The sequence below is a fragment of the Camelina sativa genome, chromosome 8 (genome assembly GCF_030686135.1).
Source record: "Camelina sativa cultivar CO46 ecotype springtype chromosome 8, ASM3068613v1".
NCBI lineage: Eukaryota > Viridiplantae > Streptophyta > Magnoliopsida > Brassicales > Brassicaceae > Camelina > Camelina sativa.
In genome coordinates, this window is record NC_141887.1 from 7,536,388 (window position 1) to 7,656,893 (window position 120,506).

Consider the following 120,506-nt stretch of genomic DNA (forward strand, 5'->3'; position numbering starts at 1 on the left):
CTGGTGTTTGAGAAGGAAGAGTTGCTTTGTAGAGTCTTCACACTTGAGAAATTGTTGTCTGAGGAGAAAGTCATTTCATCTTTGTTGAGACAACGTCTTGAGGATCAACTAAAGAATAACAAGAGGCTGAGTTAAGAAGCAAAAGATCTGTACAGGGGGCTGATCATTCACAAGGGTACTGTGATTGCAAACTGTGATATGAGGAACCATGAAGGAAACTCAAGCCGTGACACGAGTGTAGTTAATGGGTCTTTATATGGTCAGAAGATTTCATACATAGGTCATGGAACAAAAGTGTTGCAAAATGGAGGTGATGCTGTCAAACGGGTGTCTGAGCTCAACATGCAGAAGACTAAACAGATGATTGTTATAAACAACCTGAGAGGGAAACTGTGTTGTTGTCCAGTAGAAGTTCCACAAGGTTGGAAGAAGAGGACAATATCAGAAGTTAGGGCAAGACTGTGATGTGTCGAAGATCTGAACAGAAGAACATGTCGCTGTTACTATGCAAGTCAGAGCCTCCACAAAGCTGTCTGTTTCAAGTGTCTGGATTGTACTATACCACTCACGCATCTGAAGGAGTGTCAAAAAGATGTTCAAAGATACAGGCGAGTAAACATCAAGAAGTGTGACATGAACTGTTATGTTGCGCACATTGTTGATGATCAACAGACCGTTGTGTTGAAGCACTGGTTCTTTGATAGTGGTTCTTCAAGGCACATGTGTAACGCCCGCGAACCAAAACTATGCGTTTTGGGGGTGGGTGTCGATCGACACCAAGGTTTCCTGGTTCGAACAGAATGTTGTAATCGTCGTTTTGGTTTGGTTTGGTTTTGGGAAACCATTGAACCGGGTTACTTAAGTGGGTTTCGACGCAAGAAGGGTTTTAGAAGTTTATTTTGTCGCTGCTTTGTTGTTTTTGAGAGAAAAGGGAGAAAAGCTTTGTTCTTGAGCTTTTGAGAGAGATTTGTGAGATTCCTTGCTGTTTCTTGAGAGATCCAAGGCTAGGAAGGAGTTAGAAGCTTGCTAGGAGGGTTGGATTCGTTGATGTTGGTCTGAATCTTCCTGCAAAGAGGTGAGTGCATGACCATGGCTAATCTAAGCCTTTGATTTCATTGTTCTTGCTTGTTTGTTGTTGTTTTGTGTGTTTTTCTTGCTAGGATTGGTTGCTACAGGTTCCTATAGACGTTTTTGGCTTGGGTTATGAGAATTGGGCGATTTGGAAGAGGTTGGGAGCGAGATTCGACTCTCGGCTTCGAGCGGATCGCGATTGCAGAGGGAGTGTCGATCGACACCACTTGGTGTCGGTCGACACCAGCAAATTGGGGCATCGATCAACACTGTGGGGTAGTGTCGGTCGACACCTCCCTTCCAGCGAGACAATGTTTGATTTCCTGGTTTGTATGTCTTTTTTGTTGATTGTTCGGAACATTGATATCATTGTTGCTTGTGTGTATAGCCCAGTAGATGGGAGGATTGCCTCACTGAGTGTTTATCAAATACTCATGTATCTCAATATGTGTTTGTGGTGCAGGTAAAGGCAAAGTGTGATCATGGAATCTAGGAGATGAAGAGGAGGATGTTCTAGGGACTCGATTGTATGTTGTCTGGCGTTGCTAGGTTGCTAGAGTTGGGTCTTTATAAACATTGTTTAGGTTGCCGGTTTCATGATTCATGATGTTTGATTATTGGATTGATGTTATGGATTATTATTGGTTATTTTATTATTGGTATTGCTATTTCCGCTGTTGGTTGTGGTTGTGGATAGGTGGCTAGTGGGTATGGGACCACTAGTTGTAGTTTATATTATATTTATATTTATTATTTATTAACTAAAAAAAAAACGGGTCAGGTTGTTTCAGTTTGGTATCAGAGCTTTTATGGTTCTAGGTTTGGGTTCACTAAGTTTCTGCTGTAGATGTTTGGGAATTTCATGCTTTGATTGATTATGTGAGTTAGTCAATTGTGTGTGGCATGGAGTCCTATAACATCCTCTTCGAGCCTACTGTGTGACTCCACGGTGAGTTTATGTTTCTGTGTTATAGAATAAATTGTTTGCTTAGTCTTCTGTTCATGGTAGTGCAGATGGCTAGAGGTGGTGCTGTTGCTGGTCGTGGTCGTGGACGCGGACGTGGTCGTGGTGGGGGCAGAGCCCCAGTGGTTAGTGAGACCGAGGACCAGAGTGTGACAGTAGAGGGTGTTGGCGAGTCGCAGGGTGTCCAGGGGGATTCCGTGAGTGTGGCCGGAGGGGGCGGTGTTGATGCTCCAGTAGCCGGTGATGTTAGGGCCCCAGGTGCGGGTGTCCCAGTGGTAGGAGTCCCGGGTGTCGACCTAGCGGGTTTGCTAGCACAGTTGTTAGAGCGGTTTCCGCCAGTGGCACCAGCTCAGGCTCAGGTAGTGCCACTAGTGGTGGCGGAGGAGCGGCAGCCAGTGGCTGCGGTTGTGGGGGTCCATTCTCGTTATATCAGTATGCTGACAGAGATGGGTCGTATTCGTACCGAGCGGTTTTCGGGAGGTACTGATCCTACCGCTGCGGAGGCGTGGAGGACGAGTGTGGAACGTAACTTCCATACTCTGAGATGTCCTAAGGAGTTTTGGGTGGACATTGGGTTCCACCATTTGACTGGTGATGCTCAGTTGTGGTAGAGTTCTGTGGCAGCCAGGAGGGTGTAGAGGGAGACTTTTTGGGCTGACTTCGTCTTGGAGTTCAACCGTAAGTATTTCCCTAGAGAGGCACTGGATAGGTTGGAGGTGCAGTTCCTTCAGCTAGCTCAGGGAACTCGGTCAGTGCGGGAGCTTGACTTGGAGTTCAGTCGACTTCTGAGGTATGGGGGTCGGGATATGGAGTCTGCGGAGGCTCAGATCAGGAGGTTTTTGAGGGCCCTACGTGACGATTTGAGGGTTCACTGTAGAGGGCGGAGTTATGCTACACGTGCAGAGCTGGTTGAGCCTGCAGCAGGGATTGAGGAGGATATTCGGGCACAGTCAGTGGCGGCTAGCCCAGCAGTCCAGCCTAGCAAGGCTCATCATCAGGGAGGTTCTAGCAGAGGCGGCAAGCCTGTGCAGGGAACCAAGAGGAGATGGGAGGCTACGCAGAGGCTGGGTGGTCCGAGTTGCTTCGGGTGTGGAGGCAAGGATCACAAGGTTGCTAGATGTCCCAAGAGGAGTGCTCCGACGGCAGCAGATCGTGTGTGCTATCATTGTAGGGAGCCATGGCACATCAGGCCCTATTGTCCCAAGTTGCAGCCGATAGCAGTAGCAGCGTTGCAGCAGGTGCAGCCGGGAGGGCAGCAGGTAGCACGGATTGAGCAGGCGCCACGAGTTTACACAACTGTAGAGACTGGTGGAACCAGTGCCGGGGCGATCACAGGTATAATTTCTAGTACTTAATCTTCATGAATTCTTAGTAAGTTCAGATTTTATGTTGTCCTGTGATAAAGTGTTAGGTTCTCAACACATGAGGTTTGTGTAGGGACCTTGTTGGTGGGAGGGTTTAAGTCTCAAGTTATGTTTGATTATGGAGCTTCGCATAGCTTCATTACCCCGAAGTGTGCAGAGAGTGCGGGAATCGTGGGAGATCCCAGAGAGCGTACATGAGTTGTCAGAGTTACTGGAGGCAGGTTTCTGAGGGTCACTGGTAGAGCGAGGGGTATCGATATTCAGATCGCGGGAGAGTCTTGGCCTGCGGATTTGCTTATCAGCCCAGTGGAGCGGTATGACGTTATCTTGGGAATGGACTGGTTGCATCAACATATGGTTCATCTGGATTGTCATCGGGGTAGAGTGGAGTTTGAGCGCTCAGGAGGGAAGTTGGTTTATCAGAGGATTAGACCGACTTCGGGGAGTCTCGTGATCTCGGCCATTCAGGCTGGAAAGATGATCGAGAAGGGTCGTGAGGCTTATTTGGTTACTATATCCATGCCAGAGTCAGTGGGAAGTCTACGGTTAGCGGTATTCAGGTTGTAGAGGAGTTTGAGGACGTGTTTTAGTCATTGTAGGGGTTACCACCTTCTCGGTCTGATCCTTTTACGATTGAACTGGAACCAGGGAAGACACCGTTATCCAAGGCTCCTTACAGGACGGCTCCAACAGAGATGGCAGAGCTGAAGAAACAGCTAGAGGATTTGTTGAGCAAAAGGGATTCATCCCTCCTAATGTATCACCGTGGGGAGCGCCAGTGTTATTCGTTAAGAAGAAGGATGGGAGCTTTCGCTTGTGTATTGATTACAGGGGTCTCAACCGGGTCACTGTGAAGAACAAGTACCCTCTGCCGAGGATCGATGAGTTGTTGGATCAGTTGAGGGGTGCTACTTGGTTCTCTAAGATAGATCTGGCGTCGGGTTATCATCAGATCCCGATAGATTAGGCGGATGTGAGGAAGACTGCTTTCAGGACGAGGTATGGGCATTATGAGTTTGTGGTGATGCCGTTTGGGTTGACTAACGCACCATCTGTGTTTATGAGATTGATGAACAGCGTGTTTCAGGAGTTTCTGGACGTGTCTGTCATCATTTTCATCGACGACATCTTGGTTTATTCTAAGAGTCCTGAGAAGCATGCAGTGCATTTGAGGGCAGTTCTGGAGAAGCTGCTAAGCTGAGCAAGTGTAGTTTCTGGCAGCGTGAGATGAGTTTTCTGGGTCACATAGTGTCTGCAGATGGGGTTTCTGTAGATCCGGAGAAGATTCAGGCTATCAAGGATTGGTCTAGACCGCAGAATGCCACGGAGATCAGGAGTTTTCTCCGGTTGGCAGGGTATTACAGGAGATTTGTACAGGGGTTTGCGAGCAGAGCACGTCCTATGACTAAGTTGACAGGGAAGGATGTTCCTTTTGTCTGGTCACAGGAGTGCGAGGAGGGCTTTGCAAGCCTGAAGGAGATGTTGACTACTGCTCCAGTGTTGGCTTTGCCTGAGCAGGGGGAACCCTATGTGGTGTATACAGCTGCATCCAGAGTTGGTTTCAGGTGTGTGTTGATGCAGGATGGGAAGGTGATTGCCTATGCTTTGCGGCAGTTGCGGAAGAATGAGGACAACTATCCTACTCATGACTTGGAGATGGGTGCTGTAGTTTTTGCCCTGAAGATTTGGAGATCTTATCTTTATGGTGCAAAGGTACATGTATTTACAGATCATAAGAGCCTGAAGTATATATTCACTCAGCCTGAGCTGAACTTGAGGCAGAGGCGATGGATGGCGCTGGTGGCGGATTATGATCTGGAGATAGCCTATCATCCTGGTAAGGCTAACTTGGTTGCAGATGCTTTGAGTCGGAAGCGGGCGGCTTCGGCTCCGGAGCAGGATATGGAGTCTCTGGTAGGGGAGATCAGTGCGTTGAGCTTGTGTGCGGTTTCTCAGGAGCCGTTGGGTTTGGTTGCAGCTGATAGAGCAGATCTGTTGAGTAGAGTGCGGTTGGTACAAGAGAAAGATTGGGGCTGGTGAATGCCTCAAAGGATGTTGATTCAGAGTATCAGGTTTCGGCTAATGGTACTATTCTGGTGCATGGGCGGATTTGTGTGCCTAAGGATGATGAGTTGAGGCAGGAGATTCTGAGTGAGGCTCATGCGAGCATGTTCTCTATTCATCCAGGAGCAACTAAGATGTACCGTGATCTCAAGCGGTATTATCACTGGGTCGGGATGAAGAAGGACGTGGCTAGTTGGGTTGCGAGGTGCGATGTGTGTCAGCTAGTGAAGGCTGAGCATCAGGTACCAGGTGGTATGCTGAAGAGTCTTCCCATTCCGGAGTGGAAGTGGGATATGATTACTATGGACTTCGTGGTAGGTTTGCCAGTGTCCAGGACGTTTGATGCTATTTGGGTCATTGTGGACTGGTTGACTAAGTCGACACATTTTCTGGCCATTAAGAAGCCTGATGGAGCAGCGGTCTTGGCTAAGAAGTATGTGAAGGAGATATTCAGGTTGCATGGGGTACCAGCGAGCATTGTGTCTGATAGAGATTCTAAGTTCACTTCGGTGTTCTGGAGAGCGTTTCAGGCAGAGATGGGCTCTAACATCCCCAGACAGATGGACAGTCAGAGAGGACGATCCAGACGCTAGAGGATTTGCTGAGGATGTGTGTGTTAGATTGGGGAGGCCATTGGGCAGATCACTTGAGCTTGGGAGAGTTTGCTTACAACAACAGTTATTAGGCGAGTATTAAGATGGCTCCTTATGAGGCTTTGTATGGGAGGCAGTGTCGTACACCGTTATGCTGGACTCAGGTGGGGGAGAGGAGCATGTACGGGGCAGATTTTGTTCAAGAGACCTCAGAGAATATTCGGGTTCTCAAGCTGAACATGAAGGAAGCTCAAGATCGGCAGAGGAGTTATGCCGATAGGAGAAGGAGAGATCTTGAGTTTCAGGTTTGAGATAGAGTGTACCTCAAGATGGCCATGTTGCGGAGTCCGAACAGGTCATTGACTGAGACTAAGTTGAGTTAGAGGTATATGGGTCCGTTCAGAGTGATTGAGCGAGTTGGACCAGTGGCATATACACTGGAGTTACCTGAGGTTATGCGTGCATTCCATAAGCTTTTCCATGTGTCTATGTTGCGGAAGTGTCTCCGCGAGGATGATCAGTTGTTGGCTAAGATTCCTGAGGATCTTCAGCCTAACATGACTTTGGAGGCGAGACCAGTGAGGGTTCTCGAGAGGAGGATCAAGGAACTTCGGAAGAAGAAGTTTCCTTTGATGAGAGTCCTTTGGGACTGTGATGGTGTTGAGGAGAAGACTTGGGAGCCTGAGGCGAGGATAAAGGCAAGGTTTAAGAAGTGGTATGAGAAGCAAGCCGCGACTTGAGCTTGCCTAGCCTGGTCCCATTTTTAATCCGTGGCTGGAGCGGGAATGGAGTATTCCAGCCCATCTCTCTTGTTTACTTGGTCGCTTGGGGTGGTTGGTTGTGCGACTAAGTAACAAGATGAGGTGGTGCTCGGGGTACAAAGTTTCCGTGAGGCGGTGTTTTTGGAGGAAAGTTTCCTAAAGTGGAAAGTTTCCAAAAGTCGAAAGTGGTAAAAGTGGAAAGTTTTATGTGAGTTAAAAATTTGTCCTTTTAGTGGGGGAAGCCGTGGAGGGGCTTGTGTGGCCTTAGTGGCAGACTTTTTAGTCATTGTGTGGCCTTAGTGGCGGTCTTTCGAAACATTGTGTGGCCTTTGTGGCGGGCTGTTTAGTCATTGTGTGGCCTTTGTGGCGGGCTGTTTAGCTATTGTGTGGCCTTTGTGGCGGGCTGTTTAGCCAGAGTGTGGCCTTTGTGGCAGGCTGTTTAGCCAGAGTGTGGCCTTTGTGGTGGGCTGTTTAGCCAGAGTGCCTGTTGAGGCGGTCCTTCGGGACAGATGGTCTTTGTGACGGTCCTTCGAGACGGGTGGCCTTGGTGGCGGTCCTTTTTAGGACATATGTTTGGCCTTGGTGGAGGTCCTGTTTAGAACATTTTGTTTGGCCTTGGTGGCGGCCCTGTTTAGGACATTTGTTTGGCCTTGGTGGCAATCCTGTTTAGGACATTTGTTTGGCCTTTGTGGCGGCCCGTTGGGCAGTGAGATGATCCTTGGGTGGTCTTGAGGTATCCCAGAGAGGGGATATGTGGTTGGTGGGGCATCGTGTTGTCTTACACGAGCCACGTGAAGGAAACATGGATAGGGATAGGACTCAGACGTTTTCAGAATTGTTTGCTCGCGACTCTTGGGGGACTTAGGTTCTACTAGTACTGCCATATTCAGAGACTTTGTGGCTTGGGAGTATCGAGTTCGGATGACGATCAGGGGGCACGCTGTAGGGTGGCAACCCGAGAGACGAGTATTGGATTTTTCCTTATATATATTATGGCATGCGGGCCTTGGCCCGATGAGGAGCCAACAAAAACTCAAGGTTTAGGCCTATGAGTAAAGGAAAGTCCAAAAGTCGAGAACAAATAATGCCTGGAGCGTGAGTTTATCGCCTAGAGGTGACCTTTCGTAGATCGGTTGGAGGAGTGCAGGCCATGGAGACGGTGGCACGGGAGTCCTTGACTGATGTTTGGTTGAGATTCGAGGATGAATCTATATTGGTGGGGGAGAATTGTAACGCCCGCGAACCAAAACTCTGCGTTTTGGGGGTGGGTGTCGATCGACACCCATGGTGGTGTCGGTCGACACCAAGGTTTCCTAGTTCGACCAGAATGTTGTAATCATCGTTTTGGTTCGGTTTGGTTTTAGGAAACCATTGAACCGGGTTACTTAAGTGGGTTTTGACGCAAGAAGGGTTTTGGAAGTTTATTTTGTCGTTGCTTTGTTGTTTTTGAGAGAAAAGGGAGAAAAGCTTTGTTCTTGAGCTTTTAAGAGAGATTTGTGAGATTCCTTGCTGTTTCTTGAGAGATCCAAGGCTAGGAAGGAGTTAGAAGCTTGCTAGGAGGGTTGGATTCGTTGCTATTGGTCTGAATCTTCCTACAAAGAGGTGAGTGCATGACCATGGCTAATCTAAGCCTTTGATTTCATTGTTCTTGCTTGTTTGTTGTTGTTTTGTGTGTTTTTCTTGCTGGGATTGGTTGCTACAGGTTCCTATAGACGTTTTTGGCTTGGGTTATTAGTATTGGCGATTTGGAGGAGGTTGGGAGCAAGATTCGACTCTCGGCTTCGAGCGGATCGCGATTGCAGAGGGAGTGTCGATCGACACCACTTGGTGTCGGTCGACACCAGCAAATTGGGCATCGATCGACACTGTGGGGTAGTGTCGGTCGACACCAAGGCCAGTGTCGGTCAACACTTGGCTGGTGTCGGTTAACACCTCCGTTCCAGCGAGACGATGTTTGATTTCCTGGTTTGTATGTCTTGTTTGTTGATTATTTGGAACATTGATATCATTGTTGCTTGTGTGTATAGTCCAGTAGATGGGAGGATTGCCTTATTGAGTGTTTATCAAATACTCATGCATCTCAATATGTGTTTGTAGTGCAGGTAAAGGCAAAGTGTGATCGTGGAATCAAGGCGGTGATGAGGAGGATGTTCTAGGGACTCGATTGTATGTTGTTTGGCGTTGCTAGGTTGCTAGAGTGGGGTCTTTAGAAACATTGTTTAGGTTGCCGGTTTCATGATTCATGATGTTTGATTATTGGATTGATGTTATGGATTATTATTGGTTATTTATTGGTATTGCTATTTCCGCTGTTGGTTGTGGTTGTGGATAGGTGGCTAGTGGGTATGGAACCACTATTTGTAGTTTATATTATATTTATATTTATTATTTATTAATTTAAAAAAAAAAAACGGGTCAGGTCGTTTCAACATGACTATGAATCAAGGAAGGCTACAAAACGTTGAAGAAGGCTTAGCTGACATGGTCACTTTTGGAGATGAAGCTGAAGGTAAAATCAGAGGCAAAGGTGTATCTCGTTGTAAAGATCAGCCCACTCTGGAATTTGTCTACCTTGTTGATGGTCTAAAAACCAATCTGATTAGCAGTAGTCAGTTGTGTGATGAGGGTTTAGATGTTACCTTCACCGAGAAAGGATGTCAGGCGGTTGATGAGTGCCACAATATTCGAGTCGAAGGTCAGCGCTCTGATAATAGCTATTATATATGAAGTTCGTCTAATTCACAAGCAAAAGAGCTCAATCAGCAGTGTTCTATGATGCCTAGAGACATGATCTTCGAAGGAGTGTATTAACTAGTTGTTGTTAAGTGTAAGCTGCAGCAGTCAGGAAACTGTGAGAATCACATCCATCAAGAAGCTGCTGGAAGGATTCAGGAGGGCAGACTTGTTGTGTCTGCTGCTACTACCCAGAGTTGTTCGGCTGTAGTGAATGGCGTGGCAAGGCAGAGCTTTGCAAATGGATTCAGACTGCGACAATATGATATATCTCAGATAGGCGACATGCGAAGCTACAGAGGTGGTTACTATGTCTATAGACGTTGTTGCAGAACAGAAAAGACAAACGTGGACAAGTTGTGGAGAACAAGGCATGAGTAATCGTACAAAGCTCTAAGGAGATTCTTCACTTCAACACGAGGTAATCAGAAACCTGATAGAGATTGTCTTTGTGCATAACTTCATGCTGTATCAGTTGGTTGTTAGCGGAAGTGCTAGGAATGGCTTCTTCAGAAGACTGTTTACTAGCAACTGTAAGGTTTTGAGATATTCATATACCAATGCAAGTATGCCAAAGGTTTGATTAGTGCATGTGACTAACAAAGGAGTGAAGATGAAGCCACACCTATGAGAGTTGGAAATGTTCTATCTTAGAAGATGATTCAAGAGATTGTGTAAATGGTAACTGGTACGGTGGACTGATCAGTTGTCTGAAGATGTGTTGTACCAGCAAATCAGACATCTGTTATGTACTTGCAAGTTATGAGTGTTTTAGTATCACACATGCAAGCTGCTAAAAGGATTGTCAAGTATTTCAAAGGCACATGCAACATAAGGTTGATATTGTTGAAAGGAGCTGGCAGAACCTTGAAGAGATACCGCTTTCTGAATCACCGTGAAGGATCTGGTGGCTATTGCTTTCTGGGAACAAAGCTGATCTTCTGCTACGCTCAGAAGCTTGTTAAGGTACCTTGTTCAATTGTTGAATTTGAGGTTAATGCCTTGGGAACCTGTTTCAATCACCTGATGAGGATCAAACAATTGAGAACAGCGTACGGTACATTCTTAGACCATGCTTCAATTTTGTATGATAATAGTTTGTTTGCTAATAATGTTGTAGATCATGTATCATATACTAAACTGAAATTACAAGACCCTGAATATCACTTTATTCATAGAGTAGTTGTAGAGAAACTGATAGTGATAGAACATTAGAGCAATGATTTGCAAATTGCTGTTTTATTTACAAAACCATTGGACTTGGATCAACCCATGATTCTGAGAAAAGTCATTGGTGTTTGTGAGATCTAATATGTTATGTGAGTTGTGTTGATTAGATACAGAGACATGCACTAGAACAGGCCATGAAATTCCTAGAATGTATAAAGATCAACACTCTGTCTAAACAAAGAGTCAGTGGAAAACAGCTGCATGTCATGTCAATTCACATTGGGGATCTCATAAAACGTTTTCGTGAAGGAGGAGGTCAAAGAGCTGAGGGGAGACATTATTATGCATTCCATTCTGAAAGAAGTACCAGTGGCTTGTAAGTTGAAAAAAAAAAGGGAAGTAATGTGGCTGGTACGTTTGCAACAGAGCCCTGAAGAATAATAACAAGGGAATGCACAAATATCTACGGTTGAGAAGTCAAGTGATATCGCTGATAGAAATCAGGAGATTCAGCAGAAGATTGTTCATATCATCAATTGTGAAGATCATTCATGTCTGTTGGATCTAAGCTCTAAGGTAGTGTATCATGCAAAGTCAAAAAAAAAAAAAAAAAAAAAAAAGACTTGATACACTCCTGTCAATGCGCTCTCCAAAGGAAATTCCAGCTGCCAACTTCACGTTGATGGTGAACCATGAGAATCAAAGGCATGCCAGAGCGAAAGACTAGCCACTGATCACAGAGTTGTTTCTTGAAGATTCGCAAAAGGTTGTGGTAGTTTCTGGTGAAGTTCCTAACAAGTAGTTGGCACACATCATAGAACAGATCTCAAGGTATGAAAACCTCTTGCTTTAAGAAGTAAAAAATTAATAGAAGAGTGCTCTTAATGGTCTATTACTTTTCTGGTTCCCTCACTTCTTGTGTTTAACTATGTTTGGAAGTCTGAGATTGTGTGTAAATGGTTGAAATGAACAATGTGTTGTAAAATCAATGTTGTGTAGTTAAAATCAGATGATTGATTGATGTAACACGAGGCTGAATATATAAATTGTTGATGAAGAATGTGTGTTAAGTGTTTTTAGGTTTAAGCTCATTTGTTTCAGCTCACAAGAATGATCATGATTCTCTAAGTGGTAAAATCCATAGAGCAGCAATTTATCAAGGGTCTGACTTTTTGAACGACGGATTGATCATGTAAGTAGGATCAAAGAGCTGCGTGTTCATATGAATATTTGGGTGTACTTGGAGTTTTGAAGGATTGGAAGTAGCTGTTACTGAAACTCACAACTTGGCTCTAGTGGTGAAAGGGCTTTAGAGGATTGGTTGAGTCATCATGCGTCTAAGGACGATTCGAAAGACTGATACTCATTTTGTATTGATAAATGAGTATAGTGTCAGTTCCATGATATGAAGGAATGGAGCATATACCGGAGGTTGATGAGTGATCATAGACAGAAGATTGTGCTTGTAAGTTGTTATTTCATGTTTGTATAACAGGTTGTTATTCATTAGAGCTCCATCTTTGATCAATATATTCAATGCAAGGGACTGTTACCAGAAGATGGATTGTGCTACGAAGCAAGTGTTTATGTTCCACCAGCTGTTTGATGTGTGCATTATCATCTATATCACCGAGGAGACATCTTTTTGAGTTAAGAGAGCATCTACAGAAGTGTGTTGAAACTTCAGTGTCGTGGAGTCAAGAAAAGAGGGACATGTGATCGTCTCACCCTTGATGATCCACAAGTGCATATGATTGTGATGAGACATGTTATCTGCAGTGAAAACAGAGGTGTGTGATACTCTTTTTTATGTCGTTTACATCCATTGAAGAACGAACGCTTGTGTTTGGTTCCAATAATGATGGATGAGGATGTTTGAAGCTGATGGGCTTCTGAAAACTGTGTTTGAGATTAAGCCTTACATAACCAAAGGTATATGAGTTTTCTGGGCTAATATGTCAACTATCAGGGGTTTGGAGTCAAGACAGTGAATGTTCTTGTGAAGAACTGTGCATTTGGAGTCTCACATGTACGATCAACACTTTGTCTGAGTGTGATGGAGTAAATAGCTAGGCTGGTATTAGACATGTGAGACTGATGATAGTTGAGTTAATAGATGATCATATGTTTGAGTTCCCTACAGATGACGAATTGGAGAAGGGGTATGTGCTTAGCTCATCTGATTAGATAATGGCAACAAGACTCTGTGTAGATGCAAGAATGAAGGACATTCACAGTGAAACAAAGCTTTGGAAGTATAGAACATGCTACACAAAGTGTTGTTCCTTCTTTGATTTCCATGATATCAGAGAAGTACCAAGGTAAACACAAAATTCTGTAATAGAGCGTCGCGTGTCCTTACAGTTAGCCCAATCTACATCAGAGAATGCATTCAAACATATCTCAGAATCCGATGAATACATCAAACCTTGTCCTGGATTACCCTTGATATACCGTAACACTTTATGTGCAGCCTGCAGATGGATATCAGTTAGAGCAGAGATGAAATGACTTAGTTGATGCACCGCAAAAATAATATCATGTCTGGTGATAGTCTAATATAGTAATCGGCCAACGAGTTCTCTATAAGATCGAGGATTTGGCAACAACTCTCCCATGTCTTTAGTAAGATGCAGGTTCGGATCCATTGGAATAGAGCTTGGTTTGCATCCAAGAAAGCCTACATCCTCCAACAGGTTCTAAGCATACTTGTGTTGACACACTGAAATCCCCTTTGATGATCTCGAAATTTCCAAGCCAAGGAAAAATCTTGCAGGTCCTAGATCCTTGATCTTAAATTCTGACCGCAATAAAGCTTTAAGGGACTCAACTGCCCTGTCATTGTTGCTAGCAATCATGATATCGTCCACATAAACCAGAACTGCAACAAAGACATCTCCCTCTATCTTAACAAAAAGTGTATTGTCTGCAGGAGACTGGATATAATTTGCACCCAAGAAGACAGAGGAAAGCCGCTTATACCATTGTCGTGAAGCCTGTTTGAGGCCATATAGAGATTTAAGCAAACGACATACCGGATTCGGTGGCAGAACAACTCCAGGGGGAGTCGTATATCCTTGTGGTAGACTCATATATATCTCTTCGTCCATGTCACCATGAAGGAAAGCATTAGAGACGTCCATCTGTGTGAGACTCCACCCTTTCGAAGAAGCTAAGCCAAGCATCAGTTCAACAGAACCATCAGAGTTATATGTAATAGTGAACACCCATTTGCAGCCAATTGCTACTTTACTAGGAGGAAAAGATTACACAAGAAAAGTCTTGTTAAGTTCAAGAGCATGAAGCTCCTCATCTGCCGCATTGGTCCATTTTACAGATTTCATGGCCTGTTGGAAGGTTTTGGGTTCTGTTTCGAGGTTATAAGAAAAGATATAGGATTGAAAAAGGGGTGTATATTTGTCATAGGATATAACAGATGAGATAGGATAAGGTGTGGTCCTTTTTGTAGTAATAGGAGGAGCAGTGGAAACTATGGGAGGGTGATCATCAGTAGAAGATAAAACAGATAATGATGAAACAGGGAATGGGGAAGAAGAAATAGTAGTAGGAGGTAAAGTTGAGATGGAAGGAACAAGGGAACAATGATACTCCGACAAATAGCTAGGTGCCTTAGAGGTTCGCTTAGGTCGAGCTATAGGCAAGGAATCGACCGCTGTATCTAGTGTCCCTGTGTTGCCGGTACTAGGTTGTAAGGATGATGATGATGCAGATGTTGATGCAGGCGTAGAATTAGATGTAGGTGTAGAACTAGATGTTGGTGCAGTGATAAAGTCAGGTAGAGGTGTATTATTATAAACAAGCATCTCCTCATCTATCAATGGCATAGTTTCAACAAAATGAAAAGGTGTAGGCATTGGTAAAATATTGTTTGGAAACATGTCTACAGTATTATGCAACATATCAGAAGTTTTAAAAGGAAAAATGTTCTCATGAAAAACAACATTCCTAGATATAGAAATGGTATGTGACTCCAAATCTAGAACATTATATCCTTTATAACCTGTAGGGTATCCTAAGAAAACACATGATCTTGCTTTAGGATCAAACTTAGTTCTAGATTGGATATTAGTTGAAACATAACACAAACAACCAAAGTTCTTCAATAACAAGTAATCAGGTTCTTTATGTAAAAGAAGTTCATAAGGAGATTTATCTTGTAACAATGGTGAGGGTAGTCGATTAATCAAAAAAACTGCAGTAAGGATACAATCACTCCAGTAAGGCAAAGGAACTCTAGATTGAAACAGCAATGACCGAGCAACATTTAAAAGATGTTGATGCTTCCTTTCCACTATTGAGTTCTGTTGGGGTGTATAAGCACATGAAAAATAATGCAATATACCATGTTCTTTAAGCAATTCTGTAAATGCCAATTCAGGAGCATTGTCTGATCTAATGGCTTTAATTTTGCTTTTAAACTGAGTGGAAACTAATTGAATAAAAGCTGGAAAAGCAACAGAAACATCTTTCTTATTTTTATGCATGTAAACCCAAGTAGTTCGTGTACAATCATCAGCAATAGTAAAAAAGTATTTAAAACCCTCTATAGATTCAACATGAAAGGGACCCCAAATATCCAAATGTATTAGATTAAACGGCTCATCACAAAGATTATTATGACACACATATGCTAATCGTCTTTGCTTAGCTAAAGGATATACAGGACAATGACTCAAAACAGACTCAAAAGACCTTAAAGATGGTATTTTACTAACAAGTTTTGTAATACTATAGCAGAAGGATGACCTAGACGTTGGTGCCACACTTGTCTATCATCAAGAACAGAACAGGAAAGAGCCTTAATAGAAGAACCAGCTGCAGGTGTTGATGTAGAGAGGGAAGTATTCTCTGTCTCTAGAATGTAAAGATTGTGAAACAATCTACCCCTCCCAATCATCAAGCCCTGAGAAAGTTCCTGTAGCAAACAGCAATGTTCAAAGAAATGAGCAGAACACTTTAAAATTTTAACTAAACAGCTTACTCTAATCAAATTGAATTTGAAATCAGGAACATGCAAAACATTGTGCAATATCAGTTTATGTGTGATATGAATTGTGCCTATATGAGAAATGGAAACCCTAGTACCATTTGGCAATGTGACAGTAACACCAGAAACAGGTTTCAATTCTCTAAACATAGCTAGATCCGAACAAACATGACTTGAGGCACCAGAATCTATAATCCAAGCATTAGAAGGAAGAATTTGATGAAGAGAAGAAAGAATATGGTCTTGAAAGAAAAGATTATCATTGCGAAATTTAAGGCTAGTAGAAGGAAAAGGAAATACAATACCAGATGTAGAATTAGAAGCCATCAGACCATGATCAGTTATAGTAGCCATTGTACCAATGTTAGTTGATGAAGTAGCCGCAGGCTCTGAAACTGAACTCTAAGCTTTATATTGAGAAATCAATTGTTCTACCTGTTGAGTAGTAAGATCTTGCATATTGATGACACCATTCAGACCATAATAAGTGTATTGAGGAACTGTTAAAACATAAGAACCACCATCAATTGCACAAGAACTCCCATAAGACATTCCATTATCAGTAGGAAAAGTTCTTGTATCAGAATACACTTGAGCCACTGCATTTGCTTTCTGCATAGCATTAGTATAAGGATTCATCTGTTGGGGCATCTGCATTCGTGGTTGCATCTGTTGGGGCATCTGGACTGGCATCTGTGGTTGAAATTGAGAATTTGGTCTGATATTGTAACCTAGGGCAGCTCCTTTGTAACCATGTGGAAAACCATGTAATTTGAAACACTTCTGGATTGTATGTCCTATTTTCCCACAATGAGTGCACACTGGTTTTTGCAAAGGTCGTCCCGTATTATATGCTGCAATGTATGCAGTATCAGAAGCAGTAACATTATCCATAGGAGTCACAGCTTGGAAGGCTACATTATCCACTCGTGTAACAGGCTTGACTATCAACTGCCTTTCATCTTGAGTTACCATGTTGAAAACTTCTTCAATAGAAGGAATCGGTTTAAGCATAAGTATGTGCCTCCTAGTCTGATCATAACTCTCATTGAGACCCATAAGAAACTTGGTCACCCTACTACGCTGCTGTAACTTCTCCCATTTGATAGCTGCTTCACACTCACAACGACCACAAGTACAAACATGGAGATCTACATAATTCTTATACTCCTCCCATAATGTCATCAAAGTCGTGTAATACGTTGATATATCCATAGAACCTTGCTCTATCTTGCTTAATCTTTGTTCTATAGCAAATACACGGGGGCATCATCTTGTTTAAAACGAGATACTAAACTCTTCCAAATACCTTCTGCTGTAGGTATAAACAACAAACTCTGCCCTATCTTCTTATCAACCGAATTCATCAACCAAGTAGAAACCATGTCGTTACATCTAGACCAAGCACCATAATCTCTATGATCATCAGGTGGTTTAGGTATCTTACCAGTGATAAATCCCAGCTTATTACGAACATTCAAAGCCATCCACATCGATCGTCTCCAAGAATGAAAGTATGATGGATTGACCAATCGATCTGAGACTGAAACAAGTCCAGCGTGATCTGCACTATGAAGATTATATGGATTGCCATATTGATCAGCCGGATAACGCTGTTCACCACCATTAGATGATCCCGGAGCTTGAGATTGTGTTAACGGAGCTGTAGGATTTGTATTAGATCCCATTTTTTTATGAAAACAAGAAGAAGAAGCGATTAAAGAAAACAAGATTCGTCGTCTACCCAAGGTCAATGAAAAGAAATTAGAAGAATAAGAAGTGCAAAAAGGATTCCGGTGAACAATTCGCAAATCGCGATAGTGAAAGTTTGTAGAAACTCTATCCAAGAGCAAATCGGAAAACTCATCTCCGATCAACGAAGAAGATAACGCGGAAGCTTAACGAGACTCAATTAAAGAGCTCTGATACCATATTAAACTCCGATTAACCGGAGGAGATTCAAAGAAGAAGCTAAGATCGGAGAAGAAACAAACTCTTTCTTAACAAACTCTCAAACGAGATAATACAAAGCTTAATCTGTTTACGATACTAAAAAGCTGTTTATATAGTTAAGCTAATCAACTAATAGTAAACCGAACTTGGTTCGCCATGTAGATTGAATCATCAATAACCAAACTGCATAACCGGTCCATCATATCTAATAGAGAAATCTGGAAAATAATTTTTTCCGTTTGTTTGTATTTTTCCGAAATTTTTTTAATGAGTTTTTTTTCGATACTTCGTGTTTTTTCTTGGTTTCATTTAAGCATGAGTTTTTTTTTTTTATAAATTAAGAACTAGATTTTTGAGGAATTTGTTATTTGGATCTCTAGATTTCTCATATCCAGTGATATTTTTAGGATGACTAGTATTTTTAAGATGACTAGTGATAATGATAGTGACCCGGATGAAGGAGATATACTGGATCAAATTAAACAAGTTGAGGCAAATGAAGAAGGCTCGATAATGTCACTAAGCCGTTATCAACTCAATTCGAAGGCGTGGTAACATCACTCATCATGAGTATATCTAAGTAGGAAAAAGAAGACTTGTTGGTTTGAACTAGATATTTTTCTTTGAAGCCAAAGTTGCTTGTAGTAATAGGGAGAAAATATTGTGGACGGGATATCTATAGATTTGGGCAAGGCTTTGATTATTTTCTGCATGATGTCTTATTACATAACAACAATAAGTTTTTACATCAGCTTGATGGTAAGTTATGATCTTCTAATGTCAAACTGAGTTAACCATCTACTAACAATTTTCTCAACATAACATTTATTCTCTGTATTGTATATTGTTGTTCTCACATTTTAACATTTGTGTATATAATATCTTATCTTTAATTGAGTAGAATGGATGATGCACTAGTAAATCTTGCAATAGTAAATCACTGATGCAACAATAGCTCCAATATCCGTGGTGCAACTCGGTTTTTGATGACACTACCTGAAACGACTTGATCCGTTTTTTTTAATAATAAATAAATAAACTACAACAAGTGGTCTCATACCCACTAGCCACCTAACCACAATCACAATCAAACAGCGGAAATAACAATTACCAATAACCAATAAATATCCAGTAAATAACCAATATTAAACCATAACAATATCCAATAACCAAACAACAGTAAACATAAAACCAGCAACCTAGCCATGTTCTAATGACCCAACTCTAGCAACCTAGCAATGCCATACAACATCCAATCGAGTCCCTAGAACATCCTCCTTTTTATTGCCTTGATTCCACGATCACACTTTGTCTTTGCCTGCACCATAAACACATATTGAGATGCATGAGCATTTGATAAACACTCAGTGAGGCAATCCTCCCATCTACTGGGCTATACACTCAAGCAACTGTGATACCAATGTCCATAAACAATCAACAAACAAACATACAAACCAGGAAAACGAACATCATCTGATGGAAGGGAGGTGTCGACAGACACCAGCCAAGTGTCGACCGACACTGGCTCTTGGTGTCGACCGACACTACCCCACAGTGTCGATCGATGCCGCTTCACTGGTGTCGATCGACACTACCACTGCAACCGCAATCCGCACGAAGCCGAGAGTCGAATCTCGCTCCCAAACTCCACCAAATCGCCCAATACTCAAAACTCAAGCCATATACGTACATAGGAACCTATAGCAATCCAATCCCAGCAAGAAAACACACAAAAACAGCAACAAACAAGCAAGAACAAGGAATCACAGGCTTAGATCAGCCATGGTCATGCACTCACCTCTTTGCAGGAAGATTCTGACCAACAGCAACGAATCCAACCCTCCTAACAAGCTTCTATCTCCTCCTTAGCCTCAAATCTCTCAAGAACAGCCAAGAATCTCACCAATTTCACCAAAAATCTCAAGAACTCTCATTTTCCTCTTTTTCTCTCAAAAGCGTTAAACGGCGACAAGAGAACTTCCCAAAACCCTTCTGGTCGACAAAACACTTAAATATCTCGGTTTAGTGGTTTTTCCTAAACCAGACCGGTCCAAATCGATGATTGAATCGAACTGGTCGAACCAGACAACATTGGTGTCGACCGACACCACCTTGGTGTCGATCGACACCCATCCCAAAAACCCATATTTTGGTTCGCGGATGTTACAATTCTCCCCCACCAACATAGATTCGTCCTCGAATCTCGAACAACCATCAGCCAAGGACTCACGTGCAACCGTCTCCATGGCCCGCACTCCTCCGACCGATCTACGGAAGGTCACCCCTAGGCGATAGACTCACGCTCCAAGCATTATTTGCTCTCGACTTTTGGACTTTCCTTTACTCATAGGCCTAAACTTTGAGTTTTTATTGGCTCCTCATCATACCTAAGTTTGCATGCCATAATGTTGGCTCCTCATTGGGCCTAAACCCGCATGCCAATAATATATAAGGAAAATCCAATACTCGTCTCTCGGGGTGCCACCCTACAGTGCGCCCCCAGATCGTTATCCGAAGTCGATATACCAACAATACTCCCAAGCCACAAAGTCTCAGAATATGGCAGTACTGGGAGGACCTAAGCCCCCCAAGAGTCGCGAGCAAACAATGTCCTATCAACCGCATATCTCATCACTGGAATACCTCATGACCACACAAGGATCATAAACATGCCGCAAGGGCCGCCACAAATGTCCTAAACAGGACCGCCACCAAGGCCAAACACATCTCCTAAGCAGGACCGCCACCAAGGCCAAACAAATGTCCTAAACAGAACCGTCACCATCACTCGTCCCGAAGGACCGTCACCAAGACCATCTGTCCCGAAAGACCGTCACAAAGACCATCTGTCCCGAAGGACCGTCACAAAGACCATCTGCCCCGAAGGACCGTCACGAAGACCACTTGTCCTGAAGGACCGCCTAAACAGGCACTCTGGCTAAACAGCCCGCCACAAATGCCACACAATTGGCTAAACAGCCTGCCACAAAAGCCACACATGGCAAAACAGCCTGCCACAAAGGCCACTCAATGACTTAAAAGACAGCCGCACACGGGCACAATTACTCAAAAGTCCACCACTAAGGCCACGGAAGCCCCTCCAAGTCTCTCCGTCACTAAAAATGGACAAATTCTAACTCACATAAAACTTTCCATTTTTAGCACTTTCCACTTTTGGAAACTTCTATTTCAGGAAACTTTCCTCCACAACCCCGCCTCACGGAAACTTTGTACCCTGAGCACCACCTCATCTTGTTACTTAGTCGCACAACCTACCACCCCTAAGCGACCAAGTAAACAAGAGAGATGGGCTGGAATACTCCATTCCCGCTCCAGCCACGAATTACAGATGGGACCAGGCTAGACAAGCTCAAGTCGCGGCTTGCTTCTCATACCAATTCTTAAACCTTGCCTTCATCCTCGCCTCAGGCTCCCAAGTCTGCTCCTCAACACCATCACAGTCCCAAAGGACTCTCATCAAAGAAATCTTCTTCTTCCGAAGTTCCTTAATCCTCCTCTCGAGAACCCTCACTGGTCTCGCCTCCAAAGTCATGTTAGGCTGAAGATCCTCAGGAATCTTAGCTAACAACTGATCATCCTCACGGAGACACTTCCTCAACATAGAAACATGGAAAACCTTGTGGAACGCACGCATAATCTCATGTAACTCCAGTCTATATGCCACTGGTCCAACACGCTCAATCACTCTGAACGGACCCATATACCTTGGACTCAACTTAGTCTTAGTCAATGACCTGTTCGGACCCCGCAACATGGCCATCTTGAGGTACACTCTATCTCTTACCTGAAACTCAAGATCTCTCCTCCTCCTATCGGTATAACTCCTCTGTCGATCCTAAGCTTCCTTTATGTTCAGCTTGAGAACCCGAATCTTCTCTAAGGTCTCCTGAACAAAATCTGCCCCGTAAATGCTCCTTTCCCCCACCTGAGTCCAGCATAACGGTGTACGACATGGCCTCCCATACAAAGCCTCATAAGGAGCCATCTTAATACTCGCTTGATAATTGTTGTTGTAAGCAAACTCTACCAAGCTCAAATGATCGGCCCAATGGCCTCCCCAGTACAACACATACATCCTCAGCAAATCCTCCAGCGTCTGGATCGTCCTCTCCGACTGTCCATCTGTCTGGGGATGATAAGATGTACTCATATGAACCTTAGTGTCCATCTCTGCATGAAATGCCCTCCAAAAAACCGAAGTGAACTTGGAATCCCTATCAGACACAATGCTCGCTGGCACCCCATGCAACCTGACTATCTCTCTCACATACTTCTTAGCCAAGACCGCTGCTCCATCAGTCTTCTTAATGGCCAGAAAATGTGCAGACTTAGCCAACCGGTCCACAATGACCCAAATAGCATCAAAGGTTCGAGACACTAGCAATCCTACCACAAAGTCCATAGTAATCATATCCCACTTCCACTCGGGAATGGGTAGTCTCTTCAGTATTCCGCCTGGAACTTGATGCTCAGCCTTCACTAGCTGGCAAACATCGCACCTCGCGACCCAACTAGCTACATCCTTCTTCATCCCGACCCAGTGAGTACCGCTTGAGATCACGATACATCTTAGTCGCTTGTGGATGAATAGAGAACCTGCTCGCATGAGCCTCACTCAGAATCTCCTGCCTCAACTCCTCATCCTTGGGCACACAAACCCGACCGTGCACCAAGATAGTACCATTATCTGAGACCTGATACTCTGAATCCACATCCTTTGAGGCATTCACCAGCCCCAAGTCCTTCTCCTGAGCCAACCGCACCCTGCTCAGAAGATCTGCTCTATCAACCGCCTCCAAACCTAACGGTTCCTGAGACACAGCACACAAACTCAACACACCGATCTCTCCTACCAGAGACTCCATCTCATGCTCCTGAGCCAAAACTACCGTCTTCCGACTCAGAGCATCTACAACCAAGTTAGCCTTACCAGGATGATAGGCTATCTCCAAATCATAGTTTGCCACAAGCTCCATCCACTGCCTCTGCCTCAAATTCAGCTCAGGCTGAGTGAATATATACTTCAGACTCTTATGATCTGTAAACACCTGCACCTTTGCACCATAAAGATAAGATCTCAAAATCTTCATTACAAAAACTACAGCACCCATCTCCAAGTCATGAGTAGGATAGTTGTCCTCATGCTTCCGCAACTGCCGCGAAGCATAGGCAATCACCTTCCCATGCTGCATCAACACACACCCCAAACCAACTCTGGATGCATCTGTATAAACCACATAGGGTTCTCCCTGCTATGGCAAAGCCAACACTGGAGTAGTAGTCAACATCTCCTTAAGGATTGCAAAGCCCTCCTCACACTCTTGTGACCATACAAAATGAACGTCCTTCCCTGTCAACTTAGTCAACGGACGTGCTCTGCTCGCAAATCCCTGCACAAACCTCCTGTAGTAACCTGCCAGACCAAGGAAACTCCTGATCTCTGTGGCATTATGTGGTCTAGGCCAATCTCTGATAGCCTGAATCTTCTCCGGATCTACAGAAACTCCATCTACAGACATAATATGACCCAGAAAACTCATCTCACGCTGCCAAAAACTGCACTTGCTCAACTTAGCAAACAATTTCTGCTCCCGCAACTTCTCCAGAACTGCCCTCAAATGCACTGCATGCTCCTTAGTACTCTTAGAGAATACCAGAATATCGTCGATGAAAATGATGACAGACACGTCCAGAAACTCCTGAAACACGCTGTTCATCAACCTCATAAATGCTGTGGCGCGTTAGTCAATCCGAACGGCATCACAAATTCATAAACCCCCTACCTCGTCCTTCAACATGACGAACAACACCGACGCTCCCCACGGTGAAATGCTAAGACGAAAGAATCCCCTACTCAACAAATCCTTTGGTTACTTCCACAGCTCTACTAGACTAATAATCAAGTATGCCGACATCAACTCACCACCACCCGAATATCAACCCCTCTTGCCTGTCCAAGAGTCTTTAATAACTTGTCTCTTAGGGAAACTTCACAAGATAGCTTATTCCAAAAAAAATAGCTTTCTGCTTGGCAATTATCCACAAAAAATCATCAATACGAGCGTAATAAAACAAACAAGTACCATAGGTTCGCATATTCTGATTCACCGTATCAAATTCTTTGCAGGCCGTTAACTCAAACCACTTGACTTATTCCCTCCAACAAGCTTACCAAAACCTTGAATCTAGCAACACTGTCCATCTCCAATGAACTTCATCCAACATCGTCGCAACGATTAGTTTATCCTACAATGAAGGCTTCTCGTGAATCTTATGTACCTGGCAACCATGCCCTTGCCGGCTCATACCTGCTGCAGCTCTCCTTCCCGGGACTCCAGCACCACGAGCCACCCAATCCTGGCACATCAGCCACACATTCATGACCGCACCGGTCATAAAACCCTGGCCCACCGGCCAACACAGCCAAAACCCAAGATAATCAATCTCTCGAGGTCTACATTCAGTCGTTATGTTTATACTCACGTCCTAGGCATTGCTTGCTCCCAACTCTTCCACCCTTAGGTCGCAACCTTCGAGCCATACCGATCTCACTCTCAGACCTCCGTCTTCGAGTTATATTGTCTCACTCTTGGACCATAATCCTCAAGATCTCGATCTCAGAGGAATTAATCATCTCCTCAGGAGAACATCATCCCCTCTGCTACTCTCGGAGCCCACAGCCCCTCGAGCTATCGGTATTTTGGGAAAACCACCATCCCTTCAGGAGCAACAGTCCTTAAAGACTATAAACATCTTTCGACCGGAGGTACTTCCGGTGGTACGAGTATAACATTACAATGTTACACCTACCCACACAACTTCTAATATCCAATTGGATTACCCACCAAACAGAGAAATATCTGCTCCAACTACATATGTCCATCTATCCGCCTCTCTAGGCTCAATACCTCTCGTGAAGAATCTTGCACCGGTCATCTACCACTGCTCCATCCTCCTAACATAAGATGGAAAGTCGTCAACATCTGCAGCCCTAGGCTGCACCCTGCCACATGCGGCACAACTGGAGCCTGCACTGGTAACCCTCCCGATAACCGCTCCAACAGTATGCCAACAGATCCGCCAAGCGATCATCTCGACCATGGACTCCACCTACTGCAACCCCACACCTGGGTTCCCAGCACCCCCGACACGCTCACTGGCTAACCCCCTCTGGTCCCTCCTGATACGCTTGCGACCCTCTGACGTACCTCCTCGTGGGACTTTGGACCACACACTGGCTTGCCTCGGGACCCGCCCGACCATGACCACAAACACGTCCCCGTCCACGACCAACAACTCAAACACCTTTAGCCACTGCACTTCCAAGAACAGAGGCTAACAAGCAATATTAACATAATACAAAAACACAAAAACCAAAACTCACCGTGGAATCACATTGTAGGCTCGAAGAGGATTTTCTAGGACTCCATGCCACACACAATTGACTAACTCACATAATCAATCAAGACATGCAATCCCAAACATCTACATCACAAAGCCTAGTGAACCCAAACCTAGAACAGTAAGGGCTCTGATACCAAAACTAAACGACCTGACCCGTGTTTTTTTTTAAATAATAATAATAATAATAATAATAAATAAATAAACTACAACTAGTGGTCCCATATCCACTAGCCACCTAACCAAAATCACAATTAAACAGCGGAAATAACAGTTACCAATAACCAATAAATATCTAATAAATATCCAATAGTAAATAACCAATATTAAACCATAACAATATCCAATAACCAAACAACAGTAAACATAGAACCAGCAACCTAGCAATGTTCTAATGACTCAACTCTAGCAAACTAGCAATGTCAGACAACATCCAATCGAGTCCCTGGAACATCCTCCTCTTCATTGCCTTGATTCCATGATCACACTTTGCCTTTACCTGCACCACAAACACATATTGAGATGCATGAGTATTTGATAAACACTCAGTGAGGCAATCCTCCCATCTACTGGGCTATACACTCAAGCAATTGTGATACCAATGTCCATAAACAATCAACAAACAAACATACAAACCAGGAAAACGAACATCATCTGCTCGAAGGGAGGTGTCGACCGAAACCAGCCAAGTGTCGACCGACACTGGCTCTTGGTGTCGAGCGACACTACCCCACAGTGTCGATCGATGTCGCTTCACTGGTGTTGACCGACACCAGTTGGTGTCGATCGACACTACCTCTGCAACCGTGATCTGCATGAAGCCGAGAGTCGAATCTTGCTCCCAAACTCCACCAAATCGCCCAATGCTCAAAACCCAAGCCATATACGTCCATAGGAACCTGTAGCAATCCAATCCCAGCATGAAAACACACAAAAACAGCAACAAACAAGCAAGAACAAGGAATCACAGGCTTAGATCAGCCATGGTTATGCACTCACCTCTTTGCAGGAAGATTCTGACCAACATCAACGAATCCAACCCTCCTAACAAGCTTCTATCTCCTCCTTAGCCTCAAATCTCTCAAGAACAGCCAAGAATCTCACCAATCTCACCAAAAATCTCAAGAACTCTCTTTTTCCTCTTTTTCTCTCAAAAGCGTTAAACGGCGACAAGAGAACTTCCCAAAACCCTTCTGGTCGACAAAACACTTAAATATCTTGGTTTAGTGGTTTTTCCTAAACCAAACCGGTCCAAATCGATAATTGAATCAAACTGGTCGAACTAGACAACATTGGTGTCGACCAACACCACCTTGGTGTCGATCGACACCCATCCCAAAAACCCATATTTTGGTTCGCGGATGTTACACTACCAATCCTCATATAGATTGGATTAGAGCATCTCCAATGCATCTCTATTTTTTTCTTCTATAAATAGAGAAAAATATAGCAATCTATTTTAGAGGCAAATTTGCTCTAACCCACCTCTATTCTCATCTCTAGAATAGAGATTGCTATATTTTCTTCTATTTATAGAGGAAAAAAAATAGAGTTCCTCTATATATAGACGAAAAAATAGCAATCTCTATTTTAGAGATGAGAATAGAGGTGGATTGGAGCAAAAATGCCTCTATTATAGAGTTTCTCTATTATAGAGAAAAAAATAGAGAAAACCATTGGAGATGGTTTTAGAGAGATGATTTATTACACGTTGTATTAAGTTTGTAGAAATTAAGCAGATTAAAGATATTGGTGATAACACATTTGTTGCAATCTCATTTTTTTCCTTCCTACCATTGGAGAAAAATCAGCCAAGAATGCAATTAAAGTTCAATTTTGAACTTTGGTACTTGATTACCGTTGATTTCTTTAATTTTCGTGTGATTATTTTTTCTCTTGTTTTTGAGACCTACCAAAATATGTGTGTAACCTAAAAACATACAAAATTATCATGTAAAATCTTATAAATTTTACAGACAGATTATCTTGTCATATTCCTACTAATTATTTATATTTTTTTTTGTTTTCAAATTATTTTTCAATATTTTAATTTTATAATATTTTAATTTGATTTTTCAGTGATATTCTATTTTTATGTTCAGTTTAGTATCATCTCAATATTTGTTATAATTTACAACTATACCAAACTGGATTCATGTAAATCTTCTTTTCATGCATAATACTTCACAAAATTCCTAATAGTTAAAAATATATGCCATAAGCTTTATGTTTTCCCCTAAACATAAAAATGTGTATGTTATTTACCAATTATTTTTACTTCATTTACTACTTAATATACTCACTGATGTTTAGCAAGTTTACATTTTCATATAACTATGTAAAATAGTTTCTAAAATTTTAGTGATTAAAATGATCTACTATTTTAATTTTATGATCTACTACTTTGTCTTTTTATAATTATCTTCATATGAAAAAATAATAAAACTTAAAATTTATAAACCAAATTCTTCTTAGTCTAGAAAATCCATGGAGTTTAAATTGTCTGCACAAAATATCTAAAATAGTAAATGTTAATTGCGTCATCACCAACAACTTTTAAACGATCTCCTACATCCTTATATACTGAAACAATCCGACCCATTTTTATTGTTTTTATTAAACTAATAATCTCATATTCACTAAAAACCTATCTCAATCAATACAACAGCGGAAATAAATAACATTAAACCAAAAATACCCCCATTAAACTAATAAAAACTAATCCAATAACCATTCCAACATAAGCGAGTAATAAACCAACCATCAAATCATTAAAACATTAGACCAGCAACCTATCAATATTCTAACTACTCAACACTAGCAACCTAACAGTAGCCAGACAACAACCAATCGAGCCACTAGAACATCCTTCTCATCATTGCCTTGATTCCACGATCACACTTTGCCTTTACCTATACCACAAACAATATTTGAGATGCAAGAGTATTGCCATAAACATTCAGTGAGGTAATCCTCCCATCTATTGGGCTATACACACAAGGAACTGATAATCCAATGTTCAACAATCGACAAACAACACAAACAAACCAGGAGAAATAAATATCAGCTACCTTCAGAAAGGGGTGGTGTCGACCGACACCCCTCCTCTACCCAAAAAATTTAGCATTGTCGACCGACACCCCTCCTCGACCCAAAAAACCTACCAGTGTCGATCGAAACTTGTCCAAGTCTACGCTCCATCAATTCCTTGGTGTCAACCGACACTCACCTGGTGTCAATCGATATCGACCTTGCCGACGTGTTTTGATCGAAGCTGAGAGTCTGTTCTCCGCCTTCCACTACCTTCAATCCAAAGTGACCGAGGCTCACCAAAATGCCACATAAGGTCGTAGGCAACATGAAACATCCCAAACAAGCAAGAAACAACAAAAAACAGACATAGAACATGAAAAACAAAGGAATCTCAGGATTAGATCAGCCATGGTCATTCACTCACCTCTTTAGCAGGAAATTTCTGACCAAAAACCGACGAATCCAACACCAAATCAACGTTCTAACAAGCCTCTAGCCCCGTATCTTCACTCCCACAGAAGGATCTCATATGGAAAGGCACAAAATCTCCAAATATCACAAGAACTCTCTGGAAACTATTTTTCTCTCTTTTCAACTCTCTAGAACTACAAATGAGCGGCCACTGAAACCCTCAAGGTCGACTTCTCGCTTAAATAACTTGATTTATGGTTTTCCAAACCCAACTTATTCTAATTTCGATGATTTAAAACAAATCGGTCGAACCAGAAATTGTTGGTGTCAACCGACAACCTCCTTAGTGTCGATCGACACCCATCCAAACCTCAAAAACTGTAATGACCCGACCCATTTTTTTTTAAGACAGTATTAAACTATTGATCCCAGAATCACTAACATGCTAACCTCAATCAATTCAATAGCAGAAATAACCAACAACATTAACCAGCAATAATCCAATAGATTAAATAACCAACAACAATAATACATCAATTCCAAAAGAATAACATAAATCTAAGGAACCAACAATCCTAGGCAACATTCTAAAGAATCAACTCTAGCAACCTAACAGAAGCCAGACATCAACCAATCTACCACTATAACATCCTCCTCTTTATTGCCTTGATTCCACGATCACACTTTGCCTTTACCTACACCACAAACAATAATTGAGATGCATGAGTATTGTTATAAACACTCAATGAAGTAATCCTCCCATCTACTGGGCTATACACACAAGCAACTGAGAATCCAATGTGCAACAATCGACAAACAACACAAACAAGCCAGGAGAAACAAGTATCAACCGTCTGCAGAAAGGGGTGGTGTCGACCGACACTGCCTCTTGGTGTCAACCAACACTCCCTCCCAGTGTCGTCCGGCACTGCCTCCTTGTGCCTATCGACATTGACTCCTAGTGTCGATTGACACTGGCTCCTGGTGTCGACAAACACCCCTCCTCGACCCAAAAATCCTAGCAGTTTCGACCAACACCTCCACCTGATTTCGATCGACACCTCAACCTGGTGTCGATCGACACTTGCCTAAGTTTCCGCACCGTCAATTCCTTGGTGTCGACCGACACCCACTTGGTGTCGATCAACACCGACTCCACATACGCATTCTGCTTGAATCCGAGAGTCTATTCTCCGCCTTCCACCACCTCCAAAGCGACTGAGGCTCACCTAAAAGCCACATAAGGCCGTAGGAAACATGAAACATCCACAAACAAGCAAGAAAAAACAAAAAACAGACATAGAACAAGCAAAACGAAGGAATCCCATGTTTAGATCAGCCATGGTCATGTACTCATCTTTTTAGCAGGAAGCAGGAAGTTTCTAACCAAAAACTGACAAATCCAACACCCAATCAACCTTCTAACAAGCCTTCACTCCCACAGAAGGATCTCACAAGGAAAGACACCAAATCTCACAAAAACTCTCTGAAAACAATTTTTCTCTCTTCTTAACTCTCTGGAACGATAAATGAGCGGCAACTGAAACCTTTAAGGTCGACTTCTCGCTTAAATATCTCGGTTTAGAGTTTTCCAAATCTAACCGATTTTAATTTCGATGATTTAAAACAAACTAATCAAATCGGAAATTGTTAGTGTCAACTGACACCTTCCTTGGCGTCGATCGACACTCATCATAACCTCCCAAAGTTCTTTCACAGATGTTACACATACTACCTCACAACCATCTTTCTCATGATGTAACCCAATAGACTTTTTTTTTTTTGGTGAACAACCCAACTGACTTTAAACACAAGGGAACGGTGAAATTTTTGGTAGTATATTATGGACCGAATAATTACACCAAATACTTTCAAGAGTAGTTTAAAGCTAAAGTTAATTAAAGCTTGATCTTTGGACTGTAGCGAAATTAGCAAAGATAAGTACACAGCGCTAAAATATATTAATCTCACTCATTATTAATTAATTTATGATTAAAATAAATAAATTCGTTATCATAATTCTAAACCTCTAAAATCAATCCAGAATATTACTTTATTTATTTTGATCATAAATTTTGGGACATTTTTAAAAATATACTAAATTTTATAAGAAATTCGAAAATTACATTTAGTATTACAGTTATTTGAAACGTACACATTATGAATTGAAAATAGACAAAATACCCTTATCCTTTCTAAAACTAAATTAAATTTAGAAACAATTTAAAAATTAACTTAAATTCGTGATTACGAAAATGTATTTATTGTATTTTAAGTAACGATTATTTAAAATTTTGAGTAAAGAAAAAAACTTAACATGTTTCTGTTTATATTATTTAGATTTAAATTTATTTAAAATAAATAATTCCAGGTTATACATTTATAATATATATGTATATATCGAATTTCTGACTTATTTTAATCAATATTGATTTATTATAAGGTCGACTTTGTGAACCATCAATTTGTTTTTTACTTCTATTGACCTAATTATCTTCACTATTGACTTAATTTAAAACAGTTGACTTATCATATGGCTAGTGGATTTACAACCTAGTTGATTTTTTTTTAATTGTTGACATATTTTTTCGTCATCGATTTATATTTGTTTTCTGTTGAATTGTTTGTTTATGGTTGACTTATTACATTCTGTGTTGATTTATTAATAAGGTCGATGAATGGTTGATTTAAGTTTAATTTTTGTCAGACTTATTTATTTTTCTATCAAATTAAAAGAAAATAAAAAACTAAAGAATACTTTGCAAATATTATTTTTTAAAACTCTATTATAGAGAAAGAAATAGAATCCCCTATATATTAATAGAGAAGCACTCTCACAAAAAAGCTGAGGTGTTACACTCACATAGCTCTTACATTTTTTTTAATAAATGCCCTTACTTCTCATTATTATTTACATAAATATGCGATTGTAATATTACGAGCCAATGTTTTATTCTATTAGTTTTTAAAAATGAAATATTTAATCAACTATTAAATCCAAAAATATATTTAATTATCATTTTCATAACTTATTTACATATTAAAAGTAAATTATATTTCACAAACAAGAAAAAAAATTATTCATTTATTTACCACTTTTATTATTTTTCTCATTGCATTTTTATCAATTAGTCTAAAAAATATTGCTTTATATATTTAATGGTTGATACTAATAATAATGTGAAACATAAAATATGTGAATTTGATTTTTAGAAACACAAAAAGACATCCAAACTTTCTACACCTCCTAAAAATTCTTTTCCAAGTTTAAATATTTTAAGGGTGAAATGTATTTTACAAAAAATAAACGCAAATTTGAATAAACGAAAAAAAACTTTCTTACATATTTTGTTTTATACAAACAAATCTTAAATGTCAAATAATAATTTTACTCATAATATTTTATTTAAATCGATTTATCCCGCACATAGTGCGGGTTGGTACCTAGTTCTTCTATATAAGGTTAAGTCACCCAAAGGCTTATTAACAATTCTATAATATTGGTCAACTGGAATTTTAGAAACAAAAAATTTAGATTTCATCTATGTATTTTTTTATATGAATTTGAAAGAAGAAAATAAAGTATTATAACAAACAAAAGCTAACAACAAGAAAAACAAAAGTGATAATGGGCTGAATAAGATAAAGATGCCATATATATTAACATTCCATTATTGCATTATGTTACAAGAATAATTTAGCAAGCCATCTAAACATCAAAGGTCCATTACAGATACAACAAACAAACATAGTTTGAACATGGAATCGATCACCAGTTGAAACTAATTGCCTCAAAGTGAAGGTTCTTAGCCAAACCAGATGAACATATCTTTGCAACTTCATGCCTCATCTTTCTTGGTCCACAAACCATCACCCCAACGTCTTCCGAACCTTCAGCCTCGAACAGAATCTCTGCAAAAAGATAAGATTGAAAAGTATCAGGTTCATGCATATACGTTCACTTACACATTATGTTATGTAAGTGAAGTCATGCTCATGTATGTAACAGATTACTTACTTTTCAGATTAGGTTTGGAGCCGAAGTGGACTGAAGTGGCTTGTACTATAGATTGATAGGGAACGCTCTCCAGCTCTCTCGCGTGGCCGTGGAACCATGAACCTGGAGAAGACGTGGGCGTCTGAAAATCTACACTCTGTACCTGCTTCTTAGACTCCTTATCGCCTTCTTTGTTCTGTTTCTTGCGCCATAAGAAAACTATGCTTGAAGAGATGAAAATGCACACACATCCTAGGAACATGTCCCAAAGCGCTCTGTACGAGAAATTATATATCTTTCCTGTGTTACGATCAATAGGGTATACATAATAACGTGTTACAATCGCTATGAGCAAGAGAAACATGACGAATGATGATAAGATCACCACTCCGAGCCAGAGGAAGTTGTTGGGTCCAAGAACAGGTGAGATAGGAGAGTCTAGAGGCTGCGGTTTGAACCATTTTGTCTGTAGAAGTCTGTGATCATCAGTTGTCTCGGGCTTCTTGTCTTCTCTTGTAACATAGGCCTCAATTCGGAGGTTCAGCCTGGAAATGTCTGAGACTGATATATCCGATGGGAAGATTAGGTCTAAAAGCGCAAGATCATGATAATGTTTGAAGGCACAAACAAGAAGAACATCTGGTAGCTTTGTGCTTTGGTTTTGGCTCTCAGACATGAGTTCTCTGATAACCGAAATGAAGGGTGTAACTCCACTGCCACCGCCCACTAGTATTAGAGAGTCATGCCTTTATATGATGATCGAAATGACAATTGGTTAAACTTAAGACAAAGTATTTAAGTAAGAAACTGAAATAGGACCTTTGAGTTTTTGTACCTCGAGACATCAAAAGAGTTAGGGCCATAAGGACCTTCAGTAGAAACTTCGAGAGAATCAATGGAAGAAGAGATATGGGTGTAAAGCTTTTGAGTCCAACTTCCCTGTTTTCTGATTACAACACTTAGCGTATCTTTCTCCAAGTTGGTGCTCGAAGTTATTGTGAATGGATGCCATTGAAGCTTGGATATGCTCGGCACATGTAGAAACAATATACTTGTTGGTGTATATTGTAGCCCTATAGTTAGATCATGAAACAAATGGTTACAATCATTATACACTGTATTTTAAAATAGAAATCTAGCAAAACTATTTTTCATCTCGTTTGCATTTTGGCGTTTGTATCTATTTATTTATAATTAAAAAGATATTTGTTAAAAGGAAACCCTACTATTGTTGTTGTTTCATTTGAATGTAAAAGTAAACGGAGGAACTAGTTGTAAGTACCTGGGGTTTTGGAGAAAGTGAGTTCGAGGTTGTCTGAAGGTAAGATCCTAGCGGAAACAAGTCTGGTTCTCTTGGTGGACTGTAAGAATCTTAAGTAACGGTCGATGAAAAACAGGAAGATGTTGGGCAGGATCATGCAGAACCACGAGTCTCCCACATGGATTACGTAGAAGATTATGTAGAGACCGTAGAGTTGGTGAGTGTAGAAGAAAAGCTCGAACTTCTTTCGTCTATAGGATGGTAAACTTGTCACCCACATCGCTATTCCAATCACCATCGCTATTGTTCCGGCTAGATTAGACACATATGTCGGATTCCATGCAAACGTCTTTTTACATATATAAGAAACTATAAATTCATCAGTTTAGTTTAGTTATAGTATAAACCAAAAACAGAAAAAGAAAAATGAAGTTAGATGTATCGCACCTCCATCAACTGATTGGTCATGGCCCAGTATATAAGGAAAACGACCGTGTGGACTAGGAAGAGAAAGTTTGAGACATGCCCGAGCCAAATGTGATATTTGATGCTTGACTCTGAAGTCAACCCGACAAGTGGTAGTATCGTAGAGGTTCTTGTCACCGGGAAGAACAGAAAGGCCCAACAGTAATGGCCAACATATCCGATTCTCAGTCCAAAAGACCTAAACTTTGCCTGCCATCTGTACCATTTCAGTCAAAGTTTAATAAACTCTCCTACGGATTTGGAGATCGGACCATACGTATCAAAAATGGTATGTACCATCCGTTCTGTTTCACTGTGAAACTTTCACATGGTTTTGAACAATCATGAGTTTCCAATTCAAACTAATTTATGAACGCGCAATTCAAATTCTAACAAACCATTTCGAGCATATATAGTTTAGAATTGAAAACAAAGAAGCTTACATTTTGGAGTTGTCGTGGTTATGAAGGCTGACGTGATAGCTAATGTATAGATAATTGGAGAGAGCCCAAACCAGAAGAGCCACAAACAATAGAGAAAAAGTCAACTCCGTTGCTGTCACTATCCCCAATGGCTTCATCACCATCATCACCCTCCCCATTTTCCTTTTTACCTTCCATTCCCTGCATTCATGATTCATATAAATAAAATTTTGATAATTTATTACAAATATTTACATGAAAATACGTAGCCAATATTGATGAAATTATAACAAGTCGAACGAACCTTTGAGGTTGGCTTGGTTTCTTCTGGGTATGCAAATAAACACAACTCAGAACCGCAATGAACATCATTGGAACCGTGAGAAGCACTAGATTCGTGCCTATAATAATAGTCCTTGAATACTCAAGCCTCAAAACAATTAAAAATTTTCAAAGTAAATGCGAGAATACATACCTTGAGGACCAAAATAAGTAGTATTGAGATACTTGGCGAGTTTGGGGATCCATTTGCTTTTGAAAAGATTAGTTGAAATCATAATCCAAATAAACATCCATCCAAGAAACAGAACCACCATCAACATCTTCACCAGACTTCTCATGTTCCCCATTTTTGTATTTATATATCTAGTACACAATATTTTGATGTATGTGTGTTGTTTGTGTGGAAACCTTATTTCTGATTTGTTATTTATAGTACATTATAAGGGCAATGTTGTAATATTTATATAAATATGTAAGCGTCATATATTGTCTAAGATGTGAGAATCCTTCCCTGCTTTTATATATTTTATCTTTATCTCCCAACATATTTATTTGCCGGCAGATATACACAAATTACAATAAAATATGTAGGCAACTAGATAACTCAGATGTATATCATAAATGTAATGCCGGGAATTGTATCAAAATTTATATAGACACATGTTAGCCACACCCACATGGATCAGTTTATGACCCCCTTTACGCAATTGAATGCCTTCTTCTGATCATATAGTATATTCGGTTTTGACATAAAACCAAAAAAAAAAATTGTATATATTCGGTTACTTATAGATTTACTTATTTTTATGAACTCCGCAATATAGTATTTGGAAAAATCATATTTGGAATTTTGATAGAAGGGACGTACATACTCTCGTTCGTTTATGTTCTTTTTTGTAACTTGTATGTTTAGTTGTTACATGATTATGGAATGGTGCCAAATTACGGAATTATATATATATATATATATATATATATATATATATATATATTACGGAATTATATTTTACCATCAAATTATCTTCTTTCGACGTCAAAATTACAAAATCCTATCTTGACGCCAACGTAGCAAAATCAACAAAAGAATAGTTTTAGAAATAAATAACATTTAGATGCTACCTAAAATATTTGTTCCGGGGGGAACTATATATATTTGAAATGAACTTGTGTGAATGAAACTCTTAAAATCTTTAAGTACATGTATATATGAATTAAAGTATAAACGCATTTATTCACCCAAAAAAAAAAGTATAAACGCATTATAGGTAACATATGATAGTTTCTTAGATTTTGTCTTTTGTCGGATCCCAAAAAAGAAAAAAAAAATTATAGTTTCTTAGAGTTTTCCCTAGGTCAAAACGGGTTAGATATATTTGCGAATAGAAAACTTGTGAGTTGAGAGCAATGGTTTGATTATTTTATTTTTAGAAAAACTGTTTCAAGTCTACTACAATAAATCTTGGCAAATTAAAAAAACAAGAAATATTACCAAATGTACATTTATATAGGAGGGAATTCTCGTTGAAATATCTATATAGTTAATAAACAGAGAGAAATGAGAAGTACAAGATGGTTCCAATCAAATCAAAGTATAGTACTAATGGTTCCAATCATAACTAATAAACTATTAGTTAGGGTTTCGTGCTTAGAGAATTTAGATTTGGGAACATTCTACTATCTTGACGCAAAAAAGGCATGATTCATGCGTGGACAAATTGGTACTTGATGTACTACACCTTTACTTTTTCTTAGCTTAGCTAACTAATAATATATCTATGCTCTCGAAAATATTATGTTTGTACTAAACTACTAACAAAAGTGTGTTCCCGTCCCGATCCCGACCCTTATAGGCATCATATAAATTTTATGGAACGAGCAGGTGCGTGAACAGAAAGTAAAGGCTCAGTTAGGAACCTAAATCCAAGCCATGTCGTGGTAATATTCATATTGCATATATATAATTTGGAATCAAAAGTTACAATTTAAGGCACAAATTTATAGGATAAATCTAGCACTGCTTTGGCATTTGGGTTACAAAATACAAATATATGGAATCAGAAGAATCTTATTAATATGGTGGAATTGACTTTTTCAGATTGGAAAGGGCAAGTACAGTTGAGTTTTTCAATTTCGAACTGAAGTACAGTTGACTTATGTTGAAAGAGCGGTACAGTAGTACAATCTACAGTACCACACGATTTTATTAGTTTTTTTCCCGACATATTTTTTATTTTTGATCACGTAGAGCTCAACCAATCGAAATGGTTATTGTTTATTTATGAGATAAATTCATATATTAATACTAATAATCAAACAAACAAAAAAACTGTATCGTGCGAGTACACTTGACTTTTGGAAAGTAAAAGAGTATCTCTAACTAAACTAATGAGACAACATCAATTACATATTGTAGGAGTGTGGCTTCAGAATCCTCCCATCCAATCATTTAGAAATCTATAATCGTTTGAGGACCAAAACTCCAAATCCAATGCCGAGAAAAGTTGCAATGGAGACCCCGAAAACGCCGGATAGAATTCCGGGAACGACAAGAGAAGTCCATCCTTTTGCGGTTGCCATGGCACAAACAGTGGTTGGACCCCCAATGTTAGCGTTTGATGCAAGAAGGAGTAGCTTCATGTCTATACATAATACCTTTCCCACAACCAAAGTCACTGCAAGATGAACCATTACTTGAATAACAGCAAACAGAAAGATACTTGGGGCAGTGTTGATTACATTCCATACACTCCCTGTAGCTCCTAGAATTGTGAAAAATACCTGACCAAAAAAGATTTTAAGAAATAAATAGTTAGTTAGATGAACTACTAATCTGCCCCCATTACAGGTTTACTCCACTTTAAGGCTAAACTCATCACAGACCAGGTGTAGCCAGACAAACCCATCACTATTTCTTATTCGTCAATGACACATCCCGAATTGGTTCTAATAGATAAAGTGTAAAGAAAAAGATACCTGCATGAGAATAAGAGAGATGGTTTCAGCAGAAGGTGCGAGAGAATCAAAGAAGTCAGGGAAGGAAGTTGCCAAGAAAATAGTGATCGCTGTTACTGCAGGAAGCTTGCCTCCTTGGATGTTAAATAGCGTTGTCATGGAAATTGCAGCTTTGCATATCAGGAAGGAAATTGTTAGTGCAATTGAAGTTGAAACCACTCTGTTCTTGTCCTCAAGCTTGTCATCCTTAGCCATGTCGGCATCTGCCATACGTCACACACATAGAACTTTAAACAGAAGTGTTAGAATTTCGATGCAACTGCGAGTAGAATCATTTTTCTTCAATACATAATTTGACATGCGCATTAATGTTGATGCAAAATGCAGTTAGAAGATGAGAATGGTTATGTAATAATATAAAAGTATTGAGTATTTATTATCAGAACATACGTTGCCAGACACATTATAATGTATAGTCATCATAACTAGTTTACCAATAGTCACTCAAATTAATTTGACAACTTCTAACCAATTAGTCCTAGAGTCATTGGTTCTCTAATTGGTCCAACTGTTAGCCATAGCTACTGATAAGATAATACCTGTCCAAGTGTTCTGTAACATACCTTATAAAAACAAGAAAATATAACAGGTGATTAAGATGAACTTTACCAGGGGGAGATGTTGAGGAAGTCTCAGGGGGAATCTTTGAGGCCAACGCAAACAAAACCATGAAGTGGAGAGCGCATATGACATTATCCACAGCCACACCTGCTGCTATAACAGATGGTGTAATCTGTAGAGCCTCCGATATCGCAACAAAATTAAGTGCTGCATTGAATAAACAAGAAAAAGAACCAATAAAGAGTTATTATCTTTGAGAAACATAATACAAGCAAATTTTAACAAGATTTCCCTCATTTATCAACAGCCAAAAATGTCAGATTTTCAGAATCTAAAGTAAAAGCTTGAAACTTTTTAAGTGATGTCGATCAACATTGAGTACCTTTGACTGGTTAACAAGCCAAAGAAGCAATGAAGAAGCTCCAGACAAACTTACATCCACCAATGTAACTCCCCATGAGAGCAGCTGCAATTTTCCAGTTATCCGGACCAAGCGATCTCATTGGCACCAATATAAAAGCCACCACAGTCCCAACAATCGTAGCAACTGCCACCAAACCAACATAAGGCAATCCTCAATTCTTAAAAGACCTAACCTTGAATCTAAAACTAAGCAAAGACAAAACCTTTACCAGATCCAATTAAGAATGCAATGAGCAACGACCCAGTAGATCGGATAATACGACGGAGATCAGCTCTAAACAACAGCAACGGAATCGTATGCGGCAAGAGGAACTCCATGAAGAAATCATACGACGGCGTTTCGAACGGAATCAGCCCTAAATTGCTCGCGGCGAGACCAATCAACGTGCTGGTCAACGCACCACTCACCATACTTCCAAGTCTCGTCTTCTCCGACCTTGGTAATTTCAGAGATTTCAGTATAGAAACTCTTAAGAACTCGAAGTTAGGATTTGATGATGTGACTTACCAGACCCCGAAAGCTCCGGCGGCGAAGAGAGTGGCCCATTGGGACCAGTGATCGTCTGGGGAGATTAGAGGGAATTGGAGTTGTGAGAAGGCTTTCACGCGCCGAGATGAAACATGACGCGGTGGTGTTAGTAAAGGGAGCCTTACCGGTGATTTGTTCCGGCGGATGGTTAGTGATGATGATAAGCCGTGACGAAAGCCATGGCGGGAAGGGGACACGTGGTGCGATGATAGTGAGGGTGATAGTGGATTTGGTGACACCACTGTGAGTACAAGAGCCATAGATGGATATACACATTAATGTTTCAAGTCCGATAATATAGTTTTTTTGGATATTTCTCTATTTATATAGTTTTTAATTATCTAGATTAATTGAATAACATAATCTTATTTACCCATTAAATTACCTAATTTACCTGTCTACGCTACAATATACTTATCTATTTCTTTAATGTGTTAGTCCAAACTCATAACCTTGTGAAATTATAGTATTACTTTAACTCAAAAACTCTTTCTCTCAGATTATGATGTTTCTCAACAAGTTCCTCCCAAACTGCTAGTTGATGCTTTAAAAGAAACTTCTTTACAGAATCAGTTAGTCTTTTTGAAGAAAAGGAATGATGATGTTTTCTCAGGATTTTCAGATGTTTCCTTCTCCTCGGGATGTAATTCTGGTATATTCGTCGCTAGTTTGTAAGAGAAAAGCTCCGATGTCAAGAAATATGTCATATAAATGTCTTAAGATGGACAAAAACACGGTGGTTCTAGAGGAACCACCGATGTATGAGAAAGGCATATTAAGTTGGAATTGTTAAGGTTTGAGGAATCCTTGGACAATTCGACATCTTAAGGAAATGAGAAAAGATCACTTTCCAGATATAATATTCCTCATGGAAACTCAAAATTTTGACGATTTTGTTTTAAGGATCTTTAGGGAGCTTAGTTATGATAGAGCTCATACAGTGCAACCGGACGGTAACAGTGGAGGCTTACCTATTTTTTGGAAAGATCAACTGGATATTGAAGTTCTTTTTTGCAGACAAGAACCTGATCGATTTACCGATGTCTTCAGGTAAAAAAAGATGGTTTGCTTCTTGTGTTTATGGAAATCCAGTTTCACATCTTAGACCTCTGTTATGGGCAAGAATAAGTGACCTTGGTGTTGATAGGAAAGAGGCTTGGTGTATGATAGGTGATTTCAATGATATCCTTTCTAATACGGATAAGTTAGGTGGTCCACTTAGACCCTTATCATCTTTTAGAGCTTTTAAAGAGATGCTAAGCTTATGTGATATGCAAGAAGTTGGCAAATCGGGCAATAGTTTTACCTGGGCAGGAACAAGAAATCATCAGTGGATTCAATGCAAGCTTGATAGATGTTTTGGAAATTCAGCTTGGTTTTCAATGTTCCCTAATTCTCATCAATGGTTTCTTGATAAGTTAAGTTCAGATCATCGACCAGTTTTGATGAAATTCACCAATGATCAAGAACTGATTCGGAAACAGTTTAGCTTTGATAAAAGAATGGCAAATGATCCTTCTCTGATGAAGGTTATTCAACATTCCTGGAATACTGAAAGGTCAGACGGCAAGCATTCATCTATGTTTAGTATTGCAGAGTGTAGGAAAGCTATCAATAAGCGGAAAAGATCAGCTGATTGTAATACTAAAGAAACGATTCAGAGATTAAGAAAAGAGTTAGATGATCAGGTTAGTCGTATGTACCCATGTTGGAAAAGAGTTGGTGTTATAAAAGAATTGTTGAGTATTGCTTTTAATGAAGAAGAAATTTATTGGAGGCAAAACAGCTCTGAGAAATGGTTATTGGATGGTGATAAAAATACTCAATTTTTTCATGCATCGGTTAAATCTAAACAAATTCAAAACTCGTTGAAATTTTTACTGGATGAGACTGGAGTTGAGCGATATTTGAACAAAGAAAAAGGACGGATTGCTTCATCTTTCTAAAAAAGCTATTTAGAACTTCGTCTCCAAGCAATATGGGTTCTTATTTGGTGGGATTTAAGCCTAGAATCATAGCAGCAATGAATCAAGATCTACTCAAGGATGTAATTGAACAGGAGATTTACAATGCAGTCTTCTCTATTATTAGTGAAAAGACTCCGGGTCCTGATGGTTTTACAGGGCTTTTCTTTCAGAAATAATGGTCAGTGGTGAAAGTTCAGGTTATAAAGGAGATTCTGGGATTCTTTAACATAGGAATACTTCCTAAAGACTGGAATCATACCCACTTTGCTTAATACCAAAGATTCCAAATCCCCAGAAAATGACAGAAGTAAGACCAATAAGTCTGTGCTCGGTTTTGTATAAAATAATCTCCAAAATTATTTCAAGCAGATTGAAATTGCATCTTCCAAACATTGTCTCTCCTACACAATCTGCATATGTGGCTGAAAGTTTAGTCTCTGATAACATATTAGTTGCTCATGAAATAATGCACAGCTTAAGAACTAATGATCAGATTTCAAGGGAATTCATGGCTTTCAAAACTGATATGTCCAAAGCCTATGATAGAGTAGAATAGACTTTTTGGAGGAAATACTCATAGCTTTAGGTTTTGATAAGAAGTAGATAGCTTGGATCATGGGCTGTGTTACAACTGTAACTTATTTAGTGTTGATTAATGGACAATCACATGGATTCATAAAACCAGAAAGAGGCATTAGACAAGGAGATCCTCTATCTCCTCTTCTTTTTGTTCTATGTACGGAGGCTCTGATTCATCTTCTAGATCAAGCACAACAAATCGGAAAAGTTACAGGCATTCAGTTCAACAAAACAGGTCCTTCAGTGAATCACCTTCTATTTGCCGATGATACTCTATTAATGTGCAAAGCTAATAAAGAGGAATGTGAGGAGATTATGTTGTGTTTATCTAAGTATGAGAGAATATCAGGTCAGATGATAAACTTAGATAAATCAGCAATTACCTTTGGAGTGAATGTGAAAACAAAGATTAAGAAATGGGTTAAGATGAAGTCAGGTATATTGATGGAGGGTGGATCAGGGAAATATCTAGGATTGCCAGAATGTCTTAGTGGTTCGAAGCAGCAGTTGTTTGGGTTTATTAAAGATAAACTTTTAGCAAAAATGAATGGATGGTATGCAAAAATACTTTCTCAAGGCGGCAAAGAGATTATGTTAAATTCCATAGCAATGGCTCTCCCAGTTTATGCTATGACTTGTTTTAAGCTGCCTGCTAGTCTTTGTAAAGATCTGACAAGTGATGATGGACTTCTGGTGGAATAATTTTCAGAATACAAAGAAAATTCATTGGTTAAGCTTGCAGAAATTATCATTACCTAAGAAGATAGGAGGAATTAGTTTCAGAGATTTTCAATGTTTTAATCAGGCTCTGTTAGCGAAGCAAGCATGGAGATTACTTAATGACAAGCACAGTCTCTTCTCGCAAATCTTTAAAAGCAGGTATTTTTCAAACACAAATTTTCTTAATGCCACTTATGGAACTCGATCTTCTTATGCTTGGAGAAGCATTCTTTATGGTAGAGAACTGCTAAATGAAGGTTTAAAGAGTGTCATTGGCAATGGTAAGAAAACTAGTGTTTGGATAGATAAATGGATCTTCGATGGGAAATCTAGAAGAGCTTTGAGTCTTCACTCCTTAATGAATATTGACATGAAAGTTTCTCATCTTATAGATCCTTTAACTAGAAATTGAAAATTGACTAGACTGAAAGAGTTGTTTCCAGAAGAAGAGATAAAAGTCATTTCTAGACAAAGACCATTGGTATCTCAAGAAGATTCTGTTTGTTGGGCAAAAACAAATAGTGGTAGGTACTTTGTGAAGTCTGGTTATGACTAAGCAGTAGAAAATCTCATCATAACCTCTACAAAGATGCCGAAACAAAGCCTTCGTTAAGTCCACTGTTCGAATCTCTTTGGAAGATTAAGACTGTTCCAAAAATTAAAGTTTTTATGTGGAAAGCTTTGAGAGGAGCTCTTGCAGTTGAAGACAGACTCAAGACCAGAAATATCCATGAAAAGAATGGCTGCCAATTGTGTGAAGAAGAAGTTGAAATTGTCAATCATATTCTATTTCAGTGTCCATTAGCAAGACAAGTATGGGCATTATCCAATGTACCATATCCAGTGCACGGTTTTGGTGACTCAATCTATGCCAACATGAATCATTTGATTCAAGTATCGCAAGTGAAAACTATTTTGCAGGATATAAGATATGTCAACCCTTGGATTCTGTGGATTCTATGGAAAAATAGAAACAAAATGTTGTTTGAAGGAAAGCGAGCTTGGGCAAATAAAATAGTGGAAAAGGCATTTGAAGATGCTCACGCACGGTGGATTGCTCAATATAATGAACCTCACAAGGAGCAAAATCAATCTCAACAAAATGTTTGGACCCCTCCTTTGATAGGAGATCTTAAATGCAACATTGGATTTGATTGGTCTAGGAAAAAGGTTTTATCAGGTGCATCATGGGTGGTCAAAGATTCAAATGGAAAGGTCTTAATTCATAGCCGAAGAGCGTATACCCAGCTACATTCTATTACTGAAGCTAAATTAAAAAGTTGGACATGGGCTTTGGATAGCATGAGTAAGCATCATCTACAGAGAGTTACTTTTGGAGCATCCTCTTTTGAGATCATTCAAGCTCTCCATAAACCGAAAGATTGGCCAGCTATAATAGGTCACATTGCAGAGTTGTTAAGTTTTACAAAAGATAAATCTAATTGGTTTATGGTAATGGAACCTCCAAGCTGTAACAGAGGAGCGTTTGAAATAGCAAATAGTGTAATAAAAGGATTACGTTTACAATCCTATGTTGCTAGTGGTCATCCTAAGTGGCTATCAGAGGTATTTGTTAAAGAGTATGTTAAAAGAACGGAGACTAGGTATAGACAAGAGTGTTTCTCAAACAGGGTTTGACCTGCAGATGAAGTGGAAGGGTACATATTTTCCTCTTTGACTGTCTAAGACCATCAGAGTCGGTTTTGTCAGAAAGTAACTTCAATAAGAGGAATGGTATCTCCACTTAAAATTACCTAAGGTGAAAGGTTTGTCTTTTGTCCTCTTGTCTGGCCATTTGCATGAAGAGGTTGTTTTTCTTATATTATCCTTAGTTTTCTCCTTGATAAGATTTAGTCTTTGTTGACTGGTCTTTTATCAATGTGAAAATTTCTTCGTTATCTTCTTTGGTTTTTAACCTTTTCTTCCTTTAACTTCTTATAATATTATTCTACTATTTTTATAAATCTTTCTTTATATATTAGATATTAGCAAACCTTCCTCTTAAGTATCTTCTTATTTCTTTTTCATATATCTCTTTTACTTATATACCCTCGTAGTTAACCTTTTTACCTAATACTTCGCTTCTCTCTGTTTTCTACCTCATCTTCTCTTTCTTTTTTTTTTCTTTCTTTTTAAATACCTTTTCATGGTTGTCGAGATGTGGAATGAAATTCAAAACTTGGTTTTGGGACGTGATGATCCAGAAATACTCATCCCTCATTCTGCATACGCAGCAGCGGTAGGTTAAGTCTGATCGCTATACCACTGAATTCAACTGTTCAGAATCTTCAGACTGTGATATCTTCTCTACCAAGGTCATGCGGTCTTGCTTCACAGATTCATGGAAGAGTTCTGGATGGTACTTTTATTCAGTTTCTTTTTCAATCAGAAATAGATCTTATCTCAGTGCAAAGAAGGGAACCATGGGTTTTCAATAATTGGTTTGTTGCTTTCCAAAGATGGGAGGACTTTCCAAGCTTAGATTTTCTAACTACTATCGATCTCTGGGTTCAAATTTGTGACATCCCTCTGCCATATGTTTCTGATGAGACAGTGGAGCTTATAGCGAAAAGACTTGGAGAAATAGTGACAGTGGATTTTCATGAAGCAACAACTAACTCAGATAGCGTGTATCAGAGTAAGAATAAGGTTTGGAATTACTGATTGTCTACGCTTCTTTCGAAGAATCAGGTTTAGATCTGGAGAAACAACAATGATAAGCTTTCAGTATGAGCGTCTTAGGAGAATCTGTAGTAACTGTTACAGAATGACTCACCATAGGATTCAGTGTCCATTCCTTCAACGTATCTCGACTAATAGAGTTAACCCTGCAATCTCCGAAAGACTTGATCAGAATAGAGTTGTTGAGAATGATGTGTTAAACAGGGACAATATCAATTCACAATCTCAGATATCAGATAGATCATTTCTAGCACCAATTTCTCAACCTCCAAGAGTGGATACCCCTCCTCTTAATCCAGAGGAAATAGCGACTGCTTCTCCTTACTTTCCAGATTTCAAAGCTGAAAATGTTCAACACTTTGCGGTACCAATACCAAAACCAAAAAGGGCGTCAAGTCTCAGAATACAATCCTCAAACTGCTCTAATGTGACTCCATCCGATGATCATGAAAGCACTTCAAAAGCTTTAAAAAATGTAGAAATTGGAGAAGCATCCAAATTTGAAGTAGGAGAGTCATCCAAACATCCAAGAGCTGAGATAGCTAAAGATAGAGAAAGAAAACTAAAGCAAAAGGTTTAAGAGTACAAAGGTGGAGGAATTCAGATACCTCCAAAAAAGAGATAATGTCATTCTGCAATCACTGTCAAGGTTTTTTTGAGAAACTGCATTATCTTCAAAGCAGGAATAGTAGAAAGTTTGTTTACTTTTCATGTATGGTTAGAATTTTTTGGATCATGATTATCTACTTGCAGGTAAAAGATGAAAAATGGTTGCAGATCAGTGTGTACTGATCTTTGTTTCATCTTTTTAGTTTAATCGGTTAGTTTACTGATCTAGAATTAACTTTAGAAGGAAAAGGCGTTGGCCACTTAGAGTTATGCAACAATGAGATTATCTTTCATCATGTGATAATCCAACCTTTGTAATAGGTGAAAAGTGGAAGCTTCCACGGTTGTAATTTTGAATTATGTTATATAAAATCAGATTTGAAGGAAAAAAAAAAACTCAGAACCTTGTTGGTTGAGGCGTTGAGCAATCAAAACCACAATAATCAATTAATCACCAAGGTTAATCAACGAGATTCTCTGTTCTCTTTATAGTCTAAAACACATCTCATGACTAAAAATGAACTAAACATGCTTACTAATAGCTTTAAGAAAATGATTTAACCTAAAGTTTCCTTTTATTTACTTTACCAAATCAGTAAAAAAAATCAAAACTATATAAAAAAGCAAAATTTTTTTTGAAAATGATTGCCACCGAATCACAAACAAAAAACAAAAAGCAGGTTTAAGCTTTCCTTTCCTTTGGTTTCCCATTGTTGTTTGACAGAATTCGATAATGATTTCACAAACACTTTCCTCTTTCACTCACACTTTAGTGGGGGAAAAAAAGAAAAATGAATACAGAGAAGCGACAGCAAACACGCACTCTCTTCTCTCCTTTAACATCAATCATCGAAACAAAAACCTTCTCAAACCTCTCCCCAAAAGCTTCACTCTAATGGCGTTTCCAATAAATCTAATCCAAACCCTTCTCTTCTTCTTCTTCTTCTTCTTCTTCTTCTTCTTCTCTCATCTTCATCTCTGTCTCGCTTCTTCATTCACTCCAACTGATAACTACCTTCTTAACTCTGGAGCTAATACGAGCACATCTTTCTTCTCAATCCGTTCTTTTCTCAGCGACTCCTTCAACCCCGGCTCGAGTTTTCTCTCAACCGATCGATCCGTTTCGGTTTCTGACCCGAACCCATCTCCGGATTCACCCGTTTTATACCACACGGCTCGTGTTTTCCCCACCGGAGGAGGGTCATACAAATTCAAAGTCACCAGCAAAGGCACTCACTTTATCCGTCTCCATTTCGCGCCTTTTAAAGCTTCGAGCTTTGACCTAAGGTCTGCGAAATTTCGAGTTTTGTTTAATGGGTTCTCCGTGATGAACAGTTTCGGTGCTAGCTCCGTCGTCGTTAAAGAATTCGTACTCAAAATCGATGATCCTGTTTTAGAGGTTTCGTTTATCCCTTCTAAAGCTTCTGGATTTGGGTTTGTTAATGCGGTTGAAGTGTTTTCAGCACCTACTGATTTTATAATTGATCATGGAACTAAGCTTGTTATCCCTAACTCTGCTCAAATCTTCAGTAACTTGTCATCTCAAGTTCTTGAGACTGTTCATAGAATCAACGTTGGTGGTTCGAAATTGACTCCGTTTAATGATACATTGTGGAGGACTTGGGTTGTTGATGACGATTATGTTCTGTTGAGAGCTGCTGCGAAACGTGCTTGGACTACTCATTCTCCTAATTATCAGAAAGGTGGTGCCACGAGAGAGATTGCTCCTGATAATGTTTACATGACTGCTCAGGAGATGAACCGAGATAATCAGGAGTTGCAGGCAAGGTTTAACATTAGTTGGGGGTTCCCTGTTGATTCAAAACAGGTTCTACATTTGGTTCGTTTGCATTTCTGTGATGTCGTGAGTACTTCGCTTAACCAGCTTTATTTCAATGTCTTTATCAATGATCATCTTGCGTATAAAGATGTTGATCTCTCCACGCTTAACTTCCATGTGCTTGCTTCTCCTTTGTACGTTGATTTTGTTGCTGAGTCTGATCGTTCTGGAATGTTGAGGATTAGTGTTGGACCGTCTGATCTTAGTAATCCGTCGAGAGTTAATGCTTTATTGAATGGAGTTGAGATCATGAGGATTGTGAGTCCTGTGACTGTGAGTGTTAAAGAGGGGTCTGGAAAGAGAAGTGTTGTTTGGATCGTGGTTGGCTTGGTTTTGGGAGGATTTGTGTTCTTGTCTCTACTCTTCTTGTGTGTTTTGTGCATGTGCAGGCGCAAGAACACCAAGACGAGGAATTCAGAGAGCACTGGATGGACACCGTTGAGGAGGTTTAGAGGCAGTTCTAACAGTAGAACAACTGAGAGAACTATTAGTTCTAGTGGCTATCAAACTCTGAGAATCTCTTTCGCGGAGTTACAATCCGGAACCAATAACTTTGACAAAAGTTTAGTAATCGGAGTTGGCGGATTTGGGATGGTCTTTAAAGGCTCTCTTAAAGACAACACCAAAGTAGCTGTGAAGAGAGGCTCCCCTGGTTCAAGACAGGGCTTACCAGAGTTTCTCTCTGAGATAACCATTCTCTCTAAGATCCGTCATCGCCATCTGGTTTCGCTTGTTGGATACTGCGAAGAACAGTCTGAGATGATTCTGGTTTACGAGTACATGGATAAAGGACCGCTCAAAAGTCACTTATACGGATCCACCAACCCGCCTTTGTCTTGGAAACAACGTCTTGAGGTCTGCATTGGTGCAGCCAGAGGTCTTCATTACCTTCACACCGGTTCTTCGCAAGGAATCATCCACCGGGATATAAAATCCACCAATATCTTACTAGATAACAACTATGTAGCCAAAGTTGCAGACTTTGGACTCTCAAGATCAGGTCCTTGTATTGATGAAACACATGTGAGCACTGGCGTTAAAGGAAGCTTCGGGTATCTTGATCCTGAATACTTCAGAAGACAACAGCTCACGGATAAATCCGATGTTTATTCATTTGGTGTTGTTCTATTCGAAGTTCTTTGCGCTAGACCAGCTGTTGATCCGTTGCTTGTCAGGGAGCAAGTGAATTTAGCAGAATGGGCAATAGAGTGGCAAAAGAAAGGAATGCTCGATCAAATCGTTGATCCGAATATCGCTGATCAGATCAAACCGTGCTCATTAAAGAAGTTCGCTGAAACTGCAGAGAAATGCTGTGCGGATTATGGCGTGGATAGACCGACGATAGGTGATGTTTTGTGGAATTTGGAACATGTGCTTCAGCTTCAAGAATCCGGACCATTAGACAAGCCTGAAGAAGTTAATGGAGACGATACCGGTTCAGGAACGGCTCGACGAGGTCCTTATAGTGGCTCAAACACAGAGAGGGACAGTGCAGATGATGGAACTTCAGGCATAATCAGTAGCAGCCAAGTGTTCTCTCAGCTAATGACCAACGCTGGCAGATAAAAATAGAGGGGACACAATACATTAACCGGTAAATCAAAGCGGTGTACCGGTATCTCAAATTCGGTTTGTATTTGGTATAATTTTGTTTGGTTTTGTAACTTGTAGAGTATTTGATTGTTCATTTCGCCATTTGTTTGTAAAACGGATGAATCATAATAAACCGGTAGAACTAACACATAATTTGTGTGTTTGGTTAAATCTTTAACCGGTTTAGAGTGGAGAAATTAAAAACCGGAATCTCAAAAAGTTCTTGATAAACCGTAAACCCTCTCAACTCTCAAGCCACAACGCTCAGCGAAACATAGCTGAAGCAGCACTATCATCAATGGCGTCTCTGAGATTGTTCTCCACGAATCATCAATCTCTTCTGCTTCCGTCGTCGCTCTCACACAATCCTCTAACATCATCTTCACCAAGATTCGTCAAAAACCCCAGCAGACGGAGTCCAATACGATCCGTTCTTCAATTTAATCGCAAACCTGAGCTCGCCGGAGAAACGCCGCGAATCGTTGTAATCACCTCCGGAAAAGGCGGAGTTGGTAAGACGACAACCACCGCAAATGTCGGTCTCTCTCTCGCTCGTTACGGTTTCTCAGTTGTAGCCATTGACGCGGACCTTGGGCTACGTAACCTCGATCTCCTCCTAGGGTTAGAGAATCGAGTCAATTACACCTGCGTCGAGGTTATAAACGGAGATTGCCGTCTAGATCAAGCTCTGGTACGCGATAAGCGCTGGTCAAATTTCGAATTGCTTTGTATCTCGAAACCTAGATCGAAACTTCCGATGGGATTTGGTGGCAAAGCATTGGAATGGCTTGTCGATGCGTTGAAAACTAGACCGGAAGGTTCGCCTGATTTTATCATCATCGATTGCCCTGCAGGAATCGATGCCGGATTCATAACGGCCATTACTCCGGCTAATGAAGCGATTCTTGTAACAACTCCGGATATAACAGCGTTACGGGACGCAGATAGGGTTACGGGTTTACTCGAATGCGATGGAATACGAGATATAAAGATGATAGTGAACAGAGTGAGGACTGATATGATCAAAGGAGAGGATATGATGTCAGTGTTAGATGTGCAGGAGATGTTAGGGTTGTCGTTGCTAGGTGCGATTCCTGAAGATTCTGAGGTTATCCGAAGCACGAACCGAGGGTTTCCGCTTGTTCTGAATAAGCCACCAACGCTTGCGGGATTGGCATTTGAGCAGGCAGCTTGGAGACTCGTGGAGCAAGATAGTATGAAGGCTGTTATGGTGGAGGAAGAGCCTAAGAAACGTGGATTCTTTTCTTTCTTTGGCGGCTGAATGGGATATGAATCGGAACGAATCGAAACTGAATTGGACTTCCTCGGGTATGTATGCATCGAAATCTTTTGTACAGGAACTAGGTTTTTTTTTTTGAAGATTTTGTCACTTTGGCTTTGAGAATATAGATTTGTTCCTAGGACAATGTGGAATTCTACTGCTAGTTTGTTGCTGAGTTCAAGCTTTTGATTCTTATGCCTTTTGTTTCTTGAAGGTTCTTGATTTCTGTTTCTGTAATCTGTTTATGTAAAATTGAGATTTTCCAATATATCTCAAGTTCTTATGTCATATGGTTCTGAGAATTTTAATAGCTTAGCTGATCTGATCAGAACTTTCCCCTAGTTAGCCAATTGGTAAGATGATTATTTTGTTGTCCCTTTTGTACTACAGGCTTGAGTATAGTGCTTTGGTATCCGTTAAGTTCTGAAAGTAGATTATTTGAAACTGAAACTCTTAGCTTAGCTGATCTGACTCGAACCAAAATATTGTCCATCATCATATATCTCATGCTGTTAATACAATGATAACCCCTCAAAACTTTTTATTTATTGAAACGAAACAAGTTTACATATCTTATGAGATTTCTGGTTCAGCACATTGTAAATAGTTCCGGTTTAAGAGATACTTGTTCGTTTTCACCACTGTAGACAACCCCTTCCGTTTGTTTACTACTACTTTACACACATGCTCATTAGAACCACAGCAACATATAGGTTACTTAGTTCCTCACTTGTGTCAGAGACACAACAAATCAAAACCAAAACTTGGGATACGAATCTATATCAGGGGTTGAAAAATGTTTGTGATCTTCCGAATTACGCCGAGTCACTCTCTTGAATTTTGACATTGCAAGCTTCTAGATCATTACTGTGACTGCTGTCCGAGTCTGTGAATTTCAAGTAATTCTCGATGTTCTCTGAGCTTACGTTTCTCAGTTGGTCGAGCCACCGGTGGTGGCTATTCTGTTTGGGTCTTGGGCGATTGCTGATGGCTATGGCAAGGTCATTGGGGAAAAGTTCTCGAAGAACAAAGGCATGGATGATGGTGGTCACAAGCAGTGCAAACACGACTAACGTTGCAATGGCACAGAGGACCACGCACATGATTTGAGTCATGGTGCTCCTAACTATTGTTGCATACCTGATGGTTGCAATTGCAGCACCGGTCATCGGAAATGTGTACGCCCACCAAGACAACGAAAATCTACAAGGAAATAAATAAAGAGTGTATAAGAAGTTAAGCCAGCGGATAACTGAAAACCGAACCGTATGGTCCGTAACAGAAGTAATTTGCTTAAGTCTTACTTGATTCCGCGGAAGAAATTAATCCGAACAGCCTATAAATCAAAGAAAGGGAAGATTTGTATTAGTGAATACTTTTCTGAACAAGGAAATACATATGAGCTAAAATTATATGTAAAACTTACCAATGAGAAGTAGAGGAAAATGGCTATAAAGTAACAAACTTTGGAGCCATAATCGAAGGAGCCAGTAATCTTAGCCCAAGCCATGGAGGCAACACTTGGAGCCGCGACGAAGAGGAAGAAGACAGGGTGAAGATCTTTAGGCAAAGTCTCGTTGGTTGGTAGCCTTTGGTAGAGAGTCACGAACAGAACCAAGTAATGAGCCATCCCCACGGCGTAGAAGAATATAGGGCCTTCTCTAAGTCCCATGGACGCACCAAGCAAGGCCCCGACAAAGTTTCCCACGACCGAGAGATGGTTCGTTGGGTTGGCAACTCGGGAGAGCCGGCGTTGACCACCGGACATCCATTGACCGTAGATTTTGAGCTCAAGACAGATGAAAGGAAACATAAGGAGGTACCAAAGATAATGCGGCAAATCTGTGATTATGGAAGGTGGGACACCGAGGGCCAAGAAGAGTAAAGAGATGAAAGGAGCAAAGAAGAAGTTGATTCTGATTGGATGGTAGTATTCGCGGCGTACGGCTTCGAAGTAAAGGATGATCTTCAGGAGGTAGATGGTGGCGATGGTGAGGATCAAAGCGACTGAGATGAACCAGAGACCCTGGTTGATCCAAAGAGGTATGTGAAGGAACTTGGTTGGCTCTGCGGTCGCTAGGGTCTTCCACATTATGGCTTGGCTGCTCACTCCTAGGCACATACCAAATGTTGAGATCGGGTAACGGAGAAGAAACGGCCACTTTTTATCATTTGGTAGAACGATCTCTTCTTGTGGCTGCGACGTAGGAAAAAAATAAGAGTGTTATAAAACATTAAAGCAAAAGCTTATCACAAATATTAACGCAATTCTTGTATGTTGTATCCGTATTCGTTATTTCAGAGAGTTATATGAGCGGTAGTGCTTTAATATATGATCGAAACTAAATCATATTAATTGAAATGTAATATATATATCAAAAAATAAGCGTTGGTACGTACCCGTAGAGTCTCCAATTCAGGACCTTCCAAGGCATCATAGTAGCGGTCCACAGGCATGGCTTCATTGGTATTTATATTCTGGTTATTCCGTTTTGGTGTCTCCGGTTCAACAGAAGCTGGTTTTCTTGTGAACTGTCTCTCGAGTTTCCCCGACCAAGTCTTGAACGAGTTGTACCTATTGTCTTTAAGCTTGTGCGTCGCCGGAATATGATCTTGATGTTGACGACCACTCTGATGTTGTTGATGTTGATGATGATGATGATTATCATTGCTACGACGACGATCATCGTCACCCTTACCAGTTTCTATGTAGAGAGATGAGACTTTGGTGATCGGCTGAGAGAGAAACTTGACAGATTTGCCAGTGGATCCACCTTTTGTGTTGTTCTCGGAAGATGAAGATGTCGTTGGATCAGAGATCATGAGAATATTTGGTGACGTTGGCATTGAGATTGATGGTTTTCTTTGATGAGTCCATGGTGGAGTCTCATTGTAGTTATGATGACCTTCCATTGAGTCTATTGATGTTGATGATGCTTCTTGACCATTCTGTCCATATAAATATTATGTAACATAATTTGCTCGGAGTCAGTTATATAATAAGTTTATAATCCAATTTTCGCGAATGTGGAAAGTGATATATAAAAATAAATAATATACCAAAGTAGGCGTGGAGTTATGAGAAGGATGAAAGCGACTGATTATGTGAGGACTAGGCTGAGCACTATCTTTGTAATTGTCAAAGCCAACCATTTCTTCTGTTGTGGCTTTTCTCAGTAGACTTGGAAGCTCTTCTTCTACTTGAATCGCATAGTTTGTTTTCTGATCCATTTTTTCTTCTATTCTCCCACCCTATAACAAATTCAAATATTTACATACTAATTAATTAGTTGACACCTATGAGTTTTTCGTTATTTTAAAAGTCTATACTAGTAAATTAATCTTCTGACTTCACTTGTAGTATTTTGATTCATTCATTAACAAAAATGATTGATGATAAGTATAGACCCCTTAAAGTCAATTCAATTGGCATTTATATATATTTTTTGATGGTTGAAAAAAGCATATGCGAGGGGAAACAGAATATATATATTAGAGAATATTCACAATAAAATATTGGCCAGTGAAAAGGACTTCTAAGCTCTAACGAGTAGGCCTGGAGCAGATATCCGGTTTTTTTGGAATATCCGTATCCATATCTATATCCGTTTTATCTGTAATTTGTTATCCGTATCCGTATCCGAAAATTTTGGATATCCGTTAAAAATTCGATTATCCGCGAATATTCGCGGATATCCGTAAATTTTTTTTAAAAAAAAATATATACGTATTTTAGACTAAAATACCGCGTGTTTGTATAAAATACTATGTATTTTGGACAAAAATACCGGATTTCCGTATATTAATACCGGATATCCGTGAAAAACCGAATATCTGTTTTAAATTTTAGGATTATCCGTATCCGTATCCGAATATAATACAGGGTATCAGAGAAAAAACGGATATCCGTTATCCATTTTGAAATTTAGCACTATCCGTATTCGTATTCGTATCCGTATCCGTTTTATCTGATATTTCACTATCCGTATTCGTATCCATTTATCCGAATATCCGTTTTTTTCGGAGCGGATTCGGATACAAATACGGATATCCTCGGATAGCGGATAATAATCTCAGCCCTACTAGCGAGTTCTTAATTCATTAGAATTTTCGCCTTTTTCCCTTTACAATTCTCTATAACATGATCTGGAAAAATGAATTTGGGTTTTACATTTACTAAAATCACAAACTGATATGAAAAGTCTAGTGGTTTAGCCCACTAAAAATCAATTTGACCTAAATTCTCCACATATAACATCTACCTAATATGTATATCAATAATATGCAAAGTCTAGGTGGTTTGTCACTCAGCTGTGGTTTCTAAGCTGAATGGAATTTGACTGTATATACGTAGTCACTTACTTCACTTGCCCTATATGTATTGGAAAATGATGTTATCGGCTAGAAAGAGAAAAGAAGAACACTATTGTTTGTTTATCGAAAACAATTGCATGCACTTGAAACCTATAAATGTTACTTGCATGCATCTGGGATCCCAAGAATTCTCTCCTCAAATCAAGAAACAATCATAAAGTAAAAAAAAAAACCCAACAAGAAAGGACAAAGAAGAGAACAAAATACAGTTTCATAATTTTTTTGGTTTTCGAATTATAAAAGCTTTCCTTGTGGTTTCTGAATTTGAGTTGTAATTTAGAAAACATAAACTGTAATTTTAGAAGTGCATTGATAAATCCTTATATACACCGTTTTTTACGTGGTTATTCATTCTTCCTATTCATTTGGAATGTTCCACGTCAATGATCTAAAGCTAAACCAATTCAAAAAATCTGTATTTTCAAGTTTCAAATAATTCTTAGATAATATTAACACTTAATTTTTCTATATTTAGGAAATATTCAAAAGAGCTAACTAATTTTTTCTTTTATGAAACAAAAACTCCTGTAAACAATATAAATATATATATATATATATATATATTTCTTTCTTTTTGTTGTCATTAAAAAAAAAATTATTTTTGGAAAGAAAAAAACAAAATAACAAAAGATCTCAAAAATGTATGGTGTGGTTGCTATGTACCCATCAACTCATCGGGTCCACTTCAAAGTTATGGCTCAACCGGCCAAACAATGCTATGCTTATTCACGCGTACGACTTGGTAACCAATATAAATTGTTTCATCGATTGAGAAAACCGATTTGATCCTATATAAAATCACTACATGTACTAGCAAAAATATGAATCTCCGATAAATTTAACAACATCCTTGCACGTACGTTGGTTTTACACAGTAAACGCATTAAAACTTGCGTCAATTGTACATTTTGGGGTTTAAGCCTAATTTTCTGTGTTTGAAGCATTCTTGGGTTTAAGAAAAGCAAGAATCATCAGAAAAGACCTCCTAAATCAGAGCTCAAGTAAATGATCAATATTAATGCAAATGAAGAATCGCATTTTCGTAACAAAGTGATGTAATGGACTCTGTCAACAATGAACCCAGAAAAATAAAGAAGGAGAAATGAAATAAACACTAACCTGGAGAATTTGAAGATTTGCAGCCGTAGAAATGGTGTTTTCAAAAATAACAATTATAGATCTTTCTCTTTTTTCTGTATCTTGTAGAGATAAGGAAAATGGGGATTTTGGTTTGAAGACGAAGGAGGAAATAGAAAAAATAAAAAGTGAGTTGGTTTGGGCGAGAAACAAAACACGTCTTCGTACTATAAATAAGTGTTCACGTAAGTACAGTTAAGGAAACATATATAGTGAATGTATTTTGTTATAATGTATAGCTGTAATTCAAAGCTTTCAACGTGGCCGTCTTCTTGTTGATCAACTAGTCACAAATCACGTCATTGACAATCTCAAGTTATTTTATTTCCTATTATATTTTTTAGTCGTTGTGATATGTTTTATAAGCATTGGTCATTAGGTGGTGGACCACATTATACGAAAACGGACAAAAACTGAAACAAATGTTATTTGGAAGATATTCAAATTAATTCATGAAATTGAAATTGATATGTTATTTGAAACATACATAATATTTATATATACATTTTTGGAGATATTTATAAAATAAATCTCGAAGTTGACACTTAATTACATACCATTGACATTAAAGAATTAATTTAATAAACAAACTAATTCTATTTATATTCGATTTTTTTTATAGAAACTAAGTGTTTTAAAAGGTAACAAACATAATTGTAAATATATACAGATTTTATTTCCTTATTTTATAAGGAGGTGAGTGAAGAGGTATTGTTCTTTAAAAATTTGAAAAACTGATTTGATAAAAAGTGACTTTTAGTATTACATACTATATTTTATTTTTACGGGTTTCGTATGATAAGTTTTTGCGGATTAAAAATCTTTGAACATGTTGTGTGATCCGCCTAGCATGGTGGGTTTAGACTATAGAGCCAACACTAAAACTATTAGTTTATTTTATATACTATAGATTCGTAGTCATAGTTTAAAAAAATTAACTTATAAATTATTTAGTATATGAACTACAAAATATTACACATACTACAACACATTCTTAATATTCAAAAAAAAAAAATTTGTATACACATCAAATTATACACTAACATACCATATAGGCATATACCTCTGTTTAATTATAGAAAACAAAACTAAGTGTTTTAAAATTTTATATTCTATCTAATAACAAATTTAACGTAATTAAGTTATAAACTGTAAAAACGTAAGAAGAAAAAAAAACATTCTAATTAGGTTATAAATTGTATAAATTATTTAGATAAAAGTTAATTAATTGAGAATTTGAAAACTAAATAAATTTAAAATTTTATTTAAAATACAATAATTTATAATTTAGTCACACGGTGTACCGCGGGTGAAAACTTAGTGTTATCATATGAATGAGATTTTAAATTTTTTTTTATAAGAAATATCAAAATTTATTTTCTTATTATAGCTCATCGTCAACTTTTCAATGGAACTAAAGAAGCATATAATGTTATTTGGAAGTATATTTGATTATTTAAGTATTCGCTAATTACAATGTGACACTTCGGTTTTTAGATGATATGAAAGTTTTAGAAAAGGACAATTCTTGGGTTCACCCCTAGGGGTGAACCACTCTTATTCACCTCCTTTAAATTAAGGAAACAAATCTTAATTAAGGAAATAAATTCGGTAGATTAATCAATTTTAAAATTATTAATTTAAATATTATATTATAGTTTTTAATTATTACATCTAAATCCTAACCATTTTTTATAAACCCAAACCGACATATAATTTTGTTTAATTGTAAAATCTAAACCCTAAACATTCTTTTATAAACCCAAACCGACATATAATTTTGTGTAATTGTAAAATCTAAACCCTAACCACTCTTTTGTAAACCCAAACCGACATATAATTTTGTTTAATTGTAAAATCTAAACCCTAAACATTCTTTTATAAACCCAAACCGACATATAATTTTGTTTAATTGTAAAATCTAAACCCTAACCACTCTTTTGTAAACCTAAACCGACATATAGTTTCATTTAATTGTAAATATATAAACCCTAACCACTCTTTTGTAAACCGAAACTGACAGATAATTTTGTTTAATTATAAAATCTAAATCCTAACCTTTCTTTATAAACTCAAACCGATATAAAAAATTTAAAATTACAAATTTAAACTCTAATCCTCTTTTATAACCCAAACCGACATAATTGCATTAATAAAAGATCTACATAATTTGTTTCCTTAATTTGTTTTGTCTTTTTATTTTAATTTTGATTTTTTTTAATATAATATAACATGACATATTGTTGTATTTTGATTGGTTAATTAAGAGGGGGTGAATGAGAGTTGTTCACCCCTAGGGGTGAACCCAAGAAATTTTCTTTAGAAAAACTGTTATCAAATTTGTCTAACAAAACGATCCAAGTGCAAAAAAGAGATTATATAACACATCTTGCCAATCCGAAGAAAGACAATGATCCGGATGTAGCATGCATATATATATATACCTGCCGAAGTTTGTGTAGAAGGCATCATCACTAAAACTTAACTACTATGCGTTGAAGGCTACCAGAACCAAACCTATTTCACATATACGTAGTTCCTAGTACCCATGACTTAACCATTGCATAGCCAATGCATCTTTTATTGTAGCCACCTAGTTCTAAGTGGGTGTATTCAATCTAATATTTCAAGTGATTTGAGTTTACAAGATATTTTAAATGATTTTGATGATTTGAAAGAAGTTGATATAATTAAATGTAAAGTTTTTTCAAGTCCCACATAAAATAATGAGACTTGGATTTCTATATTTTAAACTATAAAAATCCTCTCAAATTTTCCAGAATCCCTAAAAATCATTAAAATCCAAATTTACAAATTATTTTGAATAACTCTATATATTAAGGTAGATTTTTAAATCATTAGTTCAATAACAGTAAATTTTATAAGACTTTTTAAAATCTATTATTGAATAACATAGGTGCCCCAATAAATTTTCACATATATATGTCTAAAGCATTTTTGGTTTATGGATTCTATTTTTGTGTCTTTATTTTTTTTCTGCTGGCATATATAAATTAAAAATCAATTGTCAAGTTATCTATAATAGAATTAAGGGCCAATTAGGTGTGTATAGCCAAATTATGAGTGGTAGAATACAAAATTGTTTTTCAGAAATCAAGTACATGATAATACGACTAACCCGACATTTGTTCTTTCTTATTTATTTATTTTTTTTTTTGAAATTTGTACAAAGAAGTAGAAAAGAGGAAGAAACCAAGTTGGCTTACAAAACCCTCCGCATAGATTGTGTCGTACTGTCGTTAGGTACGTATTTTTGGTTGATTGTTTGAATTAGGAATTTTAGCTGTTACCGAATTGTTTTTATAAATGTCCAGTTCTATATTTTAGTTAACCATAAAATATAATATTTTTTGGTTCCTATCTATGCGCTGTACATGAGTTTTGTCTTTAGAGCGGACAAAACTAAGGTTTGACTATACAGCAGATTGATAAATGTTCAAGATAAACTTAACCAGCAAACGTTTTGTATAATTTAAGTTTTTCCTATTAAAGTAATTTATCATCTATTGGTTGGTCTAATTGGTTGATGTGAATTGTGAAACTTATCAAAACTTAATGAAAACATTATATATTCTAGAATTATCAATTATTTATATTCTTTGATTATATATGCTAGAATTATCGTAAATGTTTCCCCTTAAACACGTAGAGAATCTATATATATCTAAAAGAAATGTCCTCGATAATAGGACGACTTAATAGCTTAAATAACTATAATCATTACATCATTGAGTTAGATGAAGAGGACTTGAACCATATTTTAATTTCGAGTTTATCTTAGACTAAGTAATCTTATAATACAGACAAGATCACTTTTTTGTTTTTGCTTATGCCAGAGTAATACAACTAAACAAGAAACCTAGGATTTTTCTCAACTTGTATTTGTATCATCTTCAATCTATTTGTCACATATATCAATTTTCTAGTATTTAAGTAATTTAGATCCATTGAATAATATAATTGCATGCAATTTGTCGTATTAATCTACAGTTTTAGAAGATATTTAATTAAACTATTACTACGGTTTGTTTCAAATAATAGATTGAGCTACCATCAACTGACTTTTTTAGTTTCCGGTGATTTTCTTAATCTATTTTACGCTGAATCCTTTTTCTCGATTATTTAGCTGTATCATTTTATTTCATTTATTTTTTTTGGATGTCGCATTTTTATGTAAAATTCTTTTTTTGGATGGATGGATGATGCAAGCAGACAAAACTAGAAAAATGAATTTAAAGGGAGACAGAAAAACTTATTTTCTTTTCCTACCAATTTGTGAAGGACAAAATTTAGTGAAAAAGTGAATAAAATTTTAGAAATTTTGGAGCAGCAATATGATTTGATGAACCCATGCGACTTGATAAGTGATGTTTCTTTGATTGTCAATTTAAAGTTTGGAGTTCTTATCGTAAATAAAAGCTGGCATCTTCTAGTATCTGGCCCATATAAAACCCCTACCTAATATAACCTAAAATTAATATAATTAATTATTATATATAAAAGATAAAATTTGTCATTGCAACTTTTAAAAAATCCGTCATTTTTCTAGTACAAAAAATCTGGCTTAAAGTTCATACATGCATAATTCTTAAAGTTCTTTAAATTATTTCGTATAACTTTAGTTTAATCATCTTAAGTATGATTTATAAGATATATATAAAAAGGTTGAAATGTGTTGACGACGCAAACATGTTCGTTTTATTATAGAAAAAATACATATGTGTATATATCTTTATATTATATATTAAAACAAACAAACCCATAAAGAATGGAGTTTTCATCTGATAATCTGAAAACTCCCTAATAGATTTATGACAATCTCAAAAGTTCTTCTCTTTTTTTTTATTTTTTTTAAAATCAAGAAAGTGGTGATTTGCATTATTGTCTAAAGAAAACTAAGATATTTACAAAAAATATTTGGGTAGTATTCACCCAACCAAACAAAATCGGATCTAAGACCCGAAAAACTGAATCGGTATCTTTAAAAAAAAAAACTGTAAAATTTATGTTTAAAACCGCTCTCTCGTCACTCTTCTGGAAACTCGAATCGATTTGGGTGAAACTATAGAACTAGGGTTTTCTCGTTTTCTTTCAATCAACCAAAAATCGAGTAAGAAGATGGTGAAAACAAGGGGGGAGGGTCGTGTGAAGAGGAGTGATCGTTTGAAAGAACAGAAGATCTCACAAGGAGATGGTAGTTCGAAAGCAAAAACCGATTCGCCGGAAGTAGGTGTGTCGGGTTTGAGTCCGGCGACAATAGGAGGAGAGAGAGCTTTGAGTACGGTGGCGGAAGAAAGTGAAACTCGAATTTCGGAGGAACCCAATCCGGTGGTCGAAGGAGAAAATGCGAAGGAAGGAGAGAAAGCAAAATCCGGTACTCCGGAATCAAGTAATCGAGAAGAAGATGATGAAGAAGGAGGAGATAACGAGAGATCTACTTCTGTGGAATTAAGCGATGGAGAAGAAGGGGAAGAAGGAAACGATGAAGGGGAAGAAGAAAACGATGAAGGAGAAGAAGGGTAAGAAAAAGAAGATGAAGGAGAAGAAGAAGAAGAAGATAAGGAGGGAAGTTCGAACTCGGCAGGTAACTCAAGAAGGAGTACAAGCGAAAGTGAGAGGGAGCACGAGGAGCACAACGATGCAAGTGTAAGTACAACTAGTATGTGTCATTCGGAATTGCATTGGAATTTGAAATCGATCTAGTAGAACTGGTGCAACTATTGGGTGTAGAACTAGTAGAACTGGTACAACTTGGTGGTGTAGAACTAGTAGAACTGGTACAACTAGTTGGTGTATAACTGGTAGAACTCATGTAAAACTTATATTGTTGCAGGAATCGGAGGAGGAAACAGAAGCGATGCAACCTTAAGGAATGCACTTCAAGCCTAGTCACTACAACAAGAAAATCAAGCTATCGACAAGATGTCATATTTTTGAAACTTTGACAACGCTTGATAAATTAGAGCATCCACTGACTAGTTTTCAGAGGGATTGGTTTGAGAAACATCCACAATTCAAACACATTTTCCACATGCCAAGGGACCCAAACCACAAGCTTATGGGAATGTGGTTGCTCTTACTTCGAACGGCAGAAATTGAAAAAAAGAAGGAAGCATGGTTTGTTGTGAATGGTGTTCCAATCCGTTATGGTCTGAGAAAACACGCGTTGATATCTGGATTAGATTGTCGGTGCTATCCACTTAATTACAAGGAAGCCGGCAGTAACGAGTTTCAAAGGAAGTATTTTTTTACGAAAAAAAAGGTTAGACTTCAAGATGTGAGGGAAAAGCTAAAGGTAATGCAACCGGGTTGTACTCGTGATAGGTTGAAGATGACGGTTCTCTACTTTTTAGGAAGCATCATTGTAGGCCATACAAAAGACTCGGGGAAAGATGCTGCGGGTATCGATGATTTTGTTGTAAGAGCAGTGAATGATCTAGATTTTTGTGTGTCTTTTCCTTGGGGGAGATTATCATTCGATAACATGCTAGAAGAGATTTCCCATACAATGAGGCATTTTAAAGGAGTCGTGCATAAAGAGGATGCGTTATGGCCTGTTCCAGGTTTCTGTATTCCATTAGAGGTTAGTTAGTTTAAAATTTGAAGTCTTTTCATTGTTGATATTTCTTGTAAGTGTAGCTGATTTTAGTTTTTTTTTGTTGTGTAGTTTTTACTATTTGAGGCAGTTCCAATTTTGGGGAACACTTACATTGACGAAATTCCTGAGGCGGATGAAAGTTGTCCTAGGATGTGCAGGAGGAAATTTAATAGTACCGGTCAGAAATGTTTTCCTCTAAAGGATATATGTGATACACTTGGTACAACAACGGTTAGTTATCCTAATAACTGAAATTATTAATCATTTGAATAAATTGGTTTGTAATGTATCTAAAGTAGGTCGTTTACACAGGAAATTGCTAGTGTGATCCCTCATATTGATGAAGAAATTCCTCTTCTCGATTTAATCATGGAAGAAACTGAGGAAGACAATACCCATGATGTCGTAGTTGCCAGTTGGATGTGGTGCCTTCGTAGAGGACTACCTGTACTTTTGGAGGAGATGTACACAACAAATGTGGCTTCTCGTTCAGGACAAAACGATGCGAATGAGGAAATAGACGCCAATGAACAACCGAGAGAATCACCTATATCACGAATGGTGGATCTTGTAAGGACCATGAAGCAGGAAATGAAAACCCAGTTCGATAACATTTCGGCGAAGATTGATGGGCTTGAAAAAAGGATCGAATTGTTGGAAGTATTTATGAAAGAGCAAGAGAATCAAAGGTAATACTTCGTAATACTATAGTAATACTTGGTAATACTAGAAGGTGTTAACAATATTTGGTTTCATGTCAGGCACCTGTAGATGATGAGCAACCGAGTAGCTCGCAAGGAGGAGGAAGAGGGACGAAGAGAAAAAGGTCTAAGAAGTAGTAAAACTATGTTATTTGCATCGTAGTACTAGTAAAACTATGTAATACTTCGTTATTTTGTCATCGTAGTACTAGTAAAACTATGTAAAACTTCGTTATTTTATTGGATTTGGGATTGGTATTACTAGTAAAACTATGTAATACTATGTTATTTTCTTAAGGATTTGCGATTGGTATTACTTGTAAAACTATGTAAAACTACTTTATTTTCTTGGATTTGTCGTTCGTATTTTTGGTAAAACTACGTCAAACTAAACAAAACTAGAGAATTCATAGAAAAATATAGAACATGATTCAAAAAGAGAAGTGACATAAAAGATAAGAAACTGATTCAACAAGAGAATTCATATAAAAGATAAGAAACAGAAACTGATTCAACAAGTTTTCAACCAACGTAGAAGATCGACTCAAATAATATCAATCGAAACACAATCTATCCAGGAAATCGACTCGAGTGGAAAGCAACGCCACCTCCTCCCTTAGTTTGGCAATCTCGTCACTCTTCTCCTTAAGCTGCATCTGCAAATTATAGATCTGAGTATGATGGGGGTCGAATTCCTTCAATCTCTCCTAATGGTTATCAACATCCTTCCTTAAGCTTTGGGTTTCTTCTTCAATTGCATCAGCCCAAATTTTCCGCCTGTGCAATCCATCATCCTGCAAAATATATCAACGAACATACATCATACTCAAATCTCCCAATTGTATTTGATTTAGTTTAATTTACCGTATACTTAACGCAAGTAAACCATCTCTTTTTCTATGTTTTTGTTTCAGAGAGCTCTTCGACGATTCGTTCGCCACATGGGCATATTCGAGGCATGCCCAAATCACCATCGGCTATGGCTTCTCGCAACGCTACTAACTTCCTTGCCCTCTTCTGATCAGCATAGTATGGGTCGGCCTCAAATTGATCCATAGTTTGAGAAAGAGAGAAATTATAGATCTAGAATTCGACTTTCAAGATGAGAGGTGAGAAGACTTTCAGTTTCGAAGAAAATGAATGAATGGATGAGAATGAGGAGAGAGAAGACAACGAATGAGAGTGATTGAGTTGAGAAAAATCTTCGGGGCTGTGCTGAAGAAAGAAAAAACGGAATTCTGGCCACGTGTGAAAGATGTGTGTGTTCATACTGCGTGTTCACACACAGTTTTACCGATTAATGCAGTTGCACTAAACTTGCACATAGTTGTACTTTAGAGGTTTCTCAGTTTAATTAGTTATAATAAACCTTAACATTACTTTTTTTAGTTTTACAGTTGATTAAACTTAACTAACATACAATTACAAGCTTTTTGTAATTTCATAAGTTAAAACTTATAATACTACAACTTTTTCATGCTTACATGGTTATTATTTCCAAAGTGACATTAAAAGTGTAAGGAAACACTTGTTGAGATTCTTTCATAAATAAATTAAAATTTGTATATTTTGGAAAATTATTCATTTATAGTAGAAACCTATGTAGAACATTTATACAATATGTATTGTCAACACTGGTTTTAGGTAGTACCAATTTTATTATTTTCAGTAGTACCAATTTTACCATTTTTACCAGTTTTATCTTAGTTGTGCCAGTTCTACTCTCTTATATACACATATTTTGAAAGAAGAAAACATTAATAGACTTCAAATTAAGTTTCAAGAGGGAGTTATGCCATAAAAAAGTAGAGATTAGTCAAACCAAACACAATTGATACATGAAGAGGTGAATCAAACATGAACATTATCTCCAAATAACAACCATTGGAGTCCTTGTCTCCGGCGCCTTTTATTCTGCGTCCTAGGTCGAGTTTTTGGTCGTTTTTCCTTAGCAGATGCATACTTTTTTGTTTTCTTTCTTCCCCCGTTTATTTTCCGATTCGGAGGAATGATCTGCATATCTTGGGCTTCATCTAGGACATCCCATCAAGACTTATCAGGTACCAAATAAATTGTCCTACAATATGCAATTGCCCACAGCTCCGTCCAATAATACTTAGAACACAACTCATGTAACTCGATATCCTTACCTCCATATTTTTGGAATGTAATGAAAGACGCCAATGCATGCACACAAGGATACTTTTGTATATCGAAAAACCTGCAATTGCAACTTCTCAATCGCAACTTCACCAAATAAGGCTTTCCGTCACTGTCAATGACATTGTATTCAAGTTCGAAACCATTTAGCTTTGTCACCTTTAGTTTCTCAGCAGTTGCCCATAAATCATGTAAGTAGTTCTCCACTAAAGGCACCAATTTATTTGTGACTGATCCAAACACAACATCTTTCTGATGTTCATTAAACCATTCAGACAATTTTTTAAGTATTGCATCAAGCATGGGTATCAAGGAGTACCTCCTTGTATCTTTAAATACGTTGTTCATCGATTCAACACAGTTGCTTGTGTCTAGGTTGTATCTATCTCCTGGAAAAACAAATCTTGCCCATCTTTCTTTCTGGGTAGATTCTTCAAGATACTTGGCAGAAAAAGGATATCTTATCGTAAAAGAAGCGTAAGCAATGTTGAACTCAGCCACTGTGCAAAACCTACTACACTCCATGAATCTCCATGCAACAATGTCTTTGTTGACATTACGAGCATAACCTTTCACATTTTGGGATAAGTGCCATATACAAAAACCATGATGAGCTAAAGGATACACATTAGCTATGACTTTTATGAGACTTGTATTTCTGTCAGTCATAAATACTATTTCAGAAGAATCTCCAACAACGGTTTTCAACATCTCCAAAAACCAATGGCAACTTGCATCATTCTCACCATCAAGAACACCAAAAGCCAAGGGATAATGGTGACGATTAGGATCTTGAGCCGACGCAAAAACAAGAACACCCTTATATCCGTTCTTTAGAAAAGTTTCATCCATAGTTATAACTTTCCTCATGACTTTAAATCCTTCAACGCTAGCTCCTAAAGCTATGAAAAAGTACATGAATTTATTATTCTCATTGCAATGCACATATGATCTTGTACCATGATTAACCTTCTCTAACATGTGCAGATAACATCGCAGCATCTTGTAGCTTTCTTCTGAGCTACCTTTCAAATCAGTAACAGCTTGAATTTTCCCTCTAAACGCCGTGGAATATAATATATCAACACCTAATTTTGTCTTGACAAGATCCATGATAATTTTCGGAGGTGGAGTTTCCATTTGCCCTGGATAATCACCATGTAAAAGAGAAGCAACTGATTGTGGAGTGCCTTGTCTCTTATTGTTGCTTGAACTTTGACTAGCCCGAGAGCATGTATGCATCTTGTTGTGCCTTCTAATTGAGAAAATATATGTATCTCGAATCCTACCACCTCGTAAACCACAGTTACATCCTTCTTTAGGACATTTGAGCACATACCGCACCTTGTTTGACTTTACTATTTCAAAACTAAAACAGTTAGCGAATGAAGCTCTATCCACCACATCTTGCAATGCCTTCTTGTTTGGAAATTCTTGAAGTTTAGTCAGACCCAAACCGTCATCCCATGGTTCAATATACTTACACGGTTCTACAACAGGGCGTGGCTCAGTATATTCATCACCTTCATCACGTGATTCAGCTTCAACCTCTTTATTAGAATCACCCTCTATAGCCTTTTCTTTGCCTACGTATACAACAATGGCGTTAGGTCCGATTTCACCATCATTCGCATGTTGGTTTTCAAAGTTCATACCAACAGAACTTTGGTCCACTATGGGCACTGTGGGCACTATGGGAACTTGCTCAGGCTGAGGCTCGGAAGGGATGACATTCACAAACAACATACATCTTCGCTTCTCATAATTAACGGAGTCTAGATAAACATTAACATTCTCATCATCATTAAACTCACAATGCTCCAATGTGTCTACCAGTAGTGGCTTGTAGCTCAGCTGCAACTGAACGTTACTTTCAACAAACCCAAGCTTTCTCTGTATCCTTGCTTTTAACATCAACAATGGTATATTCCTTTTGAACATTATACTATACATGCGACCTTCAAAGTTAAAATGTAGGCAGATGTTCTCGCACATTGTATCCTGCCAAACCAACCAATATAAAAAAACTAAATTAGTACTACTACTAGTTTTACTAGTTGTACTACATGAATCAGTATTACTAGTTTTACTAAATATACCAGTTTTACTAGTTTCACCACCATCTCTCTCCTATCAAAATCGAATCGAATGGTAAACGAGTTCTAATCTAATCTTCATAATTCACAGAAATCCAAAGCCAAATCCCTTTCTTATCTAATAGATAGCTTAATCGACCCATAAACCTTTGTAAAACACCCAATGTGCTAAGGTTTCTTCAATCAAAATCCAATTAGATTTCTAAATTTTCAAATCAAAAGCAAATTCAACCAAAAGCTGCTCTAATGTGAAGAACGCACCTGCATTTCGAAGAAGAACTTAATTCAACTCGAGTTGGTGAAGAAACAAGCCCAGTAGGAGCTCCGACTACGGAAGAATCGCCGGCGGCTGGGTTGAGAGGTCAGGTCTATCGGGTCGAAAGAGAAGCTCGATTATTGCGGGTTTCTGTTTTTTTGTTTTGTTTTTTTTTAAAAAGTTAATCAAAATCAGTAAAATTAATAAGGGTAAAATCGTCTCACCACCTCTTAATAAAAAAAGAGGGGTATGAAGAATAGAGAGGGAGATAGGAGATTTGCCAAATTTTAATAAGGATTTTGGAAATGATTACTCATAAAGAATGATACATTCAAACGAGACATCACCCGAAAAGTCCCCCTTGCCAAAATTATAATCTCCTATCTCCCTTTCTATTCTTGGTGCCCCTATTTCATTTAAGCTAATATAAAAATCTCATTTTACCCTTCAATTTATTTTACCTGATTACATTGATTTCATTTCTCATTATTAAATATTGAATTAATTAAAAGAAAAAAAAAATAAAACGTGAAACAAAAAAAACAATCGAGCGAGCTTGCTGCTCGACGTCGTTGATTCTGCCGCCGACGATTCTTCATCGGAGCTCTCCATTACCGCTGTGTTATCACATTTTTGAGTCGTATCAAGCTCTCCTTCATAATGCAAGTGCATTCTTCAACAAACATAAAAATAATTGAATTGGATTAGGTTTTGGAATTTTTAAATTTAGATTGGATTTTGCTTGATATGCTTAGAAAATTGGGTTTTTTACCATGGTTTATGGATCAACTAAGCTATTAGTTGATGAGAAATGAATCTTACGGTTGAATTGCAGTGAATTGTAGAGATTAGAACGATCTCCTAAATTCGATTTTGAGTTATCGTGAGTGGTAAAACTGGTAATACTAGTAAAACTGGTAAAACTGGTAAAACTGGTAAAACTAATTAATGTAGTACAACCAGTAAAACTAGTAGTATTACTAATTTATTTATTTTTGAATTTGTTTGACAGGATACAATGTGTGAGAAAGTCAACATACATTTTAAGTGTGGAGGTCGCATGTACAATATAATAGACAAGAGTGATAGAAAAATGTAAAACTGGCTGGTAGGATTTCAAATATAGAGATTTTCTCGAAGGCACAACAAGATGCACACATGCTCAAGCACTCCAATGGTTGTTATTTGGAGATTCTTTTAATGTTCGTGTTTGATTCATGTAGTACTACTTGCTTATGTCACAATTTTTTTTGCTAAAATGCTTATGTCACAATAATCATGAAACTTAATTTAAAGTCTAGCACTGTTTGATTTTTCATTTAAAAGATGTGTGTATACTGGGAAAACTGGTTTAACTAAACTAACTGGTAAAACTGGAATAACTAGTAAAACTGGTAAAACTGTATTAAAGAATGAAAATAATCAAATTAAGAATTAATTTAAAAAAAACTAACAATGAATTTTTATATGTTAACTAAGGATGAATAATGTTGAAATGTTTCTATATAATGAATAATTATTAAAATTAAGTGAAACTTGAATTGTTATGAAAGAGGCTAAACAGTTGTTTCCTTGTACATTTAAGATCACTTTGTAAATAATAACCAAGTTAGGATGAAAAAGTTATGAAATTGAAGTTTTTTAACATATGAATGCATAAGAAACTCATAATTATAGGTTAATAGAGTTTAATGAACTGTAAAACTAAAAATAATAATTATAAGATTAGGTAAAACTAATTTAATTGAAAAAACCTAAAAGTAGAACTATTGGCAAAATTGGGAGAACTGGTAACTTGGTATAACTATAGTTTGAACACACTTTTTTTTGCGCACTTGGCTACCCACATGTTTTATTTTATTCTCTTCTTATCCTTGTCTTTTCAATCCACTCAGTATCTTCTCTTTTCTCTTATTATTTTCACTCTCTTCTCTCTCTTTTCATTCGAGTCCTTCTCATTCTCGATCTATTTCCAAGTTTGCTCTTTTGTCATTTCTCTTGTCAAAAGATAGATGCTTTTGAGACGGACTTATACTATGCTGATCATTTGTTTTTTATGAATTTTCTATGTACTCGTCCTTTGTTGTGTATGAATTCTCCAAGTTTTCCAAAATCAAAACGAGAAAATTTACTTTTACCAAGTTCTACCAAGTTCTCCAAAATAAAAACAAATTAACTTACTTTTACCAAGTTTTACCAAGTTCTCCAAAATCAAAATGAGTCAACTACAGATACACCATTTACAACGAATCAAAATCAAAATGAGTCAACTACATATACACCATTTACAACAAACTTCTTTAATGTGACACCATAATCTTCTTGTTATACTCCACCAGCAGAAAGTACATTCTCAGAGGTTGTAGTGCTATCAATTCATCATCAAATTCCTGCAACACACAGTTTTATCAAGTATTACCAACTTATACCCAAACATATAGTTCTACCTATATATACCAGTTTTTCCGAAAAATATGGTTCTACCTAGTTATACCAGTTTTCCAATAAACATAGTTCTACCTAGTTATACCTTTTATCACTTCTTTCGACTTCCTCACCATCTCCATCACCAACCAGAGTGAGAGACACCCTCTCATCTTTGAGCTCCTCATCTTCTTCATTCATTCGGAGTTCCTCCGATCCAACATGTGTGGAGGTGGCCGCCAAATCCAAACTTTCTTCATTTTGAGTATTTAGAACAACTTTTTTTTTACTTATGTCTCGTCCATTTTGTCTTCACCATAATTTTGAGAAATCCTAATTTTTGAGGAGAGATTGATAACAGAACCCTAGTTTTTCAAGAACATAGGAGAATAGAGTTCTCGATGGGAATAATCGTGAGAAAAGAAGATTGGATTGCCAAAAATAAAAACTAAGGAAAATAGAAATCGGGTTGTAGACCCATTGAGTTTCTGGGTGGGGGAAAATCCAGGTATTTTATGTAATTTTTGATTTATTCTTAGGATAAGACTGTAATTTGTTTGTTTTCGATTTAAAAATAATTCAAAAAGAAAATGATTTTACAAAAGGGAGTTTTGAGATGTTCATATCAGTTTTAGAGACTTCTAAGATGATTTCTCCATTCAAACAGATAACAGTGGATGGGTTAAGGATTCATCTTCCTCTAAAGCAAAATGAATAAAAAATGCGACAAAAACAAAAAATGTCCAACACAAAAGTAATTCCCCAACGTAAAAACAGTATAAAGCCTTGGTGGGATTAGATGGCGCCAACCTGGTGGCGTAGACGATCATAAATACGATACTAAGATAAAAATGCACAAACCGCCAATCACATTTCCCAGATGCGCATCTTGTAATGCCCTGGTCGCCATTTTTTAGTGGGTCCATGTCCAATCTCGGTTCATGGGTCCACCTTGTTTAATGTACCTCACGTCCTCTCATTAGGCCGTGAGCAATCCATATCCAACGGTCGGCTTGCTATGTATGGAAAGCTTTAAAGACTTTTTACCATCGTTACAAATCACCACATGATTTTTTTTTGTGTTTTGTCCTCACTCGCACAGTTCCGATTGTCACTTCCCGGAAGGTCACCCATCCTGAGACTACGCCAACTCAAGCACGCTTAACTTTGGAGTTCTATCAGGACCCTTGACCGAAAAGATAAGTGCACTTTGGTGACATAGGTGGCCAAATCAATTCTTTTAAACCTCTCTACAAGTCTCTAAAATCGGGGTGTCACAGTTCACCCCCACAAACAAATCGCAACATCCTCGTTGCGCACCAAGACCGTCACCCCCGACGGTGTGAGCCCACTCGACTCCACACATGTCTGGGTTCAGCTTTGATACCACTTGTAACGCTCCGACCGCCATCTCTTAGAGGACCCCATATCCAATCCCAGTCCATGGGCCCACCTTCCTTAATGGGCCTCACGTCCTCTTACTAGGCTCGTGAGTCCATCCATATCCGATGGTCGGTTTGCTACGTCCGGAAGGCTTTCAGGACTTGTTTATCGTCCCTAAAAATTATCACATGATCTTTCTTTGTATTTTTTTCTCACTCGCACAGTTCCGAATCACTTCCCGGAAGGTCACCCATCCTGAGACTACTCCAGTTCAAGCACGCTTAACTCTGGAGTTCTCTCAGGACCCTTGACCGAAAAGATAAGTGCACTTTGGTAACATAGGTGGCCAAATCAATTCTTTTAAACCTCTCTACAAGTCTCTGAAACTAGAGTGTCACACATGTAGACCAAACTTCAACCATACCACACCAAGTACAAGGCAAGATGGTGTGATGCCACACATTGCTAACAGGTCTTTAAAAAACTGATAACTTGTAAGGCCACTAAACTGAGAAATCAGAAAAGCATATGCGGGGATGATCAAAAAAAGCATCAGTATCGAGTAGACAATTCTGAGGTCATCCTGCCATTTAGCCAAAAAATGAGACATGAATTAATATAAACCAAGCTTGCTTCTAAACATGTACTCCAATATAATGCGCTTAGTAGAATACACTCACTTGATGATAAATGCAAGTGTAATGAAGTTTCAACACGTCTTTTGTTATGCCGAGATATTATTGCATCTACAAAAAAAAAAAAAAAAAAAAAAAAAAAAAAAAAAAAAAATCGTTACATATATCTTTACACGAATTAAACTCTATTTGATTTAGTACCCTAAGATTTTTTTTTTTTTTTTTTTTTTTTTTTTTTTTTGTTTACTCTAAGAGATTTTTGCATGGTACAAATCTTGATTATGCAAGGGAAAAAAGGATTCCGAATTAAAAGACAAGAGTCACAAACAAACCGGCGAGAGTTTGGGAACAGCATCAGTCATAAGGCTCATAACGATGGAAGATGTGAATCCGTGGGTGAAAAAACCAAATTTTTCTTTACGTTGTGATCGCTTGAGATTTGATAACAATATCCTATTATATTAACTAAGAAGTACAAATATGAAACTAACCTTCAAATGTGTAAAAAATTACATTCAATTATTATTAGAAAAATTTAATTAAGCTTAATTAATTAATTTAAATAAATATAATTAATTAAAAAATAAAAAATACTTACAGATCAAATATTAAAAATATTTTCTCTCTCTAATAAATTATGGACGAAATTAGTAAATATTTTTTTAAAAAATAATATAAACCAATTAGAATTTTAAAAACTAAGATTTTATATTCAAGTATACAATATAATTATTTTTAATAACTAAATTCAAAGATTTTGTTAAGACTTCAAATTATGATTTTCCTATCATTTTTATTTTATTTTATTTACAAATTGTTTGGATGATTAATAAAATGCATAATTTTTCTGCATATATTGTGATTTGAAATTATTAAAAACGAAGATATATTACCCAATCTATGAAAAATGTGTGTTTTAATTTCCACATTGGCCGGTTGGTAAAACTAAATTTAAATAGATGATAAATTAATAATTTTTATTTGCTCACAATGTTAATATTAAAATTACAAAATAATGATGCAAATACAACAAACAAACAATATAAAACTTTAATAATATGTCAAAAATAAAATACTATAATATTGTAAAATAATTAGTATTCAAATAGACTAATAGATTTACAGAATAATTAAAAATAAATATTATCCCAAACAAAAATTTTCTTTAAAAAATATAACAATAAATTTTATTATTATATTATAAAAATTTTTTAAAAATGTTGACCCGTGCTTATCTCTTAGTTACTTAAGAATTTAAGAGCATATATATATATGAGTACTAGCTATTAGTTGATAAACATAAATTGATTGATTACCTAATTATTTTATTATTAACTTTCGTTTGATTTAAATTATTTAATAGTCCGCTATAGTTAGAAGTAATTACAAATGTTTTAACTTTTTCTTTAATCAAATATCTTTAAATATTTCTATTTTAAAGAAAATGATAAGTTTGATGATAAGTATTTTTTTAATCAAATATATATACATTTGACTACTTGTCAAAAACTTCTGACAGATTTAATTAAAATCTTTTTAAATATCACATAACTTCAAAAATTTAGTGGGTTATACTTTTAAAGTTCCTTTTGTTCAAACCTATATATATATAGAAAAATGAGTGAACCTAGTTGTTCACTTCTTCATTTTCAACCAATCAAATCTTCTATACATTATTTCATTTAATAAATAAATTAAAATTAAATTAAAAAACAAAACAAATTAAGGAAACAAATTCTGTATACTTTTAATTAAGGAAAGTTAAAAATTATCTTAGTTTAGATTTTACAATTAAAACAAAATTATGTGTTGGTTTGGGTTTACAAATAAGATGATTAGGATTTAGATTTAACAATTAAAACGAAATTATATGTCGGTTTGGGTTTACAAATGAAGTGGTTAGGGTTTAGATTTTATAATTAAAACAAAATTATATGTCGGTTTGGGTTACAAATGAAGTGGTTAGGGTTTAGATTTTATAATTAAAACGAAATTATATGTCGGTTTGGGTTTACAAATGCAGTGGTTAATGTTTAGATTTTACAATTGGAATGCAATTATATGTCGGTTTGAGTTATAAAAGAGCGGTTGAGTTTTTAATTTTCTAATAATGTATACAGATTTTGTTTTCTTATTTTATAAAGAAGTGAATGAATATGTTATTAAATGTATTATGACAAGTCAGATTATTATTAGTTAAAGTAAACAAAAGAGTTCACCTTAGTGGTGAACCCAAGAATTGTTCATATATATATATAGGCATATAGCTATTGATGTCAGAAATTTCTCTGTGTATACAAATATAATTAACATGTTTAATAAATGATTTTGAAAATATATTTGTTACCATATAAATAAATTTTGTTATTAATTAGGCTACAGTGAATCATATTTTGATTAATTATGGAGTTGCAATATGATCGGCCATGGACCCATGCCACTTGATAAGTGATGTTTAGATTGTCAATTTAAAGTTTAGAGTTCTTATCGTAAATAAAAGCTGGCATCGTAAATAAAAGCTGGCATCTTTTTTGGAGTTCTCTCAGGAAAAGCATTGGACAATGTTCGTTGATGGTTCGTCGACGAATGAAGGATCTGGAGTGGGACTCATTCTCCGGTCCCCCACCGGTGAAGTTCTCGAGCAAGCATTAAAACTCAACTTCAGAGTGTCTAATAACGAAACGGAGTACGAGGCCGTCCTTGCGGGGCTTCGGTTAGCACGAGGACTCGGAGTGACACATTTGCAAGTCTTCTGTGACTCCCAGCTCATAGTCAGCCAATTGAGTGGAGAGTTCGACGCCTAAAATAAGCGAATGGGGGCGTATCGGCAGTTGGTCCGAGCACTGTCCGGGGAATTCACATCTTTTTCTTTAACGAAGGTCCCACGGAACGAAAACGCGTCAGCCGACGCCCTCGCAGCCCTGGTAAACAGCTCCGACCCTGATTTACGGCGCACCATCCCAATCGAATGCATCGACGCTCCCAGCATCGACCCCGACAATCAGATAGCAGTAATCAATGACGACTCAGTTCCAATGGAGGTCAGCGAACCAGTAGAGGATCTGACGGACGTCACGAAGCCTCCGGACGACTGGCAAATTGAAATCAAATTCTATATCTTCGACGGCGTCGTCCCACCAGACCGATGGGCAGCCCGACGCTTAAAGGCTCGAAGTGCCAGATATATCCTCTTGGACGGGGAATTATTCCGCCGAAGCGCATCCAGAGTTTTCCTTACCTGCGTCACTCGGGACGAGGCCGAGCGAATCATGATGGAGGTGCACGAAGGCGAAGGTGGCAACCATTCCGGCGGACGCGCACTCGCCCTCAAAATAAAAAAAGATGGACACTATTGGCCGACAATGATGGCCGACTGCGAAGCCTGTCAGCGCCACGGACCAATGCGGCACATCCCGCCCAAACTGCTAAACACCGTGACAGCTCCATATCCTTTCATGCGCTGGGCCATGGACGCTATAGGCCCTCTGCCGGTGTCAAAATCCAAGAAATACGTCCTGGTGCTGACCGATTTTTTCACCAAATGGGTCGAAGCAGAGTCCTTCACAAGGATCCAATCCTTGGACGTAACCAACTTCATATGGAAGAACATCATATGTCGGCACGGACTTCCATACGAGATTGTCACCGATAACGGCACACAATTCACCTCGATGATCACCAGACGTTTCCTGACGAAGTGGCAAATCCGCCTCAGTACTTCGACTCTCCGATACCCGCAAGGAAATGGACAAGCTGAGGCCACTAATAAGTCGATCGTCGATGGACTAAAAAAGAGACTTGGTCGAAGAAAGGGGGCGTGGGCAGACCACCTTGATGGCGTATTGTTGTCCTATCGAACAACCCCGCGGCGGAGTACGGGACAATCCCCTTTTTCCCTTGCGTATGGCCTCGAAGCACTCGCCCCTGCCGAAGCAGGAGTCCCGACACTCTGACGTATCATGATGGTCAGCAATCCTGAACTTAACAACAGGATGCTGATTGACCACAACGATCTTGCCGAAGAACTGCACGATCAAGCCCTAGTCCGAGTACAGCACTACCAAGATGCAACTGCTCGGTATTATAACAAGACTGTTCGTCAGCGACGTTTCAACGAAGGCGATCTGGTTCTACGGGAAGTTTTCGAGAACACCAAAGAAGTCAACGCCGGTAAACTCGGCGCTTGGTGGGAGGGTCCATACCTCGTATCCAAGGCAGTTCGCCCAGGCGTCTACGAACTTGTAACCATGGCCGGAGAACGGATCAAAAATTCGTGGAACGCAACCCACTTGAAGCGTTATTACTGCTAAGTCATCTTCACGATCCTAACTAGGAGTTTTCGGGAATCCGAACTCCATTCATCTTTCCTTTCTAATACGAACTACGGTTGGCTTGATCCCCATTTCGGGGTACGTAGGCAATTCCTTGTCTTTTCAAGATTAAGTGAATACAGCTAAGATATTAATAAAGTCTTTATTTCGAATACACTTCGATCGGCTGTACGCTAAATTACGCTGAAAGTCGTTTGGATTAATTTCCATCACACTTCGTCTACAATCGTTATTTTCAAGTATAAATGGAAAACTTCCATTGAATAAATCGGATAATACGAATGAAGCAAATTATTGATCAATCGCCATTACATGCTTTGGAGATTGGACCGACTAATAAAACAAAAAAAAAGCGGAGAAAAGAGACGCAAAGGAGAAAAACCCTTCCTCCTAGCACCAGTTCTCTTACAATAAAAAAAAAAAAAAAAAAACAGCCTGTCTTCAGAGATCGGCGCGGTACGAGGCTCACCATCACCGTTCTGGTTCCTCCACCTCACCGTTCTGGTTCCTCATAGCACCAGAAAAATCGTCCTCCAAAGGTTCCTCCACCTCCATCTTCATTAGTTTGGCTCGCCAAAACCGGCGTGCCTGCCTTAAGGCCTCAAGTCTCTCCGCCGGGACTTCGAAGCCATGAGATATCAAATCTTCCAGGAAGGTGCATGGGCCCTCGACCATATGCCTTTCGCGAAAGACTGGGCCAGCCGATTCCAAAAAATTGGCATATCGCCTCAACCTTTCCAGGGAAGCCCGATAGGCCCAGATGTCCGTGATAAACGGATGCGCGGTATCCTCCAGAGGTTGGCAGTCGGCCTCGAGTAGGGCAGGCACATCCATGCGCGCAACATGTTCCTGGCACGTCGCACGCACGGCAAGCAACCGGGTCATTCGCCACTTCGCCAAGAAGAAACCTTCGGCGATCATCTCGTTCAGAACCCGAACAGTCCTGTCCAAGCGGTAGAACCGACAGATCTCGGCAAGCCTAGGACGTCTCGCCGTAAGATGAACCCCCAACCTATAGCGGCGAGCTCGGTACCGTCGGAGTTCCTGGCATATAAGACTCCCCTCCACGCCAGTCATATCGACGAAAGGGACAGGTGCACGAACCAGAAACGTCTCTGCCTGATCTAGTGCGGAAGGATTATCCGACGCTTCATTACACCCGGCATTGCTCGCCGAAGCAGCTATTCTTTCCCGGGCCCGTCTTAGCCATGCTGATCGAGTAGTTACCATCCTTCTTTTTCTAGAAATTGTGAAAGTTGGAATGTCTCTTTCCCCCAACCCTCAACCCTATTTATATAGGGTCGTGAGAAGTAACCACCGCGGAATCCACCAATCAAAGACCGCGAAAATAATTTTTGCCGCGTCCCGAAAATAATTCTCAAAGACCGCAAAAAACATTTAATGCAGCGCGTCCTTTTATTTTTTCTAAAAAATAATAAAATAAAAAAAAATAATAATAATAATACCGAACTCACTCTCTGTTGACACCCTGGCCAGGTGATCAACTCGCGTAACTACGCACTATTTTTCAGGATTAAGCCGAACCCAGAGTTGTTATTTCGCACCTGACTTTCATATGTAGGGATAAGCCGGACCCAGAGTATTTATTCCGCACCCGATCTTTTAATTTTGGGATAAGCCGGACCCAGAGTAGTTATTTCGCACCCAAACTTTAGTTTGGACGGAATGGTTAGCCGAACCCAGAGAATAATTTCGCTGTCCGGCATCCGAACTAAAGCAAAGGAGATAAGCCGAGCCCAGTATCTCGCTCTCCGACCAAACGCATCCCGTTAGGGCTAAAAAGCTTAATTTTTAAAGTTTGATTGATGTTTTCTACCATCGTTTAATAAAAATTGCCGGATATAAGCCGGGAGACGTCTCGCTTCTGGTATATTTTTCAGTAATAAAAATAGCAAACTTTAAGTACTCAAATAGTGTAATTCGCCTGCTACAATGCGGCAGAATCTTATTACATACTCAAATAATCTCTATGTTACTTCCGAACTGGTGCACCATTCACCGCGATCTCACGAACACTCGTCTTGAGTCGTTTTGGCATCAGCCACAACAGCTGCAGCCCGGTCTTCTCCCAGTCCTCGGGGCGAGTTTCCAATGCCCTGGCTTTCTGTTCGGACTCATCCAGCAAGTCAATAGTCCTTTTCCTTTTTGCCTTAAGTATGGCAACTTCGGATTCTAAAGTCTTCAGCTGGCGGTCGATCCTACCTTTTTTCATATGAAAGTACTGGAGATCCTGGTTCAGTTCTTGATGTGTACCTGCGATCTGCATAAGCAAAGTCAACGACGGATTAGTTTGGAAGCGGATATTGCAGGATATCTCGCGATAGTTACCTAACGAAAGAAGGTATTGGCTTCAGCAAACTCGGCTTCACTAGCACGCCTGTTAATATAAAACGGCTTGACGTTTCCTGGAATGAAGTCACCAATCAGGGTAGGATCCATGTGTGTCGGCTTCCGATCTGCTTCCTTTTGGCACTTGTTGCAATACGCAACCAGGCATGGCGGCAGGGCCGCTATCCTCTCGAATCCATTTTCGATCCAATCTTTTTGGTGGGATTCGAGCATCTCAAGCTTGAGCAGCAATTCGCGTTGCGCTTGTTCGAGTGCGATGAGTCGATCGCGGTACTCCGTGTGACGGTCTTCCACCTGATGAAGAAATTCTTCTAGGTCACGTCTCTCTTCTGGTTTTACGCGGAATATCAGCATCCAAGGAGCTCGGATGTTCGGGTAGTAGGCCATCCCCCTTTCAATAGCTTCGGCATTCGAGAACGTCGGGGCACCATTCCCGATAAGAGGGGATTCCACGCTGCTAATAGAGTTTGACATCGCTCAGGTTTAAAGTTTTTCAAGAATTGTTTAGTTTGGAGACCGCGCTGGTTGATTTATATGCACACTGGGGGGGGTGAAATTTCCATAGTCTGAGCAAAATGGCAAAAGTGCAAATTTCGAGAATTCGTTGAGTTTTCCTTTTTGGCAAAAGGAAAAGTTCCGGCACAAAAAAAAAGGAAGAAAAAAGCTTCAAAAAGGGAGAATGGGCCGAACAAGTCGGCAATGTTTTACAAGGGTATTTAAACCCACACATAATAAAGTTTGGGGCAAAAACAAAAAATTAAAGATCAGCGTCCAAAGCACCGGTCAAATCGGCTTGGAAGCTCTCGGCATTGGAGCCATACGGATGGTAGACGGAGTCCGGAGCCATCGTTCCGGGGTGAAGAAGTCCGTAGCCCAGCTGATCAGGGGACATGACGAGGTCATTGTCATTCAGTTCAAGGACGTCGATCGCTTGGATAGTTTCCTCGGCTTTGGCCTTGTTCATATTAATCTCCGCGATTCGATCCTCAGGAATAACGGCCCCCTTCTCGATCAGATATTGTACAGTTTCCTGCACTCCAGTAGCTTGGTTTAACAGGTCTTCCAAGGGGCGAATCTTCTCTTGTTCGACTAAATAAGCCTTGACCTTATTCAATCGAGTCTGCGCCTTCTTCGCTGTTCGCTCCACCTTCTCCAAACGATCCCGCCGAAGTCTTTTAACCTCAAAGTCGAGTTTGATTTTCAACTCGTTGCATGCTCCCTGCAGTTCGGATTTCTCTTCTTCGAGAATAAGCGCTCGGGAACTCAGTTCGCCAATCCTCAGTTCGGATTTGGCGATGATACCGTCCTTTTCAGCGAGAAGAGCTTCAAGCTCCTTGATCCTCTCGTCCTTAGCTTTGCTGGCAACTCGGATCCAGACCTTTTATCGCTTTTGACTCGCCTATCGTACAATTGAGTCAGCGTATTCATCCTGGCGGCAGTCTGTGAATTCAAAGAACATACGTCAGTATTGCCCGCACAAAGTTTGAACGAGTTAAAGAAAATGATAAGGCTAACCATCAAGTGGGATTCGGCGACGTCAAGGAACGCTTGTTGGAACTCCAGTTCGTCCGCTGACGGAAGAATTCGACTAGAGATCTTCAAGGTTCGGAAAAGTTCGCCTGAAGCATCACGACTTGTGACCAAAGGGGTATCACCGAAATACTCAAAGGCAAACCGATCCGTTTTGTCATTTTCTCTTGCTAGACGGAATCGGTCGGCAGATTCCAGTCCAGCGTCTTCAGCTGAGCGTTTGCGGTTTGCTGCTGGCTGCGGTGCCTTCTTTTTGTGTTTCCTCTTCTTCCTTTTTGGTCCAGCTCCGAGCTGAGGAACATCTTCTTCATCGTTTGGAGGGTCGGCATTTCCTAAAGCTAGGGGAGGGGTATCGCCTTTCGCAACATCGACCGTGTCGACGTCTTCTTCGGAAGCCCGAGTGGGATCGACGACGGTCCGATCCTGAACAGGATTAACGTCAGACCGGTCATGAGGAGGATTGATATCAGCTTCGATGGCAGCCTGGGTTTCTCGGCGAACGACCTGGAGACTGTCGGATTCAATGACACGTGACCCAGCTGGCTCCGCAGTTCGTCCCAGCGAACTCACGAAACTTGGGAATGTTGTCCTGGGTTTGCCCATCGATTTTTCAACACAACTACGGGTAATAAATTCCCACCGATGATTGTTCCCAGATAGCAGAGCGTTCCTGACAGGGTGATAGTCCGGAGCTAGACGTGTTGCGCAAAATGGACGATCTGGAAGCAAGACATGAAAAAGTCAAAATTAGTCAGAGGTGCCAAAGTCAATTAGAATGAACTGGAAATATAAAATCTACCAGGATTTTCATTCCACACTCTCCGATGGAAACCGAATGGATTGACGAGCGAGTACTGATCGACGCGGACATAAAAGTAGTGGTTCACCCACTTCTTGAATTTGGAAACTCTTTGACCAGCAAGGAAATTGTGCGCCGGTCTCATATTCACTTCCCAACGATGCGGACTCTTTAATGACTTGAAGTTGGACAGTTGCTCAAAGCATTGAACTCCAATGTTAACTCCGACTTCGGCTGCTATGGTAAGGGCAGCCATGAAGTTACAAATGGCTCCAGGGACAAATTGGCAGATCGCTATCCTGCCTCTTTGGGCGTAGAGTGATATCAATGCTGGGATTGGGAATAGGAGGCGGTATTCAGTAAAATAACCCTCGTACAAGCATATGTACCCTTCCGGCGGGTTCTAGGGGCGCTGGTCGGCTCGAGGGATCAGAATTGTGACGTTGTTGTTAAATAGACCGCATGATTTCAGCATGTCGTTCACGTTTTTGATCGAACTCAAACTCTTATCGCCTCCAATTCGTCCTTTATGATCTAACAAAGGATCGATATCTTCGATTGAGATTCCTAAAGGCGTGAATCGGTCTTCTTCTTGCGACAACACATCTTGAGTCAGTTCGTTACTCCCGTCTTCATGACGAACTGGTAGATGAGTCTGTGATGATGACGCTCCAGGTGAGCAGCGAGTTAGAAGAGATGGGATTTCGGAGCCCGATCTACTGGATTCTCCGATCTGTGCGACGCGTCTGGAGGTGCGACGAATTAATTGCTCGCTTTCGCTTTCCGGCGAAAAAGAGGGATCCGAAGTGCCCGCCATGATATGAGTTCGAAGAGTGCGGAAGAAAAATGGAGATAAATAATTAAAAAGAAGAGAGTTCGGAGAAGATTACCTTTCACTATTGGGAGGAAATGAGAAATGACGAAGGGAGGGGGTGTATTTATAGAGTCGAATGGGCGGCAACCCTACGAAGAGTCATTATGACCTACGCGGCTCTTCGACTTCCGACCTAGCAGATGTGACGCAAACGACACGTGTCATCCGGACGGTTCACATTGAAACGGCGCGGAAATCCCGGGTAAAATCAAATGATTCTTTATGGTCTAGATCGGATATTCTCTTTCCATAGTTCAAAATATTCAAATTGTATTCCGAATATTTAGAACTGGGGGGGACTAATTGTTGGTGCGGGATTTAGCACCCCCCACATACCGAACGAAACCAGAAAGACAATTTGGTTATTTAACTGGGAATCCGGTTAGGTACTCAGTTAGGTCATTTAAGCCCACTTCGGATAGAAGAAGCCCAGCCTCGAGGATGAAGAACCGACTTCCACTTCGCCTGGCGGCCGATCTAAGAGATAGAGTAACTTTCCTTATTTCAGTTCGTCTGATAAGGAAAGTTAATATATTGTGCGATTCATGAATATGTATAAAGGGGGAAAGACTTCTCCATTGTAAAGCATCGATTATTGAATACAATTATTGAGTTCTCTTCTTGTTCTTAGCAATAGTTTAGATTAGTTTTCTAAGAGAGTTTACTTTATTGAATTTGTTTTCCCCCATAAACAAATTCATTGTGGAATTCCAGATTCTACAATAGCTGGTCCATATAAACCTACCACATATAATAAATTTGTCTGCTACATAAATTTCGAAAGAATGGGTAATATACTAATGTTATCGATCGATATGTATCACATAAATTGCTTGCAACTTTTAAAAATCCGGCTTATTACATAAATTGTATCAGTTTATCGACAAAAATATTACATCTACGTACACATACATAATTCTTAAAGACGTTTAAATGATTTCGTATAACTTTATTTCAGTCTTATGTATGCTTTATAAGATATCAAAGTTTTTGAGGTTGAAATGTGATGATGATGCAAACATGTTCGTTTTTATTGTGATGATCAATCATCCGTTGGAAATGTGATAAATAAAAAAGAGATTGAATAATGAATTTTCTGTGTATTCCTTCGCATCCAGAAGTCGAGTATATATACAACTCTACAAAGAGGTATTGTCTTGGAGACCAAGTATAAATCTATAAGATATGTAAATAATATATATTCTCCATTACCCCCCTTCAAGCTGGAGCATGAAGATCCAAAATGCCCAGCTTGTCCCGAAACTCATCAAACTCCCGTTGTCTCAAAGCTTTTGTAAAAATGTCCGCAAGTTGTATTGTTGTGGAGACATAAGCTGTGGCAATGTTGCCCGACTTGATTTCATCTCAGATAAAGTGAAAGTCTTTTCCGATATGTTTGGTTCTTTCATGAAAAACCGGATTCGCACTAATGTGTAAAGCAGCTTTATTATCACAGTAAAGCCGCATCGGTTGCGTCAAAACTACACCCAAATCTAAAAGGAGGTTTTTCAGCCAGTTCAACTCCTTGGTCGTCATAGCCATTGCTCTGTACTCTGCTTCAGCAGAAGATTGACTCACCACATCTTATTTCTTTGTTTTCCAAGAGATTGGTGACTGTCCGAGCTGAATAAACCAACCAGTCGAAGCTCGTCGTGTCATTGGGCAACCTGCATAGTCGGAATCACACCACCCATAAATTTGAAGATCACTGTCCGCACGAAACAATATTCCTTGGCCTGGGCTGCTTTTCAAATAATGAAGAACTCGAATAGCAACTTCCCAATGTTCTTTTCGCGGAGCACTCATAAATTGTGATAAGATATTCACCGAGTATGCTAGGTCGGGTCTAGTAACACCAAGATAAATCAATTTACCAACTAGACGTCGATACTGTTATGGGTTTGAGAGAAACGGACCAACTGCCAAACCAAGTCGATGATGCTGTTCAAGAGGAAAGAATATCAGTTTCGAATCCAACAATCCGGTCTCAGCCAAGATATCAAGTACATATTTCCTTTGACTCAAGTAAATCCCTTTTGGACTCCTTGCAACTTCGATACCCAAAAAATATTTTAACACACCTAAATCCTTCATGTAAAAACATGTGCTGAGATATTTTTTAAAGTCTTCTATCGTTTGAAATGTGTTTCCCGTGATGACCAAATCATCCACATAAACAAGTACCCTGATTTCTACTCCATTCTTCTTGTAGATGAAAAGAGAATAATCCGCAAATGACTGTTCAAAACCATATTGTTCGAGTGAAGATGCAAGCTTGGCAAACCAACAACGTGGAGCTTGCTTTAGCCCGTACAGCGACTTCCGCAGTCTACATACCTTACCATCGTTGCGTGAAGGAAATCCAGGTGGCAACGTCATATACACTTTTTCTTCGAGATCTCCGTGAAGAAATGTGTTATGTACATCCATCTGATGGACTTCCCAGTTTCGAGCTGCAACCACAGAGAGAAAGGATCTAACCGTAGTCATTTTAACAACTGGAGCGAACGTTTCACCATATTCTACTCCAGCAACTTGTCTATTTCCTAACACCACCAGTCTCGCTTTGTACCGTTCGATTGTCCCATCGGAACGATGCTTTATACGAAACACCCATTGACAACCAATTGCCTTTTTGTTCTTTGGAAGATCTTCAAGTGTCCATGTCTTATTTAACTCAAGTGAACCTATTTCACTACCCACTGCATTTTTCCATCGATCATCTTTCATTGCTTCTGCAAAACTTCGTGGTTCATGCGCACTAGTGATCGCGGCCAGAAACACTTTATGATTTTCAGAGAAATGACTACACGAAACCACAGCTGCAATAGGATATGGCTTGTCGGAGTCTACACAAACGAAACTGGTATCATAATCTTTAAGATACCCAGGCTTTTTGTGTTCCCGTTCACCAACACGCAAAGGAGCCGTGACGTGTTCCTGTGCAGGAGTGTCGCTGGCGTGCTGCTCAATATCATCATCTTCTTCAGTATTATCAGTAGAAACATGATCAATATCGCTTTCATTCGATTTTATATTCACTGGCAGAGACACTTCAATTCTATCAAGAACTACATTCGTATTTTCACTAGTTACTACCATCGGATCAGTTCCCACCAGACCTCCTTGATCATCATCAGTTGTGAGAGCCGCATGTGCATTATCAGCAAAAGGATCTTCAGTTATACTCCTTTATGTAGACAAGAAATGAATGGTGTCTTCACGAAACACCACATCTCGAGACACAAAAAATCTTCTCTTTCCAAGTCAAACACACGCCACCCTTTCTTTCCATGAGGATAGCCTACAAACACACATTTCCTGCTGCGACTTACAAACTTGTCACCCTTATTATCTTGATTACGTATATAACAAACACATCCTATCACACGAAGATGATCGTAAGAAGGTTGTTTTCCATACCACACTTCATAGGGTGTCTTGCCATTGAACACCATCGATGGTGTTCAATTAATCAGATATGCAGCTGCAAGTGCACACTCTCCCCAAAATTCAACCGGTAAGTGTCCCTCAAACATTACCGCTCGAGCCACGTTAAGTAAGTGCCGGTGCTTTTGCTCCACCCGACCGTTTTGTTGTGGTGTTCCAACACACGATGTCTCATGCTGGATCCCTTCCTCTAAAAAATATGTCGTTAATGACATGAATTCACTGCCATTGTCGCTACGGATCGTTCGAACTTCCTTCCCAAACTGTCGTTTAACCAAAGCGAGAAAGTATTTCAATTTTGTCGGAGTTTCACTCTTTGCATTCAGAAGATAAATCCAAGTACCACGAGAAAAATCATCAACTATGGTGAGGAAGTATCTTGCTCCTGAGAATGACGTAGTTCTATACGGACCCCAAACGTCACCTATGAATCATTTCAAAAATCTCTGAAGTCTTATTATTGCTTAACGGAAAAGGACAACGGTTTGTTTTGCGTGGATACAAGTTTCACACACCTTATTCGATAAATCACTACTATTGCTAATAAAACCAAAACCAGACAACTTTTGCACTACTTTCAAAGATGGATGTCCCAAACGCCTATGCCACAACTCCACAGGCTGACTTGTGTGACCCTTTGCCGTTGCGACTATCTCCATATTCTGAAAGTACATCAAACCTCCAACTGGTCTACCTATCCCAATCAGCATCCTCATAGTGCGGTCCTGAACAACACAAAATGGAACAGACATTTGTATAACACAATTATTTTCCTCCATCAACTGTGAAACCGATATCAAATCAAACCCTAGATTTTCTATGTAGAACACATCAATCAATCGTAGATGAGAGTTTAATACAACTGTTCCAACTGTGTTTCCTACCACTGTCCGTCCATCAGCCAAAATTATTTGTGTTGGTGTCGATGTTCTTAAATTCGTAAGAATCTCTTTCTTACAAGTCAAGTGATGAGTCGCTCCGCTATCTATTATCCAAGAAGGAGAAAGCAACTTACCCGATGATTGTTCGTCCGCTCCGATGGTCACAGCGTTCATCACACACTTAACACTGAGCCACTGTTCGTCCGTGAGTCCGCACACAGCTGTTCTGTCTGCATCTGTGACCGCCACGTTTGCCACTCCAATGTTGGTGTGTCCAACTACTCTTGCCACGTTTGCACGAGCAACTCCACCTCTTCCTCGTGAAATCTCGGTTGATGGTCCGACTCCTCTTCCACGACCCACACGGTTTCGTGGTCTATCACCCCACCACTCCGGAAATCCCAAGATTTGAAAACAAGTCTCAGATCGATGTCTTGTTCGTCCACAGTTTGAACAGACAATTCCAACGTCTCTGTCATCTCCTCGATACTTTGGCTTTTGTGTTTGTGCCACAAATGCCATGTTCTCTGATTTTTCTTCTGGATTCTTTTTCTTCAACCGAGCATCCTCATCTTGTGTCACCTTCAAGTAAACATACTCAAGCGTAGGCAACGGTTCTTGAGAAAGAAGGTCAGATTTCACCATTCCATAAACTTCTTCGTCAAGTCCCATCACAAAGTCATGAACCTTATCTTCCTCTCTTCTCTTCTCTTCTTCAGCACCGAAATTACATGTGCAAAGTCCACATGTACAGCTCAGCGGAAGTCGATAACATCCAAGACAATCCCAAATCTTCGTAAGCTTTCCATAGTATGCCTCAATACTCATCCCAGCTTGTTGACAATTTGCAAGTTCTTTGCGCAATTGTTGTACTCGAGGTCCGTTGGTAACACGAAATCTCTTTCTTATGTGTTTCCACAAATCTCGTGCTAGTGGCTTGTGTGAGATATTGGACAGCAGCTTCGGTTCGATTGTCATCTTAATCCAAGAGACAATCAATGCATTGATTGGCTTCCAATCATCGTAATCTGGTGATCCTTCGGTTGGGGCTTTGATGGAGCCATCGAGAAATCCAAATTTCTTTCGTGAGTAAAGAGCCGTCTCCAAGTTGATGGCCCACTCTTCGTAGTTATCTCCTCTCAAGAGAGGACGTGTTATGATGCTTCTGGGATTGTCGTTCGAGGTCAAGTCGTATGGAGAAATCGTTCGTCGTTGAATCTCCATCGTTGTCGGTTTCGTAGACACCATCGTTTTGTTGTTTTCGGTCATCGTCACGGAAAAAATAAAACAGGTTCAATAAAGAGATCGTAAATTATGTCACAAAACCAGGATCAAATCAAAAGATTTTATGCCTGGTCTGATACCATGATAAATAAAGAAGAGATTGAATAATGAATTTTTCTCGTACCCAGAAGTCGAGTATATATACAACTCTACAAAGAGGTATTGTCTTGGAGACCAAGTTAAGAAAAGATACGATAAATCTATAAGATATGTAAATAATATATATTCTCCATTAAAATGATCAATGGGGGAGATGGGAAAAGCTGAACATAGTCGGAGATATCTCCAAGAGATCTAAACCCTTGCTTACCAAATTCATACACCTGAAAATGTTTATGTCCATAACCTCCAAAAACATTGACGAATATGATCGAGTTGGGTCTGAAACCCGGAATCTGAGTAGGCAGACAAGAGAAGGAGCAAAAGCAGTCCAAGAACAAGATGCAACCACCCACATCTTCCACTTGAATCCAATCGTTTCGCTCTTCGTCTAACTCCGAAATCTCGAACCATCCCTTTTCGTCTTGGAGTCTTGGTGTGAAATACTCTTTTCGGGTCTCGGTGCAGATCTCTACTAGTAGAAGTTTTCTCCGGACTTGACAAGCTGGATATATACAAATATTAAGAAAAGATAATTTTTAAAAGGCGATTATGTGATCCAAACAAAAATAAAACAAGAATTGATATTATTTGATGCCAAAAAAAAAGTGATAGTATTTTGATTTTTCGTTTATTTAGAAAGAAACTTGTAACTAGACGAAAACTAAATCTAAAGTATAATTTAAAAGTTGTGTTCGCCTTTACCCAACGTCTCCTTGTCTTATCGCAAGGTCTCGACCGCTGAAACGACTTCACTTCTAGAGATGGCTTTACCACTTTCATTACTCCGGTTGGTTCTATGGAATAAAAATGTCCCTTAAACGACGCTGACGCTTCTAGATATATATCTGGTGTTGTCTTGATCTTGGTCCAACGCTCCTCAAATGACCTATACATACCAAGGCCTTGAAATGAGAGCCTTCCCAAAATCATAAACTCCTTGTTCTCTGGATCTAACTGCACAAAGCCGACACGTTCTTCATCTTTAGCCGGAAAACCATCATCGAATAGGTCGCACCAATAGGTGTAACGAGCGACATGTTCTTAAGCTAGCTCAGTGACTTGAGAGTTGAGCAAGTCAAGTGACAGACTTGGATATGAACATCCCCACTCAGAGGAGGTTGTTCTACTGAACAAGCTTTGCAAAGCAAGTTCTCCATTCTCTTCATCTTGCAGCTTAAACAACCTGCGTGGAACATTGCAATTTATTTTCATTAAATTTGACCTATCTCAATATTTAATTTCTAGGGGTCATAGAGACAGACACCTACAGCAACAGTTTTAGAATTTCTAAGGATTGGGATTCAAGAGACATGTTTAAAATGAGAAAGAACGACCAATTATGGTAACTTTTGAATCAAAACTGTTTAAGGAGGATTTAATTACCAAAACCGGTGAGGCACGTGAGAAAGAGACTTGATTAGATAAACACGACTTCTCAAGATATGGCAGTCATCTCCGCAGCCGCCGACATCTGGGGGAAGAGGACATCTAAGTGATGGAATAGGTCGAAATGTGGGAAGACTAGAGGAACGCCACCATGAACATACCGACCGGAAATGGATCAGATCGAAGGGGTTGTCAACTCTTACAGAGATTATGTGGATGATTTCCGGTGGCAACTCCGACCAGTTTCCCATTTCGACTTATAATATATTGACTTGGAAATAGCAATTCAGTTAGATCTGAGCACATGAAGATGTATCTTTATACTCTAATTTTCTTAATTGTTTTCTTGTGTTGATGAGGATCTGTTGACTTTCTTGCTTGCCGTGCAGTCCAAGCTGTATCTAGGGTAAACTTATTAGCAAGTTGGACTTATTCTTCTTGTTCCCATGGGACTTATTAACAAAACAATTTTACATCAAATTTAAATTATAAACTTTTCCTTTTTTACCCAAAAAAATCTCATTTATTTTGTGAAGTGAACTTAGTGCAGTGACCAATGCTAAGTGCTTAATTCACAAGGCATCATCACACTAAGGATCAAAAAATCTCATTTATTTTATGAAACAAATAACTCTCCAGCTTTGCGTTCACTTGATTAAATTAATTGTTAGTCTAACCTAACATTTTGTGATAGCGTGTTAATTTGAATAAGGTAATGCCAAACTTTTCTAAAAACTCATAAAGTTTATGTATTAATCCTCGAAGGAGTAGAATACGTTGTGGGTAGTTCAGTATCATCATAATAATTATATCATCATAGTTTACGTAATTGTTTTTCAACTTTCACCATTTTGACTAATTTTGTTTTTGTTATCTACTACATCATTAGACTCAACCAACGGTCGAAGACCAGATAATATGAATACAATGGGAAATTTTTACGAATAATAGATCGAAGTGCAATTACAAGGTAACCCTTTGTTTGCAGCGCAACCAAATTTTTTTAGTTACATAGAATAAACTGATCAACATAAGATCATTCGTTGGAGATTACCCAACCAGGAGGAGATGGAAACAGCTCAATATACTCTGGGATATCTCTTAAAGATCTTACGCCTTGCTCATTGAATTCAAACACAAGAATGCTTTCATATTCATACGAGTTAGATCCAGCCCACAAGTCCATGAAGATTATAGAGTTAGCTCTAAATCCCGGAATCTCAGTAGCCAAGCATGAGAAGGTACAATAGTGCTCTAAGAACAAGATGCGACCATCCATATCTTCCACTTGATCCCAATCGTCTCCCTCCTCGTTTAACTCTGATATTTCGAACCATATCTTTTTCTCACGGATGTTTGGTATGTGAAAATCATATTTGCTCTTTGTACACATCTCTACGAGTATGAGTTTGTCCCCTGACATTACAAGCTGTTTGGAGACATATAACAAATGACAATAAAACTATATATGTAAGGTATTAAATCGTGACTATAGAGCGTGCGAATTAAAAGAGTTAGTCTCCTTACCCAACGTTTCCTTGTCTTATCACAAGGTCTGGACCGCTGAAATGTATTCACTTCTAGAGTTGGCTCTACCACTATTGTTCTTCCAGTGCGATCTATAGCGTAAAAATTACCTTTAAACGGAACTATCCCTTCAAAAAATGATTCGGGTGTTATCTCAAGCTCGGTCCAACGCTTATCGACTGACCTATACATGGCGAGACCATTGAATGAGAGTTTCCCTAGAATCATAAATCCGTTGTTCTCTCTGCTTAACCCCATAACGCCAATACGTTCTTCACATTTTGAAACGCATTCGAATAGTTCAAACCATTCGCTGTAACACGCCACATGTTCTTGCGCTAGCTCAACGATTTGACAATCAAGCAAATCAAGTGAAAGACTTGGATACAAGCATCTATACGCAGAGGAGTTTCTTCTTAAGAACAAACTATGTAAAATAAGTTCTCCATTCTCTTTTTCTTGTAGCTTAAACAACCTGGCATGATCAAATTCTCTCATCTACTATATCTATCATCAAGATTCAAGAATAAATTCAAAAAGACTATTTATATTTTCTTACCAATATCGTGGACAGTCAAGATAAGGAGACTTAAGAAGGTAAACACGGCTGCTCAAGATATGACAATCATCACCACAACCGCCAGAATCAAGGGGAAGAGGACATCTAAGTGATGTCATGTGTCTGAATTTGAGGAGACTAGAGGATCGCCAAAAGGAACAAACTGATCGAAAGTGGATCAGGTCAAAGGGATTGTCGATTTTCACGGAGATCAAGTGGAGAATCTCCTTTGGCAACTCCGACCATTTTCCCATTTTATTCTTTCTTCTATGAATGATTATAGACGTGGTCTGCTGAGAATAATGTTGGAGCTAAAAGCCTAAAACTAAAACGTGTTGACTTTATCTGTTGTTCATGATATAATACGATGCGTTGACTTTCTTTCTTGGGGGCACTTCTATAATACGATGTATCTCCCAGATGGTTCATGATATTTGATTCTTTTGATGTCTCTTTAGTTACCGAAATCTGTTTGCTCTTGCAGATTTTTCACGACAGCGTCACAGGATAAACATAGAAATATTGTGTTCCTGTTATATTAAAAATAAACCTAGGCACGTACTTGCATTCCAAAAGCTTATGTCCCTGTCTTATTACAAAAACTTGCATTAATTTGAGGGATTTCTATATTAAGTTAAATTGAATGCAGAGATTAATATTTTCAGTAATTTAAAATACAATATCTATTCATTTTGTTGCTAAATCTCAACATTCATGAAAAACACAGGTAAATTGAGTTTCAAGACTAAATGGTTGTGGAGTTAATAATTGATTTTTTCGTTGTACTAAATTTTTTAGTTTTAATAAATATTCCTTTTTTGTTTCTTGATCAACTATTTTATCTATAATATCTATTAAAAATTGATTATCATTATCTTTTGTAATTACGTTTATTGTTTTACAATTACATATTCCATCTGAGATATTTTCAGAATTTTGAGAGGATGTGTCACTTTCATCTTCTATTAGATCTAGAGAAGGGTTGCTACTAAATTCTTCTGAATTTTCAGTTTCTGAAAGAAGTAATTTTTCTAATTTTTCTTTAATGTCTTGTTGATCGTGAAATATTTCACACGTTCTTGACTAAACCCATGATAAATTGAGTTTTAAAACAATAATTTTTGTTACAGATTTTTGCTTTGGGTAATTTGTAGTTGACCTTTAAACTAGTCCCGTTTGCACCACTAAGTTTTTCATATGTTTTTTCATAGAATTTTGTAGAAACTATTCCTTCTCTAATACAATTATAGTTCGCTCCTGTATCTAGAAGTGCTATTGTTTCTAGTTTAAAACCATACCCTATATGTAATGTGATTTTTGTATACCATTTTTTATAGTTCATTTTGTTTATTATCTGAATATATTCTTCTTCTTCTTTTGTTTGTTTATGGTTTTCAGGGTTGCTTGTGGAGGGTTTGTCCATTGTTGTGGGTGGAGATTCGTTGACTTTTGGTTCTATAAGAGCTAATCTAGCGTCTACTTACAATTGGTGAAGCTGATGCTAGTGAACTATTTGTTGTAATTCTTTTATTTGTGTTTTTAAATTTTTAACTTCTCCTTGTAATTCACGAGTAGTTACTTGTTTAAATAGTGTTGGAGAGGGATATTTTTCTATTATTTTGTTAAGACTAAATGGTTGTGGAGTTAATAATTTATTTTCTCGTTGTACTAAATCTTTTAGTTTTAATAAATATTCCTTTTTTGTTTCTTATCATCTATTTTATCTATAATATCTATTAAAAATTGTTTGTCAATATCTTTTGTAATTACATTTATTGTTTTACAATTGCATATTCCATCTGAGATATTTTCAGAATTTTGAGAGGATGTGTCACTTTCATCTTCTATTAGGTCTAGAGAAGGGTCGCTACTAAGTTCTTCTGAATTTTCAGTTTCTGAAAGAAGTAATTTTTCTAATTTTTCTTTAATGTCTGTTGATCGTGAAATATTTCATTAATTTTTCTTTTCATTTTACAATCTGTAGATTTATGTCCTGGCCTTTTACAATTCCAGCATATAATTTTTTCTTTTCTAGATGGTTCTCTAGGGTTTTTGTTTTTTGTATAGTACGAGTTAGAAAATTTATTTATAAATCTTTTCTTTTTATTATAAGGTTGTGGATAAAATGGTTTATTTTGTTTACGTAGTTTTCGTCTTTCCCTAGAAGGTGGAGTGAGACGATTATAACCATATTGTTCACAAAATGAGCCCATAGTTTCTCAAAATTTGAATTTGTTACTTTGTTGTTTATCTTTGTGTTCTTGACATATTTGTAGTCCTTCCTTTTTAACAAAGGCAAACAATTGACCATAGGTTATTGTATTCCATGGTATTGGTTGTCCTCCGAAATAATCTTTTAGTTTATTAATTAATCGTTCTGCAAAAAATGATGGTAATCCTGCGATGAACCTTTCTTTCTAGAAGGGTTGGTTGTAGTCGTGTCTTTGAAATATGTTGGTTATAAATATATCTTTATACAATTTAAAGTCTCCTAGTGTTGGACATCTAAGATTTGTTAAAATAAGCTTTTTACTAGTTAGTTCTTCAGAAGGGTTTCCTACGAAGTGCATGGTCATGGTGTGGAATAATACTTCTACAGCGTTTTGAACTTGGTCTTCTTCATAAAAACCATCTTCTCCTTCTACTCTTCTAGTTTCAGTATGGTTTATAATATTATTTTGAGTTTCTATGCCTAAAGCATTGTCCCACCAAAATTTTAAGGCTCCATTGAAGCCTGAGATTAGCATGACACATGCTTGTTGGTCGGACATTCCTTTAGCTTTTTAGGATAGTGTTGCCATCCCCGTTTCTTGAAATAAATTCATCATTTTGTATTCGGATCTACCATCTATATTCCATTCATAGATACCTTCTCCGTTGTAAAAGTTTGTTGAGGGAAATTTATGATGTTCTTCAAATAGTAAATCGGGTGGTGAGTGTCTTGGATAATATGGTTTTTTTGATGGTTGGAAGTTTCTTTTTATTCTATTTATTTCTATGTCGGTTTCAGATTCAATGTCTTCATCAATATTATTTATTCCCTTAGCTTTGTCTAGTCTATCTAGTCTACTGGAGATTGATTTTAAAATTTCATTTTCTGGAAATTTAATAGGTTTTGATAATGGTTTAAAGAGGGTGGTGAAATTGCATTAAAGGGTGGTGGTAATGGTTGATAGTTTGTTGTTATGTTTTTCTCATCTTTTTCTAGTTTGTTATCAAGGTTATCTATTTGTCGTGAAATAGTATGTAATATTTGACTTTGGTAATTATTTTGTTCATACAATCTTAATGTCAGCCATATATATTGAATCTTTATCATCTCGGTTTGGCCCATTTCTAAAAGGTGTAGCTATTACTTGTCTTTGGGGAGTGTGAATTTTGATGTCTTTCAAAGGTGGGTGGACTGATTTGTGTGTTTCTCCGTTAGTCATTTCCCATGTGTGGTATATAGTGGAACTAGTGTTTATAGATTCTAAAGCGTATGTCTAAAACCATGTGAAGAATGGAATATTTACTTCTATATTTTCCATATAGTCATACCATATTTCTCTAAAAGTGGTAAGTTTTTCTTTGTTAAAAGCTTGAAAGTACCATTTTCTCTTATCTCTATTTTTATCTGATAAAAATTATCCTCTTAGATAATCTTTGTCTATTGTAAATGTTTTTATGATAACATTTATTGATTTAAAATCTGAAGCTATTGGGGAAGTAAGAAAATTAGACGATCTCACTTCTGATTGTTGAACTGGTTCAGCTATTGGTGCTTGAAAAATTATAGGTTTTTTCCCTTGGTTTTTTGTTAAAATTTGTTTTACACGTTCCTCTGATTCAATGCTAGCTTGGCCAGTTCTGTACTCAGAGAGAGATAAACGTGGGTAGAATGAACTGAATTTTAATGATGGTGGATCTCTAAAAGAACCAAAGTTTAATAATACTTTTCCATCATATTGTTCTGTTATACTTGTAATAGTTCTTTGTTCAACGTTTCTTGGTGGTTGAGTAATATTAATTTTCCATTGATCAGGAATTGTAATTTCTGTCCATTTTAATTGTTTAGGTGTGTATGTAGAGGTTGGTGTGTCTTTACTATGTGCAGCCAATATTGTTGTTTCGCCTTTATCATCTTGCAATAAACATCGTGGGTTAAACTCAGATGTAGATTGCTTAAAGTAAATCCGATACACCAACAAATAGCCATGTCTTTCTTGCTGAAATTTAATTTCAGGCAAGTGTACGTTTAAAACTAAAATATTAAATATTGTAGGATCATGTAAGCTCACTTGAAAATTTGGTGCACAATTAAAATATATAGCTCTGTTGCATAAGTTTAATTGTACTGCTCCTAATAAGGAGTCTTCAAATTTTAAAAGTGTTTTATCTCTTAATAACATGAGTATTGGGGAATCAATCCTTGTTCTAGATAAAAATTTAATTGCTATTTGTATTAGACCAAAATGAATATAAGTAAAGTTTTTTCTTTTATAGTTTTCTAAAGCCATAGAAGAAAGTAGTTTAATTTCTTCAAATTCATTTTGTATTGATAAAGTTTGTTCATGTTCTTTGATTGAATACACAGTTCTAAAATCAAAAGTTCCTATTTGATATATATTTTGTGGATTAACATGCGGTAGTTGATCTTTTGATATTTCTTGATTAAAGGTTGTAATTTTTGACATAATTTCTCTTGAATTAATTGTTTTTTGAGATGTAGAGGATGATGCATGCTTAGACTTAAACAACTTCCTAACCTTAGATGCCATGTTTAAATTATTCTTAGTGTAATGCTAAAAATGCAAACTAACCGATCTCATCGATGACGAATGACGCATGGGCTTACCAACGGATTCACTGCCTTCTGGTCTTATAGTCTGGAACACCTATGCTATCTACGCTCTTGACAAGGTTCTGGTAGGTTGGTTTTTAACACTAGGCTTAAGGATAGATTAAACAAGTATCTTTTGGCTTGGATGGTGTAAGAAAAACATATATCATACTATAGTCAAAAATCTTTTGGCTCTGATACCATACGTTTTTGACTAAATCCAGGATAAAATATAGAGTATATAGTATAATTTTGTATAACTATAGAAGAAACAAATTTAAAGATAAAATGATTAACGCAAAATAAAGACAAGAAGGATGATTAAAATTTACTTTATTTAAACTTGATTTAAATACAAAAGTAAAAGTACAAATTTTAAAAATAAACTTATGAAAACTAGAGAGTAGAATGTATAGGGAATTCATTTTGTTACTTTATTGTTTTAAAACTCACACAATAGAAAAGCTGAACAGCAACAGATTTTAATATCCCTCTTATATATAAATCCTAGATATGATGATGCGTCAAAAAAAGGTTATCCATGAAACGCAGCGTTTTGAGTCTGCATACTTTTTTTTCTTTCGTTTTGCTTCCAAATTGCTCAAAAGTTATGTGAATAAAGATTTTGAATTTAATCAATTGTGGCTTTTTAACTTGTTCTTCTCCGGTAAAATCCTTTGTGATAGATAGTCCACCTTTTCCGTTTACTTAGTATTTTTTTTTTGTAAATCTGAAAATGCAGTTTAGTTACAAAATGTGAACGGCATAGTATAAATACTGAGTGGATGTACATAACATAACACAACGATACAGCATCAAGAATAAGCCGTTAACATGAGTTCTTAGTTCATGTCTGACTAGTGAGGGGACACTTCCCATTCATACACAGAAACTTGCAGTTGAATATGTTTCTTGTAGCTACATCATCGTTTGTTTTGGTTTCTGCGGTTTGGAAGGTGTCGATGCGAATAATAAATCTCTCAACTGTCCCTCAGCGTTGTGTACTGATGTTGCCTGCAATAGAGAGAGTTCTCACTTCTCAGGCCACATTAATCTAACTGCAATTGTTATGTCAGTGAAACAGGTTTGTTGTGATAATCGTATGTAACATTGATCACTAAACAGAGTCTAAGAAGATACAAAAGGAAAAATTCGACCTACCCTTACCGCGAATGCAAACCGTAATGTCTCAATTTGCATTCCTGAGCAAATCCTGAGGTCGAAACCAAGTGAATCTATCCCAATGAGCTTCACTTCCTGCGTTGTGTTATCATCGGATTTATTCATGATCGTGCAATTTAGTCGTGCAAGCTACACAACTTCATTTAAAGTTCTTGTTTTCTTACCTCTGCTTGAAGCCCTTTATGCCTCCAACACAGAGATCTGAGAGCTTCAGTTAGTTTATCGCCATTTTCTTCTAACTGAGTCACGATACCATCTGATGCACGAGCAATAGCATCAGGTTGTGCTTTCCTGACGTCTTCCACTTTCACTTCAGTCTGTACAAAAGCAAAAATACACAACCAAGCAAAAGCTTTGAGCATAGATAATAATTGCCACTTCAAAATGGGAACATGGACTGACTTTGGTGTTTACTTTTGTTTGATCTCATAATAACCAAAATAACACAAGGGGAAAGAGGGAGAAGCTTTAGTGTAAACCTGATGCCCCTGTGCCGTAATGAGCTGGATTCTTATTATCTCCAGCTTGTAGTACGATATGGCATTTCTCGAATTTTCAACCTGCAATATCTCAGATTCATCCCCACTTGGCCTACCAAGGCCTTCAAATTTCTCTTCTAAGTTTTCTACATCCTTGTTTTTGTCAGTACATGTAGCCTTGCAATCAGAGATATGTTTTTGGATATCCGAGTGATCTTCCACAACAACACGACTCAATAGTCCCTGGATAGCAAGGCCAGCTGACGGCTGCTCCATCCAGTTTACAGGATCATTTGAAGCAACCTCGGCCATCCTCCGGGCAAAATACATAGGATGACAATACCGCATTGTTTCCAAGTTTGCCCAATCTCCAAGTGATTCATCAGAATCCGAAACATAATCATCGTCTTCATCTCCATCTTCTAGAACAGCAACCCATTCCTGAAGTAAAAGATCACACTATGACTACTGAAGTATGCTACGCATCCCACATGTTTTTTTTCCATATGAAGTTCCTCAATAATTGAGCACGAATGAGTGAAATGAAATTTTCAAACCTCATCATCTTTGTCTTCTCTTTCATCATCATCCCCCTTGTTTTCATCCTCTACTTCACTTTCACCATCTTCGATTTCTTCAATCCCAAAACCAATACCAGATGGACTGCTCAGCTCCATATCCTTGATCATCTCCATCGTATCAAAACCTACTATTACTTGCTGCATCGCATATGTAAACTTTTAATAGACAGAAAACAATAGCGCAAGTTGTAAAGACTACACCGTTTCAGCACAGTCATTTAAAATACAGTAAAACACTAAAAACATATTGACATGCATAAAAGTAATATAAAGCAGTGGCACAAACTTAGATGACTGCTATTAAAGTATGCTTAGCAGTCATAAGAAAGCAGCTTTAGCTACCATTCCAAAATTATGAAAACAAATATGTTCTCTGTCAAAGCTAGGCTTAAAATCTTGAATGAATCGTCTATAAAGAATGTGATATAACGGGATATGCATAATATGCCTGGAAGAGACAACATACCACATAATTGTTATCAGAAGCAACAACAGTTTGCATTATGTCCTCATTTTCTTTTACTTGAAAGTATATATCTGCAGAGAATAAGCGTAATCCAATTCAATGGTTGACAGTTATAAAGCCAATATGAAGTAAGAACAAGACTATTTTTTCTTACTTCCATGCTGATCTGTTACATAAGGTATATCCGGCCAGAGAATATTCTCATGAACTCCAATACCAAGTAAACCTGAAAGCATCAGGGTTCCTTTTTTGTTCACCTAAACAAGACACACTACGGGAAATGTCAGATCCGTAAAACCAGGTTTAAAAAATAAAACAAGCATAGTCACACTGGTAATGGTGGTTGCATTCTAAATTTCTGATAGATGAATACTGAAGAAACCACAATAAGGTAGCAACCAGAACTCTTCACACAAACATAAAACTGTAACTTAGGTTAAGACATCAGTCCTAGGATTGTTTTACCTGAAAAGTGAAAACTAATCATATGAAATGTTGGGTGAAAGATGCCATATAATAATACCTCAATGATGGTTCTAGCAGTTACAGGAGGGGAAAGCCTAGAATCTTCAGGATTCTCTGGCACATATGCTCTGATATCTTCTGAAGGATGATAACTTGACTTCCCAGTTGGCTTCTTAGGATCTGAAGTTGAACCCACATACTCTGCTATAGCTTGAGTCCTATTCTTCCGCAAATATTTTCTTGTAAAATAGTCACTGTTACACTTGAGAAATCCACTCCTGGTAATGTGCATTAAGAATTTGGTAAATTATAAGAAAAGATTCAAATATAAAAGAAAAAATAAAAATGCAATGTCTCTCTCACAAAATATTTGGCATCTAATAAGATAACCCTGATAGTTGAAACTCATGGCACATATGTTCTGATACACTCATGGCACATATGCTCAGATATCTTTTTAGCCTTTTACTGCAGATTAAGATAACCTAATGCATCAAGTAAAACCGAAACACATTTAGTTATATTCCCTAGCTCAAGCAACAAATGAAAAGTATGATCTCAACTAATAGTTTCTAATACACTAACAAACTAAAAAGAAAAAGAAAAGGAAAACAACTTCGGATCAAATACACAGCTTTTATATAGTTCACGAGCTCCCATATGAGAACAATAAATAATGTATGCAAGATTGAGAACAATAAATGGTGAATACAAGATTGTTCAGCTTTTACTGTATCTCAAGGTTCATGAAAACCATTTGACTAGAAACATATAACCAAAACTGAACTATCATGCAGGAGTTACACAGATAAAGCTTTCCAAAAACAAGAAAGAAACTAGAATCTAACATCTTTTTTAGGTTATATCAAACTCACACATAAGCAACAAAACTTAATCCAACGTATTTACTTTGAGAAACCAAAAAAAAAAAAAAAAAAAAAATCTCAACTTTACTTAACAGAACTAATGGGTAATGGAGAAGAAAGGGCAATTCATAGTACCCAGAATTAGTGTTGAGACGGTGAGGATGAAAAACTCGGCGAGGCGCGACATGGAAGCAGCTTCCTCCTCCTCCCTCCTCTGTTTTCGATACAGGACAATGCCCTGCCAAGTAGTATTTTTCTCAACTCAATTCATGAAAAAAATTTTGAGGAGAGAATCAAAGAATTTTGCTGAAAAGTAAAAAAAAAATGGAATGCAAAGAAGAAAACTCCCAATCAATAGAGTACATGAGAATATCAATTAGCAATAACAAACGCGAAAAATGCATAGATAGAGATATTGCGAGTAAAAATTAAAGAAAAAAAATGTTGTATTTCAGTAAGAGAGTGGTTACGGAGAAGCGCCGTGGAAGAGAAGAATCCGGGTACGGCCATGAGTGAGACTGCGAGAGAGAGAGAGAGAGAGAGAGCCTCCAAGGCCGAAGCGAAGCCTACGAAGACTGCTATCAAATATCTCTTATTTGTGATGACGACGTGTTTAAAAAATGTTTTATCTTTGAAACGCAGCGTTTTTGTTTTTTTTTATATCATGCAAATTTGTTTTGTTGCCTTTATCAAATTTTTTTCCTCTTCAAAATGTGAACAAAAACCTCATTGGTGTATTTTTTAACAAACAGAGGGGGGTACCTTTTTAATAAGAAAAAAAAATGCAAAGCTAGCTAGCTTAAGAGAACTTTGAAGGTTGCTAATATCAAATGAAAAAAAAAGAAACATGCGACTTTCAAGTTGTTAATGTCTCTTCCAAACCTTTTAATAGAAACGGAAGTATACAACTTTTTTAATAGACTATATAATTTTTATAAGTTGGTTACAAAATAGATTATGGATTAAATATAGATTAGTTACAAAAAAATGTTATAGATTAATTGGTCAATATGTGGGCTATATGAATACAGTTAAGAATATCCCAAAGAATTCTTCTAAAGAGAATATTCCAATGATTTATATAATTTCATAAATAAAATATTTAGTATTCCATATATTGTTACAAAGTATATACTGTTAGACATAAAAATATACTTTTATGCGTAAAAAAGAATAAAATCTTGACAATTTATCACACTTAATCGTGATTTCCAAAATCTTATTGTGCAGTTGAAAATAAAATATTCCTAAGCACGGGTCATAGTTAAAAAAAAAACTTTCAGCAAACATATTCAAAACTTAAAATAAAAACAAACAACAAACATATTTCTCATACATAAAATTACAAAATTAACAATATAAAACTTACTAAATAAGTGTTTTTTTCAAGCTATCATATTTGGCATATGATTTTGTTGCATAGTGTTTTATCCAAAATTTTTTTTTAAAACAATTATATAAATTATATTTTATTCTAAAATTATAATATAAATAAAAGAAATTTCAACTCGTGCTCTAGCACGGATCCAATGTAATCAGTCTCGTTAAAACGTTGTTACATTTTTGCAAGATTCAACAATTTATCTTATTTATCTTCCATCCTTGTTGATGATAAAATATTTATAATTTTATAACAAACACACACACATAATAATAAATTAAATAAGATATAATTATATAGTTTAAGCTCCGTAGTTAGCGTTGGTAACTTTGCAGTCTCGGCGAATCTCTCCAGCTGTTCCGGTCAATACATTGATAGATCCCATCCTCGACATTGCCAAAGCAAATGACTTTCTGAAATCTTCGAAACCTGAAGCGAACTCTTGTGTGATCTCCTTCGAGTCATCGTTGTTGAGCAGCTCTTGGTCTACTCCCAAAACAGCGTTATGAGACAAAACACGGGAGTAGTAGGAGTTGCTGAATCTGTTGCTCGAGCCTGAGTCTGGGTTTAGATAAACGAGTGGATCGGTTTGGCCCTTTTGTGTTCTTGGAGGACAAAGATATCGAAGTTGTGATACCAATGTAGTGTTCATGCTCGGATCTGGTTTCCCTGTGCTCTTGAAGTTATATAGTCTGTTCACTATGTGACTGCAGTGTGTCTTCCCCATTGAGTGTGCTCCTGTTCCATTACACAATATATTAGAGGTTGTTATAAATCATCTACGAGAAAGCTAGTTAAATCCACTTTGGTTGTATATTATATCTTTATTTCTTGATTACTAGCTGGATTACTATTTGGATATTCTTAAAAATTCCAGAATGTGAAACCGTCTTGTAAATTTTATTTTGCAGTAGTTAAGTGTTGTATACAATGAGAATAGTTCAAATATTTGTAATCTTTATAGTAGTGGTAATTAAGATCTTCCTCTCTGCCAAACATAGCTAGAGCATTGAATTACAATCTTAGTATTTTTCAACGTTAAAATACAATCATTGTTTCAAATGTCATATATTTAAATTATCAAATAATTTTTCAGATATTATTTTTTGCAAATTACAAATGGGAAAAATGTCAAACCCAAAACAGTTCATTTGATGTCTACGTTAGTGATTAAAATGCTTATGCTTGTGGGGAATCATTTGGAAAAAGTAAACACTATATGTAAATATAAACGTGAATTTGTTGTGCTTTGCGAGTACGTTTTCCTAACTAGAATAAACGATAGAAGATGCTTGTGTTTAAAGGGAAAGAGAGAAAAACAAGACGATGAAATACCTAGAAGGGTAGTCATATCCAAAACGTCAAGACCTTTAGACTTGAAGTATGCCAATGACTCGTCGACTGAGATGGACGGTGACGGAAGATCCACGGCGTCTGCATTTAGTCTCCCACCGTCCCTTCTCCCGGTAAACACAGGGTAAGACGGTGCTCCAGCCTAACCGTCATCAAAAAAAAAAAACACCAATCAGAAAAATTCCAACAATAATCAATCAATAAAGTACAGAAGATGCGCGTATGCGTATATATGTACCATGTGAACAGCATCTCTAGTGGCAAGGTTGAGGATATCAGCGCAAGAAACAACACCAGGACAACGTGATTCAAGAACTTGTTTTATTTTATCGATTATTACAAAACCTCCAAGCCCTCGATTTTGCGGAGCTGTCCTCTCTGAGTTTGGTCCTTGCAGAAGAACCGAAGCATCACATCCCTACACACACATTTTCAAATAGATTAACAACATATATAGGCTATAAGAAATAAGAAAATGAAAGTAATGTTGATGATGTTATTGTTAGTGTTTACTTACATTAACCATACAATCGGAGTAGAGCAGACGAAGTAGCTTGGGGGCAACGGTATTATCACTCTTATAAAACTTTTCGACTTGGTATCTAATATAAGTCTCTGCATCATCACAAGTGTTGGTAACTTTGTAATAATGCCAAACCAGCTTCATCGGAGGGTTCATTCCCGTCGCAGCCTCTACTGTCGCCGTTCCGGCTAAGCTTATGACTACGAGGGCCAATAGTGGGAAATTTTTCACAAACTGCATCATTTTAATATAAATAAAACGAAAAAATATTCCACCACAAAAAACCCTAGTTTTCTTTTTCTCGTTTCTTGATTAAAAGATCAAAGTAGCTAGATTCTTATTGCTCGTGTATAAGTAGAAAGAAATAGATAAGAGGGGAAAAAATGAATGTAATGAATTACGAGATATGGATTAGTAATCGATCAGGTGGGTTATATATCAGGTTTGACTAGGGTGGCAAGTCCACGTGAGTGAAGCGGTAATGTCGATATACAAAACTATTATTACGTTCTGACTTTGTTCAGTTTGATGTACAGAACAAGGAAACGCGTGTAGGACAAACGCGGATTCACATGAAACGATGTCATTCCACGTTCGATATTATGAGTAGTTTTCTTTTCCGGCTAATTATGTGGGTTGCTTGCTAATTGGTTAACCAAAACCTTTGAGTTCACACCTATAATATTGTAGATCACATATACCTCTCTTACCATTTCAATAATACTAATGGAGGGTTTCCAAAGTTACCAGACTTTATAAAATATACTCTTTCCGTTTCAAAATATAAAATATTTTAGAAAAGTTTTTTGTTTCATAATATAGGATGTTTTCAAGTTTCTATACAATTTTAGATTAGTTTAGTATTTTATATTATACAATATTGTTTCTCATTGGTTGAACTTGTTAAAAGTAAAGACTTCTTAATATGCATGCTTTAATTAAAACATTTTATATTTTGAAACGGAGGGAGTACTAGATTAGGCTCGCGGATATAAGAAAATATGTGAAATTTTAAGTTATATTCAAAATATTAATTTTATATCATTTGATTTTTTTAAACGGATTTAGAGTTCACACACTTTATCTTGTAGTACAATTTCTTTATATATTACATAATAATAAAATTAGATTTTAATTATATGCACTCAATCTCAATGAGTAACATTTATATTTTTTTTTATAAAAAGAAATATGCATTATATCAAATTTATATCTTACTTAATATTTGTAAAAAACTAAAAATTAATCAAACATAATTCTCTGAAAACTAATTTTATCTCATATTTGAAAAAATAACAATTTCTTAAATTTATTTTGTTCTATATTTTGTAATCTCATACATAATAGTTTTACTACTTGTCTAACTAACTTTAAATAAAACTATACTAACATTATCATAAATTAATCAAAAATTCAAAGACGTTATCATGAGAATATTATTTGTTTATGTAAAGGTAAATATCTACATTTCATTTTCTTTTAGGATTAATAATTGTAGTATAATTTATTTAATTATGGCATTATAGTAATTAATTATATAATTTTCTTAATTCATTTTTTCTTATAGAATTAGTAATTTAAATTTAGAATTAGTATTATTTTTTATATACATATATGAACTGAAACGAGCGCACCCGGATTCCCAATCTTCACATTGATGTGATCATGGATGGAGCTAAGGAGGATGAGCGTATAGCTGAGGTTGAACATGAGGAAAGTGTAGCTGAGCTTGAACCAAAGGAGCTTGTAGCTGAGGAACCATTGCTTGTACCTGAAGGACCAATGACTACAACAAAAGTTAAGAAGCTAAGGAATGCACTAAATGGTCTTATTCAAGAGCTTATGGCCAAAGAGAGTATGAAAAAATCTATTGGGGATGATATCTATCAAGTCTAGCTCACTTTGAGCCTAATTCAAGTCTAAGAAAGCCCAAAATAATCACTTTATTTTGTGGTCAAAGAAGAGTGACGAAAATTGAGATACATGCACCTAGAGTCACCTTGGGAAGAACACCTTGGGAAGACAAACTTCAAGAGTTGAATCTTCATTCAACTATCTATCTTTATTGTTTTTTTAGTTTCAAGAATAATACTTGATTTTGTTACCAAGTTTTCTTTCCTATATAAACTCACGTAAGATCAATGAAATAATCAACCAACTTTTTTATAAAACTTTTTATTTTCTTTGAGAGTGATTCTCTTCTGTTCTTTGTGGACAAAACCGATTGTTTAGTGTGATTCCAACAATCAAAACCAACTACTTGGTGTGATTCCAATAGTCAAAACCCGATCTCCTTGGTGCGAGACTGAGAGATCCGATCTTTTTGGTGCGAGGCTGAAAGATCAAACCGGTATATCAAGAGTCTTTCCGCAACTCTTGTGCAACAATTCATTCCACCATCCTTATTCTTGAGGCTTCATCATCTTTAGAATCAAGGTGTCTCTATCTACCAACTCGAAGGTGCCGATTCCTTGGGAGGATCATATCAAGTGGTATCAGAGCCTCAAGAATCATATCAAGTGGTATCAGAGCACACCCTTGAGTTCGATATTTTATCATCCTATCATTTTCTATCTTTTCACCTTCTATCTATCATCTTTCTATCTTTCCATCTTCTTTATTTCATTTTCTCATCTTTTCATCTTCTATATCTATTTTATTTATTTATTAAAAAAAAAGCAAAAAAAAAAAAGCAAAAGAAAAAAAAACAAAAGAAAAAAAAACAAAAAAAAACAAAGAAAAAAAAAAGAAAAAAAAAAGAGAAAAAAAGGTTATTTTCTATTCAAAAAAAAAACTACTTCTATCAATCGGTTCTATTTTATCTTTTGGTATCTCGCTGAGTTTGATTCTGTTTCGATCGTTTTGGAAAACACATTGGGTTTGATTGGTTTCTGTTCTATTAGAACCTTTGAGAGTCACTAGAACACACTTTGAGAGTTGAGAGTAAACACTTGTGAGGATTTTGTTTTTGTGAGTTTGTTCATCTTGCAGGTTTCTTCAAATATGGATGACGGAGAAAATAACAACCATGAAGTAGAACAACCCGGGAGACTTCAAAATATCCAGATGGAAGCATTGTTGGGAGAAATGCGGAGGATGATGAGGGTTGAGATGAATGCAGTCTATGAGAGGTTGGACGAAGTTCAAGCAGAAGCACAACAAAGGCAACCACAAAACTTGCCTAATCAACAAAGGAGAGTAGGAGAGGAGTTAAGAATGCCGAGAGATGTAGCAGCTGAAGATTACTACATTCGTAGTGGAAACTCATCTCAAGGAGGCCGAAGGAGACCTAGACGTGTGCGAGAAGGCAGAGAAAGAAATGATAATAACATTGGAGGGCTGAAGTTTAATATTCCACCATTTATTGGGAAGAATGATCCAGATGTCTACTTGGAGTGGGAGAAGAAGGTAGAACAAGTTTTCAATTTTCAACACTATTCTTAGATCATTAAGGTGCGAATGGCGGCTGTTGAGTTTAGTGAGTATGCGCTTAGCTGGTGGGATCAGTTGGTGATTTCACGAAGACGTAATGGCGAATATCCGATTGATACTTGGGCTGAGATGAAGGCTATCATGAGGAGAAGGTTTGTTCTGGGCCATTACCATCGCGATCTGCATCAAAAGCTAAGGAGACTGACTCATGGAAGTCGAAGTGTGGAGGATTACTATCAAGAGATGGAGATTCTTTTGATAAGAGCTGATGTGGTTGAGGACCGAGAAGTTATTATGGCTAGATTCATGAGTGGGTTGAACCGAGATGTCCAAGATAGGCTTGAGATGGAGCATTATGTGGAGCTTGAAGAGATGTTACATAAAGCAATCTTGGTGGAAAAGCAACTTAAAAGAAGAAGTTCTACGCGGATAACTTATGGTGCTGGTTCATCTAACCCAAAAATAAGTTACCAGAAGGAAGAAAAGCCAGTTGCTATTCCAAAGGCTGAAGCGAAGACAATTGTTGCCAATCAAGTTACCAAGGACAAAGCTGAGGCTACCAGAACCCGAGCTCGTGATGTGACGTGTTATAAGTGTCATGGGAGAGGACACTATGCACATGAATGTTCCAACAGAAGAACCATGATTCTCTTGGAGAATGGAGAGTTTGAATCAGAAAATGAAGAGGTGGTTTCTGATTCACTAGAAGAACTTGAAGAAATTCTAGAAAACGGTGAGATATTGGTGGCAAGGAGATCACTCAGTGTTCAAACTGCGATTGTGGAACATGAGCAAAGGGAGAATCTATTTCATACAAGGTGTCATGTCCGAGATAAGGTATGTTGACTCATAATTGATGGCGGGAGTTGTACTAATGTGGCAAGTGAAACAATGGTCAAGAAGCTTGGGCTAACTACGGAGAAACACCCGAAGCCATATATGTTGCAATGGCTTAATGATGATGGTTAGATGAAGGTTATTATCCAAGTAAAGGTTCCTATTATCATTGGGAAATATGAGGATGAGGTTTTGTGCGATGTTCTACCTATGGAGGCAAGTCATATTCTTTTGGGAAGACCATGGCAATCTGACCGGAGAACAACCCATGATCGTTTCACCAATCGATATTCTTTTGAGTTCAAAGGCAAGAAGATCATCTTAGTTCCGTTGACACCTCATGAAGTTTACCAAGATCAGTTGATTCTCAGGCAAAGGAAAGAAACAAACACCATGAGCGACCCCACAAACACAATTTACCAAAAAGAGAGCGAGAGTTTGAGAAAAACCAAGTCAAAGGCCTGCAAGAGAAAACCCGTGAGGCATTCAAATTTCTTTGTGAGAAAATGAGAGGTTAAGAGAGCTTTATATTCGAAACAACCTTTTATTATGTTTGTTTACAAAGAAACTCTCATGAGTTTTTCTGACCTTGCACCGGTGTTACCGAGTGAGAGAACCTTTCTTTTGCAGGATTTTGAGGACGTATTCCCGGAGGACAATCCGAAAAGCTTACCACCTATCCGTGGTATTGAACACCAAACCGACCAGCTTATAGGACTAATACCGTGGAGACCTTGGAGTTGCAAAGACAAGTTAATGAGCTCATGGAGAAGGGACATATCAGAGAGAGCATGAGCCCATGTGCAGTCCCAGTCCTACTTGTGTCCAAAAAGGATGGAAGTTGGCGCATGTGTGTTGATTGTAGAGCCATCAACAACATCACGGTAAAGTATCGTCATCCTATTCCTAGGCTTGATGATATGTTTGACGAACTGCATGGTTCTTGTGTCTTTTCTAAGATAGATCTCAAAAGTGGATATCACCAAATACGCATGAAAGAGGGTGATGAATGGAAAACTTCTTTCAAAACTAAGCATGGGTTGTATGAATGGTTGGTTATGCCTTTTGGGCTAACAAATGCACCCATCACTTTTATGAGGTTAATGAACCATGTTTTGAGAAAATTCATTGGAATCTTTGTTGTAGTTTACTTTGATGATATCTTAGTCTATAGCAAGAATTTAGAAGAACATGTTCAGCATCTAGAAGCGGTTCTTACAACTCTTAGAGAAGAGAAGTTGTTTGCTAATCTTAAGAAATGCACTTTTTGTATGGATAATCTTGTCTTTCTAGGTTTTGTTGTTAGTGCAAATGGCATTAAGGTTGATGAGGAGAAAGTTAAAGCTATCAGAGACTGGCAAAGTCCTAAGACCGTTGGAGAATTAAGGAGCTTTCATGGACTAGCTGGATTTTATAGGCGCTTTGTGAAGGACTTTAGCACTATAGCTGCACCACTTACAGAAGTTATCAAGAAGGATGTTGGATTCAAACCAGGAAACCAAGTGTGGGTTCACTTGAGAAAAGAACGGTTTCCAGCTGAAAGGAAGTCGAAATTGATGCCTAGAATCGATGGACCCTTTGAGATCACAAGAAAGATTAATGACAATGCTTACCAACTTGATCTTCAAGGTAAGTACAATGTGAGTTCAAACTTTAATGTTTCTGATTTAGTTCCTTTTGTGGCAGATGATCCAGATTTGAGGTCAAATCCTTTTCAAGAGGAGGGAGATGATGTGATCAAGGATGGATCTAAGGAGGATGAGCTTGTAGCTAAGCTTGAACATGAGGAAAGTGTAGCTGAGCTTGAACCAGAGGAGCTTGTAACTGAGGAACCATTGCTTGTACCTGAAGGACCAATGACTAGAGCAAAAGCTAAGAAGCTAAGGAATGCACTAAATGGTCTTATTCAAGAGCTTATGGCCAAAGAGAGTATGGAAAAATCTATTGGGTATGATACCTATCAAATCCAGCCTACTTTGAGCCTAATTCAAGTCCAAGAAAGCCCAAAATAATTACTTTGTTTTGTGGTCAAAGAAGAGTGACGAAAATTGAGATACATGCACCTAGAGTCACCTTGGGAATGACACCTTGGGAAGACAAACTTCAAGAGTTGAATCTTCATTCAACTATCTATCTTTATTGTTTTTTTTTAGTTTCAAGAATAATACTTGACTTTGTTACCAAGTTTTCTTTCCTATATAAACTCATGTAAGATCAATGAAATAATCAACCAACTTTTTTATAAAACCTTTTCTTTTCTTTGAGAGTGATTCTCTTCTGTTCTTTGTGGACAAAACCGATTGCTTGGTGTGATTCCAACAATCAAAACCGACTACTTGGTGTAATTCCAATAGTCAAAACCCGATCTCCTTGGTGAGAGGCTGAGAGATCCGATCTTTTTGGTGCGAGGCTAAAAGATCAAACCGGTATATCAAGAGTCTTTCCGCAACTCTTGTGCAACCATTCATTCCACCATCCTTATTCTTGAGGCTTCATCGTCTTTAGAATCAAGGTGTCTCTATCTACTAACTCGAAGGTGCCGATTCCTTGGAAGGGTCATATCAAGTGGTATCAGAGCCTCAAGAATCATACCACACACAGAATCCAAGGGTAACAATCTCATCAGAACCCCATTATTCATACGAGACAACCGACGTAGATATTCCTCCTTATAAAAACTCTCACAAATGCACCCCAAACCCCATCTCATCTAGTTATTGAGTCACACAACCAACCACCCCTAGTGACCGAGTAACAAGAGAGGTGGGCTGGAATATTTGATTTCGTCCACCCACGGACAACACTTCCCCACAAATACTCCAATTCACTATCAACTCCTTTAGTGCCTCCGACGTCCACGACATCACTTCTGTCGATCTCTCCTTATCCAACCCTAAATCCAGCTGTTTTCCAATGATCCAAACACACAAGAACATGCTGGTGTCGACCGACACAATCCTGGTGTCGCTCGACACCCCAACCTTACCACAAAACTGTCTATGCCAGACCTCAATACAAAACCTCGATTAAAACACAAACCAACCGTTCATTTCATACACCCAACGTTGGATATGGAGCATGTAGCACCACGAAGCTCTCCAACATATTTCAACCCAATCGGACTCCGTTTAATCCTCCAAACGCTGCCCCGAAATAGCCATCCTGGACCAGTTCTCGTTGTCCGTATGTTGGTGTTGGTGTCGACCGACGCCACTATTATTGATCAAGATAAGGTCGGACATGATATGGTCGGTCATGGCTTGGTCCGTACCATGGTCTAGTCCGTACGATTGTTAGTAAGACCACTAAGATGAAAATAAGAGGCCTAGTCATCTTACAAGGCCCAAGAGAAGAGAAGGATTGAGAAGAAGTCTTGTAGCCGTTGGAGATAAGGTCACATGTTTCCTTAAGAGAAACTATGGGACGTCGCTATCACTATGGGGATTTGCTCTATCTCTCTCTCCCCATTTCCCTATTGTATTCTCTCTCTTGTAAAAGGGTGTAGCCCTAGTTTCATATACTATTTAAGGCTCCTAGCCGACATTGTAAACCTTCAATTCTAATAGAATATTTTTTCTCTTTTATTCTCTTTGTTCATCAACCTTATCTATTATCTCATCACACTTAACTCTAAACTCTACTCTTATTCCGCTTAAACTAACATGGTATCAGAGCAAGTTTTTCGATTCACCACTCTCTAAACTCACTCTTTCTACTTACTCTACCTTAATCTTTACTCTTCTTTACTCTCTAGAAATCAAATCTTTTCTCGCCATGGAAACCGCAAAACCAATTGTTACTCCGGTGGTTCTCAAAGGTGCAAATTATCTCTTGTGGAAAAGAACCACAAAGACCGCCCTTAGTGGTCGGGGACTCTGGATTCATGTGGAAACAGACCAGCTCCTCAAGAAAGCCAACAAAGGGGACGACAAAGAAGAAAAGGAAGAAGAAAAGGAGGCTGAGCTCGAAAAGGAAGTCAAATGGTTCCAAGAAGATCAGACCGTGCTTGCCATTCTCCAAAACTCGCTGGACGCGCCCATCTTAGAAGCCTACTCCTATTGTGAGATGGCCAAGGAGCTATGGGATAATCTAGCGAACGTGTACGGGAATATAACTAACCTAACCCATGTGTTTGAAGTTAAGAAGGCCATTAACTTGGAGTTTACCAAGCACTTTGGGATGTTTTGGTTTCTTTGGGCCGAACTTGAGATGCTCCGGCCAAGCACCATAGATCCGGCGATTCTAAACGAAAGGAAAGAGCAAGATAAAGTCTTTGGCTTGCTACTCACCCTCAATCCCGCATTCAATGATCTCGTTAAGCATATCCTCTGCGGTGACAAGCTACCTACTCTCGTTGATGTGTGCGCCCAAGTTCAAAAGGAACAAGGGGAACTTGTCACAGCCAACAAAGGAGTCTACAAGCATGAGGAAAGGAAGACGGTGGTGTGTGACCACTGTAAGAAGAAAGGCCATGTGAAAGATTCCCCACCCTCATCTCAAGCCAGCCAACTTCAAGGCCAATCTTTTGCAAGAGGGTACAAGCGGCCAAGGGACCGGAACGGTGAACCAAGGAGGGGCAACGGCTATGGCAGCATCCTATGGAGACTTGGTGAGGAAGTCTGACCTGGAAGCCCTTATTAATTCCATTGCCGCACTCAAAGAATCTGGTACCACCTTCTTTGCTTCTAAACCAAGTAAAATGATTGTCATTGACTCGGGGGCTTCTCATCATATGATTAGTAACCCGGGTCTACTAGACAATATAGAACCAGCTCTAGGTAATGTTGTCATTGCTAATGGGGACCGTGTTCCTGTGACAGGTGTTGGTAACTTGAAACTGTTTGAACAGAACTCTAAAGCGTTTTACATGCCAACATTTACTTCTAATCTCTTATCAGTGAAGAAAGCAACTAATGATTTAAACTGCTATACTGTATTTGGTCCTAATAGTGTTCATTTTCAGGATATTAAGACCGGAAAGATACTTGGGGAAGGGAATGGAACCGGAGACCTTTATGTCTTAGAGAAAACTTCACAAAGTCCCTCTAATTTGACTTCCTTTTCCTCTTGTCTCTCGTCTAATAATAATAATGTACTGTGGCATGCTAGACTAGGCCATCCTTACTCTCGTGCTCTTGAGTTATTGTTGCCTAATGTCTCTTTTAGTAGTTCTAGTTGTGAGTCATGTATTCTTGAGAAACATTGTAGAACTGTTTTTCCAAAATCCTCTACTATTTATGAACATTGCTTTGATTTGGTTCACTATGATGTTTGGACATCAACATGCTTGTCTAGAGATAACAACAAGTATTTTGTGACATTTATTGATGAAAAGTCGAAATGTACTTGGTTAACATTGTTACCTTCTAAAGACCGGGTGTATGATGCATTTATAAATTTTCAAAACTATGTTACTAATCACTTTAATGCTAAGATCAAAGTGCTTAGGTCCGATAATGGAGGAGAATACACTAGTCACAAACTCAAAGAACATCTATCTAAGCATGACATCCTTCAACAAACCAGTTGTCCGTATACCCCTCAACAAAATGGCATGGCGGAAAGAAAGAACAGACATCTCATGGAGGTGGCCAGGTCGATGATGTTCCACATGAATGTTCCCAAGAGGTTTTGTGGAGACGTGGTCATGACAGCCTGCCATCTTATCAATCGGACGCCAACAAAAATCCTAAGCGATCTAACTCCTTTTGAAGTTCTTACTAAGACTAAACTATCACTAGACCACTTATGAGTGTTTGGCTGTGTGTGTTTTGTCTTAATACCAGGAGACCAAAGGAGTAAGCTCGATGCAAAGAGTACCAAAAGTATATTCATTGGCTACTCGACAACACAAAAGGGCTCCATGTGCTATGACTCGGCCAATGGTCGTATGTACGTGTCTCGGGATGTCAAATTCATGGAGAGTCAAGGATACTATGAGACAAAGGATTGGAACAGCCTCAAAGACCTCTCGCACTCCACCACTGACCGTGCCACCAATCTCTGATTTTTGCTTGAGCACTTAGGCGTCACCAAGCCATCATGTCCCGAGGGATCTCAAACGGCTCAACCTTCAGACGAGTCTACAGTATTACCAGACCCTCAAGATTCCCATGATACCGACCCTCAACCCGCATAAACCATCACCGAGCTGAGAGAGACACTACCCGGAGGAGCCTTGACAACGCCCTCGCCCCTACCGACTAACGGCAATGGGGCCAAGGTGGGCCAGACTGCACCATCATCATCCGAGACACTCTCATCTCAACAACCACTTCGGCAGAGCGACCGCCTCAAGTTTCATCCATCTACCTGGAAGAACAAGCGTGTCTACTACAACAATCAAGCTGTGGCTCATCCGATTCAGGTCGTATGTTCGCTTGCCCTATTGCCACCCGATCATGCAACATTCCTTGGGGCCATTGATGCACACTATATTCCCCGAACGTATGATGAGGCCAAAGATCACAAAGTGTGGCTAGACGCTGAGGCTGATGAAACCGGTGCTATGGTTCGCAATCACACTTGGGACGAGGCCGACCTACCTACCGGGAAGAAAGCGGTTAGCTCCAAATGGGTCTTTACCATCAAATACCTGAGCACTGGTGAGATCAAACGATACAAATCTCATCTAGTGGCCCGTGGTTTCACCCAAACCTACGACACCGATTACACGGACACCTTCGCTCCGGTTGCAAAGCTCCACACCATTCGGGTTGTTCTCTCCATTGCTACTAACTTATCGTGGGATCTTTGGCAAATGGATGTCAAGAATGCTTTCCTTCAGGGGGAGCTTGAAGAAGAAGTATACATGCATCCTCCACCGGGGTTAGAAGCCATGGTTGCAACGGGAAAAGTTCTCCGACTTCGCAAGGCCATTTATGGCCTCAAGCAGTCCCCTAGGGCCTGGTACCACAAACTGAGTTCTACTCTCAAAGCTAAGGATTCAAGCGTTCTGAAGCTGATCACACCCTCTTTACTCGTCGTTCCAAAAATGGTGTTGTAGTGGTCCTTATCTATGTTGATGACCTTATTATCTTCGGCGATGATAAAGAGGGCGTCCAGGCCACCAAGGCCTTTCTCCACTCTGCTTTTGATATTAAAGACCTTGGTGAACTTCGATATTTTCTTGGGATTGAGATCTATCGCTCATCGGAGGGTCTCTTTCGCTCTCAAAGGAAGTACACAATTTACCTCTTAGCCGAAACTGGTCGGCTTGGTGCGAAACCGGCTGTAACTCCACTGGAAAAGGGCTACCAGGCCAAGCGAAAGGGGGAGAGTATTCGGGCCAAGGAGGGACAACCGCGAGAACCCATGGACGAGCCATATGAGGATGTCACGCGATACCGCCGGCTTTTAGGTAAATTAATATATCTTACTATCACGCGACCTGACATATGTTACGCTGTGAAACAGGTTAGCCAATACATGAAGGCTCCAACCAATTATCACTGGAACATGGTCGAGAGGATCCGAAGTTATCTCAAGGGAAGCCCGGGTCAAGGCATATGGATGGGAAAGAATTCGAACACCGAACTAGTGGGCTATTGTGATGCTGATTATGCTGGAGATACTTTGGATAGGAGTTCAACCACTGGGTACTGTACATTTCTTGGAGGGAACTTGGTTACATGGAAGTCGAAGAAACAAAAAGTGGTCTCTTGTTCGAGCGCCGAAGCCGAGTATAGAGCGATGTGGAAGCTGACAAATGAACTGACTTGGTTGAAGGCACTTCTCAAGGATCTTGGCATCGACTCAAAGAAACCAATCACCATGCATTGTGATAATGAAGCTGCGATTCATATAGCCACGAATTCAGTCTTCCATGAGAGAACCAAACACATTGAAGTTGATTGTCACAAGGTTCGAGAAAAGATCGAAGAAGGGGTGATTTTGCCGTGTCACACTCGAAGTCAAGACCAATTGGCGGATATATTCACTAAGGCTGCATGTCCCAAGGTGTGTGAACACATTCATAGCAAGCTTGGGCTTGTAGACATCACTCGCCCTTGATCATCTCCTTTAATCCATGGACATCACACTCTTTTTCCCTTAACATAGTTTTGTCCCATGTGGTTTTCTATGCTAAGGTTTTTAATGAGGTGATGCTTCATGGGTTCCAAGCTTAGTAATTTCACTTGACTAAGTTTGAGGGGGAGTATTGATCAAGATAAGGTCGGACATGATCTGGTCGGTCATGGCTTGGTCCGTACCATGGTCTAGTCCGTACGATTGTTAGTAAGGCCACTAAGATGAAAATAAGAGGCCTAGTCATCTTACAAGGCCCAAGAGAAGAGAAGGATCGAGAAGAAGTCTTGTAGCCGTTGGAGATAAGGTCATATGTTTCCTTAAGAGAAACCATGGGACGTCGCTATCACTATGGGGATTCGCTCTATCTCTCTCTCCCCATGTCCCTATTGTATTCTCGCTCTTGTAAAAGGGTGTAGCCCTAGTTTCATATACAACATTGTTACTGTTTTTAGGATCAAAATATGTAACAATTCAATGCATTTAACTAATTATAAGAGTTTGGGTTGAATTTGGAGTGTCGATCGATTTCAAGCACCTCTCGGCCGTAATCAATTTCAAGCATCTCTCGGCCTAAACATTCTACTCATAACTTTGTGTAGTTTTGATATATTAAAGGAGTATTGCAGCTGCTGTAAAAAAAAAAAGTATTGCAGTCACTGAAGGACTTAATTAGGTAGACTAGGGAGGTTTAGCTGCCACCCCTAAAAAATTGGTAGTAAAATTGTAAAACTAAATAATATTTTTTCACTCTTCGGAAATTTTGTATGCCCCTAGTTAGTTATTTCTTTACCCATTTGACTTACAAAATCATTTAAAAAAGATATATCCAAATACAAAGGGAGACAAGTTCTTGAACTTTTTCTGTAAGACCTAATATTTATTAACTTTTAATTAACAATACATATCATAGTCCGTAGGTCATACCTATTACCAACTTTATAAAACAAAAGATATTTAAATATTCATAAGTCTTGCATACATTACTGTAATGATTAAGCTATCGGCTATCCTATGAATCAAAACTCGCAAATATCATCTCGTCAGCCAAATTGGTCGGCGATGAATATTCATAATAAAACATTTCGCTTGCTTTTGTACTTACGGATAGATGTCTAAGTAAGCTTCAATATATTAGCTATCTACATATATGTGTACATATATGCGAGAAAACACAAACCTGATACCAAAATCTAGCTGTAAGAGTAAGGACTGAATAACAGCATACGCCAACGCATTGCTGAAAACTTGTCCTTCCTTAATTAAGCGTCAAATAACCGAAAAACTTGATATTTGATTTCTAATGATATGTGTAAATGATAATTTTACAATGTAATCCATGCATTGATGCATGTACGTTATGTTTTTTTTTGTATTTTTCTATATCAACATGGTCTATTTATTCCAACTTTCATAACAACATGGTTAAATTATTCGAACATTTACTAACTTGTGCGCTAAAATAAATCCACCACTTGAACCTTTCTTTTTAAATAACAATTGTTCTTTCTTCCTTTCAAATTTTTCTCAACTTTGTTTACAACAAGTTATGTTCTAGGCTGCCTTTTTTTTTCTTTTTTTTGCATACCGTATTACGGTATTAGCTAGTTAATTACACCCACTTGATATAAAAACACGTCTAATAAAAAAGTAGAAGAGAAATTATAAGAATAGTTAATTATTAAAGATTTTTTTTTAAATTCACTCGTTACTAACTCATTACTAGAATATATCGTATAAAATAATATTTAAAATTATGTAAGAAATTTGGCCATAGACATTTTTTTAGAAAAAAAAATTATTTGGCCATCGTGTGAGAAAAGAATAACAAAATGTACCCATAGTAATAAAACCTCTATGAATTTTTTTGATAAATTCCCAAGTTAGATCAGTGTAATTTTTAACACAATTCAATATGATAATTATATATATTTTTATATCTATTTTAATATATGGTTCTATCAATATTATAAATTAATAAGTATAATAACTGTATAAACTAATCAAATATGTTAATTTATTTATATAAAACATATTATTTAGTGTTTGTAAATTAATAAAACTCAAAGTAGATAGCTCATAGCAGGATAGTAAATTGATTTTGTGTATAGGCTATTGTACTATCTTTCGACTTTCGAGACGTCCAACGTTAGAAACGTTCTCGTTGATTTAAAAAATGAAATAGGATTATATTTGACCATCCCAAAAGTCCGCTTTGACCGGGATAGAATACTTGCTACAGCAAGATCCGTTGATTAAGATAAGGGTATAAATTGCCTTCGCTAAGCAATGGGACTTGTGAATTTTTATAACCAGCTACAAGTCACTATTACTATTTGTCCTCGTTGTTGGCGACGAGAGGCGTTAGAGAAGATCCTCCCGTGGATCTTGAGCCGTCAGACTTGTGTTTTCTTTGAAACTTCCTCTTGATGAATATGAACATCTTTTCGTGTTGATTTGGGAATAAGACACTAATGTAGAAAGAAATCTATGATTGATGGTTTTTCTCTATAAAACATATATTTATTTATTTATAGCTGAAGATCGATGTAGCAAAATGACTCTAAATTCAACTATTTCCGTAAATAGTAAAGAGTTAGTTGCCCTTCTGCAATTAATATAGGGAATTTAACAGTAAATTAAAGTAACAGAAAATGTCATTTTCAATTTCCAGTTTCAAATTCTATGATTATTGGTTGATGTCTCATCCGTTGATTACCTACTAGTATTTGAGTAGTAGAATACATTAGACCGTTCAATGATGTCCACCTGACTAGTACTCTATGATATATTCTAATCAATTAAAACACACAAAATGCTGAAGAGGGTAAAGGATCGATCGATAAATTTTACAGAATAATATTATCGAGATCTCAGCGTACGTATTCAGCGTACGTATATATAGTAAGTAGATTAGGCCTGCATATTAACGCTATTATAAGAAAAATATATAAAATTTTAAGTTGTATTCAAAATATTAATTTTCTTTAATTTGACTTTTTTTTAAATCCGATTTAGAGTTCACACACTCCATCTTACAATACAATTTCTTTGTATATTTACATGATAATAAAATTAGATTTTAATTCTATGCACTCAATACCAATGAGTAACATTGATAATTTTCATATAAAAAAATGTACATTATATCAAATATATATCTTACTCAATATTTTTTAAAAACTAAAAGTTAATAAAACATAATTCTCAAAAAAAACTGAAAACTAATTTTATCTCATATTTGAAAAAGTAACAATATCTTAAATAGATTTGTTTCTTATTTTGTAATCTCATACGTAATAGTTTTACTACTTGTCCAACTAATTTTAAATAAAACTATACTAACATTATCATAAATTAATTAAAAATTTAAAGACGTTATCATGAGAAAATTATTTGTTAATGTAAAGGTGATTAACTACAATCCTTTTTCTTTTAGGATTAATAATTGACAGTATAATTTATTTAATTATGGTATTATAGTAATTAATTGTATAATTTTTTAATTCTTTTTCTTACAGAATTAGTAATTTAAAATTAGAATTGTTATTATTTTTTATGTACATATATGAAATATCTTTTTATATTTATTAAATTGTTTAATTTTTTAATTTCTTATAATTTACAAATATGTTAAAACAAAGTTTTTGTATTACACATGACAATTCATTAATTTTTAGAATTGACACGTGTGGCGAAGTTACTAACTTTGAAAACCAAGGTTTATATAATAACATAATATTAAATAAGTTATCAAATCATTCACCGATTAAAAAACTTAAGAAAATTACATTGATTTCTTATTTTTCTTATATTATGTTAATCACTAATTTTAACACATTAAATCTTTTTATATTTTAATCACGTTTCTGTATAAATTTCTTTTATACTATATGATTATAATAAATAATAATTGCAATTTAATTGCAAATATTTTCCTTGTTAATTGAAACTAAAGTGCATATATTTTCCTTATTAATTGCAATTAAATTGCAAATAATTTCCTTATTAACTGCACATATTTTTCTACTGAAGTTAGTAATTTAATAGATAACTTTCCTATTAGAATTAGGTGATGTAACATATTACTTTTAGTTTTATATACTTTTCAAAAATATTAATTTTAATCCTTTTATTTTTAGGATTTTTTAATTTTCTTATAATTATTAAATATGTTTTTTTCACACATATCAAAATATTATCGATATACTTGACAAACATGTCACGATTATATGAATTACTAACTTTGAAAACTGTGTTAGAGAAGATCCTCCGATGGATCTTGAGCCGTCAGAGTTGTGCTTTCTTTGAAACTTCGTCTTGATGAATCTGAACATCTTTTCGTGTTGATTTGGGAATAAGACACTAATGTAGAGAGAAATCTATGATTGATGGTTTTTCTCTATAAAACATACATTTATTTATTTATAGCTGAAGATCGA

At 38.0% G+C, this 120,506-nt stretch overlaps 9 protein-coding genes and 5 pseudogenes across 20 annotated transcripts; 4 read left to right on the forward strand and 10 right to left on the reverse strand.

Moving 5' to 3' along the window:
• Positions 1-13,986: 13,986 nt before the first annotated feature.
• On the reverse strand, positions 13,987-17,416 carry LOC147939781 (uncharacterized; annotated as a pseudogene).
• Positions 17,417-32,185: 14,769 nt separating this feature from the next.
• On the reverse strand, positions 32,186-35,376 carry LOC104706695 (ferric reduction oxidase 4). 3 transcript variants are annotated; one of them, XM_087460716.1, is made up of 8 exons: positions 35,168-35,376; positions 34,997-35,093; positions 34,714-34,893; positions 34,253-34,487; positions 33,827-34,174; positions 33,380-33,617; positions 32,566-33,290; positions 32,186-32,459 (listed from the first exon to the last, which is right to left on the reverse strand). In XM_087460716.1, exons 5-8 carry the CDS (start codon positions 34,101-34,103, stop codon positions 32,317-32,319), a joined length of 1,383 nt encoding a protein of 460 aa, XP_087316842.1. In that variant the 5' UTR covers positions 34,104-34,174; positions 34,253-34,487; positions 34,714-34,893; positions 34,997-35,093; positions 35,168-35,376; the 3' UTR covers positions 32,186-32,316. The 3 variants fall into 3 exon arrangements, with proteins under 3 accessions (XP_087316842.1, XP_010421206.2, XP_010421207.2); XM_010422904.3 differs by having other exon boundaries at positions 33,827-34,154; positions 35,168-35,371; XM_010422905.3 differs by having other exon boundaries at positions 33,827-34,154; positions 34,253-34,480; positions 34,801-34,893; positions 35,200-35,360.
• Positions 35,377-37,245: 1,869 nt separating this feature from the next.
• LOC104706696 (uncharacterized) lies at positions 37,246-39,796 on the reverse strand. Of its 5 annotated transcripts, none has more exons than XR_015564046.1 (7): positions 39,625-39,787; positions 39,479-39,533; positions 39,180-39,406; positions 38,984-39,094; positions 38,596-38,754; positions 37,948-38,213; positions 37,246-37,752 (listed from the first exon to the last, which is right to left on the reverse strand). XR_015564046.1 is itself a non-coding variant. In XM_087462203.1 (7 exons), the coding sequence occupies exons 1-7, from the start codon at positions 39,773-39,775 to the stop codon at positions 37,429-37,431; spliced, it is 1,269 nt and encodes a 422-aa protein (XP_087318329.1). In that variant the 5' UTR covers positions 39,776-39,787; the 3' UTR covers positions 37,246-37,428. The 5 variants fall into 5 exon arrangements, 3 of the variants coding, with proteins under 3 accessions (XP_087318329.1, XP_010421208.2, XP_087318330.1); XM_087462203.1 differs by having other exon boundaries at positions 37,948-38,189; XR_015564045.1 differs by having other exon boundaries at positions 39,479-39,793.
• Positions 39,797-44,911: 5,115 nt separating this feature from the next.
• LOC104709321 (uncharacterized protein At4g02000 pseudogene) lies at positions 44,912-46,027 on the forward strand (annotated as a pseudogene).
• A 781-nt stretch (positions 46,028-46,808) lies between these two features.
• On the forward strand, positions 46,809-51,059 carry LOC104706697 (putative receptor-like protein kinase At5g24010 pseudogene; annotated as a pseudogene). Its single transcript, XR_015564002.1, has one exon. The product of XR_015564002.1 is annotated as a putative receptor-like protein kinase At5g24010 pseudogene (transcript).
• On the forward strand, positions 49,788-51,059 carry LOC104706699 (septum site-determining protein minD homolog, chloroplastic). Its single transcript, XM_010422908.2, has one exon. It carries the CDS (start codon positions 49,788-49,790, stop codon positions 50,769-50,771), a length of 984 nt encoding a protein of 327 aa, XP_010421210.1. The 3' UTR covers positions 50,772-51,059.
• Positions 51,060-51,295: 236 nt separating this feature from the next.
• LOC104706700 (S-type anion channel SLAH3) lies at positions 51,296-56,586 on the reverse strand. Its single transcript, XM_010422909.3, has 6 exons — positions 56,265-56,586; positions 53,832-54,023; positions 53,172-53,720; positions 52,198-52,968; positions 52,076-52,107; positions 51,296-51,974 (listed from the first exon to the last, which is right to left on the reverse strand). The coding sequence occupies exons 2-6, from the start codon at positions 54,000-54,002 to the stop codon at positions 51,587-51,589; spliced, it is 1,911 nt and encodes a 636-aa protein (XP_010421211.2). The 5' UTR covers positions 54,003-54,023; positions 56,265-56,586; the 3' UTR covers positions 51,296-51,586.
• A 19,932-nt stretch (positions 56,587-76,518) lies between these two features.
• On the forward strand, positions 76,519-76,866 carry LOC147939782 (uncharacterized). The gene has a single exon (XM_087461027.1). It carries the CDS (start codon positions 76,519-76,521, stop codon positions 76,864-76,866), a length of 348 nt encoding a protein of 115 aa, XP_087317153.1.
• A 3,148-nt stretch (positions 76,867-80,014) lies between these two features.
• Positions 80,015-82,403, reverse strand: LOC147939783 (meiosis-specific protein ASY2-like). The gene is made up of 4 exons (XM_087461028.1): positions 82,046-82,403; positions 81,587-81,916; positions 80,773-81,506; positions 80,015-80,635 (listed from the first exon to the last, which is right to left on the reverse strand). Exons 1-4 carry the CDS (start codon positions 82,401-82,403, stop codon positions 80,015-80,017), a joined length of 2,043 nt encoding a protein of 680 aa, XP_087317154.1.
• A 5,872-nt stretch (positions 82,404-88,275) lies between these two features.
• On the reverse strand, positions 88,276-89,214 carry LOC147939784 (putative F-box/kelch-repeat protein At5g24040 pseudogene; annotated as a pseudogene).
• Positions 89,215-89,218: 4 nt separating this feature from the next.
• Positions 89,219-89,814, reverse strand: LOC109125904 (putative F-box/kelch-repeat protein At5g24040 pseudogene; annotated as a pseudogene).
• Positions 89,815-90,482: 668 nt separating this feature from the next.
• LOC104706701 (putative F-box/kelch-repeat protein At5g24040) lies at positions 90,483-91,976 on the reverse strand. Its single transcript, XM_010422910.2, has 3 exons — positions 91,650-91,976; positions 91,091-91,565; positions 90,483-90,992 (listed from the first exon to the last, which is right to left on the reverse strand). The coding sequence occupies exons 1-3, from the start codon at positions 91,901-91,903 to the stop codon at positions 90,600-90,602; spliced, it is 1,122 nt and encodes a 373-aa protein (XP_010421212.1). The 5' UTR covers positions 91,904-91,976; the 3' UTR covers positions 90,483-90,599.
• A 5,191-nt stretch (positions 91,977-97,167) lies between these two features.
• On the reverse strand, positions 97,168-101,221 carry LOC104706703 (uncharacterized protein At3g49140). 5 transcript variants are annotated; one of them, XM_010422913.3, is made up of 10 exons: positions 100,981-101,221; positions 100,646-100,748; positions 99,703-99,922; positions 99,334-99,436; positions 99,180-99,250; positions 98,690-98,851; positions 98,133-98,573; positions 97,818-97,970; positions 97,639-97,728; positions 97,168-97,485 (listed from the first exon to the last, which is right to left on the reverse strand). In XM_010422913.3, exons 1-10 carry the CDS (start codon positions 101,018-101,020, stop codon positions 97,390-97,392), a joined length of 1,479 nt encoding a protein of 492 aa, XP_010421215.1. In that variant the 5' UTR covers positions 101,021-101,221; the 3' UTR covers positions 97,168-97,389. The 5 variants fall into 5 exon arrangements, with proteins under 5 accessions (XP_010421215.1, XP_087318244.1, XP_010421214.1 ...); XM_087462118.1 differs by having other exon boundaries at positions 97,168-97,529; positions 100,981-101,116; XM_010422912.3 differs by having other exon boundaries at positions 97,633-97,728; positions 100,981-101,116.
• An 849-nt stretch (positions 101,222-102,070) lies between these two features.
• Positions 102,071-104,175, reverse strand: LOC104706704 (putative peroxidase 61). The gene is made up of 4 exons (XM_010422914.3): positions 103,762-104,175; positions 103,483-103,662; positions 103,227-103,386; positions 102,071-102,629 (listed from the first exon to the last, which is right to left on the reverse strand). The coding sequence occupies exons 1-4, from the start codon at positions 104,008-104,010 to the stop codon at positions 102,193-102,195; spliced, it is 1,026 nt and encodes a 341-aa protein (XP_010421216.1). The 5' UTR covers positions 104,011-104,175; the 3' UTR covers positions 102,071-102,192.
• Between the last annotated feature and the right edge of the window lie 16,331 nt (positions 104,176-120,506).

What these genes read in the sequence shown, in the direction of transcription:
- LOC104706696 (XM_010422906.2), bottom strand. Translation starts at nt 39,759, where the DNA reads ATGGCTCTTGTACTCACAGTGGTGTCACCAAATCCACTATCACCCTCA. An exon ending in GCCGGAGCTTTCGGGGTCTG is followed by an intron (nt 39,407 to 39,478) that starts GTAAGTCACATC and finishes GAAATTACCAAG; the next exon opens with GTCGGAGAAGACGAGACTTG. An exon ending in TGCATTCTTAATTGGATCTG is followed by an intron (nt 39,095 to 39,179) that starts GTAAAGGTTTTG and finishes GTTTGGTGGCAG; the next exon opens with TTGCTACGATTGTTGGGACT.
- LOC147939782 (XM_087461027.1), top strand. Translation starts at nt 76,519, where the DNA reads ATGGTCAGCAATCCTGAACTTAACAACAGGATGCTGATTGACCACAAC.
- LOC104706704 (XM_010422914.3), bottom strand. Translation starts at nt 104,010, where the DNA reads ATGATGCAGTTTGTGAAAAATTTCCCACTATTGGCCCTCGTAGTCATA. An exon ending in CTAGAGATGCTGTTCACATG is followed by an intron (nt 103,387 to 103,482) that starts GTACATATATAC and finishes GATGACGGTTAG; the next exon opens with GCTGGAGCACCGTCTTACCC. An exon ending in GGATATGACTACCCTTCTAG is followed by an intron (nt 102,630 to 103,226) that starts GTATTTCATCGT and finishes GTAATGGAACAG; the next exon opens with GAGCACACTCAATGGGGAAG.
- LOC104706703 (XM_010422912.3), bottom strand. Translation starts at nt 101,020, where the DNA reads ATGGCCGTACCCGGATTCTTCTCTTCCACGGCGCTTCTCC. An exon ending in TGTAACAGATCAGCATGGAA is followed by an intron (nt 99,251 to 99,333) that starts GTAAGAAAAAAT and finishes TATTCTCTGCAG; the next exon opens with ATATATACTTTCAAGTAAAA. An exon ending in GAGAAGACAAAGATGATGAG is followed by an intron (nt 98,574 to 98,689) that starts GTTTGAAAATTT and finishes CTTTTACTTCAG; the next exon opens with GAATGGGTTGCTGTTCTAGA.
- LOC104706695 (XM_010422904.3), bottom strand. Translation starts at nt 35,321, where the DNA reads ATGGGGAACATGAGAAGTCTGGTGAAGATGTTGATGGTGGTTCTGTTT. An exon ending in AAACCAAGCCAACCTCAAAG is followed by an intron (nt 34,894 to 34,996) that starts GTTCGTTCGACT and finishes TCATGAATGCAG; the next exon opens with GGAATGGAAGGTAAAAAGGA. An exon ending in AACCACGACAACTCCAAAAT is followed by an intron (nt 34,488 to 34,713) that starts GTAAGCTTCTTT and finishes GAAATGGTACAG; the next exon opens with ATGGCAGGCAAAGTTTAGGT.
- LOC104706699 (XM_010422908.2), top strand. Translation starts at nt 49,788, where the DNA reads ATGGCGTCTCTGAGATTGTTCTCCACGAATCATCAATCTCTTCTGCTT.
- LOC104706701 (XM_010422910.2), bottom strand. Translation starts at nt 91,903, where the DNA reads ATGGGAAAATGGTCGGAGTTGCCAAAGGAGATTCTCCACTTGATCTCC. An exon ending in CTTGACTGTCCACGATATTG is followed by an intron (nt 91,566 to 91,649) that starts GTAAGAAAATAT and finishes TGATCATGCCAG; the next exon opens with GTTGTTTAAGCTACAAGAAA. An exon ending in ATAAGACAAGGAAACGTTGG is followed by an intron (nt 90,993 to 91,090) that starts GTAAGGAGACTA and finishes GTCTCCAAACAG; the next exon opens with CTTGTAATGTCAGGGGACAA.
- LOC104706700 (XM_010422909.3), bottom strand. Translation starts at nt 54,002, where the DNA reads ATGGATCAGAAAACAAACTATGCGATTCAAGTAGAAGAAGAGCTTCCA. An exon ending in TTTTCCTCTACTTCTCATTG is followed by an intron (nt 52,108 to 52,197) that starts GTAAGTTTTACA and finishes TTTGATTTATAG; the next exon opens with GCTGTTCGGATTAATTTCTT. An exon ending in AATTTCTTCCGCGGAATCAA is followed by an intron (nt 51,975 to 52,075) that starts GTAAGACTTAAG and finishes ATTTCCTTGTAG; the next exon opens with ATTTTCGTTGTCTTGGTGGG.
- LOC147939783 (XM_087461028.1), bottom strand. Translation starts at nt 82,403, where the DNA reads ATGGCGGGCACTTCGGATCCCTCTTTTTCGCCGGAAAGCGAAAGCGAG. An exon ending in CGACATGCTGAAATCATGCG is followed by an intron (nt 81,917 to 82,045) that starts GTCTATTTAACA and finishes TCCCAATCCCAG; the next exon opens with CATTGATATCACTCTACGCC. An exon ending in AGTGTGGAATGAAAATCCTG is followed by an intron (nt 81,507 to 81,586) that starts GTAGATTTTATA and finishes TCTTGCTTCCAG; the next exon opens with ATCGTCCATTTTGCGCAACA.